The sequence below is a fragment of the Eleutherodactylus coqui genome, chromosome 11 (assembly GCF_035609145.1).
Source record: "Eleutherodactylus coqui strain aEleCoq1 chromosome 11, aEleCoq1.hap1, whole genome shotgun sequence".
In the NCBI taxonomy this organism is placed as follows: domain Eukaryota; kingdom Metazoa; phylum Chordata; class Amphibia; order Anura; family Eleutherodactylidae; genus Eleutherodactylus; species Eleutherodactylus coqui.
The window spans coordinates 107,483,444-107,617,847 of NC_089847.1; the positions used below are offsets into that span (position 1 = coordinate 107,483,444).

At 45.0% G+C, this 134,404-nt stretch overlaps 1 protein-coding gene and 2 long non-coding RNA genes across 3 annotated transcripts; 1 reads left to right on the forward strand and 2 right to left on the reverse strand.

The window, feature by feature from the left end:
* Nucleotides 1-3,786: 3,786 nt before the first annotated feature.
* LGR4 (leucine rich repeat containing G protein-coupled receptor 4) lies at nucleotides 3,787-101,586 on the reverse strand. The gene is made up of 18 exons (XM_066583226.1): nucleotides 101,218-101,586; nucleotides 62,475-62,546; nucleotides 45,866-45,937; nucleotides 43,732-43,803; nucleotides 29,936-30,151; nucleotides 28,484-28,555; nucleotides 22,387-22,455; nucleotides 22,147-22,218; nucleotides 20,749-20,820; nucleotides 19,257-19,325; nucleotides 17,470-17,541; nucleotides 17,326-17,391; nucleotides 16,414-16,485; nucleotides 14,169-14,240; nucleotides 13,582-13,707; nucleotides 11,580-11,701; nucleotides 10,757-10,834; nucleotides 3,787-9,787 (listed from the first exon to the last, which is right to left on the reverse strand). The coding sequence occupies exons 1-18, from the start codon at nucleotides 101,409-101,411 to the stop codon at nucleotides 8,511-8,513; spliced, it is 2,865 nt and encodes a 954-aa protein (XP_066439323.1). The 5' UTR covers nucleotides 101,412-101,586; the 3' UTR covers nucleotides 3,787-8,510.
* A 265-nt stretch (nucleotides 101,587-101,851) lies between these two features.
* On the forward strand, nucleotides 101,852-107,472 carry LOC136582310 (uncharacterized). The gene is made up of 3 exons (XR_010787170.1): nucleotides 101,852-102,292; nucleotides 104,352-104,459; nucleotides 106,993-107,472. It is a non-coding gene; the product is annotated as an uncharacterized lncRNA (long non-coding RNA).
* Nucleotides 107,473-107,764: 292 nt separating this feature from the next.
* On the reverse strand, nucleotides 107,765-111,331 carry LOC136582311 (uncharacterized). Its single transcript, XR_010787171.1, has 3 exons — nucleotides 110,828-111,331; nucleotides 109,661-109,768; nucleotides 107,765-108,239 (listed from the first exon to the last, which is right to left on the reverse strand). It is a non-coding gene; the product is annotated as an uncharacterized lncRNA (long non-coding RNA).
* Nucleotides 111,332-134,404: the final 23,073 nt, after the last annotated feature.

A 134,404-nucleotide genomic window follows, 5' to 3' on the forward strand; every position in this document is an offset into this window, starting at 1 on the left:
TGGGGCTGATTTGCTTCCTCTGGCACTGGAAAGCTCTAGCATGTAGTGGACGAAATGGATTCACTCAATTACCAGGAAATCCAAGGAGAAAACATTATGTCTTTTGTGAGGAAGCTGAAGCTTGAGTGTCATTGGAGCTTCCAACAGGACAAGGATCCCAAGCAGGGGCGTAGCTACAGGCTCATGGGCCTGGGTGCAAAAGTTTATCTTGCCCCCCCCAACCCAACCCCCAACCCCTTCCCAAGTATAACTCAATGTCCTTCAAGGCTTGGCTTCAGAAGTAGTTCTGGAAGATTCTGGAGTGGCTGTCACAGATGCCTGACTCGCAGCAGGTTCTATCTTTGGGCGTCCCCTCATTACACTTCACCAATTTGTTTTCAATGGGCCCTTAAAAGACATCACTTGGCATTCGCATGCCATGTAATATACATGCAAGTGCAATGTTTCCCATTGAAGTCAATAAGAAATACTTGCAGTGTTTCCACTGTTTATTAGTTTAGTTGCCCGCCTTTGTACCCACTGAAGCTCTGATATGTCCTTCTTGAGTACCGATGCATGCAAAGCTTTTCCTTCTGCATAAAAGCCAGGCAACTGAGCGGAAAGCTTTATAATCAATTATGTCCATCCGGTGTTGGTCAGTTATGTCCTAAGGCGGAGCTGTTCGGCCAAGGGATACCCCTTTCCTGCTCCTTGAACGGAGCATGAAAGCGGAAGCCCCAACACAAGTGTGAACCCCCCCTTAATGCTACAACAGTAGGAGTAACCTGTAAAGAGGAGCCTGTTTTCTGTGGAGTACCACTTGTTAAAACGACCCACCGATCCTGGAGAAACAAAGATGGCCGAACCACTTCTTGGACTACTTGATGCTCACCGTGCATAATATGCATCCGTAGTCTATACTACATGCTGCTCACCTCGTCACTCAAAGCGGGTGTAGTGTCTTAGACAAATGATACATACTACTGCAGTGTGCATCAGACAATCAGCGAAGCTACTGTGGCCATCTTTGTTTCTGGACTGGGAAAGTAGCATTAATGGTCTGATATAAGGTATTATGGTGCAGTAATTAAAATTATGGCCGACTCTGTATAAGAAAAAGTTTTGAATTTCTGCATCAGTTCTCTTTTCATTATGAACAGATGCCTGAACTCAAACTGTCACATATGGCAGGTTCATTGCTGAAGTTTCGACAACTGAAGACTCCATTCCATAGATCTGATTGCAGTTATTCCTCTAGTATGCACATTGTTTTAATCAAGCTCCATTCAGATGGAAGAAATCTAAGAAATAAATCTAGTAACACCCCTCCACCTACAATCAAAGACCTGACAACCAACCCACCACTAACATGTTCTACATTGATCAGGGAGAAGAACTCTGAAACCGCTACCTATAGCTGAGGGATTTCCTTATGGAGACAATTCTGCTTTAGCCTATATCTTTAGTCATGTTGCAAGGGCTGTTAAAGGGTCAAAAATTAAATGGGTTATGCAGCTTTTAACAACTGATGATGTATCGTCAGGAAAGGCCATCGATATCTGATAAGTGGGAGTCCACTACGTGGGATCCCTCCCGATCAGCTGGTTGGAGGGTCTATGGCACTTGTACTGTAGCCTCTTCAATGTTTGCATCTGTCTTGCAAGCAACTTACTCAGAACAATTGCTACAAAAAGTCTGAAGTTCTGAGTACTATATAGCCTGGCCCTATTCATTTCAGTGGGACAAGGCTCCTGTACCCAGAACTGGCACTACAAAAAAGTACAGCATTCTGATTGTTGCAACCTCTTCAATCAGTTGAAATGCGGTGGTCCCAGGCAGCAGATGAGGACCTGATGGTCTATCCTAAGGACAGGCAGTCAATTTAAAAGCTGGATAACTCCTGTAAAATTATAGAGTGGCTACCTTCCAATAGGTTTGAAGATAGAATGGAGGGAAGAAAAACAGATGGGCAGCATACCATGTGAGGCAGAGCAGTCAAGAATAGAGTGTCTCCCTGAAAATAAGACCCTGTCTTAGGTTAACTTTTGCCCCAAAAGAGGCAGAGTGTCTTATTTTTTGGGGGGTGTGAGGGTGGGGTTGGCTTGTACACACTTGGTCCGCAGCATCTGGGTCCCTGGCACTGCTGATCTCCAGGGGCGATGCGGCAGGCTGCAGTGTCCTCGGCATTCACACAGAACTCTCCTTCTGGTGACGGGGCTTTGAATACCCAGCCTCCAGTAAGCAAGTGCTGTGATTGGCTCACGAGCACTAGGGTTCAGCCAATCATAGCTATTCAGTGATGTCAGTCACTGAATGGCTGTGACTGATCGAGCGCCGGCGCTCTGACCCAATCATAGCACTCGCTTGCTGGAGTTGGGGTATTCAAACTCCGGTCACCAGAAGGAGAGTTGTGTGTCAGTGCAGCGACCACAGCAGTCTGCCGCAGCCGCAGGAACCAGCACGCGAGACTCAGACACCGGCAGGTAGGTGAGTATTGATGGTTTTTTTTTCAATTTGTTACGCCATTTTTTTTTCACGGCAGGGCTCATATTTCAAGCCCCCCCCCCCCCCAAAAAAAAGGGGGTAGGGCTTATTTTCAGGGAAACACAGTAGGTGCTGACAACCTAGTAAAGTTGACCAAGTGGAGGTTATATTAGCTCCAGTGTGACCTATGGATGATGTGGTTGTGAAAGTCAAAAGATACCTGGAATATGTTTACACTTTCTTGAAAACCAGCAGGTAGCACCTTTTGAGGCGATACACCTGTTCAACAGGACGCTGGATAATGTATCAGACAGCTGGTCGGTTTATCATAGTCCAATGCACAAGATAATCATAACATGTGATAAGACCCTTTGCTTGCACTGAAGGTGCAGTCTCACTTGAGGAAGTCATGGAACCGGAGCAGAAAAGAATTGTCAGAACTCTTTTGCTGTTCATGTCTGACTGTGCATAGCCAAAGGGATATTGACATACACAACACCTCACAGCCTCTTTTGACCACATAGTAACATAGCATGTCCATCCAGTTTAGCCTTCTACCCCCCAAATGTTGATCCAGAGAAGGTAAAACAAACAAACAAAAACCCTAATGAGGTAGAAGATAATCTAGCAATCAGAATAACCCCTGGATCACCAACCCTTCTGAAGTTATTAGTGATTACATCATGTAATATTGTAACGTTCAAGAAAGGAAGCCAGGCCGCTCTTGATCTCGTCGAATTTGCCATTACCACATCCACAGGCGGTGAGTTCCTTAGTCTCAGTGCTTTTACAGTAAAGAACCCCCTTCTATGTGGGTGTAGAAACCCTCTTTCAAATACAGATGAAATATGGAGGCCAAGGGAAGTCTTTTGTGAATTTGTGATGTAGGAATGATCCGGGTCCTGTCACCAATTACCTTGTGAATTAGTTGATTGATGGACGATGACGAACCAGACAGCCGGACATAGTATTATCCGTTCCTTTTCAATAAAGTGTTAACTCGTTTCGTATCACTGGTATCTTCAGCTTTCAGTACCTCACCATCGATACGTCATGCCAAAGTTCTAGTCTTCTTCATTTGGTGCCACCTTCCAAATAGGTCATGCTAGAGAGACCGTATTCCTTCTTTCTTGGAGATCAAATTTGCATAAGTGCTCCCACCCATTGCATGGTCTATATGACCACTTTTGCCAACTTAGTGCTCTCCACAATGAAAAAAAAACAGAACCCACTACCCATATAGTTAGAAAGTCACGGTTGGCTTCTTATAAAAGAAACTGCACCCAAATTGTGAGGACTCACCCAACGAGAGGAAACACAACATGGAAATAATTCTTTACTTGTTAAAAGCTTTTCATATAAAAACAAATTACAATATACAGAGTAAAACCCCTCCCATGATTAATATACAACAACTTTATTACAGCAGCTATGTACAAAAGAGCTTATTTACAAGGCGAGGAAAAGTATATAAACTGATTCATTCTGCTACTGGCAGCCAATATAGTTTAAAGGAGGTAGCTTTAATTGACAAAATAAACTGAAGCTATACATCCCAACCTTGTGCTCTATCAAATAATTTATAATAGAAAGATAAAAAAATATGCTCACTATATACAGCTTAATTTTTTTAAAAACTTCAAATCTAGCTTCACTGTTTAGTCTGGAATGTCTCTAAAACAAAGATGGGGGAGGGTTGTGGGGTTCGTGGCGAGGAAAAGGGGATTTGACTAATTGTGCTTCTGATTACTTAAAAATTAACAGCTCTAAAGGAATTAGACAAATGACAGAACACAAATTTTGCAATGCATGGGTAACGGAGCCAAAAAGTAGTAAGTGGGGAAAAAAATTGCATATTTACCATTTATTACACATTTAAGCAAAATATTTGGAAATATTTAATTGTTTGGATGAGAAAGTATAAGTGCTCAAAATTAATTTGTAATTTTGAATGTTGTCGTGGTTTCTTTAGGAAAGATGTCATTACCGAGTTGCTGATGTGAAAAAAAAAATTTTTTAAATGCTTTCAGGGCATTTTGGGTTAATAGAAGTATGTAGAGTTTCCCCTATTCGGAGCCATCCTCTGTCAGATTGAGCAAAGACTACAAAGGGCATCTCTGAAGATCCGACACGTCCATGAATTACACAGATAGCTTATTGAGTTGAATGGGAGTCGTGTAATAATTCATCCCACCTGTGGGGGCACTGCAGGGAAATTGAACACACATGCTGCCCAGTTCCATAACAGCCGATCGCCAGGTCAGTTTAAAAAAGATCCTACTAACAAAAACAACGAAAAACGTGAACAACCCCATTAAGATAAAGAGGATAGGAATCTAAAGGGAGATTTCAGACGTGGATTTGTGGTAAATCCAGTGATTGGTGAGTGACAGGCTAAAGATGTATCATCTTGGGAAGCGATGTTGCACAACAGATTTGTGATAAGTTGTATGCAGAGTTTTCATATATTTTGGCAGTGTTTATAGAAATGTTGTGTTAATAGAATCTCCACTTTGGAGGAGCCCAAAAACATCAGATGATTGTCAAGCAGTGTAACCCATTGGCAAGATCAGGCAACATCGCCCTTTATGGATACTTATTTTTTTTTACTCAAAAGCTATATCTTTTGCACCTGGTTAATTGGGTTATATGAGACCAGAAAAATTGGTCAGATTTTTGTCCCCTGAAAAACAGTGCCACTCTTGTCCATAGGCTGGGGCTGGTATTGCAGTTTGGCTCCCCTCACTTTAATCTATTTGGGCTACAATACAAAAGCCCATAGGCAGAAGAGGCACAGTTTCTGGGAAACTAGCAGAGCCATATTTAATTTATTTTTTTTACTTTTACAACCTTTTTAAGGCTGTACTAATGCTGCCTCTTTATACCCCTGCATGGATGTAACCATAGATGCTCCTAGGATCTGATCAGAGTGTGCAATTTAATGGAAACCTCTTCCCATATAATATATGAAGGCCTTGGACAGACTTTCAAAAATTGCTCAGCCTAAAATAGAAAACATTCCTTCCCCACAGCTGCCGTTTCACTGCTACCTGGTCCCCGCTGGTCTTCACTTTCACTGTGAAGATGACAGTTGGTCATGTGACCATTGCAGCTCTTCATTGGCTGAAGGGAATCTGTTTGCCTGCACTGATCACATGGCCCTTTTGTTGGGGAGGTTTTCGCCGGCTCCCTGCTGCGGGGGAGCAGGAAAGGAGAGTAGGTCTTCTATTTTACTATGCAGGTCAAGCAAGTTTTTGAAAAAGAAAAAAAAAAAGTCTGTCCCTGGACAATCCCTTTAATGTTGCAGAGTGCGTTGGTGAAGGCAGGTAAGTGAAAACATGATCATAGTCCACTCCAGAGCCATGCAAAGAAAAGACAGTGGCTGGAAGAATAATAAGTTGCAGGCTCTAAAACAGGTTGTGAATTTTATTATATAACCTTTTAGCTTTAGAAGTGTTCCAGGCCTGTGGTATATAGTGTTCAAGGTTCCCTGTCATTGTATTCATCAATGTTCATATACCCTGAAGTATACAAAGTTACACCTAGCATAGGACATCCAGCCCTTATACTGTTCATTGTGTGGGAGACCGCACATCAACTCCTCTGAAAATTGGACATGCTGCGTTTTTTTTTTTTCAACCCTTTCCAATCCAATTTGTATCCTGGTTTTCCTAGGGGGCTTAGTCTTTTTCTGCCATTATACAATGGCGCCCTATGCTGGCTAAAGCCAGTACTGCATGAGACGACACGTTGGATAGGCTCAGACGTCAGAGAGGCTGGCAATATACAGTAAGAGAACCTTGACAGGCGTCTTCCAACATTGGAGCTGTACAGCCTTAAATCATAATGTCTGCAGAGGTCAGACAGTGGGTTGGAAAGGATTAACTTAGACTATATGTCCAAGTAGAAAAAAAATAAAAAAAACCCACACAAAAAACACATGTGCATTGCATAGACCCATTCATTCAAATGGATGGGGGCAATTTCCGTCTGATTTTCAGGTCCGAAAGTAGACGGAAAAAAAGGCTGTGTGAATGTACTCTTAAGCGTGACAAGTTGTGAAGTGGACTTTGATCATTCTTTTCCTAAACCCTTTATATATTGGCATCTTTTGTAGGTCATTTTAAAGGGAACCCGTCACCAACTAGAAGCACCATAAACTAGATAACGGTCCTTATAACTGAGGTAACGTGGACTCTGGTATGCCTCTTTTCACATCAAGCAGATTCCCTGCTCCTACGGTGTCCTCCAACACAATCAGTACGTGCATGGCCATCCTGACCCTTTATAGGAGTGCACACGGCCTTCTGAAGAGATGGGTGGGAATGTGTGCGTGGACCTCCGAAAAGAGTCAAGCGAGCTGTGAATGCACCGACTTTGCTTGGGCACAGTGTAGAACCGGGTAAGTATTGGACACCTCCCCAAACTCTACATCGCCTAAAGTAAAAGCACCATAACTCAGTTTATGGGGTCTTATAGTTGATGACAGGTCCCCTTTAAAGAGAAACGGTCACCCTGTTTTTGCAAACTTCACTAAAAACACCATAAAGTAGTGCCAGTCACAAGAGTTACAGTGATGTCTGCTGTATGTATCTGTGCAGTAGTATGGAAGAAACTAGCATTTTATTAGTAGCAGTCAGGCAGAACTAGTCCTGAATATTCATGGCTGCAGGCTAGCCACACCCACCACACTGCCAATGATTGGCAGCTCTGTGAGTTGGTGGAGCTAGTCTGCAGCTCATACATATCCAGGACTACTTTAAGTAGTCTTCTATGCATTTGCTGCTACTAATATAATGCAAGTTTCTCCAAAACTACAGCACAGATCCACACAGCAGACATATCACTGTAATCAGTGTGACCGACACTACCTTGTGGTGGTCTCAGAGAGAGGGGGCGCAAACAGATGGTGACAGTCTCAAGCCCTTTTCCCAGGTTCTCTCAAAGCAGACTCAATTTTTACGACCGAGAACGTAGCCTTAGGGTAGACAGTTTCTTGCCACAAAAGGCCTCCAGTGAAAGTTATTAGGTTGTTACATGATATGGTAAAAACAGATGGATTTGGGCTAGTCTGACTACTATGTAGGTGCCCTTTAACCAGCTTTGGGGGTAAAAAAAAAAAAATTTCTAGTAATCCATAAGGCACAAGTAATATTTTGTGTATCTTACCTCATTACATCAGGATTGCTACAAAATGTACTGTTTACAATATTTCCCGACTGTATAGGTTACAGATAGTCAAAAAGGCCATTCGAATTACAAATGTATTCAACTTCTGATCGGTGGACAACCAGCACTATCTTCTATTACTGAAACACCCGTTCCGGTCACTAGCTGAGTTGTAGCCCTTGTGTTAACATATTCGATAATACTGTAAATTTATTTTACTTTTGGTCTAGGTTCACCTATAGGACGTCTGGAGCGCGCTACTGGTAGCGCTAGGTCCCAGCACACGTCGTTGACGGCACCGATAGCTTGGATGACCTTGTGCAGTCTTCCTTACAGACCTATGAAACACTTCGGATCACAGCATCATAGACAGGGAATGCATCCCTTTTAGTCTTGCAGTAAGTTATCCTGAGCTACTCAACATACAGGCTACTTTGCTGCCGAATAGGATGAACAGCTGTCTTCGTACAAAAGGACATTCCCTCAATATCTGCGCTACATGACCGATCTATACGATGATGCTGGGCTAACGTATAAAGACATCATACGGTAGAGAAAGACAACACGGTACGTAGATTAGAAGACGGACAAAACGAGACGATCGAAAGTAAAAATTTTGGTTTACAAATTATTTGTAGTCCAAACAGTCAGTCTTTAGACTTCTGTCTCCCGCAGAAGCCTGTAGCCGCTTGCAGCGCAAAATACACGGCCCCGTAGACAACAAAGGGTTTTGTTTAAGAGTCTTGACATCCTTTGTCCGCTTCCCTTCTTATAAGTGACATGCTTATAAAAGTGCTCCCTTTGATGTTAGGTCGTTAATGGTTTGTGCTCTTCGACCATCGCGAGATTCCATATGAATAGGTCCATCAGCGGATCGCTCAGTCTTTCATTCTTGGTATATTATAGGCATATCGAACCAATGGGAAGCCACGACTCTGGTAGAAGCAGGCTCGACCACAAGCCTGGACTTGGTCGGAGCTATCAGACACAAACGAGTCTTCTTCATCTGCACAGTCCGAGTGAGCGGACTGAGTCCCAATATCTGACCAGTAATTTTCTGACCGGTGGCAGGGCACGACGGCCAACGTTGGACAACTGTGAGACTTTATTAAGTGTTTACAGGGTGGAGGATTCTTTAGAAGAACTGACTCACAGTAATCACACACTGCATAGTTGCCTTGTAGGTGTGAATACATTCCAAAGTCATAGTAAAAATCCTGAGTCACACATCCCCTCTGGGCACTGGTTGCTACCGCAACTGAACCACGTTTCTTGGCCAAATGCCATCTTAGTAGCTTCCAGTCTTCCTTAAACTTGGGGTTGAAGAACACATACAGCACAGGGTTGAGGCAAGCTGGCAACGGGAAAAATATCAAAGTCACGGATTTCATGATTTCAGGGGTTATGGATATTGCTGTGATGAGTGGGGCAAATGAGAAGAAGGCAACGGGGCAGAAGAAGATGCAGTTGGTGAAGATGAGCCAAGCAACATGTTTGATCATACTGGATTCTGCATTCTCGGAGAGGTCTTCTTTCTCCAGAGTGCAGTAGAGTTTTGTATAGGTTATAACCATCACCAAAAATGCCAAGGAGTTGAGAAGAACCAGCGTAACTGTAAAACCTAAAGATGGGGTTTCTCCAGTTGGGAAAGGCAAGCACAGAGGAGAGGAGGAAAATTCTCCAACGTGAAACAAAGGCAAACATCCTGCCGCTATTGCAAGAAACAGAGCGACGACTGAAGCAATCTGAAATTTCTTTAAATGCTGGCTCTTTTCCTTCTTAATTATATCCTTTGCAGACAAGCTCCGTTCAATGGCTGCCAAGGTCAAGAAGAAAATGGCACTCTCTGAAGAGAAAATTGCAAGGAACCCGGCCACTTTACATCCACTGCCAGTTTCCCACCAGATGCCAAATTCCGCAAACTGTCCCCAAGAGGCCGTGTCCAATACAGTCAAAATTCCTGTATATATACCCATGAAGAGATTGCAGATGGCAATGAGACCTATGAAGAGCTTGGAGGAGGACATGGTGGAACAGGAAGCAAACATGGTCATGATGACTATGACGTTGAAGATGACCGCTAGCAGAAAGATGAACCACACAGTGAGCCGAATCATCCAGCTGCCAAGCAGGAATTCACAGGGTTTAAAGGCACCTAAAAAAAGAAAGAAAGAGAGAATTAGTTGGGCAAGGGATGTCTAAATGGCATACATTTAAAGGAAGCCACTGCAATTTTAGGCTGGTCTGACCACTGGGCTGTAGTAACTAATTGAACTCGCATCATGAATTCCTCTCATTAACCAAGCTTAAAAAAGGTTCCAAGTTTTATTTTACAGCCATTTTTAATTTTTCTTCAAAGAAGCAGTACCCATCTGCCCCCCCGCCCCCCTGCAGTCCTTCCGGTCTTTGTTTACAAATGGCTACCACCAGTCTCCCAGCATCATGGCTTCCACATGTGAGCAGTGATGCCAGAAGAACGCTACATGAACACCGTGACCTTTGCCTGTCTGCAGTAGTCCGAGGGTAAGCTGCTCATAAGCAAATACTGAGAGGACCATGGCAGCCGTAGTGCTGGATCAATGAAGGAGACGATGAATACTGCTTCATATCCACTGGTATTAGTAAAATGAATGTGAACTTGGCCTGTAATACAAAGCTTGGTATTGCAGCAAGAACGGAGCCGTCTGCTTGCTGCAAAAATCAGCTTTTCACCGTGCCAATGGGCGCACGCACTGAGCTGATCGACAGGTGACCTGCTCTGATCTACTATTGATGACCTATCCTGGGGATAAACCATCAATCATTTAAACTGGACAACCCCTTTGAACTGAATACAAAAAGGACACCAATGACCGTCCAGTTCTACCACAAGTCAACCATCTAAACCAGGGCGAAGAGTTGATTAGATGGTTGACTCGATAAAGTGAGGCTACAAGTGTATCCAACAATCAGAAGCAATGGATGTCACCCAGAAAGGTTACAAATTCCTTTCGATAAGACTAATTATTCTCCCGAATGCAAAATAATTTTATGCATATTTTAACATATCCTTAGTGACCTCAGTGAAACACTGATGCCTACAACGCCAATGCCCGATCCTAGGAGGATGATCAGAACAACTTACCTGTAGATGGATTGCAATGAACAACTGTTTGCACGTGGTCTTTAACTTCCTCCGATATCATGTAATCTTCAATGGCGCCTACGTGAGACGATACATTTGTTTTTACTTAAAGGCAATCTCATATTGTAATATACTACTTGACAAGTGTTACTTATTGCATTAATCATTTACTTCTGTAACTAAGTCCCATTTAAATGTGTGGGACAGAACTCCAGTGCAAGTAGTCAATGCTGGATAACGAGCTGCTGTAGTACCAACATAGCCATACTCATGTACAGCATTGTGCTATGTGGCTCCATTATTCTGATGATCATCAGGGGTCAGGTCAGTCAGTCCTTCACTGATCAAACGTTAGAGGCCTAACCCGTTGTAATCCTTTTCTTAAAAGTGTTGCCCCACTTTTAGCTGATTTGCTGCAGGAAGAAAACAGCTCTGTTCATCATGCAGTGGTCTGGGTTGGTAGTACAGGTTGAGTTCCATTCACTACAATAGGACTCAAAACTGCAGTTCCAGCCCAGGCCACTGTGTAGTGTATGGAGCCATCTGCTTCCTGCAGCAAAACAAGCTAGAAGTGGGATAACCCCTTTGAAGGGGTATTCCAGGAAAGCATCAGAATGGCCACTATCCGCAGCCTGGGAGAAACCCATCCTAGAATGTAACTAGAATAGGTCGGTAAAGGGAACTGAGAAGGGGCAGAGCCACATGGTGTGCATGGAACCCAATACACCATTCGTTCCTACCAGAAACAAACCAGTGTGGTGCTAGGCTCCACCCACCACAGCTCCGCCCTCTTACCCAGTTCTCATCAATTCATCTTGATTACCTTTCTCATGATCCAACAGAAGCTTCTGGTACTTTGACCCATCGTCTTCCGCAGGAGAGGTCATATAAGAGTCACATGCTGAAAATGCACAGCACTGATAAGCGTATGGAACGGATACGGACCTAAAGCAAGGTGAGAGAGGGGAAAATTAAACTCATCATCATCCACACAAAACTAGAACACACAGCACATCTGTAAGATAAAAAAATAAGTCCTGGAAAACCCCTTTAACAGTTTAACTATTGGTAACCCGTCCTTAGGACAGGTCATCAATATCAGATCAGTGTGAGTCCAACTCCCCCCACCCCAGATCATCATTTGTTTGAAGGGGCTGCGGCGCTCCAACCAGCACTGTGGCCTCTTCAAGTTTTTGCAGCTCAGTTTCATTCAATTAAGCTGTAGTACCATGCACAGCCACTATGCAATGTACAGCGCTGTGTCGGGTATAAAATGGAGAGGCTGCAGCACAAACCCAAGTGCAGCAGCCCCTTCTAAGAGCGGATAGGCAAAGGTGCCAGGAGTCAGACCCCCTTCCCCCGATAAAATATTGATCTATCCTTGGAATAGGTGATCAATATTTTAAGACCAGAAAACATATTTAAGTAAGCATTATATATAGATGCTGAATATAGATATTCCATTTGCTAATACAATGAATTTTCATAATAAATTGACAGTGCAAAAGTAAACAGTGTATCAACCTCTGGAATTAATTGGGATGAGCTGTAATACTAGACCCCTTCTCCTATATTCTCACAGGTCAATGACATGCTATAAGATATACTGTATATACAGGTAACAATCTGCTGTATACTGTCCTACCAAAAGTAATTGAATACCTGAGTAAGAATCAAAAGTAGTATTTAATTATGTATGTTAATACTTAGTCAGCCTCCTTTGGCCCCTAATGACATTGGATACTCTTTGACATACTTTCTACTAACGTCTGATACACCTCAGCTGGCATTTCCCTCCATTCATCCTGCAAACATCTGGCAAGCGCTCTGCAAGAAGATGGACGCTGTTCATATTTCCTGACCAGACGTTTCGGTTCATCCGAAAGATGTTCAACAGAGTTTAGTTTGGGACTCTGTGCAGTCAGTCCAATCATGGAACATTCATATCCTCAAGCCAACGTAAAGTAGTATTGGATTTGTGATCAGGCAAATTACACCTCAGAGTGTTCATGGTTCTTGCCTATATAAATCAACGAACCGAGACCATGCCACGCAAGACCTCCCCAGACCATAATGGAACCTCCGCTGTACTTCACGACTGGCACAATACACTCAGGCAAAAGGTGTCCCTCAAACATCCTTCACACCCAGGTTCCTCCATCTGATCTGAAGATGGAACTGTGTGATTCGTTATTCCATGGAACATTTTTTCCTTGCTGATCTGTCAAATGGCGACACTCCTTGCACAATTGTAGACAGGCCAATGTATCTTCTTTGAAAGAACTCTGAGACATTTGCAGGTTGAATGGAGGGAAATACCAGCTAGAGTGTATAATATTTTAGTAGAAAGTATACCACAGAGTATCTAATGTTACTAGGGCCAAAGGAGGCCCCACCAAGTATTAACCTTCGTAAATAAATACAACTTTTGATTCTTGCCCACGTGTCCAATTACCTTTGGTAGGATTGCTTAGGTAAAAACAAAAACAAAAAAAAAAAAAAGGACCATGATTAATTGGCATCCAGGAATCTTCAACCCCTACGATAGACCAGCAATGTAAAATTGGTGATCTGACCCTTCAGATCTCCACTAACCAGTATTTAGGGGTGGCAGAAATTGAGCTGAAGTATGGGGCACAGCCACACTCCTATGGACACCACTGTGCCTGGGATAACCAAGAAAGCAGGTGCAGCGTTGCAGAAAACACCACAACTCCTTGGTCCTCTTGATCAGTGGGGGCCACAGGGGGCAGAACCCCAATTATTATACATGAATATCCTATCCTCAATAGATTCAATGATAATGAAGTACCATCATAACTTACTGCAACTTTAGAAAGTCTTTAGCCGAGAGCGAATCTCTGAATGTCGGATTTCCTGTGAGTTTTAGTTGGGTTAAGCCGTGAAGTCCTCCGGGTGGAAACGATGACAATTGATTAAAACTCAGGTCTCTAAAAATAATTAAATGAGCAACGTTATCAGAAGCAAAAAAAAAAAAGTATTAAGTTCTGTTCCATCGCATTCAGAGTCAAGTCCTTACACAGTTTTGACATTTAGGGCAATGGGGGTCCGTCCGTTATTTGGTAACCAGGGAGTATAATACTCGGCTATTACAACAGTCCATTCAGCACATTCGCTTGACATTTCTCTATATCGCTACAAAAATCTTAATCTGACTAGAATGCCCTTTCAAAGCAGGTTTGTTATTTCAACAGTAAATGGCGCTCATTTCTGGCGATTACCCTGGGGGTCTGTGATCTTATTAAATACTTCTAGAAGGTAAATCCTCTTAGCATACAAAGACAGATTACTGTATGTGGTGATTTAAAGAACAAACAAGGAAAAGAAGAAAAAAAAAGCTGAAAAAAAGGGGAAATTATTGGATCACCGTTTTCGCAGGATGGTCACTTACAGCTTGGATATAGAGGCGAGCGTGCTAAAAGCATCATGGTGGATCCTGCTGATCGAGTTTCTGCTGAGATCCCTGCAATAGTTAAAAAACATGTAGAATTAGATTTTAGGTCGCTAATTTTAGGAGATTTTTTATATCAGATGCACTTGTGGTTGTTACTTTCTGCTATTATAATCCACTTCTCTTATAGTGCATGGGCGAGGTACCTTTTGGCCACATTTAAAGGGATCTACTGTGGTTCTGTACGGAAGTCATACATACAATGGATTAGTTGCCAAGAACACGACTGGATCCCGTTGGGGCAAGGCAACAAAGTTTTTTTTTTTTCCTGGAACCATCACTGACCATTACGGCCAGAGGCCATCCACTGTATACGTTTCTGTAGTCCCAAGAGCAGCACTGACGTTAGCAGTGCTGTAATTACCGAACCAGGCATGTCAGGTGATGACAGATACCCTTTAAAAAGTATTGTAACAACTTTTTAAAAACTTCCGACCATGTCAGAAGTTTTGATAGATTGGGTCCGGGTGAGAAGACTCCCATTGATCGCTAAAACAAATGGGCAGAAGCACTCATCTGAGCACTGTACACCGTTTCCCATCACCGCTCGGAGTGGTTTATGGGCTCCATAGCAAGTCTATAGAACCTGTACACGGCTCATAACAGCCGAAGGGACAGCACTCCGCTAAGTGCATCTACCCATTTGTTTTAGCGATCAGTTGGGGTTTCAGCATCCGGACACCAGAGATCAAGACTTCCCACATGTCACTGTGACATGTGAGAAGTTTTTAAAAAGTGTAGTTATACTTTAAAGGAGTTGTGCCAAGATGGCAAGTTATCTCCTATTCATAAGATATCACTGCTAGAGACCCCTGCCGATCAAGATTTGGAGTCCTGTGCCCTCCGTCCTCCTCACTACGAGGTTACTACACCCCTGGAAGTGAGGAGGAGATTGAATAGAGTGCTGGTTTCAATGGCACCCACTTTGGTATTTAAGTCAGCCCCACTGGAATGAATTAAGTGTTGACCTGCATGCTCGACCAATGCTCCCTTCATGTTGACATCACTGCAGGGGAAGGAGAAACTCCTGCAGCGACAGGCAGAACAGGACAAGGGAGTCCTGTGCTGGAGATCAGCAGAGGTTCCAGCAGTGAGACCCCCACTGATCAAGCAAGTTATCCCCTGTGTTAAACACCAGCTTAGCCAAGCATGCATGCAATGATAGAGGGGAATAAGCTGCCTTTGAACACCTCTAGTGGCAGCTTATCTCCCTCCCATGAGAGTAAAGAAAGAAAATCGGGCATGATCCTCCCCCCCCCCCCCCCCCCCGGCATCTGCTATTGGGGCAGTCAGGATACCCCCATACTTAGATGGTCGGCCAACCCCCCTAAAATCAGTGGATTTGGATGACATTAATCTAAATGAGTACGGCCACCTTAAAAAGAGAGACTTAATATGTTTCGGCAACCCACACTTGGAGCATCATAGGATTGCAGTGATAGGTCTGCTTTGTGCATCTGTACAGTAGTTTTGGAGAAACTTACATTTAATTAGAAACAGAACTAGTCCTGCATATTTAGGAGCCAATAACTGGCATCTCTCTCTATGCACAGTAATGGGCAGTCGGCTGTCAATCAGTGGTTGGAAGGCGGGCTGGGTGTAACAAGACTGCAGCTCATGAATATCCAGGACTACTTCTAGTCCTGGATATCTGCTTCCTCTGATAGAATGCAAGTTTCTCCAAAACTACTGCACAGATCCACACAGCAGACGTAGCACTGTAATCAGTGTGACGGTCACTACCTTGTGCCGTTATCAAAGACTGGTGCAAAACGATGGTGACCGTCTCGTTAAATTGACGCTTTTGAAATGATCAAAGTCAAGCCATGGACCAAGTAATAACATGCAAAGAGTGGCATAAAATGAAGCTGCCGACCTCTAATTGATGCACAATTAGTCTAGGTTTAGTGTTTTTATTGAAAGTTTTGTTTTTTCTTAAAAATGCTGGCCATGTGGAAAAAAACAAAACAAAAAAAAAACCAGACTAGACTATATTAATCATTTCGGCTTCCTGCAGATCCCGCGCCGCCTCTCCATTAGCCTGCGACGTACCATCAGCAGACTGACTGCAGTCTGTAATCAGACCTCAGCTGAGGTGGGGCGCTGATGGAGCTGCGGGGAGCCGGGATAGGCAAGTATAGTCTAAGGGGTGGGGGAGGTGGACACAGTCCTATCCAGTACTTACAGCATGCGGAGGGAGATCAGGCCTTGTAAAGACTCGTTTTGAACCTCTGAGATCTGATTGTGCTGCAGGGAACTATAAAAGTCAAAGAAACTAGGTGAGCATTAAAAATAATTATAACCCAAGTCAACGACACCGATTTAACAGATGACGCACATAGATGTATATAAAAGGGCCTGTGCCAAGATTACAAGTCATTCCCTACCCACAACATAGGCTATAGCCATGTGATCAGCGCCGGTCTAACCACTGATCACGGGAATGGGGGTCCTGAAGGTCCCTGAATGAAAGCAGCAGTGGGACAGTTTATTGTAAAGGGACTGCTGGTGATGGCACAGTACAAGCGGTCGGTTATTTCTGGCAGTGCCACTGGAATGAACGGAGCGTCGGCGAGTATGCTTGGCAGCCTCGAGACTCCCGTATTAGTGACTGTTGGTGTTGCTGAAACAAATGGCTTTCAGGGACAGTTGGCCCATGCAAAAAAAAAAAAGGGACCCTATGGGGTACTAAGCAAGAAATTGCTGAACAGTCGCCGATTTCATGCCCCTTATACACAAACCGATTCTCATCTGAACGAGCGGGTGACGCGTTTAGACAGGCAGATCGTTGAGAATTGTTCACTACTCATTCAGCGCTTCACATTCTATATGAAACACCGAGCGGGGAGCGTTTACTCCTAACGATCAGTGAACGAGCCGCCGATTATTTTTATACAGGACGAATAAAAAGCGAATGAGAAGTGCGCAATGGCTCGCGTTTAGACGTTACGGTTATTGTGCGCTTACAGTCGTTATAACGATTTAGGTCTGCTTTTAGACGTAACCAATTAAGTCACCCTTAACCTTGGCACAAACCCTTTAAGAGAATTCCCGGTAACACAACACAATGGCTGCATCGGCAGTAATCGCTGCTTACACTTCTTCCAGCGAGCCGCAGCCTTTCAGTCCTGCCAGGGATGTAATCTCATTGTACGAGAGGTCCCTGAAAAATAGAAATAAATGCCTATAGATCCAGATCAAACCACTTAGTGAGAATGACCGACGGCTGATATGGACTCACAGAGATCGAAGCATCTTCTGCTCCTGGCACAAGTTCAGCGGGATGCTTCTTATCTTGGTGCCCGTCAAGGTCCTGTAGAACATATAAGAGAAGTGGACGGAAATGAGATGGAGAGATTAGATAAAGCAGGACAAACTCTACCATAGAAGTCAAGGCGAATGCCGATAAGGGCAAGGTTGCTGAACACTGCGCCAAACTGCTTAGCAGAGCTCCACTTCACGAACTGTAAACCAATCTACACTTGTGCTGAAATACCCTTCTACTACAGTCACAGCTAAAGCTGCATCCACAAATCTGCTGACACTCAACGCTCAGGGGCAAAGTCAAGGAGTATAGCCTTTCAAATGAAATCCTGTAGCTGTAAGCATACAAGCCACGTTATTGTAGAGGTTATTTATTTAGAGTTCTCCTTTAGGCTGGTTTCACACGGGCGAAAAAAATCGTGCGACTTGTTTGCGATGTGACGGCGCTACAAATCGTATGTATGTGAAGCCCATGCTTTCCAATGGGTTCTTTCACATGAGCGAGGTTTTGCAGGCTACTACATTGCGGTTTTCATGCGGTGCAACTTTTTCAGTAGGCAATCCTACTGTTTGAGCTCTAAAATAAACCCTGGCTGCATTTAAAAACAAGAAAAACCACAATACATTATGTAATAGGCACCGTCTGCTCAGCCGCACTTCTCCTCGCAGGTCCCTAGCACACTAGCTTGCTAGTTTTTCCCCAGTGCTTCCTGGTCAGGGGTTCAAAAACCACGCCTCCAGGAAGCTGGCTCCAATTGGTTCTCAAGCACCGTGGCTCAGCCAATGACTGCAGCACTCAATGAACCAATTACAGCGATCGCATTAAATAGCTGCGATTGGTTCTCGAGTGCCGCAGCTCAGCCAATCAGAGCCAGCGCTTCCTGTAGCATGTTCTATTTTACATCGCTTTATGCGCGTACAACCCTATTGTCTTCTATGGGCGAGTCTGGAACATTGTGTATGTACTGCATTTTTAACGAATTTTGCTAAGAAACATACATAGTAAAAAAAAAAACAATTAGGGGGTCTCCCTTCCAGCCAATCTGCAATCCACTGCCTGCTGTTAGGTATTGAGCTTTGGTAGTTACTGGGACCAGTTATCTTCATAGGTAGCTCCCCTACACTAACAGGCTGACGGATCTGCAGAAAGAGTGTCTTGCAGTTTCCAAAATCTCTGCCTCCCCTGCTATTGCAGCACATGGGTGTACATTATATTGGAATTACTAACCATTTGGCCAGAATATCTATGAAGGATAGCCTCATACAGTTGTCCTGGAAAAGCAGGAGCAAGCATTCAGATATTGCCTCCCTGCCGGTTGGACCAGAGAGAGCAAGATAGCATTGCTAGTGAGGGAAAGGAACTACAGGACAGTGAACTACTGCCAGAATTTGCTAGACTCGTTACCCATTCCCTGCCTGAAAGTGGATTTCAAAAAGCAGGGCAGCAGAAAAATAGGGAGGGACACCTGAAAAATCAGCACTTCCAGACATGAAACAGCGTGTAAACAGCAGCAAGTGAGGGGGTATGGAGAACATTGCAGATTTTAATGAACATGTTGAAAACTCAGGTATGCTGAAAACAAGTCATTGAACATTAATAGGACATAAAAGCATTACAATCTGCACTGCCAAGTTGTGTAGATTAGAAAGCACAGTGCTCATGGATTCCAAGTGACAGCCAATAGAAATTTGAACGCAGCTTTGGATGTAACTGGTCTGATTGTATCCTCAAGTCGAACACAGGACCATAAAATGAATACTCACAGGCTTTCAAGATTAACTGTTCCTGTCAGGTTTGGAAACCACTGGATATCAGATGCCCCTCGAATTACCCTTGTGGGGGGAAAAAAAGAAAATCTATCAGTTTCACAAATATACATTTCTATTAAAAACAGGCTTCTTATAGTGATTTCCACAGTGATTACCTTTTGAAACTATCCTTTAAGTCATTATCCTCAGTAAAAAGACTTAAGAAAACTTTAGAAGGACGGGAAGTATGGGGGGTGGGGTCATGGTTTATTTTCAATGATAGTATACTCTGGGGTCTGCTGTTTTTCTATGGGGATTTCCATAGGCAGACACTGATTGATTTTGCACCAATTAAAACTTCCTGACGTAGAATCCACATCAACGATTACAAGAGTGGGAGTCTGACTGCAGCGACACCCACCAATCCTGAGAACGTTGGTCTGGTTGGTCCCCAAGTGATTAAAGCCAAGATAGTGCAAGTGCGCCACCACTCTATTCACTTCAGAAAGAAAAGTGCCGGAGATCACCAAGTTCGAGCGCTTTGTCAATTTCCAGTGCGATCACTGAAGCTAATGGGCGGTGGCACGGATACGCGACCTCTACTCCATTCACTCGGGAACTAACCAGAGTCCTGTCCACCTATAAAGTTATCCTCTAACTTTATAACTTGGAACAACCCCTTTAAGCTCCATTGGAAAGGGCTAATCCACACGTAGGTTCATGGCAACAGCATGTAAACTCTGACGCATATGGTGCCTGTGTGCACATATCGTAAAGGCCGATTCAGGCTCGTTTTTTAAGAAAAAGACAGTTTTGCAGGGTTTTTTTCAGCCAAAGCCCAAAAAAAAAAAAAAAAACACAACGATCCAGCAGGAAGGAGAAGTCCTTCCTTTAGGCTGCAGTCCCACGGGGCGTAAATCCTGCGGAATGACCGAAGCAGGATCGCATGGAAATTCCGTGAGATTTCTGCGGCAGAAAGGCAGCTTCAAAACCCGTACAGGTTGACGCTGCTTCGCCGCCTGTATTCCGCTGCGGCCATCTCTCCCCATAGAGAGGAGAGGGTCTGCAGCAGAAACGGCGATAAAATTGACATGCTGCGGCTTTAAATTCCGTGCGGCATGTCAGTTTCAGCACGGTTTTTCGCAGCGCATGGAGGAGATTTTTGCAAATCTTGTCCACTTTGCTGCTTCGGCTCAGGTTTATGATTGCCAGCAGAATTTCCGTGCAGAAAGTCTGCAATGAAAAACCGCCCCGTGTGAACCCAGCCTTACAATTCCCACATTTTTTTCAAATCCACTTCTGGCTTTGGTTCAAAAAAAATTAGAAAAATAAAAAGCGGCAGCCCCTCCCCTTAAAAACGTGATGTATGAAACCTCCCTGATTCAACCTTGTTAGAGGTCATAGGAGCCTTATACAGTCAAACAGTAAGAGGAAGCACACAAAGCCACTACGGCGGTGTCAAGTACCTCACTTTACACGTCCTAGTAAAAGTTAGACAAGTACTTACAAGAAGCGGAGGTCTGATAAGTTCTGAAAAGCTGAATTCCCAACGAAAGACAAAGGATTATCGTAAAGTTGTCTAGGAAAAACAGAAACAAAAAACACATTAGTTGAAGTGTGGAATAAGAATATAGGACAGTGGTCTGCAACTTGTGGGTCTGACTAGCCGGGGAGAGACTACTATTCCCAGCGTGACTAGGCAGGATTTTTAATCTAGTACATGTTGGGAATTTGTTTCTTCACAGCTGATGAGACTGACTCTACCTCTAGAGCCTGCTGCAAGCATGCATTCACAGCCTTTCCACTGAGCTATTACAGAGGGCTGTATAACAGTGCCAGGGGGGGATGGTGGGGTAGATCAGGAAAACAAAGCAGAGAAAGCTACTATTACAGAGGGCTGCATGACAGTGCTGAGGCATGGTGGAGGAGATCAGGAGAATAGAGAGCAGAGAAAGCTACTATTACAGAGGGCTGTATTTCACTTTGGGTAAAATCATCTGCTCTTAGAAGCAAGGAACAAGCATCTACTCCGAGAGGATGGAGAGTTAGTGGAGTGGACATTGTTATGCTACACAGCCTCTGAAAAAGAAGATCGGAGGGGGAGCTGATCTTGAGCACATCAATAGGAGAGACTAGCTGATCAGTGCTGGGAGTGCCCAGAGCCAGAAACTTGAATGTAGGAGGACCTGCAAACCAAGTATGAGGCCTTGTAAATGCACGAGAAGGAAAACTCAATGCGACAATATAAGTGCATTTTTTTTCTGCAGAGACTCAGTAAGATATGCATGTATTGATTTTTCATGCAGAAAGGTTTACACAGCTTTAAGTTGCCCATACAAACATAGCATATGGCTTTGGCCAACAGCTACCTTCTCCAACCCCTTCTCTAATTTCAGCTGGTTTAATAGTAGAGCTAGACAGCTGCCAGACAAAACTACTACTGCTCATCTCCTGGGGAAAATTAAGGAATGAAAAAGGGTTGAAATTCAAGCTGCCAACCATACAATGTCTTACTGGGAGATATCAAGGGACAATCTGCATATTCCCCAGAAATCTGCTGACAAATCTCACATATGTAAGAGTCCACGCCCAACCAATTATGACCTATCCTGTGAACAAACGAGTTTGAGGAGATAACCCCTTTAATGCTATTTTTGCCACGACCTTGTTCCTTTGACATTTTTTAAGTCATTGTAGATATATGAAATATTTTTAAAAAAAAAATTCCACACTCATCACGTGATACGGACATAGCTGCTTAGACATCACCACCGCACTCCGCATTCATGAACTGGTTGCTCGACTTTATTATGCAACTTTATTTAAATATTAGCCTAAAAAGCCTGTGGGCCAGAAGGTGATCTGAATACATGAGGCAGGTTGGGCCTGCGCCATAGCTACTTACATGCTTTTCAGTAAGGGGTTTTTCTCAAATGCTCCGTCAGGAATCGTAGTAATGGAATTGCTGTGGAAGCCTCTAAATACACAAGTAAAAAAAAGAAGTTTTAATGTATAGCCAACTTTTTAAAAGTTGCCAACACGGAAGAGCGTCTGACATTTCTAGGACGCTCTAACAAGGGGGCGCTAGAAGGAAAACTGTCAAATTGTAAGTTTATTACAACACACACAAGCGCACAGTACTTACAGTTCCTTTAAATTGCTCAGGGACTTTATGACATCGGGGAACTCCACAAGGTTATTATAATTGAGATCCCTGAAATAAGAGCAAAGTTAGGATTTAATATACTAATACATCAAAACAACGGCATCAACTTTTTTTTTTGGTGCAAAATGCGATTAGTGTGGTTTCATATTGTCACCCAGGGTTCAGCTTTCTTGCTTCATTCGGGGAGCAGGAAAGGGGAATCCCCACGGTTGAATGGCGCCAACTCAGGATGGAACCCAACAGCGCCAAACTGCCCCATTGACTACAACGAGGTCCGTTTTGGTTTCTGCTCAGCTGCCCAGATCTGTGACAGAACCTCCGACCGGAGGCTCCAACGCAGATGTGTAACCGGCCTTACAACCCAATTTTACCAAGCCTGCCCTATTCGTGCTTCCGCTAGCACAAAGAAAGGGGCCGTATGCAGTGTTATTGGTCGGGTCTGTTTTGACAACGAGAATAAGTCAATGAGGTCAGTCGAGTGCTGTTGGTATCAGTTGTACGGCCGATCCGGCACCGCTTCATGCGAATCAGTATTACCCAACTCACAGTCTGCAATATAGGGAGTAAAGTCTTTCACATCAAATCCTGGTGGGGTTGTGAGGGGACTCAATATTTAAAAAAAAAAAAAAAAAAAAACACACACCAACTCCCAAAACTCATTTACCCTCTGCAAGAAGAACAATCAATGTAAGACAAATACTTTCCATCTACTTGCTTTCAGTACACTGCCCACTTTTTGACGCACACAAAAAGGTATTACGGCCTCCAACTTGTAAACCACTGTACTATAGCACCCAAAGAACTCTATAGGCCCTATTGCATTTAAAGGGAACCGGTCATCAACTATAAGCAACTCAAACAAAGTTTTTGGTGCTTATAGTTTAGGAGATGTGTAATCAGGGGAGCCTCTTCATACCCAACCAGTTCCTGCGGTGTCCCCCCCGGTGAAGTTTGCGCACACACAGCCAGGGTGCCTCTCTTCAGAAGGGAGTGCGTGCGCATTCCCATTCATCTCTATTGGAAAGTGCGTGCACAGCCTTCTGGCTGTGTATGCTTGAACTTCCCCGTGGGACACCGCAGAACCGGGAAACCAGCGAGTATGAACAGAGGCTCCCCAAACTTCCACTCTGGGGGTCTACCACTCTGGCTCCCTGCCAATCAGCCGGTCGTTGCCATCAGTTGTCAGGGCTGAAAGTGTAATCGCCGACTTTACTGCTATTACACTTCCGACTCTCCTCATTGTGGTCAGAGCCGAAAGTGTAATAGGTGGCACTGGGCCCACCGAATCCAGTAGGAGTGAAGCAGTCTATTACAATTTCGGCTCTGACCAACGATGCTGATGTCCGGCTTGCTGCACCGACAGCGGGCCGAGTGATCAGCCAATTGGCAATGATCCCAAGTGGCGGACCCTTACCAACCAACCAACCATTGATGACCTATCCTGAAGATAGATCAGTTAAGTCCCGAAATACCTGCCGAGCGGTGTGCAGAAGGCTCAAGGAGAGATGGCACGAAGACTCCATGTGCCTACATACAGCCTCCTGCACACCGCTCAGCTGTCTCTATCAGACCTAAAGTCGCCCAATCACAAAAAACAAAAAAGTTTGTGAAAAATCACGAATTTCAACCGGTTTTAGGCAAAAGATGACACATCTGGAAAGTAGTCAAGAGTTTAAAATTTTTGATCGGATAGTCGGATGAAAGCGCTTCCTTGGAAAGATGGTTTATCCGCCGCCTGGTGTCACTGAGCATGTATGGTCCCCTATGGACTAGCGACGTATGCATGTCCTATTAGGTTATATGGAAAGGGGATGTATGGTGGGTACTTAAAAGCGGCTGAGTGTAAAGTGTAGCGAGTCACATGGTCCACTTAAACATATAAAGACCAAGTGCCTACATACTCTACATTGACTGACTAGAGGAACAAAAGGCATATTATGCGAACAGACATCCGCCTAGAACACAGCGAAACGGCTGGCATGTAAATAAAAATCAGTGGTATCCTTTATCCCCTGGTTACACCACAGTATTTGTCTTTCCATCTTTAATTACTTCCTTCAGTGTGCAGTTTATATCTGATCCAGGAAAACAATGGACAGGGGTCAGCTCAGTTCAGACCGGCAGCTCCATGCGTGATGTAAGGGAAGGCAAGGAAATAAAGAGGGACGGAGACGAGCGCTGCGGAGATCCTATGCGGAAATATTTAATTAGCGTAAAAAAAAAGTGGTAAACCGACACGAGAAAGGAAAAGATAAAAAAATCTGTATGTGTGTTACTTTTATACAGACGCAGGAAAGTACAATCCGTCATTTAACCATTCGTGTGTAGTGCGAAAAGTCTTCCAGTTCAGATGATTGAGTTAACATGTAGTCCTACAGTAAAACTGCAAATCATATAGTCTGTTCAGGTCTTTCAGGGAGCATATTGAGTAAGGGCCCTTTTACATTCAAATTTCCATGATCCGTGAGAAACAATGATTATCGTTCAGTCTAACCATGCATAACTGAACGAGGAATGATATATATTTGTTCAGTTTTCATGCAAGCAGAAACCAAAAACAAAAATCAGCCCATGTAAACAGGCAGTTCATCTATGAATATCTGCCTGTTTACTGTGTGTGAAGGGACAGCGGCAGGCTAGAACGATCTCTAGCCCGATCTGCCTCCATTCACTAGCGATGATTGCTACCATGTAAAGCCATCTTATGGACGGCCTGTTGGGCATCTATACCCGACAGATCGTTCCCTGTAAAAGCATCCGAACATCCACAGTGCTGAGAGAAAAAGAAAACCGCTAAATGTAATAACCTGTAGATCCACCATTAGCAGCACTATTCGATCTTTCTTGAGAAGAACAAATTTGTCAGTAACCAGGCTTTGTTTGTCTTTATTTGATGGACAAAGCACCTGTGAAACTCACACTTCCAAATCACATCTACTGAATTAAAAACCCTTTTGCCAATTAGCTCTTGGAGAAATCATTAACAGAAGTTCAGTTACTTCTTCACCCTGTACTGTGCATGTTTACTCAATGTGTTCAATTTAAGACATGAAAGGTACAAGTACTTGTGCGTTATTAGTTTATAGATATACAGTGTTTGTCTAGAAGTGTGACTTAGATAAGACTCAGATTACATTTTACTAGCAATCAATGCAGGAATTCAGGTAGTTCCAATGAGTTCATTTACTTTTTCTTGCAATTATATATGTTGCCCTACTTAACAGGAGTTCGTATGAAAAGGGGGTCGAAAAGATTCCCTGTGCCACATAGAAATAGGGTCATATAACCCCTCAATGCTTCTTAGTGGCTGAGGGGGTCTCTTGTGAGCATGTCTCCTGGCTGCTCAAAGTCGTTGACAAATTAATGAATGCATTTGCTTAAAAAGGGGTTATCCAGTCCGGTCAAATTGTGCCGACACCTCCACTTCCAATCCGGGTTCTACTTTGGGTCATGTGATCTAGTGTTCTCTCCACCTTTCCAGCATCGATGACAACATTGCAGGGGGCTGACTACTTGGCTCATTTCAATAACTGAGCCAGTCCCCTTCTTTATCACTGCCAATGTAAGAAACCCAATGGGGCCGACTGTTTGGCTCATCAGAAGTGGAGGTACTGGCACCACTGAACAGGACCGGACTGTGCCAGTATTTCCTATACTTGGCTGTCTCATCATAGCCCATTCTGAAAATGAAGTTGATGATCCCTAGCGAGCAGCTTTAAAAAGGGGTTGTTCCACTTCTGGTAGGTTTTACTGCAGGAAGCAGACAGCTCTGTACATTGTGAAGTGGCTGGGGTTAGTATTGCAGGCTAAATCCCATTAATTTCAGCAGGACTCAGTCTGCAGAACCAACCTTGGCCACTGCACAATGTACAGAACTGTCTGCTTCCTGCAGCAAAAAAACTGCTAGAATTGCCATGGAAAGTTGTGGCTTGCCATACACTTCATATTCGTAGAGGAAATGTAGTATTACAGAACATGGGGGTCATTCAACTGACTACAAGGATATTTGGCAAAGAGCCACAGATACTCCCCACAACTGTCTGCCAAACCTCAGAGGGGAGTTCAGAGCAGGCAACTCCCCTCTAAAAGGTGTGCAAATGCCCTAATAGAAAGCAGAGCCAAATATTTAAAGGGGTTGTCCCGTGTGTCGCACTGCACTTATCTGCTTGAAGTTCAACTTTGATAAATGTACGGTTCTGCACATGGGCAGGAGAAACGGATGTCACCAATATACACTAAATGGGGTACTGCTAGGGAAAGGGAGATGGAAAAAGACCTGGGGGTACTAGTGGATTGTAGACTTAACTAGAGCAATCAATGCCAGTCAGCTGCCTCAATAGCAAATAAAGTTTGGGGATACATTAAAAGAGGCATAGGGGCAAGGGCCAAGGCTGGACATGTGTCTTTTTCAGCCTAACATACTATGTTACTATGCTTGCAAACTGCTTAAGATGAACGACGCCATAAGCAATTAAATCTCCGATCACAAAAGGTGAGCGGCACCACAGTGTTTACTGATTGTATCTCCCGACTTATTCTTCATTGTCCCTTCGGTACCTCGCTCCTTTGTTTAACTGTCTGCCTGTCTCGCATTAGGAGCGGCAACGCTCTGGTTACACCGGAGACAAAGGAAGGATTTTTTTTTCTGTTTCTGAAGGATATAAGTGTTCTCTACTTTTCATACAAGTCATCCGTCTTCCGTGTGAGGCGATAAAAGTAATGGCACAGGATGAGGGGAAGGAAAGAAATATAGATACGCTTATGTTTAACAAGTCAAGAGGAACAAATGCGTTTCTGCCTGACTTGTGACATCTCGTACAGCGCGATTACAGGAAGCACACATGTTGAAGGGCTACACGGCAACATGTGGTTGGGGTGAACTTGCAGGATCAGTTGGCCATTGCTTATGATGCGTCGGCATAGGGTCTTTTTAGGAGGGCTGAGTAATCGTCCTTCTACATGGGCGAGAATCTGACCGATTCGCTCAATCAAAAAAACATGCACGGCAAACAATAAGAGAGAGAATGTAGAGAATAGTAAAAGGAGCATTACTTATGGGCCATTCACATGGGGCGATTATTGTGCAGAACTCGCTCAAAAGAACGAATGAGTGATAATGGTCGCGTCTAAACGCACAGCCATCGTGCATTATTCGTTAACAGTTTGTTGGTCGCTCGCGTTCAGCCAGCATGAATATCATAGTCAACCATAAATGCTCCCCGCTTCATATAGAATGTGAAGCACTGAGCGAGAAGCCAGTGGTGAACTGTTCGACTAAAACGATCTGCACGAGCAGTGACATCAGCAGTAACTAGCGGTGACACCAGCGCTCAGGCAGTCGTTTCGAAGAATATCATCCCGTCTAAATGGGACATTACCCATTACATTCCGGGCCGCTCCAGTGTTGCTGCTCTGGTCCTTCCTGCTCATCTTGGTTTATATGGCTGTAGCGGTGACGTGTCTATACAGCCACGTGACCGCTGCAGCCAATTACTTCCCTGAATGGTTTACGGCATGTGACCATTGAGACTAGGTGCCCAGTGATTGGCTTCAAGCCTACAGCAGTCCATGGGTAGACAGACATTACTGCTGCAGCCATGGCTCGGAAGACCAGAGCAGCGACACTGGAGCAGCCTAGATTCAATGGGCAGGTAATATTCATTTTCACACACTTCTCTCCCCCCTTCCTCTTCCCCACGTGGGGATGTTCTCATGATGGAACCTGTCCTTGTCCCATTCCCTTAACTAACAGAGCTATCATGAGAGCAGTATGCCGACAATATTCAGCCACGCTCCAGTCATGCCATTAGGTCCTAAAAGGGGTTGTTTGGGCTCCAATAGGAGAGCGAAGCTGGCGCTAGCACTTCCTCCCCTGTCCTCAGATGACCAAATCTGGCCGGCTGCATTGGACAGCAGTCTGGACAATCAACTGATCGGTCAGGGTCCCGAGCAGCAGACCCCCATCCATCTACTGATCAGTTGAAATGAACCCAGACAACCCCCTTTAATCCTAGTAGAAGAATAAGCAGATAGATAAATATTGCAGAAGGGCAGGTTAAGCAGTGCATATACTCACAGCGCCTCCAGACTATCCAGTCCATCAAAGCAGTGGGGTCCGAGGGTTTTGATTTTGTTGTTGTGAAGATGTCTGGAAAGGATGACATTTTTGGATGAATAGAACTAAAGACTTCTAATTCTGCTTCCTGCTGATGAAGGCGAGGAAGATGGATTGATTTGCTCTACATATATTTGTAGTTTTGACAGCAAACTAATACACGCTGATCAGCCATAACCTGAAACCACCTGCCTAATGTGCAGTCCTCCCTCGTGCAACCAAGAGAGTTTGAACCGTCAAGGCATGGACTCCACAAAACTTCCTAAGTGGTCTTGCAGTACCTCCTTCCAAGGCGTTAAAGCATCTGCTGCTACCAAGTCCTGCAAGCTACAAGAGGAGGTTCCATGGATCAGACCTAATCACTTTGAGCTCTTTGTCATGTCCCTCAAACCATGTCGGAACAGTTTATACAAGGTACATTATCCAGCTGAAAGAGGCCCCTGCTATTAGGGAATGCCGCTGCCACGAAGGGGTTTACTCGGTCTGTACAATGGTTAGGAAGGTGCTACACTTCGAAGTTAAGTTCACATGAATGCCAGGACCCAAGGCTTCCCAGCAGAACATTGTCCATTGCACCATACTGTCTCCACCAGCTGATCATCGTACCACACTGTATCCTGGTGCCATCTCTTCCCCAGGTAAGTGGCCATACACATTATGTAAATTAAAAAGGAATTCCCCTTCCATTGCTCCATGGTCCAGTCCAGATGCCCATTGTAGGAACTTTCAATAGTGTTAGCATGGGCACCCTGCCTGGTTTGCAGCTGCACAACAAGCCATATTGCGAATACTTAAAGGTTTCTATCATAGCCAGAATTCACTTTTTCACCACTTTGTACTGCAGTAAACCAGACTAACTAGCCTTCGCAAAACAAAAAGGAGAACCAGCTCACCAATCAAAAATGGGAGAGCACAGGAACTGGTTGACCACACAAACATCAAGTATTAGTAACGGGGTCCAGCTTCACCCGAGGATATATTAAAAATCCCAAACTTTATTTCAGAAAGGAATTAAAAGACTGGCACTATACTTTGCTGATGCGTTTCTGGTGCATAACCAGTTGCTCCGACTAAGGGTGTGGGTATGCGCCAGAAAGTAGAGTGTGGTGGTTACCCCTCTTAACATATCTGGAATAAAGTTTTGGATTTTTAATATATCCTTGGATAAAGCTGAACCCCTTTACTAATATTAACTAGTCTTCGTCAACATGTGCATCAACGAGCCTTGGGTACCCATAACCCTGTCCTGGTTCACCAGCTGTCCTTCCTTGGACCACTGTTTGCCAGTACTATCCACTGCATACTGGAATACCGCACAAAACCTTCCATTTCGGAGATTCTGACTCAGTCGACCAACATCACAATCTGATCCTTTAATAGAAGTTTTCATAAACTGCAGCTGAGATTACTTACAGAACAACCAGGCTGGAGAGATTGGAGAAGGCATAATCCGGTATGTGAGTGATTTTGTTGAGAGCCAGTGTTAAGGCCTGAAGGGATGGTAGGTTGCCGAGTGGACGAACGGGCACCTCCGTTAGGCTGTTGTCATCCAGCCATAGATGTCGGAGCTGTACAAGACCCTCAAAGCTGTCATCTGGCACGCTGACAATGTGGTTCGCGTCTAATCGCCTGCAAGAGAGAGACATTCAATTCATCAGGGCAGATCGGTGCAAGTTTACCGGACAGGAGGACATGAAATAAATACTTCAATGGCAATCGGAAGACTACAAATGGCACACAGTAAGGTTTATGTACATATGGCTTCAGCTGTAGTATATTCAGTGCTCCGACCCAGGGAGAGTGGGGATAACTACTGCAGGAAGAGATGGCTCATCCACATATGCACTTCTAAGTTGGAAGCTCCATTATGAGCATCAGTCGCCCATTCTGTAAAAAAACGCCAGACACCAGAATGCAAATTCATTCATTGGCCCCACTATAGTCAATGGTGGCTGTTGGGCATTGATGGTATTGGTCACATCAGATTCGTCACTTATTATTTTCATTGTTTTGCTACTCTAATGAAGCAGAACAGAAAACCAAGAAAGTGAACAAGGACTCATTCATCCGGTCAGGATGGAAGCTCAGATAAAAAGGAACCGTTTTGTAGCATCTACACTGTAGAGTCGTTTTGGTAGTTTGGGAGATGTGGCGGGAACACATCAGTCACGAGCTCCGTTAAAAATCATGACTCCGGAGTAACAACCCCAAATTGGCTTTATGACCATGCAGAGATGCTTTTCATATTTGTCTGGCTCAAAGAGGAGCACAAAGACCGCTCTATCTGCCTCGAATGTAAGGGCCTTGCAAACAAACCCACATCTCAGCTTCCTGGACCCTCCAGCTATAGTCTGCACCAAGCATGGCAATAGACAGGTTAACTGCAGTTCCAGCACAACCAGGCTTAGACACTATTTTGTCATTGCATTCCATGTCGGTCTTAAACGCATACTGCAGTCACTCACCCTGGCCAAAAATGACCAATTACAGGGAGTAACAGATCATAGGCTATGTATTTAGGCTTCATTTTTGTTTAAGATTAGTATACTATCCTACAAAACTAATTAGACACCAAAGCAAGCATCAAAAGTAGCATGTTACTTAGTGGGCCTCCTTTAGCATCAGATACTCTCCCTAGTATAGTTTCTGCTAATGTCTGATACACCTCAGCTGGTATTTCCCTCCATTCATCCTGCAAATGACTGGCGAGTTCCCATTAAGAACATGCATCAGCCTACAGTGGTGCTAGGAGTGTAGTCATTTGACAGTTGACAAATGGAAGAACGTTTTAACACGTAACAGATCACACTACTCTATCTTGAAATCTGATAGACATACCGGGGTGTGGAGGACGCCTGAGAACACCTTCCGCCTGAGTGTGTTGTGTCAACAGTTAAGAACGGTGGAGGTTCAGTTATGGCCTGGGGATGCTTTACGTGGCATGGTCTCGGTCCGTTGGCTGTAGTGGCAACCACCAAACAGAGGTGAAACTCAACATTCTAGATAATAATGTGCTACCAGCAATGTGGCAATACTCTGGGAATGGTCAGCAATACTTTCAACAAGACCACACGCCTTGTCACACATCCAATGCTGCTTTATGTTGGTTTGAGGATATGGATGTTCCAAGATTGGACCGGGTCCTGACCCTACTGAATATCTTTGGGAAGAAACTGCAGCATCGGTCAGGAAATATTAAAAAAAGCATCCATTTTCTTTGAGAGAACTTTTCGAGATGTTTGCAGGATGAATGGAGGGAAAGACTAGCTGAAGTGTATCAAAACATTACCAGAAAGTATCCCATGGAAAATATCCAATGCCATTAGGGCCAAAGGAGACTCCACTAAGGATTAACACAGTAACTAAATACTACTTTTAATTCTCGCTCAGGTGTCCAATTACTTTTGACAGATCGGTTATCTGTATATACCAGACTAGAGAGCTATACACATGGTAAGAACACACCAGTACCGGTAGCTATTTACCTTTCTGTGCAACCTTTCAATTAGAGGTAATACTCAATCTCGACCATTCGAAATTCTCAGTACTTGTCTTGTATGTTTCTAGGAATAAGGATACAAGCCGCATCCCAAAATACGTACAAGTACTAACCACCCCGCCCAGAGTTTGCATCTAATTACAACGCCAGCCGGATATTGTTCTTCTCCATGTACTGGTCACCATGCACTGCAGTTTTAATACCCTGATCAAGAGATTTCGTTATGGTTGCACACCTATTGGTGCAGTCCCTGCATATCCATTCTGACCTGAAGAAATGAGTGGTACAGCATGGCATCCAACAAGAGTAGACCCCGAGCTTTCCAGAAATCAAGTACAACTAAGAAATGGCTAAAGAGGATTATTAACCCTGCAAAGACACTTTATTTAAAGTGACCAGTTATTATGATGGGTGGAAGGAAGCCTGAGGAGGAAGTATTTAATTATGATGGAGCGCCACCATAGTAAAATTGGTAAATAAGAATATATACAAAAAAATAAATAAATGAAGAATTACATGGCGCATATTGAAAGGTCAATGGATTACTCATGCAATGCACAGACTGGGTTCGCCAGAGTAAGATGGTCTTTCTAGCTGGCACCTTTTCGGAGGGTCCTGAAGGGGAGACCCTGCTCTGTTAAGGGCACTTTTACATATGGTGACCTGTGAGGCGCAGATGGCGGACAGGTCATCCCAGCAATGATCGTTCCTGTGCTTTTACACAATCGCCATTGGCCATTGGCGGTGGAGTGGAGATCATTCCGGCCCACCGCCTCCATTCACAGTTAACAGGCAGTCTGTTAGGAATGAGCAACATCCTGTTTACACGGGACGATCAGTTTGGTGCATGCAGAAACGAGAAGCGAATGAATTTGCGTTTGTTTGCATTTATTCTGAACTACAATTTTCATATTCCTGCTGGATGCGGGAATCTGAACGCCCGTATTAACCCTTTCCAATCCACTGTCTGACGTCTTCAGACATTCTGATTGAAGGCTGTACAGCTCCGATGTCGGAAGACGTCTGGCAGGGTATTCTTGCTGTATATTACTGGCAGCTGTGTTGTCAGGGACCTCTCCAGCATGTCCCACACCGCAGTACAGGATCTAGCCATCAGATGGTGCCATTGTGAAATGGCAGAAAAGAGAAAGCCCCCTAGAAAACCCTGAATCCAAAATTGGATTGCAAAGGGTTAAAGGGCTCTAACTCAATATTTTCTAACAGTGTCTGAAAATCTAAAAACTTATTCACATCGGCCCTGGGAGGTTCTGTTGGAAGTCTATCACCAATTTCCATTGAAAAATGGGATGCAGACACCAAATAGAGCTCACAGTCAGTGGGGTCAGTTTGGCCATATGATCGTTCCAATATGCTATTGGGGCCATTTAACTGCTATCACAATGAAGCATGAAAACTGAGCCTAAAGTGCTAGTGTGAACCAGACAAGAGCTTTCAAAAAGTGAAAAATGTTCTATAAGGCCAGCTTTACACGGTTACAAGCACTCTGGCATTTCCTTCAGCCCCACTGAAATGAACAGAGCACCAATGAAGCATGCTTAGCCAGCGCCCCATTCATTCTGACATCGCTTGGGAGAGAGAAAAGACTCTGCAATGGCAGGCTGAGGGGGGACACTGGTCGCCCGTTCTCAAGATAGTCAAGGGTCTCAGTGGTGATCCCCCCCACCGATCAGCATGTTATCACCTATCCTGCGATTAGGGGATAACTTGTGATTCTGCTACAACCCCTTTAAAGGAAAATTAAAAAAAGTTAAAAAAACGGAAAAGTAAAAAAAAAAAAAAAAATAAACACCCACAAGTTTATAAAAAAGTTCTTGCTATCCATTTAACATACAAGTTTTAAAAACCTATACACTTTTTCCTAATGTATACGCTAAAAACACGATGTGAACGGTCTCATAAAGTTTTTGGTGGCAGTTTGATCTCGCCCTTCCAAACCCCGGAGTCAGCGGCTTCTTACAGAGCTGCCGGAGCACAACTCCGTCAGTCTAGCAGCACTCCCATTGCTTCTTTTTAGTTATTTCTCAGACTGTCCCCATGATCCCTGCACTTCGGAGTGCTTTGTTCTACAGCCCCATTACGGATATGTTAATCTGTTTTAGGGTGCCTGCACACGGGCGGAATTTCTGCCGCGGTATTTTAAGCACATTGTCCGCCCCTGACCGCAGCCAATATACTTCTATGGGGATCCGCAGATGTCCCCAGACGGACAGATTTGCATCGCGGATTTTCACGCGCTAGAAAAAAAACTGTAGTATGTCCTAATTTGGGTCGGATTCTGTGCGTGGAGACTCCAATACAAGTGAATGGATGCGTTTTTTCCACGCAGTACATCTGCGGAGCTAGGCACTGGTTGCTATGACATTAGAGGAAGTAGGCGTGGCAGGAGGCTGCAGGTTTTTCCGCAGCACATCCGCATATATCTGCGCGTGATTTTTCACGCATCCGCACCTATCCGCAAGCACATTTAGGTGCCATACGCAGGTCTCCCGCGCGTGAAAATTCGCTGGCGTAATCCGGAACGCTCGTGTGCAGGCGGCCTAATTCTGTGCAGATTGTTGCAAAAGTCAAATAGGCGAAGCAGCATCGCTTACAATCTCCCCTACAAACACCTAATTACCAGAGCGCGCCCTGCCCTGGTGCTTCCCAAAATACTGTTGGACGTTATTTAGGCTTCAAAATAGACACAATCAAGCAGAGTCTGAATCAATACAGTAAGAATCACAGCAATGTTTAGAACAAGACAAAAAAAAAAAAAATCAAAAAAAGGTAGTTAAAAAAATAAAGAGATAGTTAAAAAAAATTAAAAAAAAGGTAGTTAAAAAAAATATTAAAGGTAGTTAAAAAAAATAAATAGTTAAAAAAAAAAAAAAAAAAAGTGAAAAGGTAGTTAAAAAAAAACAAAAAAAAAACAACAAAAAACACTTTACACTAGCACCCCACCTAGGCCTTCACATTACACTGGATGTTTTAATTAATCCTCAGTTACTGAATACTTTGAGCTGGGAAATGATGAAGTTCTAGACTGGACTGGGAAGTCACTGGATCTTATGTATCCGGACTTTTCCAAGCCGTTTGATAATGGGCCACATAAAAGGCCGGCTGACCTACTGACTGCAATCCCTACTAGCCATCATAAACCGATCCTGCAGCCATACCAATTCAACCACCACATGGCTTATATCTGACCATTGTCTGTGTATAGCATCCCTCACTCTCCACCCCGCCATACCGGGCACATCTCCAGCCCTTTACCTTCTGTATCACCCCACCATTCGTAGTATGTAAGCTCCTTGGAGCGGGACCCTCACCCCTATTGTTTCCATTAACTGATTACTTTATGTAACTGTGGTGTGATGTAAGTGAGTAACTGGTCAGTGATAGAAAGCAGAGGGGGGTTATAAATGGTACATACTCTGAGTCACTGTCACATGTGGGGTACCACAGGGGGCAGTACTGGGCCCTATTATTAATACATTAATGACGTGGTAGAAGGATTGAATAATAAAATATCAATATTTGCAGATGATACAAAACTATGTAAAGAAATTAACACAAGAGAAGACAGTGTACGGTTGCAAGAGGAGCTGAATAAGTTGGGGGCAGAAATAAGTTTTAACACTGATACATGTAAGGTTCTGCACATGGGCAGAGGAAATACAGGTCACCATTACACACCAAGTGGGAATCAACTGGGGAACACTGACATGGAGAAGGACTTGGGGGTTTTAGTTAACTGTAAGCTTAACTGGAACAACCAGTGTCAGGCAGCTGCCGCTAAGGCAAATAGGATCATGGGGGCATCAAAAGAGGTCTAGGGGCACATGACGAGAACATTGTTCTTCCTCTTTACAAGTCACTGGTCAGACCACACATGGAATATTGTGGACAGTGTTGGGCATCGGTACTCAAGGAATGAGCGGACTACAATACCCAGAGAGGTTATCAAAATTGGGGTTAAGAAAAAGATGGCTGAGGGTCGACCTAACAGCTATGTATAGATATATTAGGGGTTGTTATAGGGATCTCTTCACAGACCTGTTTATACTCAGGACTGTGATAGTAACAAGGGGGCATCCTTTACATTTAGATGAAAGAAGGGGGTTCTTTACTGTAAGAGCAGTGAGACTATGGAACTTTCGGCCGGAGGACGTGGTGATGGCAAATATAATACCAGAGTTTGAGAGGGGCCGGTACGCCTTTCTAGGGTGATAAAATATTATATGTTACAGTCACTAATTACTTCAGAAGGGATGTTCATCCAGGGATTATTCTGGTTGCCAGATTTGGAATTGAAGGATTTTTTTTTTTACCTTAAATGAGGAAAAATTGGCTTCTACCTCATTGGGTTTTTTTGCCTTCCTCTGGATCAACATTGAAGGGGTAATAGGCTGAACTTGATGGACATATGTATTTTTTGACCTAACATACTAGGTTACAAAGTTGTGCTATAGAACAAAAATATATATATAGGCATGGGTAGGCCACTCTGGCCTGAAAAGGGTTAAAATGGAAACTTGGGCTGGTGCCCCATTTCGGAACATAGGTTACACTTAAAATTGACAAGCTCCCTCCTAGTTAAACAGAAAACACCTGCACTTTCCTGTCAAGTTGGTGATTAATGGCCACACTGCCGAAGCATAAAGCTTCTCAAAACAAAGCGCCCGCAGATCATTTACAGATCTCCAATCTTTCGCCTTTTTCCCCCCTGAAGTTACTGTCAGCTAAAAAAATGGAAGATGGAAAGGACAACAGTTACGAATTTGTTCCTTTCAAAAAGAAAAACAAAAACCAATGACTGTGTACATTATTCGTCCTGTCGCCGGGAACACGTGAAATCTGCAAAACAGCTGGAGACATGTTGGCGTTTCTTCTCGGAGGTAAACTGAAGCTTCACCTCCGGTTGCAGAGATGTCATCCATCTTATCCGAGTGTGAAACTGGATGATTTATGAGTTTTGGCAGAAAAAAACCCCACATTTGTTATACTTGCGAGCTCCTTGTGGAAGATGGCCATAAACATGAAAAGACAGATTATTCGGGACAGCCCTCTCCCTCCAACTCCACCACAAACATGCCTGGTTAGGCCAAACGTACATTTCTATGGTGCAATGATTATGATAAGCCTCCTCCAGGCATTTCTTGCCTTGATGGGAACAAGTACTACGAGATCGTTAAGGTCTGAACGGCCAAGTGGTCATGAGAATGGAGGTCCGCTCTCTCGCTTTGCTCCTCCCTGCAGACCACTTCAGTATGGTGCTTGAATGGAGCGATGGCCAAGCATGGTCTGTGTACGCCCTTCAACTCTATGGCATTGCGCAGATAGCCAAGTGCTGTTCTCTGCTTCTCTTTGGCAGTCCCATAGATTTGAATGGAGCAGTAGTGCCATCCGGTTATACAGATTAACCTGAAATATCTCAAAACTTGTTAAATGAGCAACTGGTTGACTTAGGCAATTTTCCATTGATTCAGCCTTCGTGCAAATCTGGGTACTTGACATTGGTTGGGTTGTTTAGTTATGCATGCGTTGACTGTAGACACTGGATATGTCCATAGGGATCTATATACTTATCTCTATCCATTTTATATATCAACCGGTTGATACAGCTTTAACAGATGAAGGCAGAAGATAAGTTGCAATGACGACTACACCTCCTATAAGCCACACGGCAATACTTTATAATTAACCAAGACAGGCATAAAGGAGAACTTTGCATTCCTTCCTCTCCAACTGTACACCATATAGAAATGCTAATTCCCTTCATATCAATCTTCTTGTCACTTTGACAAGTTGCTTGAAGGCCTTTGAACGTGTCAGAATTATTTTCACAAGCCAAGAAAGGTATTGTCAAAATACACTGTTGATGCAAGGCAGTGACCTGAGAGAAGACACCCCTTACGTAATGACACCTGCGTGCCTCTTACCCAATGCAAATAAATAATCCTCAACTGATGAATCATATTTGCCTTCACGAGAGAGAGAGTATTTGAACAGAGGTGCATTAAACCATCTCGGGATACAAAAGGCCTCAGGCTCCGTCAAAAGTGAACGAGAAAGTACCTGCCCCTCTTTGTCTTATTCCAGAGTAATAAACCTCCCTGAAGATCAAAAAGGAGGATTTTCCGGTGGGATAAACTTGTCAAGAGTCAACAAGATGCCTTCATTACACAAGCAAGATGCAAAAGTGCAAAAGTGAGGCCTTAATGGCCTCATGTTAATAAACTGAAGTGGTGGGGCTGGATGTCCACTCATGGTGCATCAACAACTCTACTGTACAAACAACTCCACCTACATCTTCATTAGGGTTAAAGTCATCAAAATACTAGGATCTCTTGAACTCAATCAACAGTACAGACTAGTGGTTGTGGCTTCAATGCTACTGACGTGGCCCTCTTGCAGAAGATATTACGCCCTCCAATATAGATAGAACTGGTGCAGTCCATCCAAAGACTACTCTAACCCAACTGAAGGTCACATATACATTACATCATTGTTTTTCATAAACAAACAATGGGTCAGCCATGAATTCTAAACATCCCTCTATGAGTCATGCAAACAGCAAATGGAAAAATGCCTCTGTAACAGCACCTATTCGAAAGTAAGTTCCATAAACAGTCGTGTTGCAAGTTAGGCTCAAAATTGCTAAGTATATGAGCAAGCCAAAATCTGCTATGGAAGAAATAATCATGTACAGATCGACAGCTGTTTCAAGATTCTTGGAACTCATCGGTACACAATAGGGGTTGGTACTGGTGTAGCTTGACGCCACCGGAAGCTAGGGGTTTGACAGGGCTGGGATGGAGGAACGCCTCTGTCACACCCCTAGCTTCCGATTGGGTGGCGACCCAGCAGAGCTAAGAGGAATGACAGCAGCATGGAAGGACTTTTGCCATGGGATGGATGGTTAGGGCTGACGGCTACTCCGCTCCCCATGCTCTTCTCGGCAACGCTGCTGAAGGCAGTGGAGCGAAGTTGCCATCAGTGGGCGCCTCCACTGAAGCTGGGGACAGAGCGTGACGGGATTCCACAGCCCTGAGTGTCGCTAATTCAGAGGGCAGCCAGCCGCAGTTCACAGCCTAACCATTAACAGGCCTACAGCCAATCAGAAGCTAGGGACGTTACTACATTTTAACAGAGCTGTATTATGTCGCCACCCCTTAGTTCTGATGGTGACATAATACACCAGTACTGTAGGGTTTTGGGTACCTGAGCGAGTAGCTTCTGACTTGGTTATGTGGAAGCAACGTTTCGCCTTGTGGAGAGCACCATGTTGGCGTAAGGAGACCTATACGCCATGTAATGCTCCTCTGGGAAATAAGGCAACTATGCACTTTCCGAAGGTGGAACAGTTGTTGACTAGACACTTCAGATTCAGTCAGCGAACAAGAACCCAACTGCTCACTGATGAGGAGCATGAACCCTGCAACAGCTATCTGTACTTAGCATCTTTGATTCTGATTTGGCTTACATCCTCAGTCACATTGCAAAGTCTGTTAGGTCAGACATTAATTTACGGGGGAGCTACTTTTCAATAGGCGGCACTGTAGAGGCAACTTCCATTTGCATATCTTATTTCCCAGAGGAGCTTACATGGCCAACAAGTCTCTTCACTTCAACTTGAATCTCTCCACAAGGAGATACAGTACTTCCCTTGAGCAATGATTTGAGGAACACGAAAATAACTTGACAACCATGGTGGACCACAAGGTCATGCAAACTCTGTTCTGCAAAAAGAAAAAAAAGGACTTTCTATGTGTAGCAACCACAAGATGACAACCTGGATGCTCAAACATTTAGTAGACCCTTGTGCTTGCTGGTCAAAGTGGTTGACCACCTGATCCACCAGACTGAAGACCAACCACCCTGAGACACTAATTGCAGGGGTGTTGATGCTTTGAGCACCTCTCCATTTTCCCTGCAATGTAGGATAAGGAAAAATAAACCACTAGAGAGTTATTTCAGCAGCCGCTCTGCAGTCCCTGTAAAAAGTGATGTTATACTGCAGATATTTCAAATTAAATGGTTATAGGATACAATTTTCAACAGCATATCACATAAAAGAATTATATCAGTCTTATTAAAGATGGAGAGCCTTTGATCAAGTTTTTATAATTTATTCTTCATAAATTGCAAGTACTGTATAGTTGACAATGCCTAAGTTTGGCTAAGGATTCCTACTAATTTCAAGTGTGCGTTTGGACAGATTTGTTTTTTGGGGGGGGGAGAGACAACGTAAATTAAAGGAGAATAGGAGTTAAATGAAAGCGAGATTTCATTCGTTTCCATTGTGTATTCAACGTTTGTTACTTGGCAGAAGGCTCAGTAGCTACGCAAACATCAAGACCTTTAGGAGGATTTGGTTTAGATCAGACAACCTGGTAGGTCTTGTGGAACGCAACCCAATGTGCCAAACCTACCAACTTGAAAAAGTTGGCTCGACGAGACTGTTAAAATTAAAAAGAACTGTCTCGTTCTAAACAAAAGCACCTTTCAACAGAACATGTTCTTGTAGGATACCAGGGATGTCTAGGTGTTTGGACAGGGGTGTGAAAACATTGGGCATGAGGGAATGTGCTTAGTAAAAATTAGAGCCATGTCTTATACAACAGGAAGGTTTAGGATTTACATACACAGTTGGTATGAGTTGAGCCTGAATTCCTAATAATTCTTTGCCCATTAATGAAAAGGAAAAATCCACCCCAAAATGATCTTCTGACATCACACCCACTTGCTCACACCACTCAAATACCTTTTTAAAACCTCAGATTTTAATTTAAGAAAATCTGAAAACTCTTAAGACCTTTTATAGACACTAAACCATGCCATAGCCTCTTCTGAAAGGTGGTAGTGGTCCAAGTTCATGCACTCCATTGATGCCACAGATATGTGCCTGCAAGTCGCAAGTCAGAAAAACCAAGGTTGGATATCTTCCTTAGGCTCATTCGCAAAATCGTTCAGTTGTTTACGGTCAGCTGAGCCCTATTTGCTTCAATCGAGCTTAGCCTTAATGCCAGACCTATCACTTAAAATAACCACCTATGAAGGATTCGGGAGTCAGGAGGCGGAGTCTGAGAAAACTGAGTTGAAGGTTTGACTTGCCTGACCCCACAGCCCCGGAAAGCCGGCATGTTTTGTTTTTGTCAGACCGAGCTTTGGTGGAGTTCGCAATGCTCCTAGAAAAATATATTCATCAGAATGGCGTGAAAGACTAATAGAGGGTGGTATCACCATCAAGACTGGGAAAGTTTCACAAACTAGATAGCAAATATGTTTAGAGATGTGGAACCATAAGGGCCCAATCACAAGGACATATTTCCCAACTGTGCGCTATTCACATTAGGCTTTTAGCCCATTAGCTAATTAGGCTATTCACATCTTCCAATGTAGACCGTGAGACAGGTCTAACTCCTGTAAGGTTACTATTAAGAGTTCATGTCCGTGACGGTATTTTCACTGCGTGTTACGCATGCCCTATACATGAGCTGCGTATGATACTCTGTCCATGTGCAATACATTGCGTACGGGCAGTATTTTCATACATATCCCCGCTCTGAAACAGACCGGGGAATTAAAAAACAAGAACAGTTACACTGCGCATGTCCGTGTGATATATGGGCATGCACAGTGCACACGCAGCCATACATGGTCTCTGCCGGCAGATGGTTACAAAATGGGTAACACACACATGACCGTGGGCATGAGCCCTACTACTTCCAGAAGTGCCTCCCGTCTCTAGACCTGTCCCTAATGCGACTTCACATTAGTTGCACCTGAGAATTGCAGATGCAACTTGCATTAACCAGTGTGAATGGGCCCTATTGGAGGGAGATTTAGGCCGCTTGTGCATGGGCGTTGCGAGATCCTGCAGCGGAGCAGGAGCCGGCAAACGGAACTCCGTGGTGAGCCTGACAGGCTTACCGCGGAAAATCGCGGCAATTCGCACCATGCAAATCGCAGTGATTCTCTGCTTGTGGACAGGGGACCTGCGCTTTCCATATCAACGCTATGGAGAGCGTTCATTGCGTTCACCGCGGTCGGATTAACGCAGCGGAAAACGCAATTACAATTCGCCCGTGGACAGGAGGCCTTAGGCCATTTTGCTTCTACGGCAGAACTCTGGTAGGCCAATAACAGCCATATTCCTACTTTTTACAAATTATTCCCATTTCTGATATTAACCCCATAATGCTATAGGATGTACAGTTATGTCCTGCTGCGTCAGGGTACGTATGATAGGAGATTGCTCGGCGATCTCCCTCAATACATAAGCACCGGCTGTTTCTTACAGCTGACTCCCGCTGGCACCAGCTGATAGTCCGCACGGCTCATCGGAGCTGTTAACTCTTTAAATACCGCTGTCAATTCTGACAGCGGCATTTAAATCGACGGCTGATTTTTGGGGTTCCCGTCGTCCTGCCCACGATGAGAGCGCAGGAAGCCGTGCGGGGTCATGGCAGCTGGTGGCCTTCTAAAAGGCCCCAGGGCTGTCATTGCCTATCAAGCCATGCCAGTGGGGTGGCTTGATAGACTGCCTGCCCGATCGCAGCATGATGTAATGCTATGGCATTACATCATACTGCAGGAGCGATCAAAGCAAAGCATCGCAAGTTGTTGTCCCCTCTGGGGACCAAGAAAGAAAAAAAGTGACAATAATTAGTAAAAACTTTTAATGAATCTTATTAAAAATAAAAAATAAAAAAAGTTTTAAAAACCCACTTTTACCATATTTATAATAGAACCTAAATAAAACAAAAATACATATTTTAAGACAAACTTTTAAGTCTGAGCAAACTTTGCCGTGGAATGGCTTTCGAACCGTGTTCTTACTAGCGATATAAACTATGTATAGAAGATGGCATAAAACAAGCCGGAGACACGTGTGTCTTCTACCCACAGCTGCCATCTGAAGCATTTCTGACAAGCTGTAGACGTTTCAGAAAACACACGCAGCAATGATAACTGTGGGGACATCAAAATAGATCTTTGCATAGATTAAATTATAGTGTTTAGTCGGTCTGGAAACCTCACGAGCGTCCTCCATACTTCAAATGTACATTCTAAAACGGGAAAGGGCAGCGGTCCACGACAGTCATAACATTTATTTATTCTACGGCAACCTAAATCCAGCCTTCTGCAGCTGCACACTGTGTTATTTGCGCTACCACACCAACAACCAACTCTCCGCACAACACACACGCCGTTTCCATAACCGAGAGACGGATATCTAAAGCACGATGGTTTAAAAAAAGGGAACTGGAAAATTAAGAATCCCTTCAAAGCAGAGCGGCTCCCTTATGAGTTAGCCATGTCAAATTTGTAATTGGGGAAGTCTAGACTTTCTAGTATCATTTCAAAAAGTGGATTTAACACCATTTTGTCTGAAAATCCTCATGGAAAGAGGAAAAAAAAATAAAGACAAAACAAAAAAATGAAAATAAAAAAAGATTAACACATCCCCCCCTCCCTCCTCCCCAACCCCCCCCCCCCCGAACTAGCAATTTTTTTTTTTTCCCCCCTCGTAGCGATGGATGCAGTCAGGCAAAAAAAAATCCAAAAAGACAACACACCCTTGTGTGAATTAATCCATTAAAAAGAAGGGATTTCGTATTCGTGCGAGTTTTGAAAGAAGCAAACCCCCCCCCCCAAAAAAAAACAACCCCACAAATGTAAGGAAAAGATGTAAACCACTTACAGGGACTGAAGGGATCCCAGGAGCTTCAGAGCGTCACAAGGTACTGTCTTCAGCTGATTGTTTTGAAGAGTCCTACAAAAACAAATACATGCAAGACTAATTATTGCAGTTCATTATTGAAAGGAGATCAAGTAAATTAATTTTGGGTCAAACTGATGATGGTTCGATCTCAGTCTTGGTCCGAAACTTTATTAACCCTTTCCAATCCAATTTGTATCCTGGTTTTCCTAGGGGGCTTACTCTTTCTGCCATTATACAACAGCGCTATCTGCTGGCTAAAGCCAGTACTGCATGAGGTGACACGATGGATAGGCTCCGACAGCAGAGAGGCTGGCAACATACAGTAAGAGAACCCCGACAGACGTCTTCCAACATCAGAGCTGTACAGCCTTAAATCATAATGTCTTCAGAGGTCAGACAGTGGATTGGAAAGGGTTAACTATGATCAGAAATTCTAAATTTGAGCTGAACCAGCCGTTCACATATGTCCAAATCATCCCATGTACGTAACTCATTAAGTACCAGGATCTTTTAGTCTTAAAAGGACCAGAAACAAAAAAAAAAAAAAACCAAAAAAAAAAAAACACTTTAAAAATGTATTCGTTTAATTTTAAAAATGAGCATATGCATGCTGAAATAAACTACAAGAATGAACTCTTCCTTTTGTTTCAGAGGTTTTGAAATATAGCTTTTATAGCCCCAGATTACAGGGCGCATATGGTGACAGTGGTTGGTCATTTACATTTATTCTATATACACAGTGTGCGGATCTGCAGCCCTATAGCTGCGGCAGAAATGCTCAGTTTTTAGGCTGGGTTCACACGGGGCGGATTTGCCGCGGAAATTCCATGCGGAATTTCACCGCGGCAAATCCGCATGCGGCCGCTAATCCCGGTATAAGCCGGTCATGTGGACGAGATTTCTCAGAAATCTCGTCCACACAGGACGGCAAATCTGCTGCGGCTAAGCCCGCCGAAGCCGAATGCAGCAGGTCTATTTTTTTTTTCCCGCTGCGGCCGCGCTCTCCTCTATGGGAGCACCGGCCGCAGCGGAAGAGCGAGCGGCCAGGCCGCTTCAAAGCCACTGCGGCTATTTCCGCAACGGTTCTCCCGGCGGAAATGTCGCGGTTTTTGCTGCGGCCAAACCGTGATATTTCCGTCGGGAATACGCCCCGTGTGAACCCAGCCTTAGAGGTGGAAATTGTGTAAGAAAATCTACATTTGATTCCAGTGTGAACGCACCGGTTTAGTGTTTTTAACCATTTCTAACATATCCAAGATGAAATAAAGATTAGTTTAGCAGCTGGAAGTAGACCAATCGGTGTAAAGGACCCCACGGGCCGATTGGTACAAATGTTTGTTTACCCCAGTCACGGGCCTTTATGAATAGGCCCATGGTCAGCCTACAAATGAGCAAATATTCATTTGTCAATTGATCTCTTCTGCAGGTACAACCCCCCCCCCCCAATACACACACAAATGTGCATTGGTCGCACGTGTCCTGTATAAACCAGGAGATTCAAATTCATTGTCAGCAATTGTTTTGCAAACAACTATATTTTAAAAAAAAGGACATTTGTTCCCGATCTTCCGCCACATTTAAAGGGCAGAAACAAGTGCCGATGGACACGCCATATTGTCAAGAGTGCTCATTAGTCAAGAGAACTGGCCATGTAAAAAGGTCTTAAGGCCTCTTGCACGTGGCAGAACCCATGTGTATGCACAAGGGTTCCCTATGGCTCTGTTGGCACTCAACTGACACCCGATTGACCTACTACCGGGTGCCAAACTCTGCAATAGTGTGGTGCCGTAACAGGAGGCACCATACCACCAATGTTGGCATGGTCTTGCACATTAGGTCCATCTGCGATTCTCCAACCCTGTAAATGTCATCTTCTCTTGAAGACCCGGCCGATGCTACCATAAGCAACATGGCCAGAAGTTTATTGGTAGCCGAGGATAGCAACAGTTACAGACCAGAACTCTTACTATCAGCCATCGCTTGCAAAGAGGCGCTGTATCACAGGAAGACAAGCAATATCCCTTGGGTCTATGAGGGTTAAAGGGAAAGGGCTTGCTGTGCTGACAGAGTAGGGCAAGCATGTAATTACTAACAAAACTGCACAATTACTTACAGAACTTTGAGTTCTCTCAGGCCAGACAAGGCCATGGGATGGATGAAAGAGAGGTCATTGCCCGCCAGCCGCCTGGAAGAAAAATTGTAATAATTGAGACAAGGAAAAAAGAATGAAAAAAAGTGAGAATTTATTTTAAAAAAATATTCCAATAAGGAGTTTAAATAAAAAAAAAAAAAAAATGGAGCGATCGTTAATTGCCGGTGAAGAGCATGCACCTCGTTATATCAGTACAGTAAATGGCAATAAGAGATACACATTGCACAATAATTAGACCCGGAAAGTCCTCAATCAGGCCGGCTCGTACAATCGCACAATGATTCAAACGGGCCATCAGATTTCGCTCTTGGAATCCGGACAGTTCAGTCATAATGAGACAAACAGTGACCTAGTTTAGCAGCTGTATCTATAAAGGGGCTCATTATTCGAGGACATTTGCCATACAAATATTGAACTTTCTTTGCCAAAAGGTTTTTAAACCTTTTAGGAAAAAAAGCCCAATAACTGTATGAGATATTCTATACCATTCCTTCTCCTAGACGGAACCTGCCAGGACCTTCAAGCCTATTAAACCGCCTACGGCGACAGACTAATTACAGCTTTTTCCAAAAATGCTCTTTTTCTGTAAAACAAAAGCATGCCCGCACAAAAACGGGCTTCGGCTTTCCCATGCTACATGCTCACATGTACAGTCCATGCCGGTGGGCGAGCCGGATCGTCTCTTCTGGCCACAGTTTTCACCATAAACCCGCCTATCTCAACTATATAGAATCTCATGCACATGGCTTAAGTTCCCGGACCGGTACACGCAGAAATAGGCGTGACAAGTCTGTCCACAAAAAGGGACAAATGATCTGGGACCGCGCCGCTCTTCTGAAAACAAGCTCATTTTTGGAAAGCGATGTAATTGAGTAGCCTGTCGCTATAGGTGGGTCGTTGGGCTTGAAATCGCCGATAGGTTCCCTTTGCCAGTTCGTGCAGGTAAGGGGGCAGATCGTTATGTATATCTATACATTAATTGAGATGGTTTGGCAAAATTATTTAAAACTACAAGAAAATGTGACGTCAACCAACTGTTTACCCCATCACTAACTTTACACGGGGAGAACACAGCCCAAATAACTGCTAGCAATTTTGGACAATAGTCGGCCCGTGTACCCAGCCACCAATGGAGAACTGAGCGAGAAATAGCGCACATATTAGATTCACTTGGTCTTTAGCACAAGCAGTCGTTCATCCTTGAACTGCCTGTTCACAGCGAGTGGAGGTGGGAGGCAGGAAGAGATCTCCAGAGCGCTCTGCCTCTTCTCACTAAATACTACTGCTCCTGGTGAAATTGGGTGGGGACGGACGGTAATTCATTGATTAATTTCTAAAACTGCGGCGCATCAGAAGAACACATTAGCCAACATAGGCTGGACAGACATCTGTCTGGGATGATTTAGTGAATCCTGCATTGAGCAGCGGGTTGGACCTGATGACCCTGGAGGTCCCTTCCAACTCTACCATTCTATGAACACTAGGGTATCCAATCCAAATTAGGGTTGAGGAAAGTAAATTTAACAACCATCATCTGAAGAGTCACTCGAAATGGTTTCTACAAGCGAGCATGTTAGCGACTATTTGTGCGCTTTTACGTAAACCAATTATTTGCCTATTTTCTCGGTCACTGAACTGCACGCCTCCCTTCAAAGTTACTGGTTAGTCATCGAAAGACAAACGATTGCCCGTTTACATTGGGCGATAATCAACCAGCGACTATTTAAAGGGAGCTGAAAATTAAGGGATTAGCGCTGAGCGAATGAATCCTCGCTTGCCACCCTGTTGGAGGCAGCGTTTACACAGAACAAAGGTCACTTAGATTTGCTCAATAGTTATTGTGTATAAAGCCAGCCTAACCCAACGGGGCCATTCAAATTCTGTCTATAGACTCATTGTATGCACTGGGAAATCCTCGACATTTATGTTTAATGTGCCCATAGGCCATCATTAAAGAGTTATTACAGGCCAGGCTTCTACTGCAAGGGCCATTTTTTAACATATGTTTGGCCAGTTTCTATTGCCTCAACTATAATGAAAAGTTTAGTTAACCATGCTGGTCTATACAACTGTACACAAACCATGACACACCGTTCGTATACTTTTCTTATTAGGTATCAATAGCTATTGTACAAGCTTACGGTTCTATATTGCCGGGGCAAACATTTATCAGAAAGTTTCCTAGAATCATTACAAAAGTAATGCTCAAATGTGGGGCTAATGGTGTGGTCCGGTACGTTGGAGCTTTTTAGCAGGAGTCTCTCATGACCTGAAGGTTGTGGGTTCAATCCCCGATTGGTTCAGGTAGCCGGCTCAAGGTTGACTCAGCCTACCCAGGTCGGTAAAATGAGTACCCAGCTTGGGGGGTAAAAGATGACTGTGGAAGGAATGGCAAACCACCCCGCAAAAACAGTCTGCCAAGAAAACATGATGTGATGTCACCTGAGGAGTCAGTCATGACTGCGCTTGCCCCAGGGGACTTTACCGAATCTAGCTGGTGTAAAAATGATTGAAACCAGAAAAAAAAAAAAAATCTAACAAGTATTGTTTTACGTCCTCAGTTTTGATGAGTCTATTGTATCTTACTCATTTCTCTTTATAGTAAGTCAACTACGGTCTCTAAGGAGCGTCTATTCTAAAGATTCTGGCAATCTACGAAGATCAACAAACAAAATAATCTCTTCTAGATGTGCATTTCTCAGCACTGCGTCCTTCCTCCCGGTTTGTTTTCTTCTGCTTGTCTTACTTCCCGATAAACATTTTCTGTGTGGTCCAACCTTTGCTTGCACCAAGGCTTAAATATCACAAGTCCCTTCCTGAATGCAGAATCAGACAAGTGCTAAAATGTGGCACACCTAGTAATCCCAGCCACCAGGCTGCCAACACGAGATCGCTTTACACGGTAAGCTGAGCACAAGCTGAATGGTTCCTTTCCCCTGCAAGAAGGTGGGGGCTCACAGGGTACGTCTCTGGCCAGCTCTTCACAATTTACACGGCTATTAAAGAGGGGATGTGCTCATAATTGCTAGCTAATTGCCCATACATCTGGTGTTTAAAAGAAAGTTGTTCGTCAAGGAAATAATAGGACAAGTGCAGCACAGAGTTTAATGATCATTGACCAATCGAGTCAAAACAGTAGATCGATTGGACTGTGCCACCAACGCCAACTATGGACTAGAGCTAAACTATCCAATTTTGGCTGGCCCTTAAATCAGAAAAGGTTGTCCATCTCTGCTCTATAGAAATATATACAATAAGGCAGAGTTCCCCTAACCAATTATACCTTGTGAGCTTCATTCAACTTTGAGATGGTCAGGAGTCACGTTCAACTCAAAATTGGGAAGAGAAAAGTTTTTGGCTACTTGGCCACAAAACAGTTTGTGCAGCCAAAGATCCCATTATAGCCTTGCTACATTGCATCTTAATATAGGGGAATGCAGTCTCTTTGCGACTCACAAGTTGCCCTCACCCGACAATTGCAAGAATCCAAGTTGTATGGATTTCTTGCAATTGTCCCGCTGTGGCAACTTAGAAGTCGCAATACCACTGCATTTATCTACATTAGGCTGTAATGTAACAGGGCGATAGCATAATAGTTTGCTTCAAGACATGTGTCGCGTCTAAAGTCTCTATGCAGCTGAAGCCCAAGTGTGGAGAAACCAGATATTTTGAAATTGCGAACATTGATAAAATATATTTCAGAGTGAAATTTGAGGCTAGTGTTATCCCATGCAAATTGGTAGGGTTCGAGGTTAGGATTCTGGCAACAATGTCAACTGCCAGTAGATATGGTCATAACTCAGAGCTCCCATGGTGAGCCATACCCAGTTTTCCTATGAATAAGCACTACCCTGATTTGTGTGGATTTTCAGGTAGGCATCCTTGGCCGCCCACAGAAAAATCACTTATGAGATTCACAAATCTCACCTCCAGGAAGTGATGGCTCTGATTGGCTGAGCAGCACTCGAGAACCATCAATGCAGTGCTCGATGAACCAATGAGATGGCTGTGATTGGCTCAGCAGCGGTTGAAGAACCAATCACAGCCATAGTGTTGTGGAGGTGGAATTTATGAATTGGCCAATCAATCAGTGCATTGGAGCTGTGTAGAGCAGTGGAAGGGACCCAAACCGAACCTGCTAGGCAAGTATATTAAGCCATCCCCGAAAATAAGACCTACCGCCTCTTTTTAGGGCAAAAATTAATATAAGACAGTCTTATTTTCAGGAGAAACACTGAACAAGTGGTGGTGAGCCACACGTGGCTTCCAAGTCACTGGTTGAGAACCACTGTTCTAAAAAGAAAAAAGTAGAGTTGATGGCCCCTTTAAATTAATTTTTTTTAAATTAATTTACAGAAATTGTTAGCACAGTTTTTATTCCCCATGTACCATTTCCTTTTTTAGCAAACCTTGTCCTTGAATATCATTTTTGTCCAGAATACCACATGGCTGTACATCATAACATTCATGTGTTGGCCTCCCCGAAAGTTAGCCCTGAGTGTCTGATCTTCTGGGTCCAGCAATAACTGAGCTAATGGTGGAATCAGAATCCATACCTCTCCACCACAATCAGACTATACTTGAGCTCCAGACATAACCGTGTGAATGTTGGGATGGAAGCTACTACATTCAAACTACATACAGTTAACCAATGTCACCATTTGATTGCAAGAGGTGGATCATAGAGAATCCAAGAGCGATTGCTTGATTTAAAGACGGCATGAACTGCCTACCTCGAGGCAACTTCTGTTTATTCAGCCTGCTAAACCAACTAACAGAGAAGAGCAATTCACCCGGCATCCGCTTTTCCTCACTTTGGCAATCTTCCAGGAAACAGGATACAACTGGCCGAGTATGCGAAAGGTTTTTCTAAACATGCCTGCCAAATATTCGTGGGCCGTTGACGGACTTACTGCTTATAAGGGTCAAGAACCTCATAATTAGAGGCGGGGAGGGGATGTGCACTATTAGCACTAGACACAAGCTCTTTGGATGATATAAATAATGCCTTCGGGACTGAGGAAACGGAAGAGGAGACATTTCTTAACCTCCGGGCAGTAGTTTTTGTTTTCCCCATGTTTTTCTTCAAGTGACATATTAAAGCTTTACTATATCAGCAAGTCACTACCTGAGAGCGCATAACTAACATATGGATTAGCTAGTGGAGAATACAGAATTTTGGGGCAATTACATATAGGTGAGGGCTGATTTTCACGAGCAGGTTCATGAAAGTGAAGACCACAGAAAACATCTACTCAAAATTATCAGAGCCAAGCCAATTACAAAATTTCAAGAGGCAAGAGAAGGATTCTCTCCCCACCCCAAAAAATAAATAAAAGCTGCCAGAGTCCACATTATTGGATCCCTGAATATATTATTTATACACACATCAAATCCGATCGTTTAGACTGAACAATCGGTCAGAAGACCGTTAAAGTGAGTGAAACGGAACAATAGTTTAATTTAAAAACGCAGCCAACGACCTAATGGACGAAAATGGTGAGGCTTCAGCCAGCCTAAAAATCAGCGCCGGACCGTTCACTTATTGGGCAGTTTAAACACGGATCTTCAAGGTTGGACATAGGAAAGTGCAACACTGAACAACAAGTGAGTGAGAACGGCACGATTCTCAGTTATCACATTACTGGGCAATCAAGACTTGTCCAGTGTAAAAAGGGGCAAAAGGATTACCTCGTCACAAGCAAAAAAGAACCCACAATCCTTCCCCTAGAAGAAGTTGTCAGAATCAAATAAAACTGATTGTAACATTGATATGAGTGATTACACTCAGAGCAAAAGGAGAATTTATTGCAGTAAACTGGACTCTTGAAGGGAGGTTTTAGTACCCTGTTGTACCGCCTCTCGCTTGGATACAAGATGTGATACGGGCGGGCCTGGAGGCTCTAGTACCCTGTTGTACCGCCTGTAGCTTGGATACAAGATCTGACAAGGGTAGGCATGGAGGCTCTAGTACCCTGTTGTACTGCCTCTAAGCTTGGATACAAGATGTGATACGGGCGGGCCTGGAGGCTCTAGTACCCTGTTGTACTGCCTCTAAGCTTGGATACAAGATGTGATACGGGCGGGCCTGGAGGCTCTAGTACCCTGTTGTACCGCCTCTAGCTTGGATACAAGATCTAAGGGTAGGCATGGAGGCTCTAGTACCCTGTTGTACTGCCTCTAAGCTTGGATACAAGATGTGATACGGGCGGGCCTGGAGGCTCTAGTACCCTGTTGTACCGCCTGTAGCTTGGATACAAGATGTGATACGGGCGGGCCTGGAGGCTCTAGTACCCTGTTGTACCGCCTCTAGCTTGGATACAAGATCTGACAAGGGTAGGCATGGAGGCTCTAGTACCCTGTTGTACTGCCTCTAAGCTTGGATACAAGATGTGATACAGGCGGGCATGGAGGCTCTAGTACCCTGTTGTACCACCTCTAGCTTGGATACAAGATGTGATACAGGTGGGCATGGAAGTTCTAGTACCCTGTTGGCTTGCCTCTAGATTGGATACAAGATGTGATACGGATGGGAATTGAGGCATATAGGTTCCGTACGGTATCTTGCAGCATATCAGTCCACATCTGCTGTAACTGAGCCTCTGGATTATGCAAACTCGAGGGCTGTAGAAGCTGGTATCCCAGATGGTCCAATACACGTTCCATTAGTGGTAAATCTGGTGACCGGGCTGCCATAGAAGTGTGTCAGTGCTGTGGAGGCTTCCTGTGACCACCTTGTGTGTGTGGCCAAGCGTTATCCTGCTGGAAAATGCCTCTTGGAAGCTGCCATGAGAGGAACACATGTGGCTGCAGGATGTCCTGAACATATCACAGAGCTGTCATTGTCCCTGGTACCACTACTGGCGGTGACTGACTGTTGTATGCGATGGCCCCCCCAGACCATCACACCAGCAGGGGGCAGTGTGCCGCTCTACAGCTAAGGCAGGATTGAGGCGCTCACGCCTTGAGATCTTCAGACACGAATAGCGCCATCATCTGTTCCCAAACTAAACCTGAAATTCATAACTGAAGTTCTACTCAATAACAGTCCAGTTTTGTAATTCCCGACACCACTGCAAATGAAATGATGGGCGGATGTCAGAGGTAGCACGTGCAATGGGCACTGTGAGACTAAATATCCTACAGCCAAGTGCATAGAGATGGTTTAGAAAGACGCAGGGGCCTGTAACGATGGTGCCACCTGTCTATGGATGGCAGACAACTAAACAGATGGAGTTGCTCATGTTTGTCGGTCAACTCAGACTCTCTGCTGGTCGTCTGTCAAGGGTGACCTGAGCCCGGTCGCCTTGTTTCCCCTCACACATCCACTGGTTCCAACACCTCCTCACAGAATAGCCCAGGTGCCGGGCAATTTATCAATACAACCATTCAGCTTCTTACATTCCAATAATACGCCCCCCTCTCAGACTACATTAACTGGGCAAATTCTCTTCGATTGTGTTGTAGACATGTCTAGTGGTCAACAAGCTCTATGCAAACAAACAAAAAAAAAAAAGAATAGAAAAAAGGAGCTTATTTAGACGACCGTATATCGGCTCGATTTTCACGCCGAGCCGATATACGGTGTCCTTGTCTGCGGGGGGGGGGGGGGGGGTGGAAGAGCCAAGAGCAGGAACTGAGCTCCCGCCCCCTCTCCGCCCCTTGCCACTATTTGCAATAGGAGGGTCGAGACAGGGGCGCAGCTAAGTCCCAGCGCTTAGCTCCGCCCCACCCCTCCCATTGCAAATATTGGCGAGGAAGGGGTGGGGGCTTAGTTCCTGCTCCTGGCTCTCCCCCCCCCCCCCCCCCCCACCCCCCCCACCCAGTAGGGATATCGAGCAGTTACAATAGTTGTCTGTAGTGCCACCATGTCAGGAGACGAGTGTTGGCCAAAAAGCAAGAACACGATACGAGCTAAGAGGCTCTCCTGATGCATCAAGGGTAAAACCATCTAGCGTTAGGTTTCTCTTTGGCACACACACTGCTTTAATTTTAGGTACTTGAGAAAGAAGAGGGGGAAAAAACATGGACAGAGTGTCCCAAAGGAGGAAGCAAGACATGGATGGTGAACCGGCACTTGATTTTTAGAAAAAGGTGTGGACATGGAACATGCGCGGTGCTGGTGGCCTAGTACGTTGCTCTATGGTCAAGTTAGTGTGCGTTACTGTGAAGAAGAGGTAATTTAAAAATAGCTAGGATTCTGGCATGACCTGTTGGTTGTTTGCTCAATTGAATAAGAAAAAGTCAATTCTAAGTGGGACGCTTTTCTTTTTTCACGTTTTAACCTTTTCCAACCCACTGTCTGATGTCTAAAGACATTCTGATTTGAAGGCTGTACAGCTCCGATATCGGAAGACATCCGGCAGGGTATTCTTACTGTAGATTACAGGCCGCTCCGTTGTCGGGGGCCTCTCCGGCATGTCATACCGCAGTACTGGCTCTAGCCAGCAGATGGCGGCATTGTATAATGGCAGAAAGAGAAAGCCCCCTAGGAAACCCTGCATCCAAAATTGGATTGCAAAGGGTTAACCTGCCAAACTCGTGTCCATAAGAATTAGAGGATGGTAGAAATACACTGCTGGAGGATCAGACTACACTGTGTGTGTGTTTGCAGTCTGTTACCATGGAGACCTAGTTCTGCATAGGTTCTGCACACAAAAAAAAAACTTCCATATAAGATCATTTGCAAAGTTGCGTAAAATTTTTCATTTTAGTTGCAGTGGAGTTTAAGAAAAAAAAAAATAGTCGTGAATGTAGATGCACCATCTAAATTAGAAAAAAAAAAAACACTTTCCAAAAAGTTATAAATAATTAGTAACCCAAACTCTCTTCCTTTCATATCCAGAAGGCTTGTTCTATATTACTCAGTGTGGAAACTGTAGGCCGGCTGTAATAAAACACTTAAGTGTCGATATAATTTTGCAGCTACCCAGCTGAGTAATTTGCTGAACTATGAATGGGGATTAGCAAAACTGTGGCTGTGGTTTTAAGTTTCGGGAAGAAATATCTAACACAATTTTTCGGCTGTTGAAGTCACAGCAGAAGAGGACGGGTGCAGTCGATATTGGTTAGAGGAATAAAGCAGAAAATAAAATTTTTATTTTTTAAATATAAAAAAAAAACAAGAAAAAAACTCCATACTTCAAGGAGGTCCAAGAAAGTATTATGCAGGAAGCCATAATCTAGTGACAGTATAAGAGCTTCTATAGGAAGTGGCTACTGTTCTAGAGTTTTTTTTATATATATTTATTAACAAAGTTTGTAGGTACCAATCTTTAGGTAAAGCACACAAAAATATTGCCAAAATACTAGTTACTAGTGTACCAGAATGGGGGGGGGGGGGGGGGGGCGCAATTTAAGCAAAAATTTGCAGTCATTCACTAGGCTTTGGGTTTAAAGGGTTTTCCAAGACTTATTCAAAAAGTTGCGAAAAGCAAGGAATGGTGCAAGATAAGAAACAATACCGTACTCTCGCCTCACCCCTGATCCAGCACAGGTGCCCCGAAAACTCTGCAGCGGTCACACTCTTTATTCATTGGTCAGATGACTTGTCTAGCCACTCATTGGCCTCATGGTTAATGTTATGTTTGTGGAAACATGACAGCTGACTTTGGCGAGTGGCAGCAGCAGTCAGTGATCTGGGACCGGGACTGGGAAGGGCGGGGAATTTTTTTTTTTTTTTGGTGTGTTTTTGTTATTTTACACCATTCCCTGCCCTAAGCAACTTTGAGGTTTAGATGGTTTCTGGGGTTTGGTCAATCATGTTGCCTATCCCATTTATGCCATCAACACCAACTCTTACGCGCAACCAAGGGATGAAGCCGATCAATGTATTCATATTTTTAACAGGTCAAAAAGTTGACTGTTTTTAGCACTATTCACTTGCAGCACCGAACTCCTAGGTTCAAGTCCTCTGGACAAATGACGAACGTGAGATAGAAAGAATAGGGCCGGAGACGGACGTGACAATTTTTAATTTACACAGGGAATCTTAAAGCTGCTGTGTTAATCTCACAGGAAAAACGACACCACTGAAGTAAAGCTAAACCTGTTCTCTATGTAGTAATCCCTTTTAAGTAGCCCCACCTTGTTTTGTGCTCCAAGATGGAAAGCATTAGGAGAACATGACATGTAGGCACCTGGCAGGTAAGGAGTGAAGACGAGTTTAGTGTTTGGGAGAAACACAGGTTGGAGGTGTAAAGCGTACGAGCATGTAATAAGTACACACTTGTACTGATGTTGGGCAGAAATAGCTGTGCACATATTGCGAAACGGAAGGCAAATATTGCAGGCACCATAACACATCATAGGTGGAGAGAACCTGACTATATTAAACACCATGCCAGTCAGTGTGTGGAACGACTCAGCCTAGAGAGCAGGCCTTGTAAAATAAGTAAGCACTCTTAAGTTTCGGGCCTTGGGTGGCGCAGAGTGTTAAGGCAGCAGAAATGCAGTCCTCAGCTCTCGCTCACGACCTGAAGGTTGCGAGTGCCATACCTGTGTGGTTCAGGTAGCCACCTCAAGGTCAACTCAGCCTTCCATCCTTCCGCGGTCGGTAAAAGGAGTACCCAGCTTGCTGGGTAAATATAGTGTTTCGTACATTCACCGGAGTGCTGGGAATTTTTGCCTACTATATCTATCTTTGTTTTCCGGTATACACGTCTGGAACCACCCCATGACGCTCTCCTGATGGGAGGTCGCATCCAGACTGGTGTTTCGGATATTAATATTCCAGCTGATGACAACCCTTGGTGGTTTATAGTTCATTGCCTATCTGGATTTTGACGTACCGGTGCCCCCTAGGGGAATCCGGTGGAGTCGGGGTGAGTCTGTTCCAATTCTCTATATTATTATTATCTCTTCTCACTGGAGCGCTGCCTTCTGATTATGGTCTTTGGCTTGCTGGCTAAAAGAGGACTGGAGAAGGGAATGGCAAACCACCCCGCATAAATAGTCTGCCAAGAAAAGGAGTCCATTGTAACTCACCAGGGGAGTGAGGGGACCAGGGGACTTTATCTACCTACCAGCATCTCATAGGTTCTTTATGGTACATTCTGGAGGAAGCATGGCAGGTCTCAAGGTCAACATTGAAGGGTCTACATCACAGGATCCCAAGTGCAGTTCTAGTGGATAGAAGATCAGCTCAAGGAGATCAAGGACAACTGAACTTAGTGTTTTTGGCAGGTGGCGACCCAGTTATTAAAAGTCTCACAACAGCCCGAGTCTCAACTTACTGAAAAAAAGTGACTACAGATAAACTTTCAACTAGGTTTTAGTCACCATAGCTGTTGAATTAGTTCACCAGTTTTGCATGAGAGGGAGAAACTTATCCTGAATTAACCCGATAGGCTAATGACTAAGACACAACTGTGAAATGCATAATTAACGAAGGAAGGATAATAAATATCTTGCTCACTCCACTTAAGAAGCCTTATATACAGAACAAAAGTCGTCTCTAGTAGCTTGTGAACCAGTTTTACACGTCCATAACTCTGGAGTAATCCCCAGAGTCTTCCACTTTTATTGTGGATGCAGTCTCAGCAGCGTCATGTCAAACGAGTCGTCTGATTACAGGCTGCCTAGAATTTTGGCAAACTGTCGACTTTGCCGGAGGAATTGCTGTTGCTGGTTGTGTCTACCCCCGGGCCCCCACCCCAGTGGCCTCTACAGAAATGTAGCATTGCATTTATCCAGTCAAATGAAATGGATGGGCAAGGTCCATTAGAGTAATAGCTACTTCTTGAATATGCAAAGGGCAGATGGAATAATGCCTCTACAGCGCCACCTATTGGAAGGCAGCATTCCTGCAAGTCAAGGTCAGACCTTTTGAGAAGCCTTGTAACAATAACTTGGAATATAAGCCAAAGCCAGAATATTCTCCAAAAAGGGAAAAAAAGACAACCATCTAGATAGCTTCGACATTTTTGCAGCTCAGTGAGCAGCAAGTTGGTGGTTTGGCTCAGTGAGAGGCCTGTAGACGTGGGTCCTTGGGAAGAGCATCTAGAAGGTGTGAGAAGACTTAAGGCCATGTATACTTCTCTAGGAAATTTGGATATTATCTGGCATTGTTTCAAGGCCTGTTAAAAAAGTGACTTGCAGGAATGCTGCATTCTAATAGGTGGCGCTGTAGAGCATTGCTCTCGCTTTTCCATATTCATATTTCCTAGAGGAGCATCTGTGGCCATATAAGTCTCCTCATACCTTGTATTTCTCTAATTTAGAGCTCCTTCACACTGGCGATCGCGTGCTGATTATACGCTCTAGCTCCTAAAGGGGTCAGACTCCTGCAGCCCACCCTACAGTCCCTCCAAGATGCCCATACAGGGCCTATAAAGAGTTGCAGAGAGGAGAGCTGAAGGCCATTTGAATTTGGGAGTATTTTAGAAAAAAAAATAGCTAAAGATCAAAAAGCTCCCGCTAAAGGAATTTGAACGACATCGGAACATGTAAACACATGCAGCGACTGAATGACAAGCTGTTGAGTATGAACAGCAGTCGTTCGCTTCTGATTGACTATCTGCTTATGGTGAATGCAGGCGGGTGGCGTAAGAACGCTCCCTGGCTGCTCCGCCTCCATATTGGCAGTGCTGTGAGCGATGCCCGCTCCTGTACAATAGCACAAGAGCGAGCATGACTTGGACGAGTGTCGGACATAGTTTTCCCGACAGCTCTTCCCGTCTAAAAAGGGCCATAAGTCATAATAAACCCATGACATACATCTTAAAAAGGATGGCATCCACGACCCCATGGCATGCATGTTAAAGAAACGTAAACTGCAGTGTACACATTATAACAAGATGCCCCTCGGATGGTACACTAAACATACTGATGGGCTTCCCTTATGGGTCAGAAGCTTTCCTGGCAAATATACACAGTGTGAAAGAGCCTCAAGGTCCCAAAGATGCTGGATTATTAGAAAGTTACTAAAGATAAAAGAAGTGAATCTGTGCCGAATCAATAACCTGCCAAGAGTCCATTAAATGATTGCATGTTGCCATCTAAAAAGTTTTTAACATTTCTCTATTGTCTGCCCAGGAGACCCATCTGGAAGCAATTTACAGATGTCTGTAAGGCTGCATCAGCCAAAACAGACACTCGGACCACCGGGAGTTGTGTGCTGCAGTGCAAGCAGCACACATTAAGCAATGAGTAGGATGGCACAGGGAGGTGGCTGGAAAGCAACAAAAAGCAACTTTTTAATGTTTGGCTACATTTCATAAGCCACACCTTGCTGAGATAAAAGTAGGTTGTGTGTGGTGAGCACCATTTTATTACTTGACAAGCTTGTGTTCAATGCCTAATTATAGAGCTAATGTTTTACAAGAAGAATAGAAAATATGTCTGATTTGAATACGTTTATAAAAGGATCATCCTGTCATTGGGCTTAAAAGACTGCTGTTCATGAGGTCTGAAAACAGAGATGCACTTAAAGGCTATGGAAAGCTTTCTGCGTGAAAAATCAATACACATCTTACCATATCACTGCTGAAGAAAATGAGTTTTTTTTCATAGAGTTTTCCCTTTTCGTGCATTTAATAAGCCTCATACTTCATTCACAGGGTCTCTTACATTCAAGTTTCAGGCTTGGGGGTGTTCCTAGCATTGATCAGTTAGTTTCTCCCACAAATATGCACAAGCTTAGCTCCCCATTCCCTCTTTCAGAGGCTGTGTAGCATAACTACACCCACCCAATACTACACAGCTCCCATCCTCTCCCTGAGTAGCTGCTGGTCTGTTCCCCCTCACTGCTGATAAGAGCAGAACATTCACCTAAAGTGAATTATAGCCCTATGTAATTAGTAGTTTTAGCTGCTTTATTCTCCTAATCTCATCCACTATTTCCCAGCACTGTCCTACAGTCCTTTGTAATAGCTCAGTAGAAAGGCAGTGAATGTAAGTTCACAACTGGGGAGAAGCTGAGAAAAACTGTCAGACAGAATTTACTAAGACTTCAGTCCCCCAGTCTGCAGTGCCTTGGAAGACTATACAAGAACAGAAATCAAAATCAAATTATTAAGGGAAACCAAAAAGTCTTCATTTTTAAACACAAGAACAAAGAAGGTGTGCATAGCCTTCAATACAAGTTAAGAGGAACCCATCACCTCCCTACAGCAACACAAACTATGTTACAGTGCGGTTTAGGAAGGAGATAAGCAGCAGGTGATGCTTTTTTTTTTTTTTTTTTTTTTAAATACTCGCCAGCTCCCTAGTCACCGTGGTGTCCGCCCCTAAAGATCGAGCATGGCACTTAAAATCCAACTCTTGGGCATGCGCTCCCATACAAGTGTATCAGACTTATCACCCCTCTCATGGATAGGTAATAAGTTGTTTTTTGTTCGACCCCTTTATAACTAGGCCTTTGCCACCAATGGTCCTTACATAGTTATTGGTCCAACTGAAGATATAAAACCAATTCAATACCAAGAGATTAATATATCTAATCTAGATCATTTGGATGGTCACCATCAGACTCCTCCCAATATGGAAGGAGGAGAGAACCCTAAAGAAATATAGATAAGCAATCTAAAAAAGTAAACCTTAAATTAAAAAGGACATTTCCTCTAGATAATCCTCACTTGTTACAAGGGTTCTTTGACAATCCGCTGTTCCAATAATCAGCAGGAAAACTAGCAGGATGTGTTCAAATTCCCTACAGCGCCTCCGCAGGAGGAACTAAGCATTGCCGGGGCTCCTTCAAATCAGTGGGGTTGCCTTTGTAATGTAGAGCAGGTATTACACAGATCGAAAGGCTCTTTGTAACCACTTTCACTCGGATCCCGAGGAAGTTTCTAAACAGCTACATGAAAAATTAGTTTTCTATGCTAGACAACTCTTTAACTTAGGAGACTAATTTTTTCTTTGCCTTTTCCAACTACTCTACGTGCTCGGAGATTCGTTCCGCTAATAGATGTTAATTAAAAATTCCACCCTCGTCACACCCTTTGTTATGCATGAAAGTGGATTTCTCACAACTTGTTTTGTGATCTTTCCAAATGCCTTAACTAGGTCACATCAGTCCAGCTTAAAATTAACACCGTCCGTGGCCAGAACGGCTCCTGTCCTTGAAAAGGATCCGAAAGCTGAAATTCAAGAGTCAATTTTGAGCTGTTTGTGTGGCACTAATTATAAATGTGCTTATACTTTATACATTGTGTAAATATTGAATGAGCTAATTTTTCATCGGATTTTGACAGAACGAAGCAACATTCTCTTGGTATGACTACAATGACGGGGCGGGCTAATTGGAATCAGTTGGAAAAGCAGTCTTGCGAACCTTTACATATACACAGCCTGCAGTTTAGAAAGCTCCCACCCACTTGGATAGCATAAACACTAATTAGTTTGACTTCACGCCATTTTGAACACACATGTACAAAATACAAAAACAGTCATAATTGGCACCACATAAAGTGTTATGGCCAAGTACACCGAGCACAATTTTATTACCCCCTTTCTTACACAACGAAACTAAAAAAAAAAGATAGTCATTGTGGAAATTCGAGGTGGTCTATAACTAGCGGAAAAGGAATATATGGGATTGTATGCCAACCCAGAAAATAGATCCTTATTTAACAAAACCAGCCATGTTGCCTGTAAGCAACAGTTTTAAGAAATTAAAGGGGTTGGCCCACATTTTTTCTAGAACAGATGACCATGATGTAAAACAAAAACCAATACCCAATTGTCTTCTTCTCCAGTAAACGTCACCACGGCTGCCATGGCTCTCCTGGTGTGGGTTTACAGAAGTAGGGTGATTATTGTAACCAATCAGAGGCCACGGTATCACAATCCAAAGCTGTTGGCATCATGGCCCTTAGGATGCAAGAGCTGATGCCAGGAAAATGATGGCAAGTAACATAGTATGTAAGGCCAAATGAAGACAATGTCCATCTAGTTCAGCCTGATCAACCTCCTTGTTGATCCAGAGGAAGGCAAAAAACCCCAAGAGGCAGAAACCAATTAGCCCTGTCGGTGGAAAAATTCCTTCTCGACTCCCTAATGGCAGTCAGACTAATCAACCTCTAATAGTTCCTACCTGTCTGTAGGCCTGGATCAACGACCTGCTGGTCGCCTAAAATTTATATCCTGTAATAAGGTAAGGCTGCACCCATCACCGATGTCCGCTGTAAACACAAACCGGAAGAGCTATTGTGCTGCTAACCAGTGGAAGAAGAGTGGAGAGTTTTGGGGTTTTTTTGTTATAGGTCATGGTCAACTGTTTAATTTTTTATTTTTTTTTAAAGTAAGACAACCCCTTTAAAGCTGCGCTCCGGTTGGTTACCTCTATATAGGGTAAAAGTCTAGTAGTTGAGGTCTTGATTGGCAAACTCCAACTTAGAAAGACTACTGCTAGACCACGATGATTGTACTAGTAAGAACTGCGCTGTTGGGATCTGAATTGTTCCCAGGATTCCCTCTCACTCTTCCAGATACATGAACAGAAGGACATAAGAGTGCCCACCGGTCCATTATACAGTCTAGTATGGTCATGCGTTGCCACAAGTTTATAAATGTGGGTGATTCAACATGAAATCTAAATTCTATTATACAAAAAAACTTCTATACTTACAATTCTACGAGATAAGGCAAGCCTTTAAATGCACCTTCTGGCAACTTTGTGATGTTGTTCATGCTGATATCCCTGAAAATAAAAAATAAAAAAAAGGCATAAAATAAAATTTAAGAATCTTGAAAGAACATTCAGGAATTCAATATAGCAGATACATAAAGCTGTCAAGTCAAGAGAAAAATAGACTACAGAACAATGCTTAGTAATGGTTTTCCTATTCTGTCACTTGTTTGTATTTTTGCTTGTGGTCTCTTTCCATGAATAAGACAATCTCTTAAATTACATCAAATTAAACTTCTGTACACTTTTTAGACATTTACACAGGTTTGAATTACAGTAACATTTTAGGACGACACCTTTTGGTAAGGCAGGGACAGATTAACGGCATGGGGGTAAAAAAAAAAAAAGGCGCCAAGAGTATTATAAAGCCTGAACTACAGACAGTATATACTCCCCAACATGTATGCATGTCGTAGACATCATGTTTTACTCTGAAACTTTGTGACATTGGGGAAAGTGACGTCACGGCAGCTCTCCGACAAATAGGCTCCCAGATCTCTCCCAGTTTGTGTAACCTAGCCATTCTTTGTAAGAGAGAAGAGAAAGAGGGGGGGGGGGGGGGGGGGGGGGGGGGGAAGACGGACAACAACAAAAAAAAAAAACACAACGGTGGGGATCCACCCTAGGGCTCTTCTCCCTGTTCCTGGCTGCTTTTCAAACATTTTCTTTAAATTGCTGTAGTGTTTCAGAAAACATACATATGTTCGATGTGTGTGCCGGTTGGGTTTTTAAGCTGTGTGAAACACCCAACAGTTCCCCTTTGAAATCACTTTAGAGGCTCATGGTGCCCCATATCTCTGACAGCTGATCGTTTGTCAAACAGCCGTTTTCACAGGGGAGCCCATTCACTTGCATGTTCAATATGGCCAATTCCCCCCCCCCCCCCCTCCGAGGAGGTAAACCACAATTGACAGCTCTGGCGCCAACTTATCTCCCAGGGAATAGAATGCAGAGCATCGAAATTTGACGTCCCCGATTATTCCTTCCCTGACATCTCTTAATAGAAACCTTAGCCTCCCCCCATATACACATTAGAAAATTGCCATTGCTCCGCTGTTATCGGCAGGTTTGGATGACTCCAATGTGTATGAGACCTTTAGGCTCTAACAACATCTATACTTTTGTTGAGGGTACACAATTAGTCTATGGCCTCATGTCCACGGGCATAATTGAATTGCAGAATCCGCATGGTTCTCCTGCGCGGATGATCTGCAATTCAATATGCCCATGGACTATCATTGGGCATCCGCAGGTATTTAAATACTTACTGAGGTCAAATTTTTTTTCCCCGGTGTGTGAATAGCATGCTCGCGAAGAAACGCAGCATGCTCCATTTTCAGCATCCGGACAGGTGAGTAAAATGTGTTTTTCAGCCTCAGGTCTGCTGGCCAGATGGAAACCGCCACAGGATTCTGCATGGGGAAACCGTGTGGGTCCGTGGACATGAGGCCTAACCCTGTCGTTGATGCCTCTACTCCTGTGGCTTAGCTGTTACCATTGCCTTACAGTGCAAATCTGACCAAGGACAACATGTGCATGGAGCTAAATAAAAAGGGAGAACATACAAACTGCACACAGATGTCAGAGTTGAACCCAAGGCAACAGTGCTAACCGTTGAGCCACCACCACCACCACTTTTTGACCGGGATGATTGGTGACGGTTCGGTTCAAACCAATTCGACCAAACCAAATTTTACCAAAATTTGGCAAACCAGCCAAACTTTTCACACGTTCACTTATCTCGATTCTGTAGCTTCTGTTTATAACACATGACAGTGCTATGATAGAGCCACAAGACGGATCCAAATGGCAACAGACGGACCACACTGACTTATAACGGGGTCTGTGAAGGCTTACATTTTTTTTCATTGTTTTGATGGCAAGAATAGTTGTTGCATTCTGCACTATTCTAGCTGGCAATAGTGAGGTCTCCCTCGCACAGCAAGTGCAAGCAGAGAACATTTACACATGTTCAACCAAAAGGTGATTCTCTACTTTAACTGCTCTTTTTTCTGTTTTTGAATGTTGCCAACGCAGTTTTTTAAATCTGTTTTTATTTGATAGAACACGGAGTGTAGATGTCAGCAATCTGCAGACCATGGAAAAAAAATATAAGAACAGGGTCAGCTGTGGACAAACATATGTTCTCTATCTTAAATTAGCATCCAGTTATGATTTACAGTCCAAGTAAATATAGGGCTGCTGTGTTGAATTTAGTACCATGAAACCCAAATGTGTCAGGATTTCTGGTTTCCACATAAGCGGTAGAAGAGGGCCAACTCAGAACTTGCATGATAATTTCTAGAAAAACATTAAAGGCAACCATGTTGTACAGCTAAATAAACTATGCTTAATGCCCCAAATGTTATTTAACCATGTCTAATAAAGTTTAGCTTTACATTGGGTCACAATTTTACCTGCAGAAATGACCTACAAAACAGCAACTTTATTGCTTTCCTAATTGAATATGTACCCAGTTTCCCCAAAAATAAGACCTACCCTGAAAATAACCCCTATCATGATTTTTCAGGATTTTCAAGGAGGCTTGGAGTAGAAGTCCTACCCGAAAACAAACCCTAGCTGCATTACATTATTAAAAAAGGAGTACATTACCTAACAGGCTAAGTAATGCCACGGTTCAGCCAATTTATAAATCCCGCCTCCACCATGCGATAGCTGTGATTGGTTCATCGAGCGTTGCATTAATTGCCTGAGCAGTGGGTGAAGAAACAAACACAGCTATCGCATTGGTTCATCAAGTGCTGTATTGATTTGGCTGAGCAGTGCTAGAGAACCAATCAGAGCGAACGCTTCCTGGAGGCGGGATTTATGAATCCCATAACCAGGAAGTGATCTTCTGTGGGCGGCCGAGGAGAGCAGCGGGAAGGACCTGCACTGAGCCTGCCAAGTATAATAAGAGACCCCTGGAAAATAAGACCTAGCACCTCTTTTGGAGCACAACTTAATATAAGACATGATCTTATTTTCGGGGAAACACTGTATTCAGTCAGCCTTCTATAACTAATCGACATCTAGGAGCTGTCTTCATCATTCTGCTAGCTGCTACTGAAGTCCGACAAACAATTGAAAGACAACTGTCAACTTGCCTCTGAGCTTAGGAATCTAGTGCAAAGAAATAATGTAGCAAGCTCCTAGATGCTTGATTGTCATACACAGAAGAGACCGTTTCCTGACTTCCTTGAGGGCTTGAAAGACTTCAGAAATAAGACTTACAATGTTAAAGTCTGTTTCTTTATCAAATCGACACAGTATAGTAGTTGAGGGCAGTTTTTCAAGGTGACAGATTCCTTAGGTTTTTGGGTGTAATTTCACCAATTTTATACAGCTACTGGATCAGCAGGGGTTGTTGGGAAAATGAGCTCAGAAGTTAAATCAGATTATAGCCTTAGATTGGCCATCTGTGACCCTAAATGGCATGTTCTATGGCAGGAGGTGTACAAACTCACTGACCTCAAGTTTTCTGTCACCTCCTACAAGCCAACTCCATACTAAGAATATAATTTGCACTTAAAACCAAAACAAAAATATATAGCCAAGTTCTACCAGGAACACTAAACCGTATACCACATAACCTTAGAGACAATACAGAATATCATCAGTGGGCTATAAACAATGAGTTACTGTTTGTGTTGGCCATGGTCCTAAATTCAGAATGCTCATCCTTGAACATTTTCAGAGTCTGTCCTCGAGCCGGTCTGACATGAAGATTATACATAATTTAGGATAGTGAACTGCGGGTCATGGTCTCCCAGCAACACGTACCTCAACGAATCAGAGTTGGTATGACCCAGAAGATACCATATTACAGCAATTCTAGCCAGATGAGTAACAGTAAAGTAACGATTATGAAGAATCCGAACCTTGAAGGCTTTCCCAATATACATTCAATTACAGACAAGAAATACAGTAAAATCTCTATAATCTAGCACCCTTGGCACCAATATTGTGCCCTTTCGTGATTACACAAAATACAGCAGCCTCATTTGAGTCTGCGGTAGCCATAAGGAAAACGTTCCCCTCACCATTGACTGATGGTAGCTGTGTATTATAAATGATGGATCCACTTTTGGGTAGTACATAATTACATCATATCTCTACTTTATCCCCTACATCCAATCAGCTGCACCTCAAGAACATTGCAAGAATCCGCTCTTTTCTCACTAGGACATGCTAAAAATGCTTACTGTTGCCCTCATCTACTCCCGCCTCAATTATTGCAACTCGTTACTGATCAGCCTCCCCGCGCCAGACTCTACCCTCTCCAATCCATCCTGAATGCGGCAGCCAGCCTCATCTTCTTGTCCAGGCACTACTTGGACACCTTTTCCCTGTGCCAGTCACTGCACTGGCTGCCCATCAAATAAGGAATTCAATTCAAACTCACCACCTTCATCCATAAAGCCCTCCACAACGCAGTGCCACCCTCATCTCAATCCATCACCAAGCCCGGGCTCTCCGCTCTGCTAACTAAACCAGACTGAACGCCCCTCTAATTCGAACCTCTCATTCCCACCTCCAGGACTTCAAAGCAGCACCAGCAAATTCAAAACTGACCAAGGAAAACATCCGTATGGAGTTTTACAGTCTATGCAGGTGTTGTCTTTGGTTCAGATTTGAATGTAGGACCACCAGTGCTGAAAGGCAACAGTGTCAACCACTGGGCAACATCCATTGAAGAACCACCTCCACTGGATTTCAAGGGTTTTTATGAACTTACGATTTGGCTGAAATGAACAGCCTGAAATTCGGGTTCTCGACAAAACTAATTTGCAACATTCGACCCAAAACAGGGTCCAAAATGTTTGGTTGGCTCAATTCTAGTTAGCAGTATGGAATGCTCAGTTTTTGTAGAAAGACTCAGTTCATCCATAAATGAACAAGACCCAAATCTGGCTGCACGAGCGTAATCTATATCAAGGGTCCCCAACTTCAGTCCTCAGGGACCACCAACAGGTCATGTTTTCAGGATCTCCTATAGAGAGAACACCTGTGGCAATGTCTGAGGCACCAACAATAATTACATTACCTGTGCAATACTGAGAAAACCCAAAAACATGACCTGTTGGCGGTCCCTGAGGACTAAGTTGGGGAACACTGATCTATATAATCAGGGCTATATATTTAGGGTAAGGCTGCTTTCGGACGAGCACATTCCAAACCTGGATTTCATCCATATTTTGTGGACTGTAATACAGAACTCATCAAAACCTGGAGCCATTCATGTAAAGGCTACTTTTTCCAAAGCCTTTTTATTCCTTCTAAAGGCCCATTTAGACAATGATTATCGCTCAAAATTCACTCAAAAGCCGTCTTTTGAGCGATAAGCGTATGTAACTGCACTGACATAGCGCAGATTTCGTTATCCCGTCGCTCATCGTTGTCTTTCAGCGTGCTGAAAGACAACGATGAGCCTTATCAGGGATTCACAGCGGGATACAGCTGATACTATTGTTTCAGCTGTATCCAGCTCCCTGATGACAGGCTGGGTATGAAGAACAGAGCGGTCCAGCTGTGTTCTCCATACCGGGCACGGAGCGCTCGGCTGTATACCAGCCGGGCGCTCCATGCAGAAAACATCTGGATGCAGAAGACAACCGGGGACACCTCACTTGTCTTTTGCATCCTCTGCTGGCAGTGCAAGGTGATCGCTCATCTTGTGCGATCTTGCACTGTAAATCACAAAACGATTTTGGCTCAAAAGTCGCTTGAGCTACATCTTTTGAGCGATAATCGTTGTGTCTGAATGGGCCTTAACTCAGCAGTCCACAGATATAGCAAAGACTTGTTAGAAGAACTGCTAAATTAGTAATTCACAATCTATAAAATATTTTACCTAAGTTTGCTATACATCATGAGAAAATGCTAGTTAGATTAAAACAATTCACAAAACCATAACCAGAGTTTATGTCACAAAAAGGAAAGAAAAGAAAAAAAAAGGAGAAAAACCCAAAACAAATTAAAAAAAATAAAAAGTTCGGAAAAAGATAACTAATAAAAACAGCACATGACATGCAGACGCGCCAGCTAATGCTTTGCCACTTTTAAATTAGACGTGACGGTTTGGAAATGTCAAATGCTGGACGGAAATAGCCCGAAGTAGCACAAGGAATACACAGTCTTAAAATGGAAAATATGCAATAAATTTGGCACTATTATTTTTGACTAAAAATGTTTTACGAGACCGGATTATTTATCACACGTGGGGCGGCAATTGTGTTTTGATGGTTTCCTGCATCCTGGCAACACTCTGTTCAATACGTATTTATTTATGAAGGAGAGTATGATCGTGTCCCCAGCCGGGCCAAAATAAGCCTTGGCTCCACGTCAACTGAACTTGTAATCCATCGAAAGAGAACTCTTACATTTTCAAATTCAATCACAAGTTTTTAAAAAAGTGTATTGAACCCGCCTGATATTTATTCGGGGTTGGAATTGCTGCATCGGTAAAATCAGGTAAGAATTTTTTTTTTTATTAAAGGGGTTGTCCCGCGGCAGCAAGTGGGTCTATACACTTCTGTATGGCCATATTAATGCACTTTGTAATGTACATTGTGCATTAATTATGAGCCATACAGAAGTTATAAAAAGTTTTATACTCACCTGCTCCGTTGCTGGCGTCCTCGTCTCCATGGTGCCGACTAATTTTCGCCCTCCGATGGCCAAATTAGCCGCGCTTGCGCAGTCCGGGTCTTCTGCAGTCTTCTATGGAGCCGCTCGTGCAGAATGCAGGCTCCGTGTAGCTCCGCCCCGTCACGTGCCGATTCCAGCCAATCAGGAGGCTGGAATCGGCAATGGACCGCACAGAAGAGCTGCGGTCCACGAAGACAGAGGATCCCGGCGGCCATCTTCAGCGGTAAGTATTGAAGTCACCGGAGCGCGGGGATTTCGGTAAGCGCTCCGGTAAGCTTTCTTTACCTCCCTGCATCGGGGTTGTCGCGCGCCGACCGGGGGGGGGGGGGGGGGGTTGAAAAAAAAAAAACCCCCGTTTTGGCGCGGGACAACCCCTTTAACTGTAAAAGTTTTGAATTCCTTTTTTCGACCCTTCTATGGGAACAAATCATACAAGTTAACCTGTCAGGGCTCAAAGGACCGGGGCAGCTTTTTATACTGTACTTACTTGCCCCCCCACTCCTTCGCTGTATCCACCCGGGAAGCTACTGATCAGTCCGCGCATGGGCCTCCTCTCTGCATTCAATGCGCATGCACACACTGTTTATGGTTTGTGCGCACTGAAAGCATAAATGAATCCAATGTGGCGGCTTCCCAGGTGGACAGCAAATTAATGTAAGATGCAAAGTATATAAAAGCACGAGACTCAGGGCATGCGTCCTTCACTTATGCTGCCCATAGGACCTGATGGCTTCCGAGGCACCAGTCCTTTGCTTATGCTGCGCCACCCCCAAGTCCAGACAGCTTCAGAGGCACCAGTCCTTTGCTTCCTGCATCCTCGCCTAGCGATGGCGCAGCGTGACCTGTATCGGCACATCCGCATATAGAGATGAAGACACTGCAGATCCTTCCCGCAAGAGTCCCCGGCCGGAAACCGGTTCGGGTTCTGCTGCAGGATCTCGCATGCGGAATCCGACCCAGTCGTGTGCATTCGGCCATATAGAGAAGGGAAATAGGTACCGATTTGTGTGGAGTCCCGACAGCTGCGCTAACCGCGGTCCAACGCTCCCATTGATTTTAATGGGGCTTCGCAGACCTGCACTCGAAAGCGGTGTTTCTAAAGCTGCCTGTTCTATTGTTGTGCGTTTTCACGTTTAACGCAGCTCGTCACCCATCACAATGTTGGGGTGTGTTAAAAAGCGCTGTCAGACGCTGTACAATGCGCTTAAGATCAGGGTAGAAATGACGGGGATTTGAGTGGCGTATTTTGAACGCATATGCGAGAGCATCCTAAAAAGGCACAAAAACAATACAAAACAGACAACAAAAAGCAAAGCAAAAAAAAAAAAAACACAACACCTATAAACTGTCTAATCTTGGTGGGTAGGGAAAAAAAATTAAATCTACAAAAGATCCTTGGGGTCTACCACAAAACCTACAAGTTTCTGAATTGAGTCAAGTATTTCGAGCAGCTTCCTGTTCAGTTCCCGGAGGGTTAAATGCCCATTCACGTGGAAGGGGAGGGAGGACTCCACCCCGATCCATTACCCTGGAGAGCCTCACAGTGAATGTACTCCATTCACACCACACTTTGTTGCTGCAGAGGTTGCAGATAATGAATTCAGAGGTCAGGTATTTAAGATAAGACTCCCATTACTAGACTAACAAGAGAGGGAAAAGAAAAACACCAAATACCCCCTGGGAGAAAAGGAGCAGATTCTTACTATTACAAATGATTCTCTGCAGCTTCCAAGGAGAAAAGGTTCCTCTTACAGGAGCAGAAGATGCCCTCTCCCCGAATAAAAAGATCCATAGCGAGCCTGACCGCAGTCATATTACACAAAGGCACAATTACTAGACTTCCGATGAGGTCTGGCTTACTACAGAGGGAGGCACTTGTTATTTGTATAGCATCATCTTATTCTGCAGCGCTTTCAGATAATTTATTACCCCCCCCCCCCCCTCCCTCCAGTAAGCTGGGTACTCATTTTACCGATTCGGAAGGATGGAGGGCTGAGTCAACCTTGAACCATGCGGAGATTGAACTTGCAACCCTCAGGTCGTGAGTGAGAGCTTAGGACTGCATTTCTGTCCACTGGAAATAGGGCAAACAATACAACAAATTGCTTAAAGTAAAAAGTTACAAACTTTAAAAAAAGAAACCAGTAACCAAATGACACAGAACAGACCAACACATGGATTGGCGACAGCTGCCAAAAGAGTGTTTTGACATACGTTGGGCGCCACCTCCCTGGCGCCACAGTTTGCTTTCCCTTTATTGACTCACCCGGAGCTTAACAAGTGTCCATGATGGCAGGAATGGTGAAGAGAAGATAAATATTGGCGTATACAGTATAGAGAGCACCTGACTTCAAGCCAAAGTGCAAAACAAACAATGTCAATTGGAGCAAGTCACAAGGCGGCAAATTTGTAAGTGCTTGATTTGCCCTGTAGGCGGACAGCACTTCTTCCACATTTCCCTCGCACAGGAAGTAATGAATTCTGGTGGAGGTTAAGAAACCCCTTTCTAGTGAAGTCAACATGAATAAAACAAAAAACAAATTTCTATGGCGAGGCGGCACATCAGATATACGGTAGTAATAAAAACGCATCAACATTAAAGTTGGCTACAAAAGCCGGTCGAAAGATGGCCAAAATATTCCCAAAAAGAAGAAGGAGTGGCTACCATAGACCTCTAGCAGCAAATTACTTGCCAGAACCACCTGAATTAGGGACAAACAAAATTATAAAAGATACATTACTCATTCCTTACAATGCAACTAAGCCAGCCATGTAGGAGTCATCCATGCACGTCGGTCCCAAGCCTGGCTAAATGGAGAGGGTTAGGGAAAGATCTGGTGACCCACCCTGTAAAAACTTTGCCTTGAAAACCCTGTGACCAGACTCAGACTCACGTATTTTGGCCATGTAATGCGAGCAGAGTCGTTAGAAAAATCTACAATGCTTGGACAGATCAGTGGCAAAAAAAGACCTGGCTGCCAAAGGACACGATGCCTAATACAGTCAAAGCAGATACTGGCATGGATATCACAAAAGTGAAAGAAGTAGTGCAAAACTGAAAAACATGGAGGGAGGGAGCCTTTAGAGTCACCGAGGGTCGTGAACGACTCAACTGCTGACAACAATGCAACTCTGGATACGGTGTCTGAAAGCTACAAATTCCAATCCTCGCGAAACCTCAACAGGTCACAATTTGAGGATATCCTAGAGCGAACACCCGTGGCAATATCCGAGCCAGTGACAATAATTACATCATCTGTGTAATACTATGGAAATCCTGGAGTTCTAACTCAACACCAGAGTTTGGGAAATGCTGATCTAAAGACTCCAAGAAGGATCTAATAATACAAAACCGTTGATGACGACAAATGACTGTAGACTTCAATATCAGATCATTTCAAGGTCTCATACGATTTCCATAGTGAGCATCACTAAGAAATTTTTCTTGCAGGCAGGTTTCTAGGTGCATTAACCATCTACTTCTTGAAATTTGTCCAGCCCAGAGAATGGAGGCTCTAAGGTGAAGGGGGAATTCATATCAAGTTGATGGTTGCCATCTGGGTCTACATCAGGGGTTCCCATTGGTAATACAAGGGAATGGGTTTATCAAGGTGTTCCATCCGAATCACTTTTTCAGAGATTGAGATAGAATCCCCGACGTAAGCCTGGATGGAAACCATAAACTTGATGCTGTGTATGCCTTCCGCAGAGCTTCTTCTGCATCGTATTGGAGCCAGTTTTTGATCACTCAAAAACAGCCAGAAGTCTACATGTTCTTGTCCTCACATGGTTTCTAGAATCTTGAAACCCAAGTCAACTGACTTCCTATAAAGCCTAAAATGTGTGGGTTTCACAAAAGCATTACAGCATGTAGACCAATAAGTCAAGTAAAAATGGAGCCAGGAGTTTTCAAGCATTTACATATAAATTTAGAAATATCTAAATGTATGGATACCCGAACGACTGCATATTCCTCCTAGAGGGCACACAAGGAGATTTCTATTCTTAAAAGTCGGTCTTTACTTCAAAAATATGTGCTCCGCCCCAAGACGTTTAGGGTAGAGAATGAGGAAGTAGGGGAAAACATAAAAAATATTTTGACCAAGTGTAACGATGTCTAGTTTGGTCACATTTTGCTACTCCACACCAATTTAGGAGGTCTATAACTCAGAGCCTTGTTTGGCGCAGAGTGTTAAGGCAGCAGAAATGCAGTCCTAAGATCTCGTGCATGACCTGAAGGTTGCGAGTTCAATCCCTGCATGGTTCAGGTAGCCGGCTCAAGGTAAACTTCACTGAGGTTGGTAAAATGAGTACTTAGCTTGGTAGGGGGCAATAAATAAATTACTTTAAAGCAATGCGGAATACGTTGGCGTTAAACATATAAAGATTATTACCTTCTACCATACAAACCTTAAAAAACAAAAAGGACTCAACATGTTTTTAGGGTGCCTTCACATAAGGAAAGGGGAATCCCCATGGTCGAACGTCAGTCTTTGGACGGAACGACACAATGTCGGGCGGACCACACTGACTATAATTGGGTCCGCTTACATTCTCCCAGCCTTTGGACGGAAGAAAAAGTGCAGAATGGGGAGTTTTCTTCTGGTATTTTCAGACGGAATGATTAAAAAACTCAAACAAGTGAACGATAGTCAGTCTGAGCGCACGCCAACGGGGCACAACATACTTTGTCGCCCATTTTATGCAGCCATAAAAAAAGTTTATGGTTGGCTCGTTCACTTCATCATTCGATTTAAATACCGATCATTCAGTTGTTCTCATTCACTAATGCCGCGAATGTGAAAGACAGAACGATGCCAACGATGTATCTGCCTGTATGACCAGGCGGCACGGGCGGACCAGCTAACTGACGTCACTCGTTCAGCGATAGGTTTGGGGTAAACAGGCCCTAAATGTGCCTCAGGGATGTCTCACACGAGCCTGTTAGTATTGCGCATTCCACGTGCAGGTTTTGTGCACAGAATAAGCTATACCAATCTCCCATAGGCGGCCATGTTGCTAATGAATTGCGCAAAATACACGCAGCATGTTCCATTATGATAGTACTCAGCGATTGGCAGCACGCAGTAAGTATGCAATGTTATTGCGTGCGTCTCATGTGAGCGGCACGCTGCGGGATACGCTCACACGAGGCCAGCCTTACACATGCGCAGAGTGTTCACATCTTTCACCATTTTTTCGTTCATTCCACTGTCGATCGGTCAATTGAATCTGTTCAGTCATTCGCAAATCATTCTCAGGTGTTTCCAAAAAAACAGAGGCTGGCGAATGATTATTTTTATGCTTGTACAAAATGAATGAACGATAAGTGAACGAATTATAGTTCATTGTTGGCCATGTTAAGACTGAATGAGTAACGTTAATTTGCGCACGATTCACAGATTTTAACAAAAAAAAAATCAAAATGAATAAATCATCCTGTGTAGAAGAGTTTTAAAAACGGAAAAGGCTTAAAAAAAAACAAAAAACAAAACACAAAAACAAAAACAAAAAAAAACACACACAAAAAATTCTTCTGTGTAAAAGCAATGTAATAAGAATTCAAAAAGTTAAAACAAATCATCAGGGATAAGAATATTTGCCTTCATTTCCATCACTCTGCAGCTGCCTTTCACAGAACAACAAAAAAAGGAGAAAAAAAAGCCAATAATTGGCTTCTTTCACCTCCGTTAACCACGAACAAAAGTGTCAGTTATATTCAGAAAGCACACGGTGCACCAATAGCCGGCCGGTAAACCAGGCCAGTGGGGACAGCCAACAATGAGCCCGAATCCTACTTTTTCTTCACCCTCCTTTGTTGAGACATACAAAGCCCTTAATTAAGGGCCGCACAAAGCACTCCCACCGGCTCTGCTCAACAACGAATTACACGCCTGTTTTGCTGAATTTAAAAAGGAAAGGGAAGAAAAATAGCAAGGGTTTCTAAAACCGGTATATAATAGGAGGAAAAAAATATATATTTAATATACATATCTCCTGTTTCCCTGAAAATAAGACATACCCTGAAAATAAGACATAGCATGATTTTCCAGAATTTGAGGATACAAAATGATTTTTCAGGCTTTTTGAGGATGGATGGTTGAAATAAGCCCTACTCCAAAATTAAGCCCTGCTAACATTTAATTAAATAAGTCAATTTAAATAGTGTCCGGGCAGCTATACATGTAAAAAAGTTAAACCTTTTTGAACAAAAAATATAAGACACTGTCTTATTTTCGGGGAAACACGGTATATATAAATTTATTAGGCCCAGTGCCCACGGCGCAGTTCAAGCCGATCATAGAGAAATATGGGCATCCGCAGCTGCTTTGTGGTGCTTTTGAAGTCAATGGAAGGCGTTTGATCCGTGGCCCGCTTTGCAGTTGAATTGCAGACAGGCCGTGGATTCCGCAGGAAAAGCAGGATTGGGGGGGGGGGGGGGGGGGGACTATACTGTGCATGTCCCATGGCGAGTGCTGCCCACTGATCAAAACTTCTCACATGTCAAAAGTTTGTGAAAAGTGCTTTCACTTTTCTTTATTTGCAGTATCGCAATCTGTGGTTATCATGAATAAAACAATAGTTTCGTAAAATCTTGTTTTCTACAATAGGTCGTTTTCTGATGACGCATTCCCTTTAATTAAAATTTTTTGCTTTAAAAAAAAAAAAAAAGTTTAAGTTACATGAGAGAATGGATTCGTTTACAGTTGAGAGTTACAAGCCGGTAAAAAAAAGATTTCCGCTCCCTGTTAAAGACAACTTACTGGGTTTGGGCTAAAATACACGGCATGCCTCATATAACCTGTGGAATGCCTGGCCTTTATACCTGAAGTATGCAACGGCTCGGTTAGGTTCAGAAGCAGGAAATGCTAGAAGGCTTCGTAAATTAATTTTTAGCAGTCAAACTAATCAGGTATAGAATTGCTTAAAGGGGAAGTCTGGTTGCAATACAAGTTTATAAAAAAAAAAAAAACCTTATATTTGCATAAACCTCAATGGGTTCCAGTCACTGCATAATTCGCTGCGCAAATACACCTGTCCGAAATAGCTCTTTCGCTGCTTTCACATGTGTCGGGGGGTTCCTTTTCTTGCTCTTTTTGAGGGAGCAGAAAGGGGAATCCCGAGGGCGAACAGGATCTGCCTTATGATAGAACTGAACACAAACCACTGACTACCGTGTTTCCCCGAAAATAAGAGTGTCTATATTAATTTTTGTTCAAAAAGGTTTAACTTTTTTACATGTATAGCTGCCTGGACACTATTTAAATTAACTTTTTTAATTAACTGTTAGCAGGGCTTAATTTTGGAGTATGGCTTATATTTCAAGCATCCTCAAAAAGCCTGAAAAATCATTGAGCATCCTCAAAAATTCTGGAAAATTATGCTAGGTCTTATTTTCAGGGAAACAGGGTAGAATGCGGTCAGTATGGTTTCCGCTCAGATGCCTGGCATTTTACTTGACGAAAAAGTGCTGCATGCAGGCGGCCTTAAACCCATCTTTAAATACTTAATGCAACCATACAACCCCTTTAAATTGCATCTTAATTATTACCACAACTCATTAGAAGCAAAAGAAAATTGCAGATAAGATGATAAGATCCTCTCTCTCGTTTGACTATGAATGTCAGCAACACTCCGTAGATCCAGAAAAAGTACAAGTCTATTTTCAAACAATTTGCCCCACGGATGATCAATGCTGGAACATTGCTGACACAAAATATACCTTTAAAAAGGCACAAATTATATTTTGAGATGCAGATCACTAGCTAAAGGTCCTCCGGAAGAGGACTGCTGTTGTAATAACACCTCTACCAAGACGCCAACTCAACAGAACCACCCCCGGAGGCTACATTGTACTGCAGGTTCCACCATCAGATAAAGGTTTACCGCACCCACTTAGTGATAGCCATGTGAAAAGCTGAAAAGAAAGTTTCAAATTACAGCAACGCTGGGGTTTACCTTCTTCATTCACAGCCAACAAAAAAGAAAAAACAAAAAGTTAACTTCCGACACACAAATGAAGGGATGAACTACTTTTGGCCATAACTTGGGACCTTGTCAGCTTTCCTTTCCACTCCGTTATGACGTACATAAGACTTAGGTAAAGAATAAGAGACAAGGAACACTATACTACTGAAAGAGCTCTCAGATTCTTCTAGAACAATGGTACACAATGAAGGGTTTCCATCCAATCACTGCATTGGTGGCCGTGTCTTAACAAAAAAGGGTACGTAGATGCTACAAACATTACTATTGCCCCTATAATCATCAGCTTTTGTAATAAAAAAAGTATATATAATATATATATTCCACTGTTGTGTACTCCACTTATGAAGAGTTATGTGCCTCCATGCCAAAAGACTCCAAGCAAGGTGTACAGTCAAATCCTGCAGTTATGTTTTGCATCCATCTTCTAAACGTAGATGGTCAAGAAAAAAAAAAGGAGGGGGGGGGGGGGGTGACAAATGGAAGTAGATTGGGAAACACATGTTGCCTGTACCTATAATGCTTCTCAGTAGACTGGTTCATCTATTATTAACAGATCCTAAACCATGACAATTAAGATGTAGACCCTTGGAGGTGTCAGCCATAGTCTGTGATGGGAACTTCATGCTATTGATATATGGTTGTACCGCCACACACAAGCCAACCAACATGAAGCTATATGCATTGGCCCGTCTACATGGGTGCAAGGAGCGTCATCGTTGGACAGTTGACCAATGGAAGAATGTTCAATGGAATGATGAATCGCGCTACTGTATCTTCACATTAGCTGGATGTACCTGGGTTTGGAGGACTCCTGGGGAGCGCTTATTGCCCGAGGTTGTTGTGCCAACAGTTAAGTAAGGCGGAGGTTCCACTTTAAATTACTCCATTGGTTATAGTGACAAGAACCATGAGCACGGAGGTGTACCTTGACGATCTAGACAATAATGTGCTGCCGACCTGTTTGACAATACTCTGGATATGGTCAGCAATACTTCTAACAAGTCAACGTGACGTCTCACAAATCCAACACTGTATTACGTTGAACTTGCCTGCAGGGTCCCAATTGAAGTCCCCCCCAAGAGGGAAATATCAGCTGAAGTTTATCAGATGTTAGCAGAAGATATGCCATGGAAAGTATCTGATGTCATTAGGGCCAAAGAAGGCTCCACTAAGTCAATATTACTTTTGATTCTTGCTCAGGTGTTCAATGAATATTGGTAGGATAGTGTATGTAGGAAACGGTTGCCCAAATTAAATGGCTAAAAACAGTGTAGTGTTGGGCTTGAGCCTCATGTAGCACAGAGCGTTAAAGCAGCAGTATGCAGTCCTAAGCTCTCGCTCACGACCCGAAGGTTGCGGGTTCAATCCCCCGCTTGGTTCAGCTAGCCGGCTCAAAGTTGACTCAGCCTTCTATCCTTCTGAGGTCAGTAAAATGAGTACCCAGCTTGGTGGGGGTGATAAATAACTTGAAAGCTGCGGAATACGTTGGCGCTATACAAAATAAGTTGTTTTTTTTTATCATTTGGCCAAATAATATTGGTAGTTGGTAATATGGCCAACTTAAGACTGCAACTAATGTTCTCCAAGAACATGGAAATAATTAAGACTGGCATTTCATACACCAGTCTTATTCCTGCCAGCGCATGCTCTTCATTTACTAGGCACATCTCAACTGCTCCAGGCACCTAGACAGAAAGCTACATCAGCTAAGAGCTGGAGTACATTTTTTGGTATAAATTATACATAATCGGTTGGTGTGGGGCAGCCATCCTCCCTCCCAACAAGCCATGCCCCTTTATAGGAAAGTGGTGCCAAGTGTCATACCGCTCAAGAAGGCACAGACTTTTTGTGCTAGCCCGGCTTGTGGTAAATTGTGCAATTTAACCAAACCCCTCCCCAAAACCACGCCCCCCCCCCCCCCCCAAAAAATAAAAAAATTAAAAAACTACACTGTTAATACATCAGCCAATACATTTACGGTAACATAATGATCCCTCCAAACCATAGTAGATCTATATGTTGTATGGCTGAAAGGGTTCACAAGACCGCGAGGACAAGTCAATATTTGATGTTTATAGGGTTCAAGCTGACCTGAACAAAAGAGATTTGTCCTGAAGTTCTGAGATATTGACAGGTCCTAATGTAGCCCGCATGTAATAAATCTGCCTTTAGATAAGCAGAAAGTTCATCAATAACCAGCAAGGCAGATGCCAGAAATGCTTACGCGTAGGACACACCTTGTGAACTTGTGCCTGAATACACATTTGCACTTATTACAAGTTGTCTGTCCATTTACTCACACACCGCTTAGGGATGCATCCTCGCTGAAGGTCATTAAGACCACAAAGTCAAAAGTGTACACCTTCAAAAAAGTCTTTATACCCCGAAACCCAAAAGCCATCACAAGCAAGCAATTCACCGTCGAATATGGAAGTAGCTTACCATTTCCCAAGAAAGCCAGCAAATTGAGCAAAAGGAACAGTTCATTCAAAAAAAAAAAAGTAAGAGTAAAAATCTTACATTTTTTTTTGAGACCTCACTAGCCGATACATGAATGTAACCTCTCATCACCAACTGATGACGTCTGAAAATTGGTTCAACCCACAATATGTCTGCCGCTCCATTTTCAAGGCTACCGTCTTCACTCGTTGCCTCCCAAAAAATACCTGGACTTAAGCCAGGAGAAATGGGCGAGACACGATTTAGCCCAGAATGACCCTCTGTGGGTGCTTGTAAAACCGAGAAACCAGAACTATGTTAATTATAGTATAAAGAAGCTTGCTGTCACATTTCACACAACTCAGTAGTAAAACTCCCAGCCATTACAAAAAGCATCAAAACTCCATAAAATAAGGAAATAAACTAACTCAAAAACAATGTCAATGGGAGGATTAGACAGCATGGCCAAAACATTAATATGCAGCCAATGTCAACGGAAAGGGGTTCAGGGTAGAAACCAATTGTCATATACGGCAGTAGGGAATTCAGGGTTAAGAGGGTGAAGGTGGGGTGGGTCTCTGATCAGGAGCCTCACGTCTTGGTCAAAGTGCATTAGGGTTACAGAGAACCCTAGAGAAGCTGTCCGGTGTTACAGACAATTCCCTGATTTGAATACGCATCAGTTAATGCTTAAAGGGGTTGTCCCGCGAAACAAAGTGGGGTTATACACTTCTGTATGGCCATATTAATGCACTTTGTAATGTACATTGTGCATTAATTATGAGCCATACAGAAGTTATCAAAAGTTATTCACTTACCTGTTCCGTTGCTGGCGTCCTCGTTTCCATGGAGCCGTCTAATTTTCAGTGTCTAATCGCCGGATTAGACGCGCTTGCGCAGTCCGGGTCTTCTTCCTTTCTGAATGGGGCCGCTCGTGCCGGAGAGCGGCTCCTTGTAGCTCCGCCCCGTCACGTGCCGATTCCAGCCAATCAGGAGGCTGGAATCGGCAATGGACCGCACAGAAGCCCTGCGGTCCACCGAGGGAGAAGATCCCGGCGGCCATCTTCAGCAGGTAAGTAAGAAGTCACCGGAGCGCGGGGATTCAGGTAAGCACTCTCCGGTTTTCTTGTTTAACCCCTGCATCGGGTTTGTCTCGCGCCGAACGGGGGGGCTGTTGAGAAAAAGAAAAAAAAAACCGTTTCGGCGCGGGACAACCCCTTTAAGCCCATAAATATACAACACTTGGTCCTGGACTTTAATCTCGGATGATACACATATGGTGCAGGATTAAAGTTCCTGCAGTCTAACAAGAGCAGATCATGTCCTCGGCTGTCAGACAGGCCAGGACCCAGAGGAGAAGACAAAGGCAGTTTATAATGAGCGTTATGCAGAGAATCAATGTCGGTTATTCAAGCGACTCCTGGCATGGCATACTCACTGGGTCTTAACAGATCCAGATCAGTTCTACCAGTGACTAAAGTGTGATTTTATTTAGTTTTTTTTTTTACGTTCGTGTGACTGTCCCCCAGAGGTCTTATAGGAGATCAGAGTGCCAAGATGGTAGAAAAAGTTACAAAAGGTTTTATAAAAAAAATAAAAAAATAAAAAAGGACTGCCCACACAAACCTAAGCCTTCACCATACCTGCCCTGCAATCTGAGACTACCCAAAAGTATATATCAAAACACCCAGAACCAAATGGAGAATGCATTCCTGTACTCCATTCTTACAAGTACCCTATGCTGAGATAGATACAAACAAAAACTAAACTTGTACAAACTACCCATAAAACAAAACAACCAAGCAAACAACCGTGATAGAAGGTAACAGAAACAGCTCTACGCATGTCACAAAAACACACACAGAGCAAAGAAAAATTAAGCCAAGCATTGACCGAAATACAGTAGTTATATTTTTGCATTTGGCCTTCCTTGGTCAGCAGAACCGGCGACGTGATTGGCACCCGTGACATCTGTCACACTTGGCCAATCCCCAACCACGAACATCGAAGAGGTAGACAATTCCACCGTTGTCGGCTGCATTCTCTTCGCGAGACAGACTACAGAAGAAACTTAAAAATATCTAAAATCAGACATCAGAAATCACACATCGCAGTGTGCTCCATTTTACTGCGGTTCCCGCACATCGGCGTCTGTTGCAGTCTCCACGGGAAAAGCAAGAGGGTTTGTTTTTTTTTTGTTTTTTTTTTTAAATGTGCACCGGCCGGCACTTCCAAGACCTGACAGGTATGCAGGGTCATGGGCAAAATCTGTGCGTGCCTGTCGACATGAGGCCCAAGGACAACATCTGCATGGAGTTTGTTTGTTCTCCCTTTATTTGCATGGGTTGGCTCTGGGTACTCCGGTACACATAGATGAACTTAGGCTCACATGTTCTCAGCATGTTCTACATAACATCGCAGCATGTACTTTTGCGCCAGTAATTTGTAGAAAGAAAAAAAAAAATTGTATGTGCAAGTGGACCAATACAAATCAATGAGCTACTACCGTGTTTCCCTGAAAATAAGACAGTGTCTTATATTAATTTTTGTTCAAAAAGGTTTAACCTTTTTACATGTATAGCTGCCTGGACATTATTTAAATTGATTTTTTTTAATTAACTGCTAGCAGGGCTTAAAGGGGTTGTCTCGCGGCAGCAAGTGGGGTTATACACTTCTGTATGGCCATATTAATGCACTTTGTAATATACATCGTGCATTAAATATGAGCCATACAGAAGTTATACACTTACCCACTCCGTTGCTGGCGTCCCCGTCTCCATGGCGCCGACTAAAGCTGCTTCTTTAGTCACACGAACAGTCGCGCTTGCGCACCGAAGGATTCCTCTTCTGTCTACCTCCGGGCTCACGAGCTGCGTCCTGGCTCCTCCTCCTTCTCTGCGTCATCGTAGCGCCGATCAGCCAATTAGGTGGCTGTAATCGGCAGTGGAACGCAAGACAGGAGAAGATAATCCACGGTGCACCATGGGAGAAGACCCGCGATGCACCATGGGAGAAAACCACGGTGCACTATGGGAAAGGACCGGCGGCCATCTTTAAAAGAAGAAGCTGCCCGAACGGGGATGCAGGTAAGCAATTTTTTTTTAAATAACAAAGGGATTGTTTTTAACGGGGCACAATGTGGGGGTAGGTAGAAAAATTTTTTTTTTGATTTCGCCACGGGACAACCCCTTTAATTTTGGAGTAGGGCTTATATTTCAAGCATCCTCAAAAAGCCTGAAAAATAATTTTGCATCCTCAAAAATTCTGGAAAAATCATGCTATGTCTTATTTTCAGGGTATGTCTTATTTTCAGGGAAACTGGGTAGGTGCAGGAAAATCGCGTGCACCAATATATGCCCATGTGAGACTGGTCTGGTGAACCAACATCAGGCGATGTACAGCACTGAGGAATAGATATGTACTAGTTAGTGGTTTTAGTTATGTTTGTCTTTATTTTACAGTTTTTTCAAATTTTACGTGTGTTTTTAAAGACTTAAAAAAAAAAACAAAAAAAAAAACACAACACCCTTCTGTATCCAGCTTAACAGCAATTCCGTACTTGAGGCCCTGCACATGCAGTCTTGTGAACCAAGAGACTGCCATTGGCACAGGACCAACCACTACAAACCCCCCTCCGCCTCCAAAAATTAGAAGCCATAAAATTTGATTGGTCTCAAACGTTGCAGGGAGCAAAAACATTTGTGAAAACATTTGCAGCATGAAGCCGATTACACAAGTTATTTGGTGTTTGTTTTTGGTAGATCTTTGACTAAAATCGATTTGCTCGTAGGCTATTCACAAAGGGAACTTTACAAGCCGCTACAGAATGTATATGGAAGGCAATGAGGCCCAACGTACTTTGTCAAAAGCATAACTCATGTCCCGGGACGGCTCGAGGCGCTGCCTTGTTTGGAAGTTGCTCACCGAGCAACAAAGTTTCTCCAAACAAATGTTAAAGGCCAAAGGGCAGAGAAGGTAATTATTGTGAGGAAATCTCTCGCTAAGCTTTGGAGACATGATTGTAATGGGGGTTAGTAAGGTAAACGCTGCCTGGCAAGGAACTCCATTACCTTTTCCAGCTTTCAACTCTTTAATGGGCCTCATGTATCATAACTGGCGCAGACCAAGTTTCGCGAGACAAAAAGTTCAACGTACGGTTCTGAAAACCGTTCCAGAAACTATGAAACAGTGATTAGTTCCAATAGACAACCTATGACACTTTCTCGAAGACAGTTTGGATACTTGAAACCCAATGTCCCCGTACGCTGAATGGACTCTTTATTGGAGACACCCATCTAATAGCATATTGGACTACTTTCGGCCTTCAGAACTTTGACCCTCCCATCAGGATTCTTCCAACAGGCCATGTTTTTCAACTGCTCGGCGATCCACTTTTTGAACTCTTTTGCCCACTGGAATATCACACGTGTCTCCACACACTTTGTGGGTGCTCTCCTTAAGGAGATACAACACCCCTCCAAATCCACGTCACAGTCCTCTTACGAACTAAGCCAGAAACCTACTGCACACTGATGAGGGGCAAACACCTCAAAACAACTGCCTGTGCATGGTTCTCTGGCTTCCAATTCCCAATCATTGTTAAGACTTGTTAGAGAGTTACATTGATTTGTAGGAATGCTGCCATCCAATAGGTGGCGCTGCAGAGTAATTTTTCCATCTTCCTTATTTGCATAAAATTACCCAGAGGAGCTAGCATGGCCTTATAAGTCTCCTCACTCATCTTCTAGGTGTCCCCACAACCCCTCTTTTGGGTGCTCTCATTGGAGAGACCCACTCACTCCTTAGGTGTCTCCACGCACTTTTTGGGTGCTCTCCTTAAGGAGACAAAACGCTACTCCTGACCCTCTTAGACAACAACAGCACTGGAACTAGTCATCTGCTGACAGGTGGTGGGTTTGGCCATATTAGCTGGAACACAAGCATTGTATTCGACTGCAATCTGACTGTTTGACGATTCTGGACATCTTCCTGGATCCCTTTTGTCGATGAGCTGCTTACTGCCACAAGATCCCCCCCCTTTGGCTGGATGCTTTTTCTCGATCACTCTTACTCTCCACACTGTTGCACAAGAAACCCCCACAAAAGTTGACAGTGTATAAAATTCAGTCATCTATACAACTTTTTCCCTACTGTTGACAGATGCTGGCACTTCGAAAAGCGTGATGCCCCAAGAGCTACAAACCTATGGCTATGGTCACATCTACATCATTGCTTCCGTTCATAATAGAAACCATGATGCCAAGTCAGATCCACTATAAAAACACATTCCAACTGCACCCATTGACTTATAATGGGGTCACTGGGGCATCTGTTTTAACAGCAAGAATAGCAAGGCATGCGGAGCTCTTACCTTCAGAAGTGATTGAAGGAAGATTAATACTAGTGTGAACAGAGCCTACATTAGCTAGCCATGATCAGGGCCAACTCTGCTTTCTGGATGCAAGCAATGTTTCCCATTCATTGACCATAAAACTGATCTGGGAAATGGCGTGGTATCAAATCACAGTATATTATATAGTAATTACGAGACAAATTATAGCTAATGCTATACAGGGTGTAGTAAAAAAAGATCAACCCAGCACTATATCTCATTCCTGGTGTCCTATATTGAAATAGCAAACTTGAATAGGAAGGCATGGATGCTCTACATAATGGTTTGGCCTATGGGCCCCCGGAACATGGATTTCAATTTTGTGCTGTGGCCCTGTAAAAGGGCAAAACCCAACTGCAAAGTTGAAGAGTAGCATGTAAGGAACAGGAATTTGCTTTCCCTGTCTCTAAGTCCCATGGGACCCTTGCTATGACTTAAGAAAAGTGTACTGGAAGTGGCCGCCTCCTACTACGATAGGGGCAAACTATCCAGGAAGTCATCCACCGTCATCTGCAGGAGATTCAGGTACCGATCCATGTTGAGTCCTTGAATGAACACCGGTCCAACAAGGCCAACTATACGTTCACGGTGAAATTTGCGTTAACTTCTGATTGGGTCGTGCTCTTACTACTTATTTGCATTGCATCTGCACTGAATCGGAGCTTCTATGTTCACCATCACGGTCCCGCGATGATACCACACTGTTGAACGGCTTCATGCATGTACCATAGCAGGAGGCGGCCACTTTCAGTAGGCTTTCCTTGCTTCAGTCGCAGCAGAGGTCCCACAGGACTTAGACAGACCACTTTCCGCTTCTCACAGGCTACTCTTCAACTTTGCATTTGGCTTTTAGACCTCATGCACACGGGCGGATTCGAATAGCGAAATCCACAATCGGCACCTGCGTGGGGGGGATCCGCTGTTCAAGTCGCCCCTAGGAAAGCATGGAGCACCCTCCGCTCTACGCACACGTGTGATTAGATTTGCGGATTCCGCTAGCGGAAAATAAAATTGCAGCTCTATTTTAGGGCGAAAACTATGTGGACAGGCTCCATTGATCTCTATGGAAGCAATCGATCCGCAATTACATTGTGGATTTGTAGGCGGAAGGCCCCATTGGGCTCGCAATTTTTTTTTTCCCGCGTGGATGATCCACGCATCCATGCAGAAAAACATTGAAACCGTGATCTCCCGCTAGCATTTAAAGTTTACGCAATGACTGACAGGTCATCCGCTTTGGAAATCTGCGTGCATAATCCACACATACCATGTGGAACAGGCCTAACTCCCTCTTACAGGGGCCACAATACAATATTGAGATCCATGTTCCGGGCCCCCAGGAGCCTGTGCTCCATACCATCATGTGGAGCATCCATGTCTTCCTATTCAAGTAGACATTTGAATACAGGACACCAGTAATGACATCGCTCCGGATCAGTCTTCTTGACTACACCCTGTATATAGAAGTAATTCTCCAGCCGCTGACTGCAGGCATTCAGCTACGTCGGAAATTATTACACATCAGATACCAAACATACAAGTACAACAACAATCTTGACTATCGCTTCCAGAGAAATCTGCATGCAATGCGTTCCGGGAGACCGAGGAAGGTTTCAATACACTTGTTCTATACAACGCAAGTGAATTATTAACCATTTGTTCAACACATGGTGTACAAATTCCATATGCTCCCCACAAAGCAAATATGGGAGCGAGACCTGCGGCCATATGCTATAGTTCCCACCGAAAAACTGTTTGACAACATACTGGAACTGACACAAAGTGACAATACTAATAGCTAAAATACAAGGTGTCTATTGGCGGGCTGGAGGGGAGGGGATCAAACAGGACCTGGCGATATGGTTCGACTTGGACTTTGGTTTAACTGGAAGATACAGGAACAGTAATAATGCCCTGCATTAGCATAACGAGAGCGATAATGGCCAATTACTTGATGCCCTAGCAATCGAAACTCCCTACGATGAGCGGGCGATAAAGTAAAGGCATTTGGAACATTGTTAAAGGGAACCGGTCAGCAGAAGAAAAAAGTTCTAGAACTGCCAAACGCCATACCCAACAATGCAAAGTGAAAACAGAATGTTAGTTTTTCATTTTTAAACAGTTTACAAAGACTTCTAACAATTGATGAAGCCCCTTTGGCAGGGATTCCAGCCTCCAGTCTTCTTGGTTATGATGTAACAAGGTTTGCACACCTGGATTTGGGGATTGTGTGTCATTATTCTCTGCAGATCCTCTCAAGCTCTGTGGGGTTGGATGGGGCCGTCTGTAGATAAGCATTTTCAGGTCTCTCCAAAAATGTTTAATTGGGTTCAGACAGGGGTGTCTCTTTTTTTACAATTATGTCCAATCAACTAAATGGACTACAGGTAAACTCCAACGAAGGTGTAGAAACAGTAGAAGAGAATAGAGAGAAAATCGGAGGCCATCAGAGCGAACATTTCAAAAAGTTAGAACTCCCAGAATACCACTTTATCTTGATGAGCAACAGGGCAACAGGACATCAATAGATCGGCAGGGATCCATGACAATCCGCTCATTCCTGAGGCCGCTGAAGTCAGAGCTGAAAGCAGATCGTGGTGACCGTAGCACGACGGCCACGGTTGGTACTGCGGGCGCAGCTCCCACTTAATTCAACAGATGCGGCACCTGAAATACCAACCCAAGCCACCGCTCTACAGTCAGCGCTTTCTGCAGTGACAGCAGCCCCGAGAATCAACTAACCGGCAGTGATCAAAAGAGGAACCCCCCCAAAAAAACAACGAAAAACCCTTCTCACACGGGCGACCACGATATTGCATCGGTGTTCTGTGCAATATCTCTGTGTTTGTAGCGCTCTTTTGCTGGGATTTTTTTTGGGGTGAGTGGGGGGGGGGGGGGGGGGGAAATTCCATATTATTTATAATGAAAAAAAAAATAAATATTAGAGAAATACATCACTTAGGAGGCGCTATCCAGCTCCCTGACACTCCCCTCCCCTTGTCCACAGCCAACAATGTGAGAGGGCAGGGCAGGGGTGGAGCTTAGCTCCGCCCCTCCCATTGCAAACAGCCAGAGGGGAGGAGAGAGGCAAAGAGACAGCAAGAGGGAGAGAAAGGGAAAGACAGTTTAGATGGTAGCATATATATCGGCCACTCGTGAAACCGGCGACCGATATACGCTTGCGTAAATAAGGCAATGGAAAATGTTAGAAGCCTCTGTACTATTTCTAAAAAAAGGAAAAAAACTCTCACTGTCAGTATGGGGTACTGAGTAAGGAATAATGGGGGAGGCGGGGGGGGGGGGGGGGAGACTTACATTTAAAAATGACTTACTAAATGCTTTGTACTGAGGAAATAAAAGTTTGCAAACTGCTATTTTTGGGTCAGATGCTAATCGGAAGTAGTCATTTGTAGACAAAAACTACCAACGGCCAACCAGATTTCCACTTTAATTTTTACCACAAAGAAAGGGGCAACAGTCCTACAAGAACACATTTCCATCTCTGTAAACCTCCCCCAATCATGTGACGGATTATATTGCAACAATAGGCTATAATTTTTCAAATACAGCAACACACATCAAATAAAAAAAAAGAACAAGATCAGTGCATTAGAGAACGTCCACAACCACCAAATGTAAGAACACATAAAACAAGCCGCCCTTAGTCACCAATACACAGAAGTGCCAAGACCTTCCCGAAACACAGCTCGTCTCCACCCATTATAGACAATTTTAAAAATAAGAAAAAAAAAAAGGGATTAAAGCCACGATTTCCTATGACAGAGGCGCTCACAAAAGCCAACAGCTTACCAAAACTCAAAAAGGATTATAATGGCCCCTATCATAAGCATACAGATAAACAACTATGGAAGGCAGGGGTAACAGTGTGCGCCTCACAACACATATGGGTTGAACGCAAACTAGGAAAACTCCATTTTACGGTTGAAAGTAAATTTATTCACAACAAATTGTGGTCAAAAACATAAGCAAAGATGGCCGCCATTAAATAAATACTGCTGGGCACGGCTGGTAACTCAACGGGTTTGGTTTACATGGGTGTGCGCTTGTGGTCCATGTTCCTGGCACAAAAAAACTTGATGGAATTCCAGAGGAAAAAGGATGAAAACCTTCAAGGATCAGAAAGCTAAAATTATATTACTAGACTCTTCTGATTAAGGAGGACTCTCTGACCGAGACGACAGAAGGGAAGTCCAAAAGGGCCGGTCTTACCATCTAATTTGGTCATGAAGAGTAGGCTAAAGACATAAAAATATACATAGCGTCTTGGGCAAGAAGTTACACGATAGAAGATCTTCAACCTACAATGAGCAATGGTCCGTTTAGACGGGCCAATTATAGGAACCCTGAACGCTCGTTCGCCCGACAATTGGTCCATATAAGAGAGACCAACAATTGGCTAATGAATGAGCAAATCAATGTACAGCCACGCACGGACTGAAATAGCTAATTAGTCTTAATGGGTTTCAGATGTGTACTTTTTCCAGTGGAATTATGCAGCGTTTCACCAACTCCTTGCAAATTGCTCGCACATTTGCGCACCCTCACTGACATCTATGGGGACCTTTGGTGTGCAAATATGCAGAAAAACAGAGCATGCCGTTTTGGGGGGTTTTTTGCGCAACCGGAATGTGTGCGCAAAATACGGAAATGTGAACAAATCCATTGAATTCAATGGGTTCTATTCTCTTCCTAATATTGAAAAGGACAGAAATTTGATCTATTCGAGTCCGTGTATGTAATATGATGCGTGGTTTTTTCATGGACTGATAGTCCGGGTAAGGAAGAAAAAAAATAAAGAAAAAAAAATTGGAGCATGTCTGAACCAAAATTGCTCATTCAAGTCAATAGGTGCGTTTAACCCCTTGAGTGGCGGGTTTCCTACCACCCTGTCGTGCCCACCAGGGCAGGTTTTTTAAAATGGTCTAATCATTGAACTTCAACTAATTTTGCAGTTGTGTCTCAAGAGCCATAACTTTTTCATTTTTCCATTGACATGGTCATATAAGGGCTTGTTTTTTGCGGGACAAGTTGTGATTTTTTTCAAAACAGGGGGGGGGGGAAGAAATGGGGAAAAAAGAAAAAAAAAAGGGGCCATGTCATTAATGTAATAATGCATTAACTTCCTTCTCTGGGTCATTACGACGCATGGATACCACATGTGTGATTGTATTTTTGATTTTTTACCAAGTAAAGGAAGACAAGTGTTATAATTTTTTAACTTTTTTTTTTGTCCCTTTAGGGGACTTCCACAGGGACCCATCAGGACCCCCTGATCACATTCCGGGGGTCCGATGGTGACAGCCCTTTACATGCTGCAGTCACATAGACTGCAGCATGTAAAGGGTTAACACAGCAGAGATCGGAGGTTTTCTCTGATCTCTGCTGTAAGAGCTGGTACCTAGCTGTCCTCTCACAGCCAAGCACCAGCTCTCCCTGCCACAGAGATCATCGGCTTGCTTCTGACAAGCTGATGGTCTCTATGGCAACCTATAAACAAAGCAGGAGACTTAGAAGCAGGAGATTGCCGGCAGATCGGCAATATCTTCTGCTGGTTTTTTAAAGTCCTTGCTTTGTTCTCTGTGGGTCTGTGCAGGCAGAGCACACTGTCACAGCTTGTGGCATTGTGCTCTGCAGCTCCCATAGTGATACATAGCCCGGAAATCTTCCGGGCTATATCGCTATAGGCAGTGGAGCTCGTCCCGGAAAATTTCCGGGCGTGCCACTCAAGGGGTTAAAGAAAGCTAGAATACACTCGCATGCACCCATTGACTTCAATGAGGTTACCTTCCTTTTTTTCCCCCACTCGCAAGAATAAAAAAAAAAAAAAAAAAAAAAGAAAGATAGTATTTGGATGACACCCGCACGTTTGACAAAACTGCTGTAAAATGCGCACGCGCGCACACACACACACACACACACACACACACACACACACACACACACACACACACACACACACACACACACACACACACACACACACACACACACACACACACACACACACACACACACACACACACACACACACACACACACACACACACGTGAAATTGATCTGTTTTTTGCCATCCAAAAATTGCACTCACCTGTGTGAACAAGACCTTATGGATATTCAAAAGACAGCTGAGCAATGGGACGATTCATGAAAAAGGGTACAGAACAACGTGAGGTAGTAAGGCTCATCAGTGCCAGACAGGTTTAACACGCTGCCTCCAGCACAGTAGTAGTTGCATAAACTTCTTCATGGCGTTACGTGCCCCATTGTTTCCTCTCCTACTGAATTGGCAGGCGACGCCAGAAAACTCATCTGCAGGCAAGTGTAGCCTTACAACGCATCAGAATTTAGCAACTGTGCAGATGGGGCTTAACACACTAATTTACATATACACTATAAAATTATATAATTATATATATATATATATACACATACATATACACACTCAAATATTCTGGATTACTACGTGGATAAAAAAAAAAAAAAATTACGATCAGACACCGCCAATGCATTCCACAACAATGTCCGTCCATAGCTTGCTATGTTAGACAATTCTTCCATGCCCACGAGCTGAAATCAACTGCGATTTTCCGCTCGTGGACAAGGGGGGGGGGGGGGCAGTATTTGGTGCGGGAAATCACACAGAGCTTCCATTGCAGTCAAGGGAAGCCGTCCAATCTGCGACAATTCCAAAATGTCAATTTTGAAAACGCTGCGGATCCCGATCATGCCCTTCACCGAGTAGGCGCTTCAGGCTGGGCACCGGGTCTGATTCCACTGTCAGAATCCAACCTGGCCATGGGCATTCGGCCTATAGCATAGTTTATTATTTGGGCAGGGTCCATTGGATTTTAATAAAGCTGGGCTGGCATTGAAATATTATTTCTTGCCCAGCTCTACCATGAACAGATAGCCGAGAAACAACCAAAAAGAAAGCCTATAAAATAGACAGAAAATGATGTAGGATTTCCAGTTGAATTTTTGGATTAAGGGAATTCTCAATCCTCCGTGGGATTTCCGTAGTGCGAACTCAACAAATCCCTTAGTAACTTAGAGCTAAAAGACTCAAAAGCCGCAGCGAAAGTTTGTGAAAGCGAGCCACAAGTAAGCAGGCGAGTTCAGCCTTCCCGGGTGCAGGCTGATGGGAATCTACAGATTCAGATATTACGAGAGTCCCGACTTGTTGCTGCTTGCTTGTTTACCTTGAAATTCCTCAACCAAGTCTGAGAAGTCGCCAAGATATACAGCGTTTAGTAGGACACACAGGCAATTACATAAGGGCTCCCTGCGTCGGCCTTTTGTTGCTTCGGCTTCTGAGAAAAGCCACAAAATCCCTGGTGCTAAAGCCATTACCATTGTCTACAAAGTGCTGATTAAACTGACCCGCTACCGGGAGGAATCAATATGGCAGAGGAGGGGGAAAATAAAAAAAAGGTAAGGTAAAGTCAAGACCACACACACTGCAAGGTGAGGAACAAGACGAGCAGGATAAATAGGACAAGCTTGTACCCAAGGCTGCGGTGGGGCCGATTACAGAAGGGGTTTTTGCAATTTGCAAAAAAAAAAAAAAAACTTGACATAATTTTCAAAAATACATTTGAGGAGCACATTGGATTTGTTACTATACTTTCTGTGTCCATGACCAATAAGCACAGAAATTGTGGCAGTAAAGGGTTCACATATTTTGATTTAAAAAAAGGGACTCATCGCAACAGATAATGGAACGTTGAAGGCGAAGGTAATCGATCAGACTATGACTTATCGACGCGCAATGCATGTGAATGTGTAGTGTATGTATATTAGACAGCACACAGACTAGCTTCCGTGCGCCGTCCGATGAAAGTTGTGCACAAGTCTCTTGAATGTAACTGGCAGCTATGGTTAGGGTGTACTTAATCTCAAATAAAAGGGTTCGCACATCACATTTAGGGGCCCTTTTACATGGGCAGATAATTCGATGAGAATCTGAACGATTGTACTTTGGTCTTAGGCCCAATGTCCACATTAGATGGCTTCCATTGACTTCAATGGAAGCAGTTTGTACGGGATCCACACCGAAATGGAGAGTGCTGCGATTCGTTTTCCTGACAAAAAGGTCCGCAAATCAAATCCGCATGCTTTATTTCATTTGCGAACGGCCACGTTTCCCTATGGGCGCTTGATTTGCGATTCTTCCGAGCGGATGCCCCAGGTGGATACCACGAATCAAACCCACCCGTGAACACTGGGCCTTAATGCATGAACCAACTGAACCACGAACCAGAATTCCTTCACTTATTGCTTGTCAAGTTTCTGCACGCCTAAAAACTGAGTGGTCGGCCTGTGTAAACAGGTAGTTCCTCTACGAACGACTGCCTGTTTACTAAGAACGGAAGTGGGTGGGCTGGAAGACCTCCGGCCCACTCCACCCCAGTTCACTCAGTGATAATAGTTCTCGTGCAAAAGAACGGGGATGATCATCGTTGGGACGGCCTGTCAGGCATCTGCACCCAACAGGTCACCCCATGTAAAAAGGGCCCTTGGGGGCACAACAACTATTCTTGGGGATTATATAGTCCACCGTTTATACCGCACACAGCTGAAGATACAGTACAACGTGGGTTGGGACTTTTCTTCTAGCTCACAAGGCATAACAATTCCTTCGACAACATTAGGCTACACTTTGGAACAGAGTCCTCAACGAGATGGCTGCTTTTACCGTACACAATCATTAATGATGGTCAGGGGAGCAATTAATCAACAACTACAGAACAAGGATTCCCATCAACTATTTTTTGGATTATGAATCAAACGTCGTCTTGGAGACTCCAATATTTTGGTCAAATCAAACACAGAGGTCTACGGTATTGAAGCAGCTCGTACCATTAAATCCCATCTAAGAGCCGCCAATAATAGAGCCAGATGACTTTCCACCTAATTATAGATTTAATGGAACCGTCTTTTGTGAGGCTAAATCCATTGCTTTGTAAAGAAAAAAAAAAGAAAATGGTAACGTAATTTAGGTTTCTCTTTAATAGAGCCTGAACTTAGAGGACTGGGCAGCATAGACCCTTGGAGTTGGAAAGAGCAAAAACCACAGGATAATTAAGAGGACTGCTAGTACTGGAAAGCAAGGGGGGAAAAAAAATCCCCCTCCTGCCAAACTGTTGACCTGTATCGCATCTGGAGTAAGGAACAAAACGCATATTGATTTAATTTATAGGCAGGGTAGGGTATAGTAGACAGCTGACCGTGGGGATGCGAGCGCTGCAATATCCTTGGAGAACTCTATATGGTACGTGTTGTGCCATATAGTGCAGATAACCGCTCCGCTTCCAACGATTCGGCGTTCTTCGCACAAGGTCAGCATTTTATATACTCTTATCTACGAACCCTTGCTCTAACGAAGGCCCCCCCAACTGCAAAACTGAAGAGCCAGCAGTCCAATAAGGCGATCTCCACGTAAGGCGACTTTAGATGTGCTTATTTGTGCACGCAAGATATACGTGCGCAATACGCAACGAAGAGAATGCATTGATTTCAGTGGGTGTGTTCACATTTACCTATGTCAGTCGTGCGAAAGAAAAATAAGATACCCTGCAGCTTGTCGTAACTTTTTTTGCGCACCGTCACCATAGAGGTCATTGGGGGTTGCGCGACTGCATTGGGAGATGCGTGATACACTGCAGAATTCTGCTGGAAAAAGGAACACATCTGGCCGGACTCACGCGATCGGATCTAGAATGTGGAATTCACGATCGTCGCCCGCACGGACGATCTATCTGCAGTATTCCGTATCCATTACAAGAATCGAGCATTTGTACGTCCGCTCACAAGGATTGCGAGTTTCTCTCACGGAAAAGGAAATGAAAATCGGATTCCGTGCAGACGGCTTCCACTGAAGTCAATGGAAGCCATCCCGACCCGCGGACCATCTGCAATTGACATTGCGGATAGGACGCGGGTACCCACGTCATCGCCTAGCGACGGCACGGGGAAAAGAAAGAATCTATTTTTTTAATCTGTACTGCGCATGTCCAACGGCGAGCCGTCAGGTCCATCCGCAGTACAGATTAATACAGATACACACGGACGCTGGCCGGGGACAGACACGGATTCCGCTGCAGGCTCTGTGCGAGACCAGCCTTAAGATATGGCGCACATTTGGAATTTACTGCAATAGGACTTCATCAGCGAGCAGCTTTCTTCAAGAAATCTAAATGTAGGAAAAGTTGGCCGTCAACCTCACATGGAAGTCGCAGGTGTCACATATCCGGAAACCGCCGATAAGACGGCATCGCATGCATGGTTTCGACCATATTGGTCATTATGCCTGGTAAAGACCAATATGGCCGACACATTGTATGAAAGAGGGAGAAGTGATTTTTTTTTAATGCACCCAAGCTGCTGTCTTAAGCACTTTTTGCTCCATCACCGCCATGATTTTGTTGCGCCATTGTCTATACCATGAGATACGCAACTTATGGCAGGAGTGGATATGGTGGAATCATGAAGTGTGTGTGTATATATTACACAAAGATACAAAGTGAAGCTTTTATGGGTTCACAATTACGTACTTGAGGCAATTAAACTGACACAGGAGATGGAAGCGCCTCAAGAAAGTGTCAAGGTAATAAACGTCTTGTCAACCAACACTTAATGTTCCTTTACAGACCCCTGTGGCTCAATGAGAGTTGTGGAAGCCCATTTCCAAGTGCTTACTTTAGTCAACGGGATAGCCACAAGACTGTAGTCACGCCTGACCTACACCCCACGGGCCTGTTTACGAATACGGCCGGCATGCGGATTCATTAACAGTAAACCAGTGTAATCAGACGCGCTTTTAAGAAACGCGGATAGTATGCGCTAAAATTCTTCACCGCCTTCTTTGGACCTCCCCTAGCGGTAAACGTATAAAGGCGTATTCGATACGGATAATACCGTACCTGCAAAGTCCGTCCGTTTTACCACGTCTTGAGTAGACGCTACAGATGCGGCCCAGCGCAGAATTTGTCCTGCAATGTGAACTCCACCCATTGTCGAAAGTCGCGAGCATTCCGTCCGCAACACGTGCAGATTTTTGTTGGGGTGTATCAGCTTAAGTTTTCCACATGTGCGTTTATCCAAAAGCTGGCCATGCGCACAGCGGTCGGACGAGCGGCCCCCATGAACAAGCAGCCCGGGGCGAAGAGAAGGATCAGGTTATTGAATTTCAACATATGCTCTTGGGGGGCAACGAGAAGGCGCCCCATACGGATTAGATGGGCAACAGATTCTGCCGACTGTAGCAGGATACGCCAATGTGCGAATAGGACAAAAATATTTAAAAATTCTAGCGCTTTAGGCCAAATTCGCACGGACATATTTGCGTGCGCAATACGCAGAAAATAGATCCCCTTGATTTCTTTGGGTTCGTTCACATGCACATAATTGGTGCGCGCAATTCCCTCGCGCAAAAAAGGAAGCACGCTCCATTTCCTGTGCAGGGAAAGAACACATCTTGAGCTCGTTAAACTATTTGGTCATTATAATATCCGAGAGCATCGCTGCTTTTTTTTAATTTTTGCACGTGCAAAAAGTAGAGTAAAAACGACGTTGCACGCGCGAATAGGCAATGCACAAAAGCATTACAAAAAAAAACACATGCTTGCGTGAAGCCGGATTCATATGACCAGATTTGTGCACGCAATAAGCAGTGAACAGAGCCCATTGATTTCAATGGGTTCGCTCACAACGCATATTGTGCGCGCCCAATTGGGTCACGCAAAAAAAAAAAAAGCAGCATGAACTAGAAAATATGAAGCTAATTAACCCTTTCCAATCCACTGTCTGACATCTGAAGACATTGAAGGCTGTACAGCTCCGATGTCGCAAGACGTCCGGTAGGGTATTCTTACTGTAGATTACTGGCTGCTCTGTTGATGGTGGACTCTTCAGCATGTCCCATACGCAGTACTGGCTCTAGGAAGCAGATGGCGCCATTGTATAATGACAGAAAGAGAAAGCCCCCTAGGATACCCTGAATCCAAAATTGGATTGCAAAGGGTTAAGCCAATTAGCCATTTCAATGTAAGGGACTGCGGGTCTTACAGTAAAAAACGTTAAAAATACACAATGCGCAAAAACTCCAAAAATGTGTGCACAAAAACGCATTCTCTTGTGTGAACCCGGCCTTACGTTAGAACACAAATTTCATAAACACCTACACCATCTACCGGACTAGGGGAAAAAAAATAAAATTCTATAGACAATGTTAGTAAGTTTTTGGTCTCCCAAGACTTTTTGGAGCGGTCCGGCGGGTTTTAACGCATACCATCATTCTGCGTTAATCACGGCAAAACTAGAGCAGTCAGTGCTTGAGAATTGAGCGCATGTCTGCGAGGCCCCATTGAAATCAATTGGAACCTTGAACCGCCGCGTTCAGAACGCTGCGGCAATTGCCATAAAAGCGGATGTGTAAGAGTGGCCTTAGTTTTAAGTCGCTGTTGTAAAGACATAGCTAAGGTCACGTACACATGGCCGACCCTGTGCCCAGCCGGTGACCCTTGCGTACTTCTCCAAATCTGTATTGTGGAAGTGCGGCCGACGCACATGTGCCGTACATATTATGCCATATCGTCGCTAGGCGATGACGCAGATTCCACAGCCTATGATTATTGCGGAAGGGTCGCGGATCGGATAGCTTCCATTGACTTCAATGGCATCCATCCGTGCTGGAATAGAAGATGCTGCGATTTTCCCTCCGCGAGTGGAAAATGGCAACCGACTACCACTTGTGGATATGGAAAAGCGATTTTCCATAGCGTGATTATGAGCAGTATTCGCTGTGCAATCCAGAAGCACATGCCCATTCCATGCGGCGCGGTCGGCTCAGTCATAAGGTTCCGCTGCAGGCTGGGTGAGCCCGCCGGCCGTGCAGCAACCCGAGGTGTCACGCGGGATTCGGCTCGTGTTTGACATGTGTGCTCTATACAATTAATGGAATGACTCACATGGGCGTACGTGGTCCGCGTCTTTTTTACGCATGTAATATGCACTACAAAGCGCACCAAAAAATAGGACCTGCTCTATTTTTCTACCTTTTGCGCAGCTTTGGACCCATAGAAATCTGGGGCCATAGGAGGAGCGCTAATACGCAAGCGGAATGGTGAACCACTGCGCAAAATAAGGCAGCTGGCCCTTACTAGACTTTAATAGCCAATCAATTTCACGGAAAGGGAGCATCACGCGTGTGAACTGGCCCTGCGTAAAAACGACAGTAATATGCGCCGACACGGGCACAACAGGCTGATCATGTGGCTCATCGTTCATGCGCAAATGCACTGTGGCGAGCGCATTTGCGCAAACCTTCGCCTGAAGGACCCTTACGCGCCCGTGTGAGTGAGCTCGTAAAAAGCAGAACAAAGACATCCCAACAAACCAGTAAGTATCACGTGTCCGGCGTATTATGCGCATATTCTTCACGAGTGCAAATTACGCCGTACACAGCAAATACGCACGCATATACTGAGGATGTTAAATCCCCATAGGCTGCATTGGTGTCTATTACGCGCCAAAGATAGGACTTGCTGCTTATTTTATACACACGTGAAAAAAACAAAGCATAGGTGTGAGCGGCCCAATAGAAATCAATGGGCTTTTAGCATCGTATATTGCGGGCACCGTACGTCTGTGCCAGCGATCTCCAACGTGACTCTCGCCCATCTACAAGGGCTCAGAGACATCAATCTAAAAAGTGGCCATTCTAAAAGATGTAAAATAGTCGTTTTAGGCAAGTCTGCTCTCCTGAGGATTGTGAAGTCACCCATTTCTTCTAACCTATTCACACACAAAAAAAAATCCAGAGCGGAGGCGAGGACATGCTGGGAGTTGTAGTGGGAGACGGAATGTTGATCTTTTACTAGACACATAGTATCCAATAATGAACAATAGGTCGTATAGACAAAGAGACGCAGGAACAAGAGGTCAATGTCACTTGGAGGGTGCAGCCGGTTCCCGGAGCTCCATAGATGACAGGAGTTGGGTTAACACGCAGAGTAAGGCTGCGGGTACACCTGCGTTAGGGTCAGTTCAGGGTTTGAAAACTGATTCCATTTTCTCCCTATTGATTGCAATGGGGTTTCAAATTTTTTAAAAAAAAAGGTAATGGAAAGCCAACATAATGGCTCCAGTTTTGTTTTGTTTTTTTTTGGAGAGGGGGGGGGGGGAATAATTTGTAGTTTAAAAAAAAAAAAAAAGCACCACACTTGACAGAATGGAAGCCTTTCCGATTGCTTTCGGGTTTTTGTCTTAACCCTATTGAAATCAGTATGGAAAGAAGTGGTGCAATCCCCCCCCCCAGCTTCTATTTTCCAAAAACAGAACAGAGATGGAAGCCCTGAACTGACCCTAACGCAGGTGTGAGAGCAGCTTTAAGGTTAACCATTTTTTATGCAATCTATGGCAAAAAGGGCAAGTCGCAGGCGACATCAGATGGTTAAAGAAGAAGAAGAAATTAAGTTTGTGGAGTGCTTTGTCAAGTCCTGATCAAATCCACCGTGGACGGAGCTGAGGAGGCGGTGGGATACGTGGTTTTGCCCTATATGAGAGTCAATGGAAGTATTGATCCTAGTTGTCCGAATACAGCGCCCCTAAGGCCACCAGCGGGTTTCTTCATCCGTGTGGACTCAGTCAAGCCGTATTTACACAGGTGAGAAAAACGAGCAAACTCACGCGTTCTAATAACGCATTATTTACAGGAACGATTTTTCACACGCTCCGATGTTGCAGGTGTTCGAAATCGCACTGCGTCTTATTTTGGGGCAATATTGCCCATTATTCCCCAAAGAGATAATTAAATAATAAAAAAAGTAATTAAAAAAATAAAAAAAATAATAAAAAAAAATAAAAAATAAAATGTATCCATGCCTGAAAGCGCTGCGGAATAAGTTGGCGCTATACAAATAAAGATTATTATATTATTATTACTTGCATGTAGATGTAGTTTTCACGCGAGCGCAATTTTTTATTTTGCCCATTGAAATACTTTTCACGCGTGTGCAGAGAGGGGAGGCGTTTTTCTTGCGAAGTTTATTGCAATAGGAGGGGGGAAAAAAATTAAAATAATCACTTTTGCGACAACAATAATCGGACGGAGTTTCTAACAATATTGCGCTCGCCGATGTAAATGCAGCCAAAAAGAAAAAAAAGCGTCTCCCCAAGGAGAGCATATGGAGCCATACTATTCTGCGAGGCAGCACACATCATGCAGACACGGACAGCGGGATATGGTCATCGCACGCACCATCCTGATCCGAGTTTACTGATGACTCTCATTAAAGTCAACGGGGGCAAAAATAATAATAAACCAAATCAGCACTCAGTCGTCTCGTGGGGGCCGGTTTTCTCGAGATGCAGAAAAAAAAAATTGCTTTTTTTCTGAAAATGTAAAAAAAATGGACAGAATGCAAGAAGAACACAAAATGCCATTTTTATGGACAATACACTTTTTTTTAAGCTAGCATGCACCTAGCTCAAATGGACACAACCCACCAAGTGTCAGTATACAGATGTCACCCGGCTCTCCTGCGCACAGACCACAAACTGATCTGAAAGCCACCAAAAGTACCCAAGAACTAAAAAAAAAGAAACTTTTTTTGCCCCTACACCCCTCCCCCTCCTCTAGTGCCATCTGCATGCTCTGCCGACACAACCAGGTTGTACAATGTGACTGTCCTACCAATCTGTCCCCTTGTAGAGGGTCACTCCAACAGGGGACGCCGCCAATGATTTTCCATGGCGGTCGCGGCGTTGGCTCCTATGACTACAGCCATACTAGAGTCACACGCACCTACCCACAAACATGTCAAGACCAACATCTCCAAAATAACGAATGGCACCAAGGTGCGGCAGACATCACCCAACGCTCCCGTCCATGTAGAAGGGGCTTAAAGCAACCAAGACCAGAAACTTTTGGGTGACCCTCCAAAAACCAGCCTGGCAGCTAGACGATGCCATCTGCATGCAATGGCCGGGCACAATCCGATGGTCCAATGCGACTTCCCTTGCAATCTGTGCAACCTTGGGTCACCCCAATAGGGGTCAATGCAAGGGGTCATTTTCCAAGGTGGCATTGGCTTACAGTGGCACATAGAAGTTGCCACCCAGTGCAATGGCATCACCCCCAGTCTATTGGGGCAGCAGTGGCACCTTTGCCCTCAATCTGCCATACTTACAGCATGTTGGTGAAGACGCTCAGCCCGTCGGGCACCGCGGTCAGTCCTCGCCCGGAGCAATCCACTCCTCGCTCCGCGTTACAGCGGCATGCCACCGGGCATGGGGGCGGCGAGGAGACCCCGCTGGGCCCACCTGAGGAAGGGGAGACCAGCAGAAGCAGCAGCGCCCAGAGCCCCCCGGGACGGCTCATCATCCTCCCCAGCAGCCCCCGGCTGTAGAACGGGCGACAATAAAGCGCGGAGCCGCACTTCTTTAGCAAACAATCAGGAATCCGCTTGGTCTGTGCGCAGCGCCCGGGACTACGGACACAATGTAACCGCTCCAGCCATTCCGCTCCCCTCCTAGCGCCGCCGCCGCTGCACGCAGCCTGCTGCTCCACATGCTAATGAGCCAAGGTGCATGCTAATGAGCACGGGCGCTCTCATTGGCTGAAGCGCTTTCATATGCAAATTCCAGCACAGGCACAACAGCACGCGCTGCGATTGGCTGGCGCTCGGAGGGCGGGGCCGGAGGACGACGACGAGGTGGCGGGCTGCTGCTTGGCGCCGCGTCTGACTGGAATGGGAATGTTTCGTTCGCTATGGCGGACGGATGAGGGGATGGAATGGGGGCGAAGGCGTGCGAGCCGCATATTACCAAAGGAGGCCTGAGTTCTCCTATGGGGCCGATTCAGCCAATCAGCTGGCTGGAATCGGCACCACGTGACACAGCGGCGTGCCCGCGCATTGCCGTGCACAGGATTGTGCTGCCTGAGTTCTCCTGTGCGGCCGATTCAGCCAACAGCGGCGTGCCCGCGCATTGCCGTGCACAGGATTGTGCTTTGCCCGCGGTTTACATGCCACTCGTGTGTGGCACAGAGAGTTATTGATTTGGCAGGTATTTTTTGTGCTTTTTGGCAGGTTTTTTTTGTGCTTTTTGGCAGGTTTTTTTTGTGCTTTTTGGCAGGTTTTTTTTGTGCTTTTGCCAAAGGTGATTATTTCTTTTGCGCACGTGGATTTGCCAGTGGAAGTTTTACATCTTTTGCGCAAGTGGATTTGCCAGCGGACGTTTTACACAGGACTACTAAAAGCCAAGGTAAGCTGCTGCATCTGCTCATTTAATTGCGCTCTTACTTCCCCTGCGCGCATTGGCGGAGAGGCGGCCAATTCTGCATGCCGCTGCATTGTCCACGAGCGCGATCCCCAGCATGCCGCTGCATTGTCCACGAGCGCGATCCCCAGCATGCCGCTGCATTGTCGCCGCGATCCCCAGCATGCCGCTGCATTGTCCACGAGCGCGATCCCCAGCATGCCGCTGCATTGTCGCCGCGATCCCCAGCATGCCGCTGCATTGTCCACGAGCGCGATCCCCAGCATGCCGCTGCATTGTCCACGAGCGCGATCCCCAGCATGCCGCTGCATTATCGCCATGCCGCTGCATTGTCCACGAGCGCGATCCCCAGCATGCCGCTGCATTGTCGCCGCGATCCCCAGCATGCCGCTGCATTGTCGCCGCGATCCCCAGCATGCCGCTGCATTGTCGCCGCGATCCCCAGCATGCCGCTGCATTGTCGCCGCGATCCCCAGCATGCCGCTGCATGCATGGTCGCCGCTGCATTGTCCACGAGCGCGATCCCCAGCATGCCGCTGCATTGTCGCCGCGATCCCCAGCATGCCGCTGCATTTTCGCCATGCCGCTGCATTGTCCACGAGCGCGATCCCCAGCATGCCGCTGCATTGTCCACGAGCGCGATCCCCAGCATGCCGCTGCATGCATGGTCGCCGCTGCATTGTCCACGAGCGCGATCCCCAGCATGCCACTGCATTTTCGCCATGCCGCTGCATTGTCCACGAGCGCGATCCCCAGCATGCCGCTGCATTGTCCACGAGCGCAATCCCCAGCATGCCGCTGCATGCATGGTCGCCGCTGCATTGTCCACGAGCGCGATCCCCAGCATGCCGCTGCATTGTCGCCATGCCGCTGCATTGTCCACGAGCGCGATCCCCAGCATGCCGCTGCATTGTCGCCGCGATCCCCAGCATGCCGCTGCATTGTCGCCGCGATCCCCAGCATGCCGCTGCATTGTCGCCGCAATCCCCAGCATGCCGCTGCATTGTCGCCGCGATCCCCAGCATGCCGCTGCATGCATGGTCGCCGCTGCATTGTCCACGAGCGCGATCCCCAGCATGCCGCTGCATTGTCGCCGCGATCCCCAGCATGCCGCTGCATTTTCGCCATGCCGCTGCATTGTCCACGAGCGCGATCCCCAGCATGCCGCTGCATTGTCCACGAGCGCGATCCCCAGCATGCCGCTGCATGCATGGTCGCCGCTGCATTGTCCACGAGCGCGATCCCCAGCATGCCACTGCATTTTCGCCATGCCGCTGCATTGTCCACGAGCGCGATCCCCAGCATGCCGCTGCATTGTCCACGAGCGCGATCCCCAGCATGCCGCTGCATGCATGGTCGCCGCTGCATTGTCCACGAGCACGATCCCCAGCATGCTGCTGCATTGTCGCCGCGATCCCCAGCATGCCGCTGCATTGTCCACGAGCGCGATCCCCAGCATGCCACTGCATTTTCGCCATGCCGCTGCATTGTCCACGAGCGCGATCCCCAGCATGCCGCTGCATTGTCCACGAGCGCGATCCCCAGCATGCCGCTGCATTGTCGCCGCGATCCCAAGCATGCCGCTGCATGCATGGTCGCCGCTGCATTGTCCACGAGCGCGATCCCCAGCATGCCGCTGCATTGTCGCCGCGATCCCCAGCATGCCGCTGCATTGTCCACGAGCGCGATCCCCAGCATGCTGCTGCATTGTCGCCGCGATCCCCAGCATGCCGCTGCATTGTCCACGAGCGCGATCCCCAGCATGCCGCTGCATTGTCGCCGCGATCCCCAGCATGCCGCTGCATGCATGGTCGCCGCTGCATTGTCCACGAGCACGATCCCCAGCATGCCGCTGCATTGCTATGTGTGGAGACGCGGTTACCAGAGATTTGTGCGCTGTGCGCTGCTACGTGTGGAGACGCGATTACCTGAGATTTGTGCGCTGTGCGCTGCTACGTGTGGAGACAACACCCAAGATTTGTGCGCTACGTGTGGTGAGTACGTCACCTGAGATTTGCGTGACGCAACCTGTCTTTTTTTGCAGATTTGTGCGCCTTATTGCAAAATAACGTGTGGAGAGGATCCTGACGTTTGGACGCGTTTCGAGAAGAATTTCGCTTCGCTCGGACACCATCTGACATCACTCAGCGAGGTAAGCTGCTGCATCTGCCAAATTTTTCATTGCTTGCATATGCTCATGTGTACATGCATGCGTGCCTGTATGCGTACATGCCTGTATGCGTACATGCATGCATGCCTTATGCGTACATGCGTGCCTGCGTGTATGCGTACGTGCCTGTATGCCTATGTGCGGGCATGCGTGCCGTATGCGTGTGGGCATGCGTGCCTGTATGCGTGCGGGCATGCGTGCCTTATGCGTGCGGGCATGCGTGCATGCCTTGTGCGGGCATGCGTGCATGCCTTATGCGTGCGGGCATGCGTGCCTGTGTGCGTGCGTGCCTTATGCGTGCGGGCATGCGTGCCTTATGCGTGCGGGCATGCGTGCATGCCTTATGCGTGCGGGCATGCGTGCATGCCTTATGCGTGCGGGCATGCGTGCATGCCTTATGCGTGCATGCCTTATGCGTGCGGGCATGCATGCCTTATGCGTGCGGGCATGCATGCCTTATGCGTGCGGGCATGCATGCCTTATGCGTGCGGGCATGCCTTATGCGTGCGGGCATGCGTGCCTTATGCGTGCGGGCATGCGTGCCTTATGCGTGCGGGCATGCATGCCTTGTGCGGGCATGCGTGCATGCCTTGTGCGTGCATGCGTGCATGCCTTGTGCGTGCGGGCATGCGTGCATGCCTTGTGCGTACGGGCATGCGGGCATGCCTTATGCGTGCGGGCATGCCTTATGCGTGCGGGCATGCGGGCATGCATGCCTTATGCGTGCGGGCATGCATGCCTTATGCGTGCGGGCATGCGTGCGTGCCTTGTGCGTGCGGGCATGCGTGCGTGCCTTGTGCGTGCGGGCATGCGTGCGTGCCTTGTGCGTGCGGGCATGCGTGCGTGCCTTTTGCGTGCGGGCATGCGTGCGTGCCTTGTGCGTGCGGGCATGCGTGCCTTATGCGTGCGGGCATGCGTGCCTTATGCGTGCGGGCATGCGTGCATGCCTTGTGCGGGCATGCGTGCATGCCTTATGCGTGCGGGCATGCGTGCCTGTGTGCGTGCGTGCCTTATGCGTGCGGGCATGCGTGCCTTATGCGTGCGGGCATGCGTGCATGCCTTATGCGTGCGGGCATGCGTGCATGCCTTATGCGTGCGGGCATGCGTGCATGCCTTATGCGTGCGGGCATGCGTGCATGCCTTATGCCTTATGCGTGCGGGCATGCATGCCTTATGCGTGCGGGCATGCATGCCTTATGCGTGCGGGCATGCCTTATGCGTGCGGGCATGCGTGCCTTATGCGTGCGGGCATGCGTGCCTTATGCGTGCGGGCATGCATGCCTTGTGCGTGCGGGCATGCGTGCATGCCTTGTGCGTGCATGCGTGCATGCCTTGTGCGTGCGGGCATGCGTGCATGCCTTGTGCGTACGGGCATGCGGGCATGCCTTATGCGTGCGGGCATGCCTTATGCGTGCGGGCATGCGGGCATGCATGCCTTATGCGTGCGGGCATGCATGCCTTATGCGTGCGGGCATGCGTGCGTGCCTTGTGCGTGCGGGCATGCGTGCGTGCCTTGTGCGTGCGGGCATGCGTGCGTGCCTTGTGCGTGCGGGCATGCGTGCGTGCCTTGTGCGTGCGGGCATGCGTGCGTGCCTTGTGCGTGCGGGCATGCGTGCGTGCCTTGTGCGTGCGGGCATGCGTGCCTTATGCGTGCGGGCATGCGTGCCTTATGCGTGCGGGCATGCGTGCCTTATGCGTGCGGGCATGCGTGCGGGCGTGCGTGCCTTGTGCGTGCGGGCATGCGTGCCTTGTGCGTGCGGGCATGCGTGCGTGCCTTGTGCGTGCGGGCATGCGTGCGTGCCTTGTGCGTGCGGGCATGCGTGCGTGCCTTGTGCGTGCGGGCATGCGTGCCCTTGTGCGTGCGGGCATGCATGCATGCCTTGTGCGTACGGGCATGCGTGCCTGCATGCATGCCTGTATGAGTGCGTGCATGCCTTGTGCGTACGGGCATGCGTGCGTGCATGCCGCGTGCGTGCATGCATGCCTGTGTGCGTGCGTGCCTTATGCGTGAGTGCATGCCTTATGCGTGCGTGCCTAATGCGTACATGCATGCCTGTATGCGTGCATGCATTATGCGTACATGCGCGCATTATGCGTACACGCATGCCTGTATGTGTACACGCATGCCTTATGTGTACACGCATGCCTCTGTGTACACGCATTCCTGTATGCGTACACACATGCGTGGCTGTATGCCTATGTGCGTGCATGCGTGCCTTGTGCGGACAGGCACGCGTGCGTGCCTGTATGCGGACAGGCACGCGTGCCTGTATGCGGACATGCACGCGTGCCTGTATGCGGACATGCGTATGCATGCATTTATGTATAGATGCACGCATGCGTGTACATGCATGCAGATGCACACATGCATGTATGCATGCATAGATGCATGCATAATTCTTCTGACCTGGTTGGGGGAGTAGTGGTCATTGTAAGTGGGTTGAGCGGATCTAGGAATCAGTAATACTGGTGGGATGTGACTGTTAACCTGCTGATTTCTCGTCATTTCCTGCAGATCTGACGTCCTTGAGAACGGGAAGGCTGGCAGACAGTGAAGAGACCCTCGTCGTTCAGCAATCTTTAAACCCTTCTTTTAATGAACTGTTTTTTCCCAGTGACTCCCTTGTTTTTAATACGCTTTTTAAAAAAAATAATTATGATGGAGGATCCTGAAAAACTGCGCAATATTTTACTGCAATGCATTAAACAGAAAAGACCCATAAACACAGCGGCCTTTTGTCTATGTCACAAAGGCTGCTAGGTGTCATAATTAAGGATGAGCGAGTATACTTGCTAAGGTACTACTCGTTCGAGTAATGTGCCTTAAACGAGTGTCTCCCTGCTCGTCCTTAAAGATTCGGGGGCCGCCGTGAGGGAGAGCGGGGAGGAACGGAGGGGAGATCTCTCTCTATCTCCCCTGCGACTCACCTGTCAGCCGCAGCGGTCCCCGAATCTTTATGGACGAGCAGGGAGATACTCGTCTAAGGCACATTACTTGAACAAGTAGTGCCTTAGCGAGTATACTCGCTCATCCTTAATTATGACACCTAGCAGCCTTTGCAAACTTGGATTGGTGTAGGAAAACTAAGTGTTCCTCAAAATTCTGAAAAGTAATGTTAAATTTGTACGTCTCCTAGATGGAAAAAATAAATGTACAAAAGTTTTAAACCGTGCTTCCAGAATAAAGTGAACAGATGGAAATCTATATGTTCGCAGAGATTTGTACAGAATGTTTGCACTTATTTTATATATGACATTTGACAATGTGAAAAAATGAAAATTCAAAATTGTGCAAAGTAGCAATTTTAATAAATATACACAACTTTTAACAGTCCTTTTTTACTACCTAACAGAAGTACAACAAGGGGAAGAAAAAAATGTCACAGTCACTTGGATATGCAAAACCTTTACGGACTTATGATATGTCAAGTGACACATGTAAAGTTCCAAGTTTTCAGTCTGTCACTAAGGCGCAAACAGGCTTGTTCTCTAAGGGGATAAATAGCTTAGTGTATAAACTGTGAACCGACTAACGAGGGACAGTGAGCAGCATCACATGCAACCTGACATCTTCATCGTACTGCTCCATCAGATCCTGATGATGGATTTCCATAGCAGGTGATGGGCCATTTCCAGCTTTTAAGCGTCCTCCGGAGCCAACATCTGGGAACTTCTGGCTCTCTGGTGATTCAACTCCTGTGGTTGCGAGCAGCGGAAACGGTTACCACAGTGCAGTATTCTGACCAAAACGTATCAGCTGACCTATAACGAGGAAGAAAAAAAAAAATTAACCCTGCCTGCAATTGGCTTAATTCCGTGGGTTTTCCTAGTTATTGCACTGTCCCTGCTTTTCTTCACTCCTACTTTAATAGATAAAGACATCGTATTTGGCCAATTGGTATGTTTCTCCGAAGGTTTGTTCAGTTAGTGCAGATTAGGTGCAGTATTGTGATGGAACCTGTACGTGTGCTAAAAAAAGGAATTAAATGCTCAAATCTAATGTTATGTCTTTTTCGGCCAATAAGACGAATTTAACACAGCAAGTGTGTGTGTGTGAGAGAGAGAGAGAGAGGGGGTGGCTGAGTAAGTGGGTGAGCATGCGTGTACGCATACATACATGCACGCATACAGGCATGCATGCACACAGGAACGCGTGCGTGTACGCATACAGGCACGCGTGCGTGTACGCATAAGGCATGCACGCATACAGGCACGCGTGCGTGTACGCATAAGGCATGCACGCATAAGGCATGCATGCACGCACATAGGCATACAGGCATGCATGTACGCATACAGGCATGCATGTGTGTACGCATACAGGCATGCGTGTACACACAGGCATGCGTGTACACACAGGCATGCGTGTATGCATAATGCGCGCATGTACGCATAAGGCATGCACGCACGCATACAGGCATGCGTGTACGCATAAGGCACGCACGCATAAGGCATGCACTCACGCATAAGGCATGCACTCACGCATAAGGCATGCACGCATGCCCGTACGCATAAGGCATGCACGCATGCCCGTACGCATAAGGCATGCACGCATGCCCGCACGCATAAGGCATGCACGCATGCCCGCACGCATGCCCGTACGCATAAGGCATGCACGCATGCCCGCACGCATAAGGCATGCACGCATGCCCGTACGCATAAGGCATGCACGCACGCATAAGGCATGCACGCATGCCCGCACGCATAAGGCACGCATGCCCGCACGCATAAGGCATGCACGCACGCGGCATGCCCGCACGCATAAGGCACGCATGCCCGCACGCATAAGGCATGCACGCATGCCCGCACGCATACCCGCACGCATAAGGCATGCACGCACGCATAAGGCATGCCCGCACGCATAAGGCATGCACGCATAAGGCATGCACGCATGCCCGCACGCATAAGGCATGCACGCATGCCCGCACGCATAAGGCATGCACGCATGCCCGCACGCATACGGCACGCATGCCCGCACGCATACGGCACGCATGCCCGCACGCATACGGCACGCATGCCCGCGCACATAGGCATACAGGCACGCACGTACGCATACACGCAGGCACACATGTACGCATAAGGCATGCATGCATGTACGCATACAGGCATGTACGCATACAGGCACGCATGCATGTACACATGAGCATATGCAAGCAATGAAAAATTTGGCAGATGCAGCAGCTTACCTCGCTGAGTGATGTCAGATGGTGTCCGAGCGAAGCGAAATTCTTCTCGAAACGCGTCCAAACGTCAGGATCCTCTCCACACGTTATTTTGCAATAAGGCGCACAAATCTGCAAAAAAAGACAGGTTGCGTCAGGTGGTGTCACGCAAATCTCAGGTGACGTACTCACCACACGTAGCGCACAAATCTTGGGTGTTGTCTCCACACGTAGCAGCGCACAGCGCACAAATCTCAGGTAATCGCGTCTCCACACGTAGCAGCGCACAGCGCACAAATCTCTGGTAACCGCGTCTCCACACATAGCAATGCAGCGGCATGCTGGGGATCGTGCTCGTGGACAATGCAGCGGCGACCATGCATGCAGCGGCATGCTGGGGATCGCGGCGACAATGCAGCGGCATGCTGGGGATCGCGCTCGTGGACAATGCAGCGGCATGCTGGGGATCGCGGCGACAATGCAGCGGCATGCTGGGGATCGCGCTCGTGGACAATGCAGCGGCATGCTGGGGATCGCGGCGACAATGCAGCGGCATGCTGGGGATCGCGCTCGTGGACAATGCAGCGGCGACCATGCATGCAGCGGCATGCTGGGGATCGCGGCGACAATGCAGCGGCATGCTGGGGATCGCGCTCGTGGACAATGCAGCGGCATGGCGATAATGCAGCGGCATGCTGGGGATTGCGCTCGTGGACAATGCAGCGGCATGCTGGGGATCGCGCTCGTGGACAATGCAGCGGCGACCATGCATGCAGCGGCATGCTGGGGATCGCGGCGACAATGCAGCGGCATGCTGGGGATCGCGCTCGTGGACAATGCAGCGGCGACCATGCATGCAGCGGCATGCTGGGGATCGCGGCGACAATGCAGCGGCATGCTGGGGATCGCGCTCGTGGACAATGCAGCGGCATGCTGGGGATCGCGGCGACAATGCAGCGGCATGCTGGGGATCGCGGCGACAATGCAGCGGCATGCTGGGGATCGCGCTCGTGGACAATGCAGCGGCATGGCGATAATGCAGCGGCATGCTGGGGATCGCGGCGACAATGCAGCGGCATGCTGGGGATCGCGCTCGTGGACAATGCAGCGGCATGCAGAATTGGCCGCCTCTCCGCCAATGCGCGCAGGGGAAGTAAGAGCGCAATTAAATGAGCAGATGCAGCAGCTTACCTTGGCTTTTAGTAGTCCTGTGTAAAACGTCCGCTGGCAAATCCACTTGCGCAAAAGATGTAAAACTTCCACTGGCAAATCCACGTGCGCAAAAGAAATAATCACCTTTGGCAAAAGCACAAAAAAAACCTGCCAAAAAGCACAAAAAAAACCTGCCAAAAAGCACAAAAAATACCTGCCAAAAAGCACAAAAAATACCTGCCAAATCAATAACTCTCTGTGCCACACACGAGTGGCATGTAAACCGCGGGCAAAGCACAATCCTGTGTCCACACGAGTGCATGGCAAGGCACTGAGCATGTGAAAGCGCGGGCAAAGCACAATCCTGTGCACGGCAATGCGCGGGCACGCCGCTGTTGGCTGAATCGGCCGCACAGGAGAACTCAGGCAGCACAATCCTGTGCACGGCAATGCGCGGGCACGCCGCTGTGTCACGTGGTGCCGATTCCAGCCAGCTGATTGGCTGAATCGGCCCCATAGGAGAACTCAGGCCTCCTTTGGTAATATGCGTGCGAGCCAATGTCAGCTTCTGTCTAGCTAGCTGATAACAGGCGGGAGGTTTCACCGTTTTGACTCCCAAGGGGACTCCTTTTGACTCCCACAGGCGAGAGATTTCAACGCGTTCGCTCATATTTACGTAATTTAATGGATTCTGTATTGGTGCGAGTTTTTGGCGTGTCGGTAAAGTCGGTTCAGATTTTGCTCGTGGAATACGCAGCGTGAATGCGTTCGTGTGAATAAGCCCGCGGGGCGCGGTCACACGGGCGAGTGTTAATAAAACATTCCGCATAGCGATTTTTTTTTTCGCTCGTAGGGAAGGCTTCTTCACACGGGCGTACGTGCAGCCGCGTCCGCCGCTACGGAAAATAGTTACAGATGAACATGCAATTTTTTTCTTTACCTTTCAAACTCGATTCTGCTTGAGTGTGAAAAAAAAAAGCGTTAGGGACAGTTTCACACGGGCGAGAAAAGCGCGCAATTTTAGCACGACTTTCACCTGCTGCGAGAGTCCATAAAAAAGCCGATTTATGAAGCCGATGATTTGGATACGGATTTACGGATAGAAAAGGATGTAATGCAGAGGCCAAAAATAAATGGGGCTGCGTTTAAAAAAAAAAAAAAACGTAAAAAACACGGCCGTGTGAAGACATACGTAAATGTACATTCGCGCCATATCGATGTGGCTCCAATCATCTTTATGGGAGCTTAGGATCCGCAAATACATTTAATTACATTAGCGGATTCACTGCGGATTGGAAGGTTAAAGTCAATCAGGGAGGCGGGGCTGCGGATGTTTGGCCACGCGGCTGATCGCAGGGCATCCGCGCAGAAAAAAACGTAATCTGCAAGCTATAAAAAATCCTTTTAACCCTTTCCAATCCACTGTCTGACCTCTGAAGACATTATGATTTAAGGCTGTACAGCTCCGATGTTGGAAGACGTCCGACGGGATTCTCTTACTGTATATTGCCAGCCTCTCTGCTGTCAGAGCCTATCCAACGTGTCACCTTTAGCCAGCAGATAGCGCCGTTGTATAACGGCAGAAAAGGAGAAAGCCCCCTAGGAAAAGCAGGATACAAATTGGATTGGAAAGGGTGAACGACTCGCAGTGATTCCGCTGCGGATATCCGCATGTAAAATCCGCTCGTGCCTAGTATGCAGCTAATCCATATAGGCGCTTTTTACGTATACATAGAATTTCACGGGTTTTATTGGTCCGTGAATATTATCCACTGTGAGACGTACTGCCTTTTTCTTTAGATTATCTATTTGTGCACATTCTGGTTCCATGGCTGCCCTCAGTTCGTTGACGTTAATATTTTTTTGCCGTAAACTTAAAGGGGTTGTCCCGCGCCGAAACGGGTTTTGTTTTTTTTCAATAGCCCCCCCCGTTCGGCACGAGACAAACCCGATGCAGGGGTTTAAAAAAAAAAAACGGATAGTACTTATCCGAATCCCCGCGCTCCGGTGACTTCTTACTTACCTTGCGAAGATGGCCGCCGGTATCTTCACCCTCGGTGGACCGCAGGTCTTCTGTGCGGTCCATTGCCGATTCCAGCCTCCTGATTGGCTGGAATCGGCACACGTGACGGGGCGGAGCTACGAGGGGCAGCTCTCTGGCACGAGCGGCCCCATTCAGAAGGGAGAAGACCGGACTGCGCAAGGGCGTCTAATCGGGCGATTAGACGCTGAAAATTAGACGGCACCATGGAGACGAGGACGCCAGCAACGGAGCTGGTAAGTGAATAACTTCTGTATGGCTCATAATTAATGCACAATGTACATTACAAAGTGCATTAATATGGTCATACAGAAGTATATACCCCAACTTTGTTTCGCGGGACAACCCCTTTAAGCTGTTTTTTATAGCTTTTTCAAGCATTTTGTAACGAGCTCTTATAAGGAGTGAAGTGCTTTTTCCATTAAACCACATCAGAGGGTACAAGTCTATAGGAACCTATAGAGCAACGAGAAGGTAAAGTCGGCACATTAGGCCCAGTAAGCACCGTAGAAAACAAACCATGTTAAACACAAACAGTGACTGTCTGCCCACATACCGGTATCATCTGTGACGTCACCGGGGCCCCTGATACGGTTCGCAGATGGCACATTGACTGTCTGCCCACACATCATCTGTGACGTCACCGGGGCCCCTGATACGGTTCGCAGGTGGCACATTGACTGTCTGCCCACACATCATCTGTGACGTCACCGGGGCCCCTGATACGGTTCACAGATGGCACATTGACTGTCTGCCCACACATCATCTGTGACATCACCAGGGCCCCTGATACGGTTCCCAGATGGCACATTGACTGTCTGCCCACACATCATCTGTGACGTCACTGGGGCCCCTGATACGGTTCCCAGATGGCACATTGTCTACCCACACATCATCTGTGACGTCACTGGGGCCCCTGATACGGTTCCCAGATGGCACATTGACTGTCTGCCCACACATCATCTGTGACGTCACCGGGGCCCCTGATACGGTTTCCAGATGGCACATTGACTGTCTGCCCACACATCATCTGTGACGTCACCGGGGCCCCTGATACGGTTCCCAGATGGCACATTGACTGTCTGCCCACACATCATCTGTGACGTCACCGGGGCCCCTGATACGGTTCCCAGATGGCACATTGACTGTCTGCCCACACATCATCTGTGACGTCACCGGGGCCCCTGATACGGTTCGCAGATGGCACATTGACTGTCTGCCCACACATCATCTGTGACATCACCGGGGCCCCTGATACGGTTCGCAGATGGCACATTGACTGTCTGTCCACACATCATCTGTGACGTCACCGGGGCCCCTGATACGGTTCGCAGATGGCACATTGACTGTCTGCCCACACATCATCTGTGACGTCACCGGGGCCCCTGATATGGTTCGCAGATGGCACATTGACTGTCTGCCCACACATCATCTGTGACATCACCGGGGCCCCTGATACGGTTTCCAGATGGCACATTGACTGTCTGCCCACATACCGGTATCATCTGTGACGTCACTGGGGCCCCTGATACGGTTCCCAGATGGCACATTGACTGTCTGCCCACACATCATCTGTGACATCACCGGGGCCCCTGATACGGTTCCCAGATGGCACATTGACTGTCTGCCCACACATCATCTGTGACATCACCGGGGCCCCTGATACGGTTCCAAGATGGCTAGCATAAACAGCCACAGAGAACTAGGCTGTATTTTTAAGAGGTGTCTTTATGACAGAACCCCGTCCCCCAGCTTGGCCCTGCCTAAAATAACAAACTAGGGTTTATTCACCCTCTCCTAGAGATCCCGGGACGCAGACGACACTGGTATCAGTGGTGACTTCTGGGTAGATAGGCTGGGCAGAAGCTTGTGACCGCTGTGGGCAATCAGAGACTGTCCCCAAATTCCTGGCATTATGGTGGCCAGGAAATGAGCACTGATGCCAGGAGCGCCAACGGTGACGCTCTCTGATTGGCTGCATCGGTCACATTCTTGTACCCGGCCGATCTAAATGGAAGTAACTGCCAGCGCCGGCTGCCAACTACGTCTGGAAACCGCAGGAAAGGTGAGTATATCCTTGTTTGTTATTTTAGGCAGGGCCTAGTTGCGGGATGGGGCTTTGTATTAATGACAAAATCCCTTCAGTCTGTGTTCACAGGGGGCGCAAATCTCGTGGAATGTCCTCAGCAGGACCGCATGGAAATTACGTGAGATTTCCGCGGCTGAAATTTGAAGCGGCTGTATTCTGTGGCGGAAGTTTAGAGAGAAGTAAGACGGCAGTGGAAACGGTGATACAATTGACATGTCGTAGATTTGAATTCAGCGCGGCTTGTGGGCAACAGGTGGACAAGATTTTTGTTAAATTTTGTCTACTTTGCTGGGTTTTAAAAATGCAGCAGAATGTCCGCGCGGAAGGTCTGTGGCAATTCCGCCCCGTATGAACTCAGGCTTTAGGCTGGTGGACATTGCAGCTGGTGCAGGCAAGTTGGTTCCCTCAATCGTTTAGGTAGATCAGTTGTTGACCTCACATGGCGCTCTCCATATGACACCGTAGGAGAGAAGCATGTGTGGATCTGCTGTCGCAAGGAAAGCACTCCAGGTAGCAAAAATTGCTTAACTATCGATTCCTTGTTTCGTGGTGTCTCAACCCAGTCCATTCTCATTATAGAAGATAGGTTCTCCAGAAGTAGTCTAGAGGTAGGTGGCTGCGGCTGCTTCCACACTTGTAAGATAGATTTTCGAGCAGCAGCAGCGGTGATGAACAGTATATTAAAATCATTACTGCTGAGGCCAGATTCCCCTAAAGTAACGTGGCCGAAGATTGCCCAGTTGGAGTTTAATGGGGCCCTTTGTACCAAATGTCGCGTAACAAAGACTGGGTTCGTGTCCAGTAAGCTTGAATATGGGGATAGCTACAGGTACAGTGATAAGGAGCGGCATCTAATTCCCCAAATTTAAAGCAATGAGGATTAACGCCCCGTTCTTAAACCTTGTTCTGGGGTCATATATGATTTGATGAGACATCTCTAGGTATCATGGTGTTGGGAGAATACGAGGGACTCCTAGGCTTCATGTCTACGGGCGGATTTGATTTTCAGAATCCACGTGGGGCACCTGCAAATGAAGCCACCCATAGTGATGCAGGGGCGTTCACAAATTAATTAAAGCATGCAAATCTGATTTGTGGACCTTTTGGTCCAGAAAAAAAATCGCAGCGTGCTCCATTTGAAGTCAATGGAAGCCGTCCGATCCATGGCACACCCGCAGCTGACACTGCAGACATGCCACGAATCCATGAGAAAGCGGGAGTTTTAAAAAAAAAAGTGTACTACATGTGGCAGGTCCGCAGTGCAGAAGAAAGAAGACCTAGACAGGAGGGAGAAGACCATATGTCCGGTTGTATATATGGTTGCAGTTACCAAATATGTGAATAGGAAGAGAAATAACATAATAACCCCCCCCCCCCCTCCCCCCTCCATGACAGAAGTAAATCACACTGAGGAATCCTATGTTTTGATATAAAGCATGGTGGAAACTCGCCAATCCAGACCTCAGGCAGCAAAGTTGGAAGGAGTTAGTGAAAAAAATACTCCAGCTCCAGTGAGTTCAATAAAAACAATTTTTATTACGGCTTCATGACGTACCAAATATATACATTTGTTTTTTAGTACTTTTTGGGATGATGGTTTTATCCTGACAGCTGGGATCTATGTAAAGGCCCATTTACACAAACAGATATTGGTATCAGTGATTGATGATCTGATCACTGTAAGCAACCTAATAATGATTCCAGACAGGGATTTACACACGGCACCATCTCAGTAATTATTCTACATTGTTTTGTCAGTAAACTGAAAGTCCTCCAATGCATCCACACCTGTAGACTAGTAGAAGATAATGTCTACCGATCAAATGATTCATATCAACACATCACGATGTCATAACCATTATTTTTATGCTCTCATAAACAATTATTCACGAATCAACGAGCATTTTATTGCTAGACACTCAGTCACTTCAGTTATTATCTTGCACACTCGCTTATTTGCACTTAAAGGAGTATTCAGGACTTGAACCACTGATGACTTATCCTCAGTTGAGCATAGGTCAGCAATATAGATAAAGTCCCAGAATACCTCTTAAATTAAATCTAATTATCTGCCTGTGTAAATAGTGCCTCTAGACACCCAGGGCTGACCAGTTCTAATACCTGTTACAAGTACTTTAGGTATTGACAAGCAGTTGTGTATTGGAACATAGAGATATTCCAATACATTAAGTCAAAGTTCCCTATGGATAATGAAATAACAAATGGTGTAGTGCCATAGGCTGGCAAAACCACGCTGCCCGTATCACGGTGGCCAATAGACAGGGGCGTAACTATAGAGGATGTAGGGGATGCGGTTGCACATGGGCCCAGGAGCCTTAGGGGGCCCATAAAACCCCTCTTCTCCATATAGGGAGCCCATTATAGCATTATAGTTTGGGGCCCCGCTCCAGGTTTTGCATTGGGGCCTGGGAGCTTGAAGTTACGCCTCTGCCAATAGACGCACGATTTTACCACAAAATTGTTACGCCATTGGTGACCACGGGTGACTGTGGCTTCACTCTACTAGGGTTTAGAAAAAAAGGTTAGAAAAAAATGTACTGATTTACTCTAACATAAATACAAAAAACCCTCAAGTGTATAGAATAGTTTCTATGTAGAATATAGAACAATTTTTAGAACACATCGCAAGAATAAATCAGCAGCAGCGTTTCAACTTAATTCAAGTCTTTGTCAAGCTTGACAAAGACTTGGAATAAGTTGAAACGTTGCTGCTGTTTTTTTTGTCATGGAGGAATAAAGCGCATCTTTGATGTATATTCCACCTGTGCTTCCATTCTTTCATTACTGATTGGACTGAATTGGATCCGTTATTCGGGCTCCTCTTTGGCGGTGCATTGTGAACCCGCCTCACTGAATACAGCTGTCAGGTCTGTGCTACTGATAAAATATATCTCACGTTATAACCTACCAAAGAGTAGAGCACTCGACCTGATGAGAGTGATCCGACATCAAGAACCTGGGGCGACCCTGATTCTCCCTTGTTGGAAACAGGGATGGAAGGAATGAAGACGACCACATTAGATAACAATTTGTATACATGTATAACCAGATGTTATACCAATGCACAATAAGTCAGGAGGTAAATATTACAACACCACAAATACCCATTACACCAAACAGACTTGCCTGACAGTGGAACAGGACAGGAGCTGCCAGCTAGAGCAGAAACTAGAAGTATAACCGGTGTACTCCATAAGGAGGAGCCAGAAGAAATGTGTATAGACAAATTCTGCCTCCGTTCACTGCAAACAGACAGTGGTTCATAGATGAACGATTGCCTGTTTACATGGGGAGATAGTCATTTGGATTGTAGATGAGCTAAAAACCAAGCAACTCTGACAAGTGAGTGATTACTCGCTCAGTGCCATGTCAGTGGCCGCATGTACATGGGATGAATATTGTCAGAATTTGCTGTTTTGAGTGATTATTCAGGTGATAATTGCCCCGTGTTAAGGTATCTTTAGTCCTGGGTTCCGCTTAGAGTACCCTAGGCAAACAGCTGATTTTGCCTGGGAGATAGATGCGGCAGTTGCTTGTATGGTTTCCCTGCCGTGCCACCAAATCAGTGAGCTCTCTGTGCAAAACATGGATGTGCTGGCTTCCTCAGGGTTGGACATGGTCAGGGATGCCAACCTGAATTTTTATTTTTTTCTGGACAACTTATCCAAAAACATGGACAGCCAACATTTTTTACGTCTGCATCAGAAAACTACAATGAATGATGAAGATTAGAAGTGACATGTTTATAGGTCAGATACTGATATGTACTCATTAGCAGCATTTACTGTGAGCAAAATGATGATAATTACAGGCATAACAACCTGCTCAAGTGCCAACGGCCTAAAAAAAATCATGGACGCATTAAGTTTTTTTTTTCATGGACACTGCCCTATTTTTATAGACTGTCCAGGAATTTATGGATGGTTGGCAACCCTGGACATGGTAGTCGCTCCCTGCTCTGGCTAATGAATGAGGAATATTTAACTAAAGACCCCTTTATTAAACTGATTTTCTGGGAAATTAATTCCCCCACCTCCAAAAAAAAGTCTATATAAATACATAATTACCCTTATTTAGCTACAAATGCTTATTTTGTCTAGAGGGTAATCACACCTGTAAAATTAATATGTCCGCCATCCTTCCTTCCTGTCAGAAACCTGTCCTCGAATGTAGTTAGGATGGGTCGCATGCCGATTTAAGATCTGAGGTGGTGAAAAGTAATACCATGCTACATGTTCCTGGTAAGCTGACTAGCACTAACCCTGATGGGATATTCAAGGCACAAACTGTGGTTGCAGCATCAGGGGCCAATTTTGACTCCAAGTGGGAGTCTTTATCAGGTAGAGATGCTTAGATGTACGGTACCTGATGAAGACTCCTTCTCAGAGTGGAAACGTGTTGCACCTTTTATTCTGAAAGTATGCTTTGAGGAAATATTTATGATTGCCGAAGACTCCCATTCAGGAGATCCCGCAGCTTCTTTGTGTGTGTACATACTACTTTTGGCGACCATAGGAGGCTAACAGTTAGCTGATGCCACGGATCTGGTGTTTGTGAATGTTTAATCGAACCACAAAAGGCCAATACTGGCCATATATTTTCAATGCTTTATATGTAAATATTACAGTACCATGTGATAAAAAAAACACCAAAGTGCTCAATCCCATTGTTGTCTGCAAGCCGGGAAAAATCTGATGCATTAGGCAAAGCGTGAATATATGCCTCTCATCCACAGTACAGACTCCTTTTTTTTTGCCTCCTTTGTACTAACTTGAGCTGAGTGAGAGTTTTGATAGATTAGTTTACCAGTCTTTCAGTGAATCAAGCCTATAATATGCTCTTTTGTTTCCAATTATTATTCTTTTACTTTCCGCCATGATTCATGTTATTACTCATTCGGTCCATGCAAGTGTTCCTTTAGTTTTAACTTGCTCAGTGTGAAGAATGTGAAATGTAACTTTCATTTGATGGACATTTCAGACTTTGATTCTTACGTTCTTAGAGGACAAGGACAACACCGAGCATTTCTTAAACATTGATAAATAAAATACTGTGAAAGCTATTTGAGACGACCACCAAAAATTGCATTGAAAAGTGCATTTCCAGGGAGGTGATCTTCTCAAAGAAGATGGCCAGTATGCATGATATATAGTGAAACTGAAAAGTGGTCTGTATAAAGGAGTGGTCTTCTTAAAATTGTGTGTTTTTTTTAGGAGGCTTTGCTATATTTTCTTAAATAGCTCTGTTTTAGGGTCTATTGAGACTGTCTTTTTTGGCATCATATGCTGTCTATGTATTCCACGGACAGCACATGGCCGATAATAGCCTATTATCATGGCATGCTACCGCAGTCGCTCACCTGTCACTGGAGCCATGGTCGGGCACCACCATGTCCTGAAGCTTGCGGGCTGTTCTTAGTCCATTTCACTCTGCAAGGCCTCTGCTTCTTCCCTGGATTCGGCCCGTAGGGTGCGCACACGCCTGTCTCTCCTCTTAAAGGGCTAGTGCACATATCTCTCTCAGGTCCCCCACCAACCACCAGAAATGTCTTGCTGTATTAAGCATTCTCTCCCCATAGAGGATGCCTAAGCAAATGGTCTCCTATAGCCATTGTGACAAAGCCCCTGTTCATGTACTTTGAAGTTTTGATTCCCTCAATTACTCTGATGTCTATGCTCACTGACCTTGGCTCTGATTATTGGACTGCACTATTGCTTGCTGCCTGTCCTAACCATCTGCCTGGACTTTGTTTCTGCATCTGATCCACCTGCCCTGAGCAGCACCTGTCTATCTACTATACTCCAGTTTACACCATCCGGTACCTCAGCCCTGCACAGTGTTAGCAGCTAAACCAGCTTGGGGACCCTACAGTAATGAGGATATCCCACTTGGAGCGGTCAAGGGTGAGAATTAGGTGATCTCCAGGTGCTCCCTCCACAGATAGCCCAAAACCAAACTGATGTGTGGCAACACAGATTCACATCTCTGTCTGATACCTATGAGGTTATTCACATGAACATTCTTTCACATGGAAAAGCATTACATGTCCTATTCTTATTTGTTTGCACATTTGACATATTTGCCTGAACAGGATCTGGTGAAAGTTTAAAACCCTATTCTGTCCCATACTGTAGTGTATTCAGTTTGAAGAAAAAATATGGGTCAGAAACGCTATATTTTCTCCTTAGGGAGAGCACCTAGAAGGTGAGTGAGTGAGGAGACTTATAAGGCCATTCATGCTCCACTCGGTAATATGCGAATAAGGGAGATGGAACAATACCTCTTGCAGGAATGCTGCCTTCCAATTGGTGGTGCTTGTCAGAAGCCTGTCTGTGGCCTCCACAACTTTTGCACTTGATACCGGAGAACCCCAGAGTTGGAACATTCTACATGCTTGCAAAACTACAAAAAGCTGGTGACCCAGGGAGGCCAATTATCTCAAGTGTGGGAACACTCACTGAAGAAATCAGGATGGGTAGAAGGTGTCCCTCACTGAAGGAATCTCAGGATGGGTAGAAGGTGTCCTCAAACCACTGGTGAGAAACACAACCAGCTATTTGCAGGACACCATGGACCTACTGAACAAACTATCATGCATAGGTCCCCTCACCAATGGTACAATGGTACTATTCTGGCCACCATGAGTGTTGAATCCTTATATTCCAACATCCTACAAAGATGGACTGACTGCCTGCCAGGCACACCTTGAGGTCAATAGGGTTGCCTCACGAGATTCATCCTCGCACACAATTATTTATCCTTTGGCAAAGAGATATTCCTGCAACTGACTGGAACTGCCATGGGCAGTAAAATGGCACCGCACTATGCCAACCTTTTCATGGCAAAACTGTAGAGTGACTTTCTGGCCTTCTGCTCCAGCAAACCACTGGCCTACTTCCGCTACATTGATGACATCATAATCAATTGGATCAACACCGAACAAGAACTAATAAAATTCCATGAGAGATTCAATGCATTCCACCCGACCATAAACCTGACATTAAGCTACTTATATATTGAAATCTAGTTTTTGGACATCACCATAAAAATTTCAAACAACTGAATACAGACAGAGAGGAACATTTATACCGTTTTAAAAGGACATTTTTATATCAGGGCTACCATCCCACCTCAATTGATGACCAAATCACCAAAGCCACCAGGATACCCAGAAATCAACTACTTCAATACACAGAGAAGGAAGGAAACGATCGTGTACCTCTAGTAGTGACCTACAATTTACAGCTAGAGGTACTAAGAAAAAAACGCAAAAAACTCCATCATACCCTACACAAGCATGACCATCTGAAAACCATATTCCCACACCCTCCCCTCCTATGTTTCATGCAAAGTTGAGGAACTTTATAATCAGGAGTGCTTTGCCCTCTGACACACAAAAAGGAACTTATCCCTGCAATGTAAGCAGCTGTAAAACATGCTCACATGTACAGACCATGGACAGGATACACATCCCCAACACACAGCAGAACTATAAGATCCCGGGGCCATTCACATGTTCCACATCTGATGTTGTGTACCTGATCCTGTGCAGTAAATGTCTTGTTGAGGGTCTTTATGTCAGAGAAACAGGTCTCACTGCTACACATTTAAAGAAAGAAAGACAGAATTACCTGTAGCCAAACACTTTTTTTTAGTCATGGACACAACATAGAACGCATGAAAATCACCATATCAAAAGGCAATGTCAAATCACAAAACTATAGAAGGATTTGGGAGTACAAATATCTAACAACTTTTGATATTTTCAACAGAGGCTTAAACTCTTCAAGAGGATTCATGTGTGACTGGGAAGCATGAGAAATCTATAGCACAGATAACACTCTGGTGAACCCCTAACACTAATTCAGAGACCACAAAACCTTCACACCTTTATCAGTGGACTATTTAAGTATTTATTCATTTCTCTACTCTTCCTGTTGTGGAATTATTTTAAGTGCAAATTAATCATATCCATGTCTGTGCCTTGTCATTTGTATGTGTGTATACATGCATACCTCTTCAGATCTATTTCATTATGCTTGAGGAAGAACCTTGCTTTGGTTCGAAAGCTTGCTATAGCATCATGTATTTTGTTAGCCATTAAAAGGTATCGTATCTACAAGATTACGTGGTTTCTCTTGCTGGAAGCAATCTTATTCTGTTTGAAGAACAAACCAGCAATAACCTTGTAATGTTAGCTAAGCTCTTCTATGCCCCAGTGGGTTCCTAGCCAGTAATAGGCCCCTTCTATCTCAGGCACACTCTGATTCTGTAGTCATATTTCCTACTTCTTGCTAATCTACCAAATGTACATTAGTAATAATTAGGGAACAAATGAATTAGAGTATTACTGCAGGATAAAACTACACCAAATGATGACTGCATTAGGAACAGCTTGCATGTGACATCTTGGGATCAGTAACGTGGTACCACATGATGGGCGCATCGCAATCTGCTCTCAGATAATGTAATGACTTCTGTGCAGCAGAAGGCAACATTTGTCAGTCATGGGTAATCATGACTTGAGTGGCTTTGCTCTTGAGCAGATTGTTGGTGCGAATGTGTTGAATTGAGTATGGAGGATGTTTGCCACCTTGTGGAATCTGTTCCATGACGTCTGAAAGCCGTGATTGCCCAAAAGGGTGGACCAATCCATTATTGTGTAGATATTCCTAATGCAGCGATCATTCAGTGTATAAGAGATGGGTCCATATAGAAAAAATTTAATAGTCCCCATTATGGTGCCTGGTTTTGCACCCTGGAATTGGAAGGCACAGTGCTTTTTTCCTATTTCATGCCCTTTGAAATGACCGTTGGGCCAATCTGCTACCTCCTTGTTTCCTAACAATCCAGTTTCTCTTTGGAGGAATGTCTTGTATATTTTCTTGCTACCCAGTAGCAAAAGGGATCCCCTCTTACTCCAAGGGTACCATCAATAAACTCAAACATTATCAATCTTAGTGTAAGTAGACATCTAAATGTAAAAAAATACAGACTTTTACTAAATGTAGATTGCATTGATGGCATAGAAATAATGACATGTTCATAGATATAGGTGGATGGGGCATTTATCTCCTATTCTGGCTCCTCTCACATAGCAGTGAAGGGGATAGGAAGGACACAGAGATATTCCAACAGAAATTGACCTTGCAATTGGAAGCAATCAATTAAGGTTCCTCCCCAAGACAAATTTTATTGTAATTGACCTCTAATAACATAATTATGAGGTTTCCAATTACGTCAGAATTTAGAATGACACGGAGTATTTGATGTGCTAAGAAGTTCTAGGAAGTTGCTGTGCTGACTATTATTCAGCCACATTACAATCTGTGTGTACATAACAGCAGACAATTAGCTATAATTAGCATTGGGGGAAATCCAGAAACAGGAATAAGGTGGCATCAGTACATGACCGCATCTACTAGAAAGAAAACAAACATGCAGATTAAAGGGGTTGTCCCGCGAAAGCAAGTGGGTCTATACACTTCTGTATGGCCATATTAATGCACTTTGTAATGTACATCGTGCATTAAATATGAGCCATACAGAAGTTAACAAAAGTTATTCACTTACCTGTTCCGTTGCTGGCGTCCTCGTCTCCATGGTTGCCGTCTAATTTTCACCGTCTAATGGCCAAATTAGACGCGCTTGCGCAGTCCGGGTCTTCTTCTCTTCTCAATGGGGCTCCGTGTAGCTCCGTGTAGCTCCGCCCCGTCACGTGCCGATTCCAGCCAATCAGGAGGCTGGAATCGGCAATGGACCGCACAGAAGAGCTGCGGTCCACGGAGGTAGAAGATCCCGGCGGCCATCTTCAACCGGTAAGTAAGAAGTCACCGGAGCGCGGGGATTCAGGTAAGCGCTGTGCGGTGTTCTTTTTTAACCCCTGCATCGGGGTTGTCTCGCGCCGAACAGGGGGGGGGGGGGGGTTGAAAAAAAAAAAACCCGTTGTGGCGCGGTACAACCCCTTTAAAGTACTACAATGTTAAAGGGACACTGAATGTAAAACCTGTCTAATTTCCATTTATTCAATCTACTGTTCCCTGTTATCAGCTGTCTTAGTCCCAATTTACACTGAAAGATGATTGCTCAAAAGGCGCGCAAAGGACAGTTTGAGTGACAGTTTTGAGCGATCATCTTTGCATAGTCTATAGTAGCTAAGTAGCTACGAAAGAGCTATGCAGGCAGAGTGAGCTATCACTAGGCAAAAAAATCCATCTGTTTTGCATAAGCAAACAGCTGTATTGTTCTCTACAATTACAGCTCTTGTCCCACTGTGAACTACCAGTGGGACACGAGCTGAAAGAATCTTATCAGCGCTGCTGACTGTGATAACAGCCTGCACCACTGATAACAGTTCATCGCTCAATTCAAGAAAACTAGAATTGAGCGAGGAACGATTTGTGCGCGAAAACTGCACGATGTCCGTGCATTTAGACGCAACGGTTCTCGCTCAAAAGACAGCTTTGAGTGAATTTTGAGCGAGAATCGTTGGGTCTAAATGGGCCTTTAAACTGGGGAAGGCGCTGACTGTAGTATTCTTCAATGGGATTAATGACCTTTAACCTGCTTTTACATAGAATAACTATCGTTAAAAAAAATCGTTGGATCGTTGAATTTGAACGATAAAAGTTCAGTGTAAACACGGCCAACGAGTGAATGATCAACAATAATTTATTCGCTTATCATTCATTTCATGGAAGCATGAAAATCATCATTGAGTAATTCGTTAATCGTTCGGTTTAAACACCGATCGCCCAGTTGGCTGACCGATACTGTTTAAAAAGAACCCGAAAACAATTTATCTTTGTATTTAAACTGACCGCTGAGTGAACAAGCAAACTATCAAACTATGACATCGTTGGCCATTCGCTTGGGCGAACGATTAATCGCTACGCGTAAAAGTATCCTTAGGATGGCTTCACATGGGCATATGTGAGCACATATGTACATGCGCAAAATTTGTGTGCACAGTATGCAGAGAATAGAACCCATTGCATTAAGCACAGAAAAGAACACAGCATGCTTTACTTTGGTGCAAATTTGCGCACCAAGGTCCCCATTGAAGTCTTTGGGATGTGCTGAATGCATGTGCAATACACAGCGCTATTCTGTGAACACATCTGGACCTCAATAGGCTAAATCCCCATTTAAATCGTGGCCTGTCTGTCTGCTACACGCAACTGAACATGCCCTGCGTTACCAAAAAGTACATTAAATTGTGCCGCTATGCACGCAAATCAACCTTGTTCATTGCCCAAATGCATTCCGCTGAAGTGTGCGCATACACTCATGTGAAGCCGCCCTTATGCCTCTTTCACACGACCGTATGCGGCAGAAATCTTCGGAATGACTACTAATGCCTAAATAGAGCCACCAGTCTTCTTTTCCCAGCATTGGACACAGCTAAACTCCCATCGTATCTCGGCGAAAGATAGGGCAAGACCTATCTTTGGACACAGCATATAAAATCGGCAACTGAAAACAGTCACCAATGCTCCAATTTTTTGCAACACGATTTTTTTTAGGGGATGGAAATCTGCCATCTGAACGAATACATTGCTTCCAATGGTTGTGATTTTAGCCCGATTATAGCTGCAAATATATGGTCGTGTGAATAAGACCTTAGTCTCAAAACATATCTTCCCCTACTATCATTACTTTATCTCAGAACCTCCATACTGTCTGAATGATATGGAAGGGGCTTTTGGTCCAAAATGTGCAAATGTCTTGATCATAAGGCACCGTAATTTAAAGTTCCCCCGCTGTTCTTCTGCATCCTTCAAAATTGGGCACTGCAATTTTTTACGCTCAGACAGTATGATACCCATGGCACATATTATTTTGGAGCCCAATCCACAGATAGCGGTTAACCTAAGGCTAACTTCACACAGGCAAGTGCGATATGGGGCCACAAATCCCGCCCCGATATCATGTTCCCCACTATGTGAATTCCACGAGGATGCAAGGCTATTTCATGCCAAAACAGCCTTGCATCATTTCGGGGATGAAGGGAACCTCTGCCACGGCTGTCAGCTGTGGCGGAGGTTCGCAGAGTTTCTCCCATTTCTTTTATTGGAAGACCATGATAGAACATGCTGTGATTTGTTTCCTGCATAGCATCGCAGTGCAATGCAGGAAAACCGCTCATGCGTATGGTTCATATTTGTGCAATTTTTGTGCATCTCCAGCCTCAGGAGTCAGATGGAAAGCCAGGGGTCAGCAATGGAAGTCTTGGTATGCAGTACAATGGATGAGGTGGGTAACATAGTCAGGAGGGAAAGCCAGGAGTCAGCAATGGGTGATCACGCTTTACAGGAGAGGAGCAGGTTCCGGAGATGACGCTTGATCAAGGCAATAGAGCACAATAATCTTGCAAGGAGCTTGGGGAAGGGCCAGGCTTTTATAGGAAATCCTAATTGGAAGCAGGGCATGGCCAGGACAGGGAGGCAGGAAATAAGCTTAACAGGAACAAGGCATGGGTATGCAGGGAAATTTGTCCAAAGGCCTGGATGGCTCAACAGTGAGAGCTGTTGGTCTGGGAACAGGAGGTCCTGGGTTTGAGTCCTGACAGTAGCCCCCTCTTTCTGGGATAGCCTCTTGACATCCTAGGGGCTGGCTTCTCTGGGTACCTGCGGTGGTAGCCATTTGTGAGCCTGGGAGTATGGACTGGCTCCCACGAGTTCTCTTCTGGGCCATACCCATTCCATTTCACTAGGTACTGCAATTTCTTGAGACCGTAGGTATAGAGTCTTGAGTCCAAAATTTTATCTACCATGAACTTCTCCTACCCTTGGACCCTCACTGGTGGAAGAGGTGGCCTGTTTCTTCCCGAGAAGGTGCTGTCCTGGAATGGTTTGAGCAAGGATACATGAAAGACAGGATCGATTTTTAGGCTGTGCGGGAGTTTAAAACGGAAATGTCCACTGTGGAATGCTAGGTTGTGCTAGATGCTTTGCTGCTATGACAAATCCTTTGTTAAATCACCGCGTGGCGTCCCACGTGACCAGGACTGAAGCGCACGAAACATATCGCAAATACACACATGCTACATGCACCCTGGGCAGTGACTGACGTCAGACTGCTGCGCTGCGGGCTCATACGAAGACGCCACTAAGATGTGTAGACCTAGATATATAAGTAAGTAAGATGGATAAAGGGGTATGCGAACCTCGAAACGCGTTGTCTGTGACTACTGTCTTGTTATGCTGAATGCTGACTACTATTTGGAAACTGACTAAATAAGGAAGAATTACCATGGTTTTTACACTTTTCCAAGCAAACCTGGAAAGGAGGGAGATGGCAGATCCCAGATCCCCCCAGTAACTTCCACTTTGCATAAGAATTTACCCATAGGGGGCTAAGTGGCGCAAAGGGGTTGAGCTCTTTTTTTTTTCTTTTGTTTTTACACCCAGCAGCCGTAAGGAAGTTGTTATAGGCTCTTGGCAACTGTTAATCAATCATCATTCACATCAAATTGTACATGTTTCTTCACTGGGTACTATGATCTGAACACAACACTGCACCAAAGAAATATGTGTACCTTTGACTAACAAGAATAATAAACTCGCATATAAAATTTGTCCCACCATAGCAACTCATCACCAGTCCAATTGCCATACTTGTCTATCTGCAGACGTTCCATAGAGATTAATGGAGTGGTAGCATGCACACATAATCACCGTTCAGTTCATAAGGAGACTCGGGATTCCAGTTCTCATGATCATTGGGGGTCTCCCCAGAGATCAGACACTTATCACCTATCCTGTGCAGTCAACCTGGGTCAGTCTCTTTCGCACCCCCTATTAGGCTACATTGAGATATTGTCTGCAGGACAAATGATCAGATCACAGCAGAGGGACCACCTATGATCAACTATTCACTGGAAATGGTAAACGTATGTGGCTTTTGCAAATAGACCATGTATATAAAGGGACATTAATGTTCTACAACCTCAATTCCAAAAAGGTTGACAGTGTGAAAAATGTAAATGTAAAGAAAAAAACGAATGCAAAGATCTGGAAATCGCATGTGACCATATTTTATTGACTACAGAACATATCAGAAGGTGAAAGGGAAACATTTTTCCATTTCATTTCTAAAAATTAACTCATTTAGAAATTGATGGCAGCAATACGTCTTAAAAAAATGTTGGGCCATGGCCATTTTCAGCATTGTGTAGCATCCCCTCTTCTTACAACAGTCTGTAAATGTCTGAGAAGGAGACCAATCACTGGAGTTTTGGGAGATGAATGTTGTCCCATTCTTGTCTGATGTAGGATTCTAGCTGCTCGACAGTCCTGTGTCTTCTTTGCTGGATTTTTCGCTTCATAACGCGCCAAATGTTTTCTATTGGTGAAAGGTCTGGACTGCAGGCAGCCACTTCAGCCCCCGGACTCTGCTTTTGTGCCGCCATGTTGTTGTGAGGGATGTAATATGTCTTGCTGAAATATACAAGGTCTTCCCTGAAAGAGATGTTGTCTGGATGGGAGCATATGTTGTTCTAAAATCTCCATATACTGCTCCACATTTATGGCACCTTTCAAGATGTTGAAGCTGCCCATGCCATAGGCACTAATACAACTCCACACCATCAGAGAGGCAGGCTTTTGAACTGCGTGCTAATAACAAGCTTGATGGTCCCTCATCTCTTGAGTCTGCAGGACACGGGTCGATGGTTTCCAAAAATAATTTCAAATTTTGATTCATCTGAGCACAAACAATTTTCCATTTTGCCTCAGTCTATTTTAAATAGTCTATTTTAAATCATCTTTGGCCCAGAGAAGACGTCGGCATTTCTGGATTATGTTAATATGTGGTTTATTTGCGTGATACAGCTTTAACTTTCATTTGTGGACTGCACAGCGAACTGTGTTCGTGGACAGTGACTTCTGGAAATATTCTTGAGCCCATACAGTGATTTGCATTACAGAATCATGCCTGTTTTTAATGCAGTGATGCCTGAGCTTCCAATATTGAACGGCTGTATTCCCATGAGTGTTTTTTTTTACTCGGACGACTTGTCCGAGTAAAATAAAAATCGTAGAATATCCTATTATTGTCCGAATTTTGGGCGAAAATAGTACACATAAATGTGGGGTGTCCCGCACATCGGACAGACAGCACATAGACAGGGTGTCTGTTTACTTTCTGATGTGAGTTGTGCCCAAAAAGCTCGGGCACAACCTTTAAATCATGTGAATAAAGCCTATACAGTGTTAAAATCAGATGGTCCAAAAATTAAGTGACCGATATATATGAATGAATTCTGTTTGGTGTTGGAGCGCAAGTGAATGTAATAATCTATTTATCTATCTGACTCTGCACAGGCATTTCCAGACATGGCATCATGTACACAGTTTCAGTAACTTGGAAAGTTTTGGGTTGAGCTCAGCTGTCTTGCAAGATCTGTGAGAAATTACAGGGCTTTTGTTTTGTTTACTTGACCAAAGTCTTTGAGGACACAGAGAATAGGATCGCCTTACACCGGTCTATAGCCCCAGAGCTAAAATAGATCTAGCATAACCCTTCCTGCACTTTATCTCACCAGATTATTTAGGATAAGGCAGTGTGTAATGCTTATTGATTTTTGGCTATCTACCCTGGGCAATGGATGGTATGTAAATAGAACCAAATTCCAGATCCCTTTGTTTTGGACAATAGTGGATTTATCTTCATGTGCTAGTAAAAAACGAATGTCACAGATTTCCCTTCACCGAGCTGCAAAGGAACAATAAAACAATGATTCTGTGGATGGTGCTGTCCAAGAGCAAATCTGTTCAATTGCCATGAGGCTTTTATATGGGCCGAGAAATTGTTCACATTCCCGCGATCAGCAAGAATCTGAACGATTATCTTCATTCTAAATGCATGCACTACTGAATGCTGAATAATAAATTCGTTCATCATTCAGTTTCTGCAGACAAAAAAAAACCTGAATGGCAGATTGGCCCGTGTAAATAGGCTGTGGTTCATCTATGAACCACAGCCTATTTACTGTGAATTAAGTAGAGAGAAATGAGAGGATTAAAAAAAGACTTGGGTATACTAAAAGATCACAGACTGAACATGAGTCAACAGTGAGATGCCGCAGCAAAAAAGGCAAACACAATTCTGGGATGTATTAAGAGAAGCATAGAGTCTAGATCACCAGACATAATTATCCTCCTCTACTTTTCCTTTGTCAGACCTCATTTGCAATTCTGTCCTTAGTTCTGGGCACCACACTTTAAAAAAGACATTAATAAACTGGAGCAAGTTCAGAGAAGAGCTACCAGGATGGTGAGCAGTCTGCAAACCATGTCCTATGAGGAACGGTTAAAGGATCTGTGAATGTTTAGCTTGCAAAGGAGAAGGCTAAGAGGAGACTTAATAGCTGTCAACAAATAACTGAAGGGCTGTCACACTGCAGAGGGATCAGCCCTATTCTCATTTGTACAATGAAAGAATAGAAGCAATGGGATGAAACTGAAAGGGCGAAGACACAGACTAGATATTAGAAAAAACTTTCTGACAGTGAGGGTGATCAATCAGTGGAACAGGTTGCCACAGTAGGTGGTGAGTTCTGCTTCAATGGAAGTCTTCAAACAGAGGTTGGATAGACATGTAGACCAGATGACCTTGGAGGTCTCTTACTACTCTACAATTCTATGCTTATGTGAAGCTGGCCAGAACGAACCTTGGCCTACTCTGCCTCCATTGAGTGATGATGGTTCCAGTATAAAAATACAGGAGCGATCATCGCTGGAACGACCTTTCTCATGTAAAAACACCCTAAAGCCACTCACATCAGATCTGTCAATGAACTAGTTATAACATGCTTTCTTATACGAGGTACATTCAAGTTCTCCTCATTTTTTTTCTTTCGGAAGAGGAGTAGATGGAAACACGGGACACGTTTTAGAAGACTTGGATATTCTTCACGGATCAAAAAGATAGATGGCTGCATCATCCGGTGCACAGAACCACGTGACAGTGTCTTGCTTTTGGAGCGTTTTCAATACTTAAAATGGTGATGTTCACTTTCTAAGAACGTGTAATCATCTGTTTTCTTTGCTTGTGTCGAATGACACCCATCGACATTCATCGTCAGTTGAGTGAGACATGCGATGAAGGTGTCATAGACATGAAAAATGTTCATTCATGGTACAACAGTTCAAAGAAGGAAAAAACATCATTTGAGAACGCACCAGCTCGCCTGTCAACATGATCGAGCAAGTGGTTATGGAGGACTGCTGATTGTGGAAGAGATTGCCTACAAAGTTGGCATTTATGTAGAATCTGTACATACCATCATGCATGAAAACCTGATGAAGCAGAAAATTTCCTCCAGGAGGGTGACAGGAACGTTGACCAATGATCACAAGGCTGCATGCATGGCCAAGTCGAGCTTGGCATATAATGATGGCATGAATGGTGCCTTCATTCCGTCAACTCTCCCAATGGATGAGACGTGGATGAAGAATGTTCTCCGTAGTTGCATGTTTTCCAGTCGACGAAACTGACCCCTAAAGAAGTTTGACCATGCAATCATGGCGTCGATGTTGTGTAAAATGTGTACGTCAAGAGAGATTATGTTGAGAGGCGACGATTCATTCAGCTTCCTGGAGTAAGTAGTTTTTAGAAAAAAATTAGGTGGACGTTAGAACGTGAACACACCTAGTATATTATATTTTACTCCTCTTACATCTCTATCTCATCTACCAGATATCTACCGTCATCCCCTCTAGCATGCACCTTTGGATTGGCCAACAGGTATCTTCCTTCAATCTTCTCATTAACATGCACCTTTACATCAGCCAACAGCCTTCTCCCCGACCTCCCCATGGCCATGTCCGCTTGGATCGAATAACAGCTTTCCGCTCTGACCTCCTCATTAACAGGCCAGTTTATTCAATAGGGGAGATGGAGACAAGGTGATATTAAAAACTAAAAGTTCTCTCCTATCCACAGGATGGGGATAACTTTCTGGTCAGCGACGGTCCAACCGCCAGGACCCTCACAAAACCTGAGAATGGGGTTCTTAAGATCCCAAAGGTTCTTGCATGAATGGAGTGACTACTGTAGATATTTCAAAATGTTCTAATGTTTCAGGACGCTTCTGGTGTAAATTATGGCCCTACTCTATGCCAATTCAAGATTGGCAAATATTTAATTTTACGCTGAATGGACTGCCAAAAGTTTTGCCAGATTTATTAACAAAGGTGCTTCTCTTAATAAATTTGGCATGTCTTACAACAGACTATTTTATATTAAGACAGGCATAGCAAATAGCTATCGCAATAAATCTGGCCCATCACTTCACTGGGAGTTACTGCTCATACAGGTGCGGCTTTGTGAATATTTAGTATTCTTATTGTCACGTCCTTGCAGCACACGAACACCACGCTCAGCACGGATGAAGGGTGACGTTCCCACTATTGCAGTTGTTAACACTGTGCATTGTAGATCAGTGCATGCCACACCAGGAATATGTAAGCAGTATGTAAAGCCCGTATGTCATGCCCCTCTTATCCTTCTCGTTCAGGTCTAATGCCCCTCTTACACTTCTCGCTCAGGTCTAATGCCCCTCCTACACTTCTCGCTCAGGTCTAACGCCCCTCTTACACTTCTCGCTCAGGTCTAACGCCCCTCTTACACTTCTCGCTCAGGTCTAACGCCCCTCTTACACTTCTCGCTCAGGTCTAACGCCCCTCTTACACTTCTCGCTCAGCTCTAACACAGGTCTAACGCCCCTCTTACACTTCTCGTTCAGGTCTAATGCCCCTCCTACACTTCTCGTTCAGGTCTAATGCCCCTCCTACACTTCTCGTTCAGGTCTAAGACCCCTCTTACACTTCTCGCTCAGGTCTAACGCCCCTCCTACACTTCTCGCTCAGGTCTAACGCCCCTCTTACACTTCTCGCTCAGGTCTAACGCCCCTCTTACACTTCTCGCTCAGGTCTAACGCCCCTCTTACACTTCTCGCTCAGGTCTAACACAGGTCTAACGCCCCTCTTACACTTCTCGCTCAGGTCTAACGCCCCTCCTACACTTCTCGCTCAGGTCTAACGCCCCTCTTACACTTCTCGCTCAGGTCTAACGCCCCTCTTACACTTCTCGCTCAGGTCTAACGCCCCTCTTACACTTCTCGCTCAGGTCTAACGCCCCTCTTACACTTCTCGCTCAGGTCTAACGCCCCTCTTACACTTCTCGCTCAGGTCTAACGCCCCTCTTACACTTCTCGCTCAGGTCTAACGCCCCTCTTACACTTCTCGCTCAGGTCTAACGCCCCTCTTACACTTCTCGCTCAGGTCTAACGCCCCTCTTACACTTCTCGCTCAGGTCTAACGCCCCTCTTACACTTCTCGCTCAGGTCTAACGCCCCTCTTACACTTCTCGCTCAGGTCTAACGCCCCTCTTACACTTCTCGCTCAGGTCTAACGCCCCTCTTACACTTCTCGCTCAGGTCTAACGCCCCTCTTACACT

Bases quoted from the DNA above. Each gene is read 5' to 3' on its own strand.
- LGR4 (XM_066583226.1), bottom strand. From the start codon at position 101,411: ATGATGAGCCGTCCCGGGGGGCTCTGGGCGCTGCTGCTTCTGCTGGTC. The intron at 30,152-43,731 runs GTAAGTGGTTTA...TCTCTCTTGCAG, and splicing joins CTGGGATCCCTTCAGTCCCT to GCGATTAGACGCGAACCACA. The intron at 11,702-13,581 runs GTAAGTTATGAT...ACCTTGCTTTAG, and splicing joins AAAGACTTTCTAAAGTTGCA to GTCCGTATCCGTTCCATACG.